At 44.7% G+C, this 143,796-nt stretch overlaps 2 protein-coding genes and 1 long non-coding RNA gene across 25 annotated transcripts in view; 1 reads left to right on the top strand and 2 right to left on the bottom strand.

Moving 5' to 3' along the window:
• Window positions 1-41,931, top strand: part of AQP7 (aquaporin 7) — a 43,294-nt gene extending 1,363 nt beyond the window's left edge. For 2 of the 6 annotated variants that reach the window (XM_082694625.1, XM_082694624.1), the window contains exons 2-9: window positions 368-558; window positions 27,157-27,207; window positions 31,119-31,227; window positions 38,016-38,139; window positions 38,667-38,804; window positions 39,015-39,133; window positions 39,319-39,536; window positions 39,879-41,931. In XM_082694625.1, coding sequence (XP_082550751.1) covers window positions 27,182-27,207; window positions 31,119-31,227; window positions 38,016-38,139; window positions 38,667-38,804; window positions 39,015-39,133; window positions 39,319-39,536; window positions 39,879-40,149 — 1,005 coding nt within the window. In that variant the 5' untranslated portion in view covers window positions 368-558; window positions 27,157-27,181 and the 3' untranslated portion in view covers window positions 40,150-41,931. Of the gene's footprint in view, window positions 1-367; window positions 559-25,769; window positions 26,062-26,793; window positions 26,812-27,156; window positions 27,208-31,118; window positions 31,228-38,015; window positions 38,140-38,666; window positions 38,805-39,014; window positions 39,134-39,318; window positions 39,537-39,878 lie in introns of those variants that run through there. The other 4 variants (XM_082694628.1, XM_082694627.1, XM_082694623.1 and 1 more) reach the window with 4 other exon arrangements.
• LOC309846052 lies at window positions 13,708-24,544 on the bottom strand. Its single transcript, XR_014301710.1, has 3 exons — window positions 24,218-24,544; window positions 17,701-17,804; window positions 13,708-13,980 (listed from the first exon to the last, which is right to left on the bottom strand). It is a non-coding gene; the product is annotated as an uncharacterized lncRNA (long non-coding RNA).
• Window positions 41,932-52,466: 10,535 nt separating the features above from the next.
• Window positions 52,467-134,163, bottom strand: NFX1 (nuclear transcription factor, X-box binding 1). 18 transcript variants are annotated; one of them, XR_014301691.1, is made up of 24 exons: window positions 134,000-134,145; window positions 128,821-129,822; window positions 116,586-116,744; window positions 113,400-113,477; window positions 108,623-108,728; window positions 106,128-106,199; window positions 103,627-103,766; window positions 95,309-95,408; window positions 95,008-95,225; window positions 89,398-89,495; window positions 85,755-85,827; window positions 82,283-82,365; window positions 80,830-80,938; window positions 74,588-74,707; window positions 71,625-71,704; window positions 68,010-68,240; window positions 66,872-66,945; window positions 65,282-65,383; window positions 64,301-64,342; window positions 57,213-57,311; window positions 56,347-56,450; window positions 55,072-55,217; window positions 54,005-54,109; window positions 52,467-52,750 (listed from the first exon to the last, which is right to left on the bottom strand). XR_014301691.1 is itself a non-coding variant. In XM_082694597.1 (24 exons), exons 1-24 carry the CDS (start codon window positions 134,022-134,024, stop codon window positions 52,678-52,680), a joined length of 3,357 nt encoding a protein of 1,118 aa, XP_082550723.1. In that variant the 5' UTR covers window positions 134,025-134,163; the 3' UTR covers window positions 52,467-52,677. The 18 variants fall into 18 exon arrangements, 8 of the variants coding, with proteins under 8 accessions (XP_082550723.1, XP_082550720.1, XP_082550721.1 ...); XR_014301694.1 differs by having other exon boundaries at window positions 85,797-85,827; XR_014301697.1 differs by having other exon boundaries at window positions 82,283-82,362; window positions 85,797-85,827.
• Between the last annotated feature and the right edge of the window lie 9,633 nt (window positions 134,164-143,796).

Below are 143,796 nucleotides of genomic sequence, written 5' to 3'. Positions count from 1 at the left end.
AGTGCGGCAAAGCCTGCATTAGAATCCAGTCTCCTGCCCCTAACATGGCTGCCTGCAGCCCCTTTCCCAGACAGCACTTTGCAATAGCTCAGGGAGCAAGGCTTCGGGTCCAGCTCCCCAGCCCTACCAAGCTATGGGACCTTAGGCATGTGGAGTTCTCTATTTCCCCCACCTGTAATCTCTGGCCTGCTCTATGTCGAAGGAGGCAGGAGTAGAGTGCACCCCCTGGGCCATCTTGCTGCTAGCTTACCTTGGCTTTGGCAAACTGGAGACATAGGCAGGAAACCAGAGGGCAGGGCCTTCACACTTTTTCCTGAGCTTTCACTGCATCCCAGTAACACTGCTCTGTTTGGCTGTCTGCTCTCAGTCCTCAGGCTAGTTCGTTCCTCTGACCCTGATGGTGCCTCTGAACGTCGTCCCATCCACAAGCTCACGTCAGCGAGGTCCTCTGAGGGTACCCTGTTCCTGCTGGATCCCCAACAGAGTCCCCCTCTCTGCTCTTCAGTTTCTTCAGCGGTACAATGCGGATAGTAACAGTCCCTCACCAGGTTGCACGAGGTAAGGATTAAGTGAGTAATGTCTATATACAACAATGCCAGATGCAGAGGTAACTGCTACAGAATGTAAAACAATATTATTATGACTGTTATTCCCATGCTTCCTTGTGAGCTCCCTGTATACTGTGGGGAGGGAATGTGTGAAGCCAAGGTTGGTTTGGAGAGAAACACCTGACTTTCCAAGTCCCTCTCTTCCAGCTCCAGGCTGTTAGCCATCTGTGAGGCCTTAGTCAGCCAGTCCCTCCAACTCTCTTGGACCCAGCTTTCCCTGAGAAGACTGGGGTGAGGGGAGATGGAAGCCAGAGCCCCCTTCCCACCTCGGCTCTTCTCCTGAAAACTTAGGCTCCTGAGAAATGGAGAGGTGACTTTCTCTACCATCTTGTGGGGCTTCAGGAAGCTGATAAGGGTTGAGAGTGGTTGTAACAAAGAATTAGGGGATCAGAGGGTGGTATATTTGGGATCAGGGAAGAGAGTCAATCCTGGGGAGGTTGAATCCCAGGGGGAAGCAAAATCCCAATCTGTGTTTCCTAATCTTGTCTCACAACCTTATCAGGAAGTCCCACCTCAGGTCTCACTGCTGGCTTGCTTCAGCTACTCAAGAATGAGGCAGACCAGGACAATTAGCATGATCGAGGGGGGCCTTTGCTAGCTCTTACTAGCGCACTGGGAGTTCCAGCAGCTTTGGGAGTAGGGAAAGAGTCTTGGATACTGTCAAAGCCCAGCAGGCCCCAGGGGTGGGGGTAGGAGGCACCAATGGGGAGGGCACTGGCCAAGTTTGCCAGTGGGATGAGGTTATGAGTAGGCTTAAAGAGACTCACCTGATTCCTCTTGGGGTCCCTTCCCTTGACCATATGGTCTCTTCATTTGTCAGAATGAGGTTTGGTGTGGTGTAGAAAAGGAGTAAATGTTACCTTTCCCATCCCTAGAGCTCTCTGGGGACAAAGCCTTTAACTAGATTAATCACCTTGATCAGCTCCAATTTCTTGCTGTGGTGCTGTGGTGTATTCGCACCATCCTCTACCCTCTGAGTTTTTCTGGAAGCCTGAGACTAGTGATAGGCCTTTGCCAGGCTTCCTCACTGCTCTCAGGACCAAGGAGGCCTTTCTGGGAGAGGCTGGGTGAGGGGAGAAAGAACTCTGAGAGCCCCGATAATCATCTGGACATGGTCCACCTCTTGTCTCTACGGAGACGCCCCCCCCCCCCCAATAGCCAAGGGGGCCCCTGGAATGTCCACCCACCTCCCTCATCCTCTGCCTCTCTGCTCAGGGTCACTGCCAGGGCCTGGCCGGAAATGGGCTGAGGGAGGGGAGGAGGTGGGCTGGCCCAAGTTGGGAGGCAGGCTGCTGGTCAGACAGAGCTCTTTTCCTGGTAGAGGCAGCCTTTAGCTTATGGATCCATAGATATGGATCCTTAGTTCCATGTCAGGAATGGAAAGGGAGAGTGACCCCTGCCTGTGGATAAAATCTTCCCTTTAGGGGGGCCTGTGGCTTAGTGGGTTAAAGCCTCTGCCTTTAGCTCAGGTCATGATCCCAGGGTCCTGGGATTGATGGAGCCCTGCATCGGGCTCTCTGCTCAGCAGGGAGCCTGCTTCTTCCTCTCTCTCTGCCTGCTTCTCTGCCTACTTGTGATCTCTGTCTGTCAAATAAATAAATGAAATCTTTAAAAAACAAAAATCTTTTCTTTATGGGAGTAAGGGTTTGAACGCAAGCCACTTTGGGCCCTTAGACATGCATGTGTGCCCACATACACATGAAGGTATGTCTGCTGTGCCTGGGGAAGACAGGGTCTGTGTTTACACTCCCACAAACACATCATTTACACCCTCACTCACCAGCACCCCCCCCCACTCAATCCTTACTCAACCCATCTATACCTATGCATGCACACTCATACTCTGATTCACACTCAGCCAGGCACTCAGGTACTCAAACACACTTAGAACCACTTATGTGCACTCACGTATGCACATAATCGTATGGACACCATGTTTATACTCCATGTGTTTATCCTTACACACACTCACAGTCATGAATGCTCACTCTTAAACGCACACTTACCAACACTCACACTCAAATACACTCCTATTCGTGGGTCTCCAGGGGCCACACACCTGTGGATGAGGGCAGCAAAGGCAAAGGATGCATCTAGCAGCTGAAAGTGTTGGGGGGCAGAGGCGGTGCAGAGACTGGGGACAGAGAGATTGGGGTCACAGGATGTGGGGTTGGTCAGGATGTGGAGTTCAGAAGCCTTTAGGTTTTGGGGTCACAACCCAGATTTTCAGAGCCACGGTTCAGGAGGCAGGAGGTTTAAAGAATGTGGCTGAGAGTCCCAGTGTGTAAGCAGGGCACACAGTAGCTGTTGACAAACACTGGCTGAGTAAGAGAACAGCAGGACTGACTAAAACTCTCCATTTCTAGCTAGTAGAGCCTCCTGTCCGTCTCACTGAAGTTTAGAATCCCAGGCAAGGAGACAGCGAGATGGCAAGGGCCATCTCAACCCCAGCAGTCAATGGGCCCACATCTTCTCGGGCAGTCTACACAGTAGGAGGCTGAGTATAGTTGTGAAGGCTCCTCCACACTGCAAGATGACTCAAGTACAGGTGACTTGGACAAAGCTACTGCATAGGCCCGCCCAGGCAGGGGTCCCTGGTCTCAGAGTACAGCTGCTGCTTCTTTTTCTTGTTTTTCTCTCTCTCTTTTCTTTTTTTACAAGCTTTATTAATTTACTTTTTTTTTTTTTAAAGATTTTATTTATTTTTTATGTATTTGACAGAGAGAGAGCTCACAAGTGGGCAGAGAGGCAGGCAGGGGCAGGGGGGCAGGGGAGCAGGCTCCCCGCTGAGGAGAGAGCCTGACGAGGGGCTCAATCCCAGGCCCCTGAGATCATGACCTGAGCTGAAGGCAGAGGCCCAACCCACTGATTCACTCAGGCGCCCCTATTCATTTACCTTTTTTTTTTTTTTAAAAGATTTTACTTATTTATTTGACAGAGAGAGATCACAAGTAGGCAGAGAGAGAGAGAGAGAGAGAGAGAGGAGGAAGCAGGCTCCCTGCTAAGCAGAGAGCCCGATGCGGGACTCAATCCCAGGACCCTGGGATCACAACCTGAGCCGAAGGCAGGGGCTTAACCCACTGAGCCAACCAGGTGCCCTGTTCATTTACTTTTTTAAGTAAGCTCTACTCCTAATGTGGGGCTTGAACTCCCAACCTCAAGAGTCACATGCTCTACTGTCTAAGCCAGGCACCCCTTAGCTTCTAAACCTAGAGAGACCCATCTGCCTGGGGATAAACAGAAAGTGACTAAGCTCTGGGCTGTCCCAGAGATTTGAGCCTATCCAGGAAAGAGGGGGACCTGTAGGAGTCTCTGGAGGTGTGCGGGATCAGGGAGACCCATAGAAATTCCGCCCAGGGGCTCCTGGAACTGTCTCGTGTGTAATGTAGTGTCTCTGGTGTTTCTGCCAGAGGTCTTGGGTTTATTTCATTCATTTGCTTGTTTATTATTTCATCAAATAGTTGTTGAGGATCTTTTTTGTGCCAGGTTGTGGAAGGTAGCAAGAGTGCCAGAATGAACACGATGCATATGATACCAGGTAGGAAGTGTCTGGATGCAAAAAAAAAGGTGGAATTCTGATTCAAAGTGGTGTAGGCAACGACGCTAACGCACTGGCTTACATAACTGAAAAGTCAGAGGAAACTTCAGGTGAGGCTTAATCTAGCACCCAGGTCCTTACTCTCTCCCACAGCATCAGCCTCACTGGAAGCCTTCCAGCAGGGAAGAGGGAACATGGGCCTTGACTTCTCCACGGTGGCACCTCTGTCCCAGCACCTCATCCTATCCAGCAACCTGGCCTCTGGCCACATCCCCGGTTTTCTTAACTTTCTCATCTCCCCTCCTCACTTTCTGCCCCTTGGCATACTCTCAGTTTTGTTTTGTTTTGCCCAAGTATTCAACTGAGCAAATGGCAAAAGGGTCACCAGCTCAGGGTCCGAGGTTTCCTTTAATGGGACCCACTTTCCTCAGGTTTTGAAAAGCAGTTTGCAGCCCCTTCCCCACCCCAGCCCCCATCACAAGGGAATAGCACGCTCTCTCGATGATGATGATGATGATGATGATGATGATGACTGCTATTGATGTATCTATTCCCCAGACCAAGCTTCATGGAGACAGGAACCAAAGGTCTGGTTGGAAAAGCTAGCCCCTTGTATGCTGCAGGGGGCTCAACAAATATTTGTGGGATGAGTGGGTGGGATTATTCAGACACCCCCATCCTGAAGCCCACCTTCCTTTCTCTCTCTTTCCAGGGAATGGTTATGACAAAACTTTCGAAGCCCCAGAAACTTTTAATGGGGTTAGCTGTGGCAGATTCTAGTGGAATACACCTGGCTAGGGCACTTGTGGCAAAAGTTGTGTTCTCCAAGGAGAGGAAGGTTAGTAGTTCTCGATGGACGTCAGATTGGTATGGATGTGAACCCAGGGGGGAGGAGGCAGAGATGACGCTAAGGTTCCATACTTAGGTCCCTTGATGGGCCTGGACATAGCCGGGGAGGGCATTCAGCCAGCCTCTTTGGCACTGGCTATGCCTGCAGATCTTATCTGGGACCAGGCTGTTGCGTGGTACTGAGTCATTGGACCTGCGGCCTAAGAAACAGTTCTGGTGTTGAAATGGGCCCAGAGGAGGGAGTGGAGTGGGTGTCTCTAATTTGCCACCAGCAAAGACATCATCACCACTCATGCTTCCTGTCATCCCTGGGTCACCTTCATGGTCATCACTCATCTCTGACCTTGTCACTCATTTGTCACCCTCACTATCACCCCTGCATCACAACCACTGGTCCTTTCTTAACCATGCTGCCACTTGACCCAGTTCCCATCCCTGTGTTACCTTCTTTAGCAAGCCACCATCCCTGTCCCCTCCTCGTTCTCAAGGCTCTTGCGATCTGAACCAACCCTGTCTTCTTTATCAACTGCCTCTACCCCAAACCTGTTACTGGCCAGTTCCACTCCCATCTCACCTGTCACCTTGATGTCACCACCTGTCCCTGTCATCCTCATCACCTTTGTCACCACACCCTCCACCACCTGTCCCAGTTTTGCCCATCACCTTTAAGTCTTTGGACTATAGTTGGCTCCCCCGTCTCCTCTGTTGGTTCACCAGCACTGTCCATCTCTGCCTCCCCGCTGTCGCTACCATCAACATCCTTCTTCTCTCTAGCTCCTCTTCTAGGTCCCCAGCTGGGCTTTCCCCTCTGGTATAGATATCCTCAACATGTGCACCTAGAAGCCTTTGCCCCGGCCTTTCCAGTCTCCAGCCTCCTCTGGGCTTCCCTAGCTGGGACTGCCATGCTGCTTCCCTGCATGCTCTGCCCTGACACTTGGCTTCATTTCACTCCTAGGGTAGCCAGACCTGGGGGCCTGGCACTTACTCCTAGGGTATCAAAAGCGTACTGTCGGGAGCCTTGCCAGGAAACCCTGACTCTTCTCTACCTGCACCCATGACATTTGGCAATGTTTCCACCCAGCCTGGCCATAAAATCTCCATTTATTAAATTGATTATTATTTCCCTTTTAGAGTTCCCTGATGCCCCTTCAAACTGTCACCTATCCCCTTATAATACATTCTCATGGCCCCCCAGTACCTTATCATATCACACTTAGGATCAACTGCTTATTTGTATAATCGGAAGGCTGTCTTGCCCACCAGAGAAGGACACTCTGGGAAGGCAGGAACCTTGTCTGTCTAGGCTGCTGCCAGTCCCCAGAGCCCGGCACAGTGCCTCCCTTCTGGTCGGGGCTCAGTGAATGTCTGTTGAGTGAATAAATACTATTAATTGAGTACTTAACAGTACCAGATACAGTGGTAACTGCTGTATACATACTAACGTTCATTCTCTGTCATGTTTTGGTCTCCCTTTTCACTTTATTTGCTTTTGGGCATTTCAAGGGTTTTTTAGCTGATTTGGCACAAGCTATTTTGACAAAGTTCAAGCAGAGAAGCACATTTCCAGTTACTCATCAGAAAGTGAGGACACTTAGAGAAAGTTAGTTACTCACAGAACAAGGAAAAACACTTCCTTGTAATTAGGGCAAAGAGAATTGCAACTTGTAAGGTAACCTCTTGATTTCATTCTTCTGCTCTCTGAGGGAGGTAGGAGAAGCTGGGGGCTAAGGTGAGGGGGCTGGGGAGTACCTGAAGAAGATCCCTTCTCATCTCCAGAAAGCATTACACCTTACACCATTAAACTGCTGTGTGTGTGTGTGTTTATTTTTATTTTTTTATTTTTTGTTTTTTTTTTATTTATTTGACAGACAGAGATCACAAGTAGGCAGAGAAATAGGCAGAGAGAGAGGAAGGGAAGCAGACTCCCTGCTGAGCAGAGAGCCCCCCGGGATCATGACCCGAGTAGAAGGCAGAGGTTTTAACCCACTGAGCCACCCAGGCACTCCTGTGTGTGTGTTTTTAAAGATTTATTTATTTGGGGCACCTGGGTGGCTCAGCTGTTGAGCATCTGCCTTCGGTTCAGGTCATGATCCCAGAGTCCTGGGATCAAGCCCCACATTGGGCTCCCTGCTCAAAGGGAAGCCTGCTTCTCCCTCTGCCACTCCCCCTACTTGTATTCCCTCTCTTGCTGTATCTCTCTGCCAAATAAATAAAATCTAAAAAAAAGAAAGAAAGGAAGAAAGAAAGAAAAGATTTATTTATTTGAGAGAGAGAGAAGGGGAGGGGCAGAGGGAGCGTCTTAAGCAGACTCTGTGCTGAGTGGAGCCCAATGTGGGGCTCAGTCACAAGACCCTGAGATCACCACCTGAGCTGACACCAAGAGTCAGTTGCTCAACCAAATGGGCCACCCAGGTGCCCCCAAACTGATGATTTTTTTTTAAAAGATTTTATTTATTTGACAGACAAAGATCGCAAGTAGGCAGAGAGGCAGGCAGAGAGAAAGAGGAGGAAGCAGGCTCCCCACTGAGCAGAGAACCCAAAGCAGGCTCGATCCCAGGACCCTGAGATCATGACCTGAGCCAAAGGCAGAAGCTTTAACCTACTGAGCCACCCAGGTGCTCCCAAACTGATGATTTTTAAGAGATAAATAAAAAAGTGTTAAAATAGGGGCGCCTGGGTGGCTCAGTGGTTTGGGCTGCTGCCTTTGGCTCGGGTCATGATCTCAGGGTCCTGGGATCGAGCCCCGCATCGGGCTCCCTGCTCTGCAGGAAGCCTGCTTCCCTCTCTCTCTCTCTCTCTTTCTGCCTCTCTGCCTACTTGTGATCTCCGTCTTTCAAATAAATAAATAAAATCTTTAAAAAAAAAAAAGTGTTAAAATAAAGCTGGATGTTTCTTATATTCTTTGTCCCAGTTATTTCATCCTTGGGAATTTATCCCTGGGAAAATAACTAGAGATGTACACAAAGCCTTTGTCCAAAAATCTTCATTGCAATGCTATCTATACCACTGAAACATTGAAATACAAATATGTATTTATGAATGAAAAATATATAAATTTTAAAAGTTGAAAAGACAGATGAAATAAAGTGTGGTCTGACTTTTAGTTACTGAAATCATGGTCTTGAAGAGTTCATTATTCTATAACCATAGCATTCAGTGAAAAGGGCATCATATGAACAGGCATCCGCAGAACTGTTTTCAGTTATATCAACAGAGTACTCAGAAAGATCAAAGCATGAAAGGAGTGAAAGGATTAATAGGTATTGTGTGGTTTCTGAATTGTGAGTAGTTTATTTTTATTTCTTGTAGTTATCACCTATCTATGATTATCATTATCACTTTGATAATAAATCTTATGCATTTGTAAAAATAACAAGGGGCACCTGGGTGGCTCAGTTGGTGAGCGGCTGCCTTGGGTTCAGGTCGTGATCTCAGGATCCTGGGATCGAGCCCCTGGCTGGGGGCTCCCTGCTCAGCAGGGAGTTTGCTTCTCCCTCTCCCTCTGCTCCCCTGCCCCCCGACAACTATGTGCATGCTCTCTGTTTCCAAATAAGTAAATAAAATCTTTATAAAACAACAATAGCAAGGAGGCAAGAATAATGTTTTATGTGAAAGTGTCAGTAGTTTATAGCCCTGTATTATTTTTTGATTTACTAGATTGTCAATCCTAGGAGGCCAGGCTACTTGTCTATTTCTCAGTAGCAGACCTGAAGGAGAGAATGACTGGTAAAGTGTGATGGAGTTAATGAAATGTACTTTTCTGGGACCACATCTCTCACTAACTTTTTTCCTTTTTTTCTATTTTTAAAGATTTCATTTTTAACTGATCTCTATACCCACCCTGGGACTTGAACTCACAACCCCGAGATCAAGAGTGGCATGCTTCACCACCTGAGCCAGTTGGGGACTGTTCACTAATTTTCATCTTAATTCTTCAGAATAACCCCTTCCTACCCAGAAAGAGTGTTTTGGGGGCTGCCCTGATCAGCAAAACCAAAAACCCTCACACACGTGACGGCACATTGAAAAAAGCAATGCGAATTTGAGCAATTCTTATCAGAAATATGAAAACAAGACCTGATTATGCACTAAACCTGCCCCTCCTTCTTTGTTCCTGGTTCAGAGCAGGGCATTACCCAGCCAGAAACCCGGAGTCACCCACACCTCCTGCTCCTGCACTCCCGCAGTCCATCACACTACGGCACTTCAGGGCAGCCCAAACCCTTTCCCATAGTTAATGCCACTCCCTGTTGCAGCTTGGGCTTCCTGCCTTCATCAAGCCCAGCTGCCTCCTGACCAAGTTTCTCTGCTCCACTCTTGCTCTTCCCACCCAAATTCATGCCTTACAACCTACGGCCATGCTGAGCTTTCTAATACTCTGATCCACTCTGTCATTCCCCTGTTTACAGCCCTTCAGTGGCTCGCCATCACTCTCAGGAGCAAGTACAAGATGGCTCACGATCTGGTTCAGGCCACCGCTGTCATCACCGTGCTTTCCCCCATCTGGCCACACAGAATTTCTCTGGGTGATGGTTCCTCCGGACCTTTGCATGAGTTGTCCCTTTTCCTGGGGAAAATGATCCTTTCTGTCCCACACTTCCCTGACTGGCTAACTCCTTCTCACCTCTCAGTTGTTAAAGTGGATGTCCCTTCCTCCATGCACTCGGTTCTGTCCCCCTCTTCTCAACTCCCACAGGCTTCTGTGCTTACTGCCTCTGCTATCTGCATTGTACCTTCTTATTTTACTCACCATCTTCCCTGTGTGCCTTGGAATCCCTCCAGCTCTGGGACTGCAACTAGCTCTCCGTTGCAAATAGGCACCTCACCTTGGTGGGGCTTCCATGGCTGTTGATGAATGAACGAATGACAAATAAATCTAATACTCTTATAAGAATTGGTTAATATTTCTTTTTTTTATTTTTTAAGATTTTATTTATTTATTTGGCAGAGATCACAAGTAGGCAGAGAGGCAGGCAGAGAGAAAGAGGAGGAAGCAGGCTCCCCGATGAGCAGAGAGCCCGATGCAGGGCTCCATCCCAGGACCCCGGAATCATGATCTGAGCCAAAGGCAGAAGAGGCTTTAACCCACTGAGCCACCCAGGTGCCCCTGGTTAATATTTCTAATATGCATAGGAGAAGACATTCAGAAAAAGATGTCCTAAAAGGACCCATAAATTCTACCAAGGAGGTGAAACTGTCTTATGATCAAAGAAATACTGTGGATTTGATAGACCAGAATCGAGGGTCAATCTGTATTTAGGAACAGTGGGAGGGAGCACTGGGAGTGGTCCATTCCATCTGACATTGTTTTAGGATTACTGTTGCTGGTGATGAGAAGCAGCAAGATTGCTTTTAATCAGGGACGCCTGGGTGGCTCAGTTGGTTAAGCAGCTGCCTTGGGCTCAGGTCATGATCCCAGCGTCCTGGGATCGAGTCCCACATGGGGCTTCTTGCTTGGCAGGGAGCCTGCTTCTCCCTCTGCCTCTGCCTGTCACTCTGTCTGCCTGTGCTCGCTCTCTCTCTGATAAATAAATAAAATCTTTTTTAAAAAAATTGCTTTTAATCAGTTTTACTGTTTTTAAATTGTCTGCTGCTGATACACCCTTCCTGCTTGTCCCCAGCTCGGACTGCTTCCACCCTGTCCCCATTTAGTATGCCACTGGTAAGAAATCCCGATTACGGAGTGACCCATCCGTTGATTTTCCTTCCTTCATTTATTTATTTATTTTAAAGATTATATTTATTTATTTGAGAGAGAGAGAGTGAGAGAGGGAACACAAGCAGAGGGAGGGAGTGGGAGATGGAGAAAAAGGCATCCTGCCGAGCAGGGAGCCCGATGTAGGGCTCAATCCCAGGATCCTGGGATCATGACCTGAGCCGAAGGCAGACTTAACAACTGAGCCACCCATGCGCCCCTGTTTTCCTCCCTTCAGCTCAGAGCCGGGAGTAATTTCAGAGGTGTCCAACCTCTCAAAACTCCGCTGGGCATTGTTGTCCTTGACCAGAGTTGGGACCCTTCTGTGACTCTTCTGGAACCCAGCTTCCTCAGGGGAACCCTCTAAGTCTGTGACAAGGAGGCAGAGATGGGGGACTATGCATGGGGTCCAGCCCCAGATCCAGCCCTGTCCTTCCACAAACACCCTTGAGGCCTTGGGCTGGTCTCAGGGCCCATGTTCTCTAGTCCTTCATGGCTTTACTTTGCCCACTCATAAAACTGGGGCATTTAGTGACCTAGGCCCTGGGGTCCTTCATGAACTTCCCAAGCTGAGAAAGGGATGCCAGCCATGGGCACGACGGGCATTTGCTCCCTCAGGCTCCCTCTTTCTGTTCCTCTCTCTAACTTGAGTGAGACATTCAACCACCTGGGACTCACTGGTTTGGGTGTGTCACCTAGCAGGACGGCGGGCGAGTCTGGACAGGTGGACAGTGGAGCCTGGGCTCCAGGATGGGGTGTGTGTATGTGTCGTGGAGACTGGGTAGACGAGGTGTATCCCAGGCAAAGGTCAAGGATGGGAGAGGTGGCTCCAGCAGGCCGGCTGCCCTTTCTTGGTGACAGCCTTCAGGAACTGCAGAGACAGAAGCTGGGTTGGGCCAGGCCCTGGCTCTGCCATGCAGCTAGGGGGTGGAGAACAGCCCTTTAGTGAGGTCACTTCTAGGGTGGGAGCCAAGGGCCCTTTCTGGGAAGGAAAGGTGATGTCATGAATGCAGAAGGGATTCAGGTTAGACTGCAGGAGGGGCAGGTGATGGTGGATCAGGGAACGTGAGGTGCCTTTAATTAAGCTGTTTCCCAGAAGGGAGGGAAAGAGCTCTACTATCTAGCCCCTCCATGGGAGAGAGGACTGTCTTGTCAGTAGGCAGGGGTGTTGGACAGAATGAGCTGGGGAACAAGATAGCCTGTAGCCCTTAGCCAGGTTTGTGGAATTCATAGCTGAAGAGGAAGTCCTGGGACATCTAGGGCTTGGGTCAGACACCTGCCAGCCCTGGATCTCAGTCGTTCCTCTCAGTGAAATGGATAGAACCTTCTTGGTCCTTTGCCTACCAAAGACAAAGTGTCCCCTAACCTGGTCACAGAAGACCAGGGATCTCTGTTACACGTTACTTGTGAAGTCCTGGGAGCTGAGAGAAAACTCAGCTGAAATTTGGACTAAGGACGGTGGAGATGGGGGAGCCTGGACCTTCTGGGGGCAGAGTGGTACCTTTGCATGCAAGCACCTGCAAGCTCCCCAACAGCTAGGGAACATTCTTACCCGGTCTTCCCAGACATTCTGAGCCCCCAATGAAATCGCTATCATCAGATCCCCACTTCCCTAACCCTGTCTCTTTCCCCCAGTGTCCCTCTGCAAGGCTCCTCAGCCCCTCCTGGTTGCATTCCATGAACATTGATTGAGTGCCTTCTATCTGCCAGGCATTTTCGAAGACCTAGGGATTCAGAGGTGAACGAGATAGTTGGTCCTGGTGCTCCGCCACCCAGAGGGAAAAAAAGCCAGAAAGTGAAGGAGGTAGCTTAGCCTTCACTGGCCATGAAAGAAAGAAGCGAACATGACTGTGGGAACCAAGAGGAAGCCCCGCGTCCACCCTAGGAAAGGTCGGGGCAGAGGTAATGGACCAAGTCTAGAAGGGCCGGCTGTCCTTTGCTGGGGAGGCTTTGGGGGATGGGCGGGGCAGAGTCTGGAACCATCCGAACAGGCTCACAAGAGTGGTTCCAGGAATTTTTACAAACCGCTTACTAAACACAGCCATTATTAAACATTAAATCATATAAATTATTTATTTTTAATATTGAATTTTATTTACTTATTTTTAAGATTTTATTTATTTGACAGATAGATCACAAGTAGGCAGAGAGACAGGCAGAGAGAGAGGAGGAAGCAGGCTCCCCGCCGAGCAGAGAGCCCGATGTGGGGCTCCATCTCAGCACCCTGGGATCATGACGTGAGCGGAAGGCAGAGGCTTAACCCACTGAGCCACCCAGGCGCCCCTATTTTTAATATTTAATTTTTAAAAAGATTTGAGTGAGAGAGAGTACACGAGCATGAGCAGGGGAAAGGGCAGAGGGAGAGAGAGAGAGAGGGGATCTCCAGCAGAGTCCCTGCTGAGCATGGAGCCTAACATGGGGAGGGACTTGGTACCAGGACCCTGAGGTTATGACCTGAGCCAAAATCAAGAGTCAGATGCTCAATCGACTGAGCCACCCAGGCATTGCTTAAGATTTTATTTTTCAGTAATCTCTACACTCACTGTGGGGCTGGAACTCACAAGACAAAGCTCAAGAGTTGTATCTGAGCCAGCAAGAACCCCTAAATATAAATTACTTAAAACAAAGGTAATAAACTCATTGCTTTCTAATTGTTACTGCATTTTACTATTGTGTATGCTCGTGTATTTACATCAATTGTACTTTTTAAAAACTGTATTTACTTATTTATTTATTTTATTTTATTTTATTTTACTTATTTATTTAAAAGATTTTATTTATTTATTTGAGAGAGAGACAGAGAGAGCACAAGCGGGTTGAGGGGCTGAGGGAGAGGGACAAGTAGACTCCAAGCTGAGCACAGAGCCCTTAGGTAGGACTCGATTCCAGCACCCTGAGATCATGGCCTTAGCCGAATTCAGACATTTAACCAACTGAGGCACCGTGGTGCCCCTTTACTTATTTATTTTTAAGTAATCTCTACACTCAATGTGGGGCTCAAGTTCATGACCCTGAGATCAAGAGTCACATGTTCCATAGCCTGAGGCAGTCAGGCGCCCCTGTTTACATCAATTGCATCTTTAAGATGGAGAAGCTGTATAATGGTGCGCTGCTACTCACGTCTTCCCAACTCCTTGTTCAGTGACGTCATGTAGGCAGAGGAGGCAGCTGAGGCAGCTGAGGCAGCTGAGGCACAGAGAGGTTAAATAAGCGCCAAGCGGCAGATGGGGGATTGGAACCCAGGAGTCTTCAGAGGCTATCCTTCAACCACTAGAGGTCACATTTTCAGACTAGGAAAATAATGAGACATAGAGTAATGTTATTGGTTTTTTTTTTTTTTTTTTAAGATTTTATTTATTTATTTCACAGATGGAGAGATCACAAGTAGGCAGAGAGGCAGGCAGAGAGAGAGGAAAAAGCAGGCTCCCCGCTGAGCAGAGAGCCCGATGCGAGGCTCGATTTCGGGACCCTGAAACCATGACCTGAGCCGAAGGCAGATGCTGAACCCCCTGAGCCACCCAGACGCCCCGAGAGTAATGTTTTTTATCTTAACGCACGTACAAAGTTGACCATATATTCACAGACATGCCTGGAATATAGTAGGACCTTGAGAACAGTCTTCAGAGCAGTGGGACTTGAGTTGGTGGTGATAACAGATTAGGAGGAGCCAGGGAAGGGGGCATTTACTAGGCTCCCCCATTTGTTGGGTGATACACTCACATGTGCTACTCTGCCCTTAAGTTCTCTGTTTGTGGACTGTGCCTCCATCCTCAGGGAGCTTGAATTCTCAGGGACATATCCCCTGAGCAGGAATACAAAGGGCCGGGGGCACCTGGGTGGCTCCGTTGTTAAGCGTCTGCCTTTGGCTCAGGTCATGATCTGGGGGTCCTGGGATGGAGCCCCACATTGGGCTCCCTGCTCATCAAGGAGTCTGCTTCTCCCTCTCTGTCTGATCCCTCCCTCTGCTTGTGCTCTCTCTCTCTCTCTCTCTCAAATAAATAAAGAAAATCTTAAACAACAACAACAAAAAGGAGTACACAGGTGGGAGAGGGCAGTGAGACTGCCCAGGCCCAGAGTGGGGCTCTCGGCTCAAGTATATACAAGCTAACAGGAGCGAGAGGTGTGAATTATGATGGACAGAGAGGGTTCCTGTGCAGGGGCATAGATGGAAGGCTTGGGTTTGGACAGGGGAGAGGAGAGCCAGTAGGTCCTGCTACCATCTTGGTTTTTCCCACCGCCTGTATGGCAGAAGTTCGATGGTAGCCTTTGAGGCACAGTGACAGACAACTCAGCTGCAGATACATATATAAAAATATTATTTATATATATAAAGTTGAAATTTGAAAGGAATAGAGGTGTTTTCTGGGGGAAATGGGGGATTGGGGTTTGCTGGAGGCAGGTGGCAGGGCGGACCCCATGCAGGGTGTTGGTCCCCTGAGGCCACATCTGTCAGCTTGGGGCTTCCCATTCTGCTGGCTCAGCAGGTCCCACAGGTTGGCAGGTGACTCACGGCTCACCCTCATATGACCTTGGTCCAGGAAGGGGCAGGGGGTGTATGGAATGGAGCCCCTGTGTGCTCCTGTGTGTAGGGTATATTCTGTGTTATGCGCTTGTGTGTGAGATGCGTGCCCATGTCTGATTATGTATATGGGCTGCTAAGTCCCTGGGCACACAGCCACACAGAGCCACACAGAGATGTGGGCCATAGGTGTGGAGGGTGGGCACATTATGAGGCAGGAGTGATGTGGGGGAGCACATAGGTCTCCCTAGAACACATGTGCATGGGTGCAGGTCTCTCCCTGAAAGAGAAATGCAGCTTCAGAGCCACCAGAGGCGGCTTGGGTGGTTGGCAGGTGAGAAGGGTTCTCTGGTGACAGCTCATCCACGCCGAGGAGGGCTTGGTAGAGCCAGCTGGCAGGGCCGGGCAGTCTAAGCCCATGGTGACAGCAGTGGTTTTCCCTAAGCTTATCCCTTAAGCCCCTGGCTGCAGGCCAGGGTGGCTCCCCCATCTTAGCCCTGAGAGGACATGCACACCCTACATGCCACACAGGGAGGTCAGGAGCAGTGAGTGTGATGGGTGGGCGCTGAGCCAGAGCTTTCTCTCATCCTCTGAGGGCAGGAAGGACAGAGGGTCTGTGTGACGTCTGCTCTGTTGGGATATGAGGAAAGCATGTCAGCCCTGGGCTGCCCGTGCCCCTGGTTTGGGTGGCACTGTGTGTGCTGACATGCAGTGTATGTGTGTACCCATGTCTGGGTGTGCCGGCCCCTGCCCCAGTGCCCGGGCCCTTGGGCTGCCTTCCCATCATGCTCCACAATCTGAGAGATGCTTCAAGTGGGACAAAGGGCCTGGGCTAGGACCCGGGAGGCCGGGGTTCTCCTCCAGGTTTTCTCATAGTGACTTCGGAGAGGTCCCTTTGTCCTCTCTGGGGCTCAACTTTCTCATCGTAAAGCACAGAGGGGCAATAATCCCTCCAGGGCCACCTCTTGAGGCTGAGGCAGCTGGGTGACAAAAAGATGGGTTGGTTGGGGCGCCTGGGTGGCTCAGTGGGTTAAGCCGCTGCCTTCGGCTCAGGTCATGATCTCAGGGTCCTGGGATCGAGTCCCGCGTCGGGCTCTCTGCTTGGCAGGGAGCCTGCTTCCTCCTCTCTCTCTCTGCCTGCCTCTCTGACTACTTGTAATCTCTCTCTGTCAAATAAATAAATAAAAATCTTTAAAAAAAAAAAAAAAAAAAGATGGGTTGGAAACATTTGGAAAGCCTGGTCCAGGGGCTTCACAAGGGGAAGGGCAGCATTCCCTGTGTTGTTTAGCTGTAGGATTAGGAGGTGAAAGCAGGTAGCGACCTCTAGGGTACCTGCACCCTGCCCTACAAGGGGTGTTCAAACCTCCTGGGGAAGTGAGGTCTTTAGCGTTCCAGGGCTGAGCTTCAAAACCAATTAATGTTACAGGCTAAGACCTGCCCTTGGTGAGGCTGGGAAAGTCTGCCTACCCATCTCTGCACCTCCCAGCCCTGCCTGCCTGCTAAGGGAGGAAAAGCAGTGCCCCCTAGATGGAGGTTGGGAACCAGCTCACAGCTCACCCTCTCTCCTATTCCATCCCTTCTCTTCACTCCCTGCCCACCCCCACCCCCCAGTCTCCACCCCCAGATTGCTGTCTTTCAGGTTCACACTTCCTGCGTTTAGAGTTTTTCATCCTGGGGCTGTAGGCTTAGCCAGAGCAAACAGACAGCACTAATGTCAACAACACAAAAAAGAAGCTGCACAGGAGATATGGAAAAGAAAACTTGGAAGCTACAATGAAGGTGTGCAGGCTGGGCAGGATGGAGCCATGTGTCTCCCCTCACAGCAGCACCCTGGGGCTAAGGCTGGTCCTGCCAATATCTTATGGGGTATCTGAGGAGGGGGTTCATGGGGGTGCCTGCAGGGGATTCTAGTGCTCAGACTAATGAGTGCTGTAAAAAGGATGTGGTGGCTGGGGAGAGGGGATGCTTCTGACTGCCCCCCCGCAACAGTTGCTGCTACGTGGAGGCCAGGGTTGTGAGTGGAAGCAGGTAGGGATTCGGTTAACAGTCTAGAACATGAGCAGGATTGGAGTTGGGGCTCTGTGCCCTGCCCCAGCTGCTCACCTCAGGGCTCAGGATCCTGGAGCCACATTCCCGAGATTCCCAAAACATGCTCCCTTGCCCCACCCACAGGCATAGTCGCCCTCCCTGACAACCTATTCCTCTCCACTCAGGGTAGGTGGAGCTCAGTTCTCTTAACATATGTTTGTTGTGCACCTGCTAGGCACAATATGCTATCAGGCTGGGGCATCCCCAGCAGGCGGCCTGTCCCAGGCCCTGTCACGCCTGGATCCCCCAGATGCCTGGGAAGCTGACTGCTTATTGATGGAGCTAGTGATTGTAGGGTGCCTGGGGCAGCCCCGCCCCTAGACCCGAGAGGGCAACCAGGGAGTCAAGTCCAGGTTGCTGAGTGGCCAGGCTGCCCTGGGAAGGGCGGAGAGACCAGACTCACCTGGCTGGAGCAGCCTGGAGTCTAAGTGGAAGTCCACAGGCTGTGGTCTTGCTGTCTGTGGAATGAGGGTCGTGTACTCTGCGCTCAGCCCTTCTGGCTTGGCCCTGGAGTCAGGCAAGAGTTGGTCAGGGCACACGGGTGAGGTGCAGGGTCGCTTTCTCAAACAGGCATCCTCTCCACCTCTCCACAGAGTGATTATTCTCTACCAGGCACTTGTCACGCCACCTACCAACTCAGTCTATTCTTCCAACGCCCCTTTGAGGTGAGGAGTAGTAGATCTCCATCGCACAGATGAAGACACACAAATGTCTTGCTCAAAGTCACCTAGCTCCAGTTAAGAAGCTGAACTGGAGGGGTGTCTGGGTGGCTCAGTTGTTAGGCATCTGCTTCGGCTCGGGTCATGATTCCAGGGTCCTGGGATCAAGCCCTGCATTGGGCTCTCTGCTCACTGGGGAGCCTGCTTCTCCCTCTTCCGCTCCCTCCATATGTATTCTCTTTCTATCAAATAAATACATAAAATCTTTTTTTTTTAATTTTTTATTTATTTGTCAGAGAGAGAGAGAGAGAGAGAGAGAGCGAGCACAGGCAGACAGAGAGGCAGGCAGAGTCAGAGGGAGAAGCAGGCTCCCTGCTGAGCAAGGAGCCCAATGTGGGACTCGATCCTAGGATGCTGGGATCATGACCTGAGCCCAAGGCAGCTGCTTAACCAACTGAGCCACCCAGGCGTCCCAATACATAAAATCTTAAAAAAAAGAAGAAGAAGAAGAAGAAGAAGCTGAACTGGATTCAAACTCAGGTCTGCCCAGGTATAAACCTGAACCATGAACCATAACTTACCACCCAGATGGGGGAGGCCCCCCTCAATAGCCAAACCCCAAACCAGCCCCAGACTCAGGTTATAGAACAGGAGGTCCCTGGGTTTTCCACTGCTCCTTTCTGCCACCACCTCAGTCTTTCACCCCTCCCAGAAGGCATCGCTGATCCCGACTTCCCTCTTCATTATAATTATGCTGGTACCTGACACCCCACCATTATTAGATCCCTTCTTTTCTACTGTGGAAGGATTTTGAAGTTGATTAGGTAGAAATGAAAGAAGGGGAATGGTTGATGAGGAACTTGACAAGGGAGGGATCAGGCAGCATCTGTCTGGACCTACTGACTGGTCAGCCTCACTAAGCAATTGGACATTATCTCTGAATAGGACAGGAAAGAAAGCACAGAGCACTATCTACAGGATAAAGGATCCTCTGTCCCTCTGCCTGCCCTTGACCCTAAATAAAATCACACCGTTAAAACTATCTTCCTGCATATTTTACAAAATGCAGGAGATGGAGGAGAAGTTAAATGGCAGCACAAAGAACCAACAAACAAAACCAGAACATGGACTTCCACAGAACCACGTTTACTCAACAAGTCAGTGACGTGAACAAATCAAAGGGAGATGGGGAGCAGCTGTTTAAGAGAGACCTTAACCCAGTGTAACATGTGAGCTTTTTGGATCCTGACTCAAACCAACCAACAAATTAATGCATAGAGACATTTTGAAATAATTGTGGGGACTCTCTAATTCCATGGGCTTGTTCATTTTGTTAGGTATGGCATTGTGACTATTTAAGAAAATGTTCATATATTTTGAAAATGAATATTGAAGAATGTAGGAGGAAAATAACATGGCTGGAGTTTGTTTTAAAATATTTCATAAAAAATGGGGCGCTTCGGGCACCTGGGTGGCTCAGGTCATGATTCCAGGGTCCTGGGATCGAGTCCCACGTCAGCCTCCCCGCTCAGTGAGGAGTCTGCTTCTCCCTCTCTCCCTCTGCCTGCCTCTCTGCCTACTTGTGATATCTGTCTGTCAAATAAATAAATAAAATCTTTTAAAAAATAAAATATTTCCTAAAAGAGAAACTGATGAAACTAGAATGGACAGACTTGGGAGAAGTTTCGAGGAGGCTAGACTGAAGCTGGTGAAGGTAGACATGTTTATTAGATGAATGAAAAGAAAAAAACAAGAGAAGGATGTTAGAGCAGTGGGGTGACATGTGGGCAGGCGACAGGCCTGGGGAGATGGCAGCATTTGTGTGGTGGGAGAGGACACTGGGGACGTTTGGGGCTGACTTTTCCATTGGACACAGAAGGTGCTGTGCCTGCCAAGATATTCTATTTAAGGGCCCACAAAAATATGTTTTGTTTTAAAATTTAAAAAATGAACTCAGTTGAAGAAAAGGTTTTAATACACAACACTGATATATTTGTCTTTACAGCAATGTGTTTGTAAAATATGATTTTTATTTTATTTATTTATTTTTTTTGTGGAGGAAGGGGCCCGAAAAGGCAAAGGTGACAAGAGCATGTAGGTCAGAATGTGGCCACAGGGTGGGAAAGAAACTGCCCAGAGATGGAGTCTGAGGGAGGTGAGAAGCCTCTAAGTCTGCACTGTGGGGAGCACTCACCGTCCTGGGAGTCCTCCTCCTCCTTCTGTGCTCCATCCTTGCATCTCCCAAACAGAGATGCCTGAGGACATCCTCAAGCTGGGCTAAACACCAGGACACCTAGGTTTGAATCACTCTGGACCCTGGGCTGTGCTCAGAGCAGAAGACACTGTCTCTGCTTGTCCAGCCCAGTCTGGCCCAGCTTTCTCTCCGGGGACCAGGGTAGGGTTGGCAAGAACCTCCACTGACACTGGGAGATGCCTGGGAACTGGGAGGCCCCACCCCGCCTGGGGTCTCCGTGTTGCGCTGAGCCTTCCTGGTTGAGGCTCAGTGCCTATGGGTGCCTGTGCCCTAGGCCTTGCCCACATAGACTTATGCACAGGCTCTTTGCGCAATCACTGTATGCCCCAAAAGCTGTAAATTAAATCCCCCCTTCCCCCATGCTAGCTCAGTCATTTTTAAAGCTACTTTCCTGCTGAAGGGGGGAAGGCACCCTGTGGGCATTTCCTTAGGGTCTCTACCCTTGTTTGTCCTCAGTGGCACGTCTCTGTGTGGAAAGGCCTCAGGATTTGGGCAAAGGTGAGGGAGGCAGGAGGTAACTTAGGTAGCAGCTGGCTTTAGCCTTCGGGAGGCAGGCAGGGAGGCTGCCCCCTCGGGAGTCCCTACTGTGAGTTGGGAGATAGGGAAGTCATCTCACATTGGAGCTGCCTGGCCTCTGGGCGTGGCTCCTTTCTCAGCAGAGCAGGAGAGTGGAGAGAGAGAGTTGCTTTCTCTGGGGGAACTGAGATGGGCTCCCTGCCACCCCGAGCCCCCTGTTCCAGGCCCCCAGCTCCTGACCAGATCAGATAGGGCACGTTCCTGCTGTGAGCTGCCTGCAGACTGGGACCTGGGCTGACGCAGGCAGGAAAATATTAACCCAGTGGAATGGGCACATGTAAATGTGCGCATGACTCCATGTGTTTGTGTGTGTGTGCGTGTGTACGTGTGTACCCACAGAGGTTTTCACATGCAAGGCCAGACACAGATATGTAGGTATACATACACACCTGTCCATTCACACATATAGATGCTCACATACAGACATACACAAAAACACAAATGCTTCTCACACATGCAAATTCCCTCTGGATTATCCTCCAAATTCTGTCAGTTAGACTGCCTCCACTAATAGGCCCTCCCTGATAGCTCTAGCTCATACTGGGAAGTAGCAGGCCTGAGCTCTGTGCCTGGTTTCTGATGCTAAATTAGGCAACATGACATAGGCCTTAGAGTGGAACAGGATTGTTTTTGAATTCTGGTTCCTTGTTTGTCCTTGGGCAGTGTCTGTGCCTCCTGGTCCTATCTTCACCGGTCTCTGTCCCTTCTGTCCTGGACACCCACGTATGACTCTGAAAAGGATGAGAAGCTGGGCTGAGGGAAGGGGAGTCTGGTCATTGGAGAAGGACAAGGTAACCTACTGTCCTGGGTCCTGCTTGTGCGCCTATCCCTCCCCAACCTAGCCCCTGGTTCTCCTAAGTTGGGGGCCCTGACCTCCTAGAGCAGGGGACAGAGCCCTGATCTCTGGATGTTCTAGGTCTGGGTGATCTTGAGCAAGTTGTTACCTTGCTCTGAATCTGTTTCCCTATCTCAAGTGTTCGAAAGGTGACACTTACTTGGGTGAGACTTAAGGGCCCTTTCTTTTTTTCTTTCTGACTTTAAGTGATTTCAGAGAGACCAGGGTCCCTTGAAGAACGTGTCTTGTGTTCCCACGGCCATCCCCGCTCCTTCAGCCAGAGCATTTTCTTTCTTACTGATTGATAGACAGGCTCCTAAGTTATACACCGTATTCGGTGGCTCAAAAGAGTCTGAAAAACCCCAAGTGTAAAACAATTTGGTTATTTTAAAAATAGAAATATATATAGTAATAATATATATATATATATATATATATATATATATATATATATATAATCTATAAGATTTTATTTATATATTTGACAGAGAGATAAAGAGCACAAATGCAGCAGCAGGCAGAGGGAGAAGAAGAAGCAGGCTGTCTGCTGAGCAGGGAGCCCAATGCAGGGCTCAATCTCAGGACTCTGGGATCATGACCTGAGCCAAAGGCAGATGCAGCATGGACTGAGCTACCCACACACCCCTTAAACAATTTGACCGAAAGTAGTTTGTGTGATAAGTTAATCAAATAGAATATTGGTTGAAACAATTAGCTGAAATGATTAGTTTTTTTCCACAACACTTTGGTGGATATTTTGGGGGAAAGTTCAGAGAAGTTTTAACATCTTTTGGCAGTTTTCTTTCCTTATTCTGATTTTTTAAAAAAGATTTTATTTATTTATTTGACAGAGATCACAAGTAGGCAGAGAAGCAGGCAGAGAGAGAGAGAGAGAGAGAGAGAGGAGGAGGAAGCAGGCTCCCTGCTGAGCAGAGAGCCCGATGCGGGGCTCAATCCCAGGACCCTGGAATCATGACCTGAGCTGAAGGCAGAGGCTTTAACCCACTGAGCCACTCAGGTGCCCCACCTTATTCTGAATTTTTTTTTTTTAAAGATTTTATTTATTTATTTGACAGAGAGAAATCACAAGTAGTCGGAGAGGCAGGCAGAGAGAGAGAGGAGGAAACAGGCTCCCTGCTGAGCAGAGAGCCCCATGCGGGACTCGATCCCAGGACCCTGAGATCATGACCTGAGCCGAAGGCAGCAGCTTAACCCACTGAGCCACCCAGGCGCCCCTTATTCTGATTTTTAAAAACTTTTATTTGCATTTTCATTCCTAATTTTGGGTTTTGGCCTCTTGTGTCTGCCCCATGCTGTTCCTAATAGGGAGGAATTGGAAACATTTAAAATAGGGGACAGTTGTGTCCTGTATAGTCACATACAAGATATGGATATAGACCTATTAGCATGGAAAGATAGTCTCAATAATGTTAGAGAGGAAAAACATCCTTTACAAAATAAGTTTCATTCTACTTATTATTGACCAAGTAGGGAGGGGATATGTGTACATATAAAAGGATTAGAAGGAAATCTACCAAAATGTTAGTAATAGTTGTCACAGAGGGAAAATGGGTCTTTTAAGGTTCCTTTGGCTTGGCTTTTAGTTTAAAAAAGAATACAATAAAAGGATATGAGATTCTTTTTATTTGTTTTCTATTAAAAAAATTTCCACTCCAATAATAGACAATTATATCTGCTCGACTTGCTTGGCTATGTGTTCATAAATATTTAAATTTTCAGTTAGGTTGAACATTAATGTCCCCAGTTACCAATTCACATTGTAAGATTTTTAGTGTAGTGAGTAAGAAACAGGAGGTGGAGAGGCACCTGGCTGGCTCAGTTGGTAGAGTATGCAACTCTTGCTTTTGGGGTTGAGTTTGAGCCCTATGTTAGTTAGGCTTAGAGCTTACTTAAAAAAAAAAAAAAAAAGAAGGTTGATGAGCATTGGGTTATTTCCAAATTTTCACTAGCAAAGGAAAAAAATGTATTGCAGACAAAATGAGAATAAGAAAACTAAATTTCTTCAAGAAGGACTAAATGCTAAGAGGTACATCAACGTTTGACAACTTGCCCTGTAGCACACTAATATTACCACTTCTCTTTTTTTTTTTTTAAGATTTATTTATTTATTTATTTATTTGACAGAGAGAGAGAGGGAGAGATCACAAGTAGGCAGAGAGGCAGGCAGAGAGAGAGAGGAAGGGAAGCAGGTTCCCCGCTGAGCAGAGAGCCCGATGCGGGACTTGATCCCAGGACCCTGAGATCATGACCTGAGCTGAAGGCAGCGGCTTAACCCACTGAGCCACCCAGGTGCCCCACCACTTCATTTTCAACCCATTTATCATTTCCACTAAATTTGTTTTTTTACTTACTGGGCCACTGTGCCTCCCTAAACCTTTTCTTGGGCCCGGGTGGGAGGGACCACATATCCTCCCAGCCCATTTCTCAGGTGAAGAAACAGAGGCCCAAGTGCAGGACGGAGCCACTTCTCTAGCCCTCTGCGAGCCACTCACAGAATGGGTTAGGTTTTCTCACAACCCCTCCGGGGTTCAAGTGACTTCAAATAACCACCAGTACCGCTCCCTCCCTCGCTCACCTTGGAGTCCTCAGCTTCCCTGTCATCTCTTCCAGATGATTCTTGCCTCCCTCCAGGCTGGCTTAGCTGCTGCCTATATTCCGTCCACCTTATCACGGCGTCTCCTATGTTACCTGCTGTTTACCCATCTCTCCCAAGAGACAGACAGGACCAACTGTCTTCTCTACATCTGGGTCTCCCAGTACCTTGCCCAGTAAATGAGCCAAGGTCTCGATCCCTCACTAACCAACATGGATCCTGAGTCCCTCCTTCACCAACTTGATACCCGCCCAATCCAAGTCCACCCAAGCACTGCCCTCATCCAAGACCCCAGCTTCACTTTTGACCCTTACCTTACTCTGACCCTGACAGTACACACGAGAAAGGAATAAAGGCAGGTGTCAGGTGTCTCCTATGTCCAAAGGTTACATCTCTCCCTTCCTAAAAGAAGCAGTTACTATCCTGAGCCCACCTGAGTCTGTAGAGTGGAGTGAGGGGCAGAGCCTCAGTTGCGGGGGGAGTGGGGAGGGGCAGCAGTGGAAGAGTTTGCTCCTTAAGGATAGCTTCTGACCGGGAAGCCCTCAGATTGCAGCCTGCCCCTGCCTCTCTCCCTGCAGAGTGACCTGCAGGGCAATTTGGGGTTGGGACATGGACAATGTGCGTTCAGACCTGGCTTGGTCTATTGGCACCCTCTAGAGGACAGTTCTGCTACCAGAGCTAGCTTTGGGCAACCCAATCCTATATGGCCTCCCCACCAGCCTCAGTGCTCCCGGACTTACTGCCCACTGCCCACCACTCCCCCTGGCAGGTCTCCTCACAGTCTGCAGACCAGCAGCCACTCCCCGTGTCTCAACCCAAGTCACCCATTCAAACACCACATTGCCCCATCCTTGGAGGCCCAGTAATGCCCTGGCTCCAGAAGTCCACTCAGATGGCAGCTAATCCCCTAGCTTACTCCTGACCCCACCTTAGTCACTAAGTTTCTGCAGCTCTGCCCTGGGGCCCCATACTCTGGTCCAGCTTTGGCCCCTTCACAGAGGTGTTGCTTGCTGTTCCCAAGGGAGGCATTTTCCTGAAGATGGGGCATAGGTTTTCCCTTCCCCTGCTCAGATGGGGGTTCCCAAAGGAGGCGGCCCAGGCTTCTCTCTGCCAATAGACGAGGGACCCCAGAAGACCAGGCTTGGCTCTGTCTCCCTTTTCAGAGCAGGGTTTCTCTGCTAACATGGCTTATGTGTCCTCCTTCCCCTGAGATGGGGAGGGGCCAGAGTTTCCCTTTCCTTCTCCAGAATGGGGGTTTCCTGAGGACTGAACTAGGTCTCCTCCCTAACCCCTCCACCTGGCTGTTGATCTCCAGATCTTCCCATCTCCAGTTCCCATTCTGCACAGCTTTTCCCACAGCCAGGGGCTCCAGAGCCTCTGTGCCCTCCCTCAGGTCTGGGGCCCCGGGAGGACTTGCTCTGGCTTTGGGGTGGACACCCGGCTTGGAGGACAGGCCCTTCCTCTGGGACCCATCCTGAGCTCTACCTCTGACCTCACAAGGGCTGCCTCAGAACCTGGTCTCCATGGCGCCGCTGGCAGGAGAGGGGATGCTATTTTAGGCAGTGTGTCTGGACTTGGCCCAAGTGGCACGGGCCAAACCCCTGCCCCACTGACCTCTCCCCTGGAGGAGCAGAGCAGAGCAGCACGTGGGGCCACCCCAAGGGGGGGCCGAGAGGCGGGCTCTAGGCTGGGGACACAGGGACAGTGGAGTCCCAGCCGGGGGTGCAGCCAGAGCCCGGGCCAGTCATGGAGGAACAAGACCAAGACCTCCTATAACTGAGAAGCTGCCAGGGTGGATACTGAGGAACATAAGGCCTTTCAGTAGAGTGAGTTGGGTTCCAGGCAGGGCTGGAACAGGGGGCCTCCCCTTCGGCTCAAGCCTCAGTGCTACGTCCTGGGGGACCTATTGTTGGGGGGAGAGATGACCATGGGACTAGCTGGGGAAGGAACTCCAGGTGGGAGTTAAAAGCCAAAATGTTGGTTCTGGTTTAGTCCTGAGTTGCTGTGTGACATAGGCATGTCCCACGCTCTCTCTGGGCTCTACTTTCCTTACCTGGAATTTGACTACAGGGGGGAACAGCAGTGCCGCAGAGGCCGGGAGGCTGTGTAGGGCTGGGGTGTCAGGAGAGCAGGGAAGGAAGGAGGAGAGCAGGCAGACCAGACCCTGGACCAAAGCCGAAGGCATGCAGATAGATCAGAGAGAAGGTTCGATTGCTGGCTTAGCTGGAGTGGTTTTTCCCCTGGGAGTTCCCTCCTGAAGAGCTGGGGCTGGGGGTTGCAGGGTCCTGCAGTCAGGACTAGGGATGTGACCTTTGTGCTACAGCTACAGGGAATCCGGCTAGAGAACCAGGGGACTTACAGAATGGGGAAACTCAAGGGTTACCTCTGTGTGGTCATTTGTGTGGACAATGGGAATACGCTGGGGAATTTTCAGGAAAGGTAAGAGGGTGGACTTTGTTCTGAGGTGGCACTATGGACTAAATGAATTCTCAAGACTTCACTTGTGAGTGCGTGTGTGTACTTGAGGAAAAGGCCCTGGAAAATCAGAATTTAAGTCAGCAGCAAGAGGGCTTGAGGTTAGACTCAAGGCAGTAATACCCAGATATGTGAGGGTGGCACCACTGACGGGAGGCTGCGGGCATCTCCACTGTCCAAGCTGGCAACCTGGGGAGATCGGGAGGACCTGTGAAGGGCCTGGTCCAGGGGTCCCGAGGCCGCGAGGGTGAGGGGGTGGGACTCCAGGGCCTTTCCCCATTGGCTGAAGCACAGCCACACCCCTCCTTGCCAGCTTGGCTGGTTGAGGGATTGGAACTGGCAGGACCTGTCCCTGTGTCTTCCCCCCTGGGCGGCTGAGGTCTGGTGAGAATGTGGGGCCAAATGCTGTGTCCCCTAGCCCTAATGACCTCTCTTAGGGTCTGCAGCATCTAAAAATCTCAAAGACGGAACATGGCTCACAGAGATAAGAAGAGGCGGTAAGTACCCTACTCACTGGTTTTCCTCTTCCTGCCTCTCACCCCCCACCCACCTGCACACCCCTACTCTCTGCCTCTCCCTCATGGCAGCTGACCCTCCCCAACCCCCCTCCTTCCCATTCCCCCTCTGGGTCAGGAGGCTTAGAGGAAGGGCCTCTCCTTCCTGGGCCCTAGGCTGGGCCCTGGGGTGACAGAAGGCTGAGAAAGAACTGGGTGAGGGCCAAGGAGTTGGTGAGTGGGTTCCAGCTGCCGTTATGTAGGTGGTGCTCAACAGAACTGAACTCATCGCTTCTCACCCTCATGGGCTCAAGTCTCTTTGGGGTACAATAAAAGCCAAGGTCCTTGCAACGGCCCAGGGCCTGCCCTTCTAGTCCTGGTTTCCTCTCTGACCTTCCCCCACGCTGTCCCTGCTGTCTCCCACTCCAGTCACACTGACCTCTTTCCTTTCCCTCAGATATGCTCAGAATCCTTCAGTGATTTCCCCTCTGCCTGCAGTGCTCTTCCCTCACCTCCTCCTCTCTGTCACCTTCTCGATGAGGCTTTCCCCAACTGCTCTACTTAAAATCATACCCCACCCCATTTCCTTGCTCTATTTTTCTCCATAGACCACCCTACCTCCTTCCTTCCTTCCTTTCTTTCTAATATTTTTAAAAAATGTATTTAGGAGAGAGGGACAGAGAGCACAAGTGGACTGGAGGGAGGGGCAGAGGGAGAGGGAGAGGCGGGCTCTCAGCAGAGCACCGACACTGACACTGAATGTGGGATTCACCACCTGAGCCGTAGGCAGCCGCTTAACCGCCTGAGCCACCCAGGCACTACCCCCAGAGTACGCTAATGTACTTATTACATTTCATTGCTGCCTGCCAGCTCTGTGTGAGCAAAGAGTTTTGTCTCTGCACTCCTGGACAGACAGAATGAATGGCTCCCCTTTGTGTTGGACTCTCTCTGGGGCCTTAGACACTGTTTCCAAAGCTCCACTGGCATCCCTTTGAAAACAGCCTCCATACCCCAAGCCCACTCCTCTTCCTGTGACCTCAGCTCAGCCCAGGATCCCTTCCTCCACTGCTCACGCCAGAAGTCAAGACCCTGCCCTTGACACTTCTGTCTCCCCATGCCTTATATCAGGTCGCATCTCCTAAAATGTCTAGACTGTGCTCACTCCCACCATTCTTTCCCCCTCGACCCTCCTCCCGCACAGGCACGTTAGGCCACCACCTGCCCACACTCTTCAGAAGTCTCTGCAGGCCTCACCTCCCACCCCTGGTCTCTCGGCTCTGATGGCGCTGCCGTTAACCATCAGACCCACTAGATGAGTGATCCAAGGGTGGAGACTCGGTTTGTACACGGACCGCTGGGGCCCGGCTGGCTTACAGGTGGTTGGTTGATTAGGTCATTAAATGAACTGGGGAATAGGAGACTCCGTTAGCTGGCCAAGCTGCTAGATAAGTAGTTAGTTGAAGGGTTGGTTGGTGAGTTATTAGCTATTTAGCTCCTTCATAGGCAGGTACTTAGATAATGATCAGGTTGGCCATTAGCTTCTTGGCTTGTAGGCCGGTTCTTCTCATTCTGCACCCTTTCCTTGAGCTATCTCATCTCTGCCCAAGGATCAAATGACCACCTGTGATCTCCGGACGTGTGTCTGTAAATAAGACACTACCAGCTGCCTCCACATTACCGGCCATCTCCACCTAGATGTCCAGGAGGCTCTTCAAACTCCACACAGCCGGAGGGACTCCTCATGCCCTGCCTAAGCCTGCAGCTTATCTCCTCTGCTTGCTTGTCATTCTGCTGATGATCATTCTGCACGTCCTGAGGACATCACTGGCTCTTCCCTCTCCATTTCCCTCTTCAGCCAAACACGAAGTGTGTCATTTTGACTGGCTTCTGGCCCTGAGGCTTTCTGCCGTCTGGCCTTATGCCCTCTCTGCCCACCTCACGCTACTTTCTCTCTCTCTCTCTTGCCAGCCCATCTTCGGGGAGTCCGTCTACATGCTGTCTTAGCAGCAAGCCTCTGCCATGCCATTCCAAGGCCCAATTTCCCCTGACTCCCAGGATGCTCCTTCATCGGGCCAGCCTTCCACTCTCAGCCCTTTCCTCTTCCCTGGGTGACCCTCCCACACCCCTCCTCGAGGTCGTTTGTTTTCTCCCTGCAATCCAGTGACGCCCGCCTTTCGCCTGTGGCAACACTCCTCATGCTTTATAGTAATTACTTCATTGTTTTTCTTCTTGAGAGTTTTTCTTCCTGAGAGCAGGGGTCCTGAAAATGTTTTCTATGATGGTGCTTGATTGTAGTAGGCATTTGATAAGTCTCTGGGTGAGTGGCTGGTTGATTTGTTGCTTACTGTGTCTCACCTGCTGTGTGGTGAGGAGGAAGGGGCAACGGTTGGAAAGTTCTCTTGGTGTCCTTGGCTTCCTGCTCCGTACACCTCTCCACTACTTCCGTGGTACTTTCCCAGGACCATCTTTGGTACCTACCTGCCTCAGGCCCTTCTTCAGAGCTGAGAAGCTGGTAACAGGGGCAAAGCGACCCCCCCTCCCGTGCCCCACCAAGATGCTGCATGGGAGCTGGAGTTGGATGGACATTGGTAAATTGTCCCTTGACTCTATATACCCCTCCATATGCTCAGCCCTTGGTTTGTTTTCCTGGGATAAGGACAGAGCAAGGACCCGGTGGGTGAGATTAAACACAGGGTCTCAGCCAGGAAAATGGAAGGTGTTTTATTCATGCCTGATTTACGATTCTTACTCCCTTTACTAATTCTGTGCTGCTGTAGGGCTGGAGAAATCTCGGGAAGCCTGGGGTGCGGTGGGGGTGATGTTGTTATCCCAGGAGGAGGAGGCAGTAGAGGGGCTGGGGTCAGCTTCAGGCATTCATTAGGAGCCGGGTCACCAGTCTGACAAGCACTAAGGCCACACTTAGAGGGCTCTGTAGCCCCTCCTCCTCCTCTTTAGCCTCTAGACCTCATCTTCCTCCCCAAACCAGAACTCTCTACCCCACCCCCAACAGATGATGGGACCTGTAACTCATTTTTTGGTCTAGCTCTTCATCCAACCATGCATTTATTAAACAAATATTTGTCAAGCATATACCATGTGCCAGGCCCTGTAGGAGATTCTGGGGATCTAGTGGAGAGTACAACAGATAAATTCCCCAGTTTTTATTCAGTGGACAATATCTATTGCACACCTGCTCTGTATTTGGCCCTGTGCTGGGCAGGTGAGCATACAACAGAGGGGAAGACCCAGTCCCTCCTTGCCTCCCTCCCTCTCTCATTTGTTCATTCCTTCATTTGCGCACAGAAGTCTGTTTGTGTCAACCTGGTTGCCGAGCCTGCTGTACTTCGCAGATACTTTCCCCTCTGGCAGAACCTGATGCACGTTTCAGGCCTCAGTGTTTAAGGAGCCCTGAGCGGACTCTGCCACACCCTGTGTTTGCCAAGTGCCTCGCTATTAACAAGTCCTGCCTGATGCCTGGCCTGTGTTCTCAAAGCTTTGGCTCCTGCAGACAGGCAGGCAGACAGACTGACAGGCAGCTGAGCCCTCTCTTCTGCCTGTCCTCTCCGATCTGCTTCTCCTCTGGGACTCACTGGCACCGCAGATGGCACTTTTCGGCTCCCCATTACCTTCTCTGCAGAATGACCTCTTTAGTGCACCCTTCCCACTGGTCCAGTCCCTCCAGAAAGAAGGGACCTAGCCTGGCCATCTAGCACCAGTCCCTCTCCACACTCCTGTGCCTCTCAGTCGTCTCTCATCCCAGCTCTACCAGCTGCCCTGGGCAAGAGGAGGTGTGTGTGGGTAACCTCTGGGTTACCCATTAACTCAGCCATGACCTAAAGGGCCGATGGCAGCAAGTACACTTGAGTCTCTTTCCTGCCCATGGGCTTGGGCTGCTGCTCCATGTCCACCTGCAGCTCCAAGATGGTCTCATCGCCCACGGTAATCACAAGGATGCAAGCAATCATGCAGAAGGAGATGGTGCGAGAGTTCCTGGCCGAGTTCATGAGCACGTATGTCATGATGGTGAGTGGGTAGGTGGCATGGGGTGGGTGGGTTCTGAGGGAGGGAAAGGAACCTCAGGACCTCAGGAGGGTGGGGCTCGGTGAAAGCAATTCATGACCCCCTCCCCACCGCTGACCCCTGGGTCACATTATCCCTTCTCCAGCCTTGGAGCTGGGCTCCTCAAGAAGAAGCATGAGAAAGTAAAGAGAGAGCTCTCTTTTCCTGGCTGTCTTTTTGGGAAAGAAAGAGATCATAGTATGTGGGGAAAGAACAAAACCATGGGCTGGGGTGCAGGTGTCAGGGGGCATGGTTGGAACTGGAGAGAAGGGAAACTAAGAGTATAGAGATTAAAGAGAAGTGTCATTGAGCACCACACTTTGAGAATCCTGAGAGCCATGAAGAGGTGTGGAAGGTTTTCAAGCTGGGGAGTGATGTGTTCACATTTGGATTTTAGAAGGTGTCTGGGATGCAGTGTGAGCCTTAGCAGAGCTGGCAGAACTGATGGGAGGAAAAGCAGTTAGGAGGCTGTTGACCTAGGATAGAGAGAGGGTGATGACTGGTCCAGGGATGGAGGAGAAAGCACACAGTTGAGGGAGCTGTGGAGGAACCAAGACTTTGCAAGCAGCAGATGAGGGTAAGTGCTGAGGAGGCCACTCTGGAGCCCAGGGCCCACTTCAGGGTGAGAAACAAGGTCAGTTTGGATGTGCTCAGGTGAGGTGCCAGGTGTCTGGGAGCTTGGATATAGAGGTCTGGGAGCTCAAGAGAGGGACCTGGACTGCAAGTAAGGCGTTAGAGCTCATCAGAATACGGATGGTGGTTATAAAAGTGTCCGGTGAGAGTTCACAGAAAGAGAAAAATAAGTTGAGGACAGAACCCTAAAGAGGAGTGGCCAGAAAAGTGGGAGGAGAAGGGGGTGTTGCTATAGAAAGGAGGGTCCACAGGGAGGGCGTGGTCAGCAGTGGAGGGCTGCAGACAGGCCAGAGAAAGTGGCTGCTGGCAAGGGACTATAGGGATTAGCAACATGGAGGTCACCGGGGACCTCGACAAGGGCTCTTTTACTGGCTGATGGGGCAGAAACCAGACTGCAGGTGGGATGTGAGGTTTCTTAGAAACCCCCCCTCTCGCCACCTACAGCAGTCCGCCTCTGCCCTGAAGCTGTAGCCATCCCTGTCTGAATCTCATGGAGGCCCCAAGTCCATGAAAAGAAGGGGCAGCTCTGGGAAGGAAAGCCAACATGGAAGTGGGGGTGAGAGAGTACGAGAGCGCCTGAGTGCATGTGGTTATGTGTGTGCACAGGAGGAAGTATTGCCGGTAGTATGTGTGTGAGTGTGCATCGAGCCACAGTGTAGGAGACACTGGACCTAAGAATCCTGATTCTGCCACTGAGTCACCAGCTGGACCTGAGCTGGTCTCTCCGCGGCTGAGTCTTGTCTTCTCGTTTTTTATTTTTTATTTTGTAAAGATCTTATGTATTTCTCTGTCTACTTGAGAGAGAGAGAGAGCGCATGAGCAGGGTGCAGGGGCAGAGGGGGAGGGAGAGAGAATCTCTCAAGCAGACTCCACCCCTGAGCTGGAGCCTGATGCGGGGCTCGACACCATGACCCTGAGATCATGATCTGAGCTGAAAGCAAGAGTCAGATGCTCAACTGTCTAAGCCATCCAGGCGCCCCTGTCCTGTCAGTTTTTAAGCATATTGTTGAATCAGACCTTCATAGGCTGTGGAGCTGTTTGAGTCCTGCTGTCTTCTCAATGTGTGATCTTTTGCAAGTGTCTTGACTCTTTAAAACTTCAGCTTCCTCGTCAGTAAACGTGACACTAACATCAAGCTGGCAGACACCCAGTACACATGCAGGACATATGTGCTGGTCTCTGTCGTGACACGTGCTCTCAACTGCCCTCCCCTCCCTGCCTCCTGTGCTTTTCCCTTTCCCCATTACTTGCCTTCCTGTTTTGACTCCTGAGCAGTGAGGACAGTAACTGGATGGTGTCCAGCCTTAATCCAGGGCAAAGTCATTCATTTATGACAAGACATTCCAGCCTCGTGAGGGCTGTTAAACCTTGGAACCATGGAGGTGAGAGGGCACCTCCTCAGAGAGCTCTTAGGGGAAGCCGGCACCACTTCCATGCACTGATGCCTTCCCATGTCCCTGTTTCTCTTCCTTTTTTTGAGATTATTATTGAGCTGTATGCCAGGCGCGATGATGCCCAGCCCCTTACATATAGTATCTTCTCAAATCCGCACAGCAAAGCGTTGTGCTCTTCCTACGAGGGAGGTTCTTTTATTATCCCCATTTCACAGGTGGGGAAACAGCCTCCGTGAGACTAAGTTACTTGTCCAACGTCACATTTTAAGTTAAGATCAAATCCAGTCCAACCTAATATCACAGCCTTGACCCTTAGTTTCTATACTCTCTATCCCTTAGCTTAACTGTGGCAGGATTTACAACACTCTGGCTTGTTTATTCTCCCCCAGCGGAGGTAAGGCCCTTACTTTCAGGCTTTTGGTAGTCTCTGGGCCTCAATTTCCCCATCTGTAGAACAGGAGCAGAAACATTTGCCAGGCAGATCTGCTGTGAGGATGGAAGGGGAATAACACTTACAAAAGAACTCTGAGGTTTAAGCTCATATAGGACATTGTGTTGTTTGCAGTTGTTGCCGAGAAGTGGGGGCTTTTTTGGTTATAGGAAGCTCAATGAGTCATCAGGGCAAAGGTTTTGCCAGAAAAACTGGTGTGACCTTGGGCCGCATTTACTGCAGCCAGGATGAGGGAAGTGGACTGTTCTTCCGGAGCCTCCCAGAGTGCTGTGCTCAGGACTGGCCTTGTGGCTATGGGGACTGGAATGGGCTGGGCCACATCCACCCACCACGGAGAGGAGGAGCTGGGCCATTAGGGCCCTGGAAAAGCAGTTGTCGACAGGAACCAGAGAGGGAGGAGTTGCCAATGTACACGCCATGGGGACCCGACAGTGAAGTCAGAGTGGTGGGGACTGTGGCAAGCGGTGGAGTGCCGGCCTGCGCAAAGGCATCTCTGCCACTAGCCCAGCAGACTGTCGCCACACAGGGCAGGACGCAGGCTAGTGTTGCCTGGGCTTCTGATTTTTCAAGAGAGCCTGAAACTCTCTCTTTGGTGGTCAAAACCAAGGTACCCAAACAAAACCTTTGTTCTGGATAGACTGGCCCATGGGCTGCCAGTTGGCAACCTTGACACAGGAGATCATGTGGGGTTTAGTGACTCATTCATTATTTTTAGCAAATGGTTTTGCCCTCCTGCTTGGAAGTGTGGACCCTCAGTCTTCAGACCCTCCATGTGTGCTCCAGCCTCCGCACCTCCTGGGAGCCCGTCCTGGCCTCACACCCTACGCCCTGCCCCATCTGTTCCTGTCCTCTCCTGCCTCATCCTACCCTTGGCCTAAGTTTTCCTGCGTCTGGGCTCCCCTGCACCTGTCCTAGAGCCCTTGGGGGACCTACGCGGCCCTGCTCAACTCTCTCTCCCCTACCCTATGCAGGCAATTCCTCTTATTCTCGGGTTTTCCCAGAGCTGCTCTGTACTCTGCTCCCCTGCCTTTTTTAAATCAGCAAATGGCTGGATTGCTAGCTTGACAGAGAAGACCATCAGGCAGGCTTCCTGCGTCTGGCTCCTCACCCACCTGTCCCTGCAGCACCAGGCTCCACTTACCTGCACATCCACATATCCCCTCCTTGGCGAGGGCGGGGTTCCTCCTTCATGGAGGACCCCCCACTCCGGTACGAGTCCCAGCCTCCAGTCCACTCAGGTACTTTGTTCCATCCTGAGGCAGAGCCTCTCCTTCTCCCAGCCTTGCCACACTGAAGTCTCTCTACTTAAACCGGCACAACATCAAACATTCCTCCCTTCCCCTGTGAGCCCCTTCAATGATCATGCTCTCCCTCCCTCCCTCCTCAGGCAGGTTCTCAAAGAGATGACTGCACTGGTACCCTTCAGCTCTTCTCCACCACCTACTTACCTCTCAATTTCTGGGACCCGGTTTCTGTTCCCATGGCCTGATGATGCCGTGCTGAGCACATTACGAAGGACTGCCGGATTGTCACATCCAGAGGGATGCTTTTCAGGCCTTCATGCACTTGACCTGGAGGCTGCATGTGGCCTTGGGGACCACACTCTCCTGGGAAGCTCTGCTGCTCTCTCATGTCCAGGGCACGTTCTCCCTTTGTTCCTCTTCCATTTCAACACCTGCTCCATCTGGGGTTTCTGACGCCAACCTACATGGGGCAGCCCACAGTCAACCATCCTCTTACCTTCATCCTCCCTGAAGGCTCAGCTAGAGCTCCCATGTCCACAATTCTCTAGGCTTTCTTTTTCGAAATGTAATTAAATTCACATTGTAATTAAAATTTTTCTAGTCCCCACATTAAAGAGGTAAAAAGCAACAGGTGAAATTAATTCAAAAAATTATTGCATTTAATCCATATAGCCAAAATATTATTACCAGTTCAACATGTAATCAATATAAAATTATTAATAAGATATTCTACATTCTCTTTCTCCTACTAAGTCTTTGAAATCTGGCATGTACTTTATTTACACTTAGCGTGGGTCTCAATTTGGACTGGCCACATTTCAAGTACTGACAAGCTGCGTGTAGCTAGTGGCCATCATATTGGAGGATGAATCTAGACTTCCATTTCCAGCAGCCTTGATATCTATAGGTCCCTCAGAGACAGCGTATCGAAAGCACAGGGAATTTTCAAAGGAGGTGCTTTCCAGGTGTGGCTTTAGAGTAACGAGTTTTCAGAATCTGGCATCTGGAACTCCAGACAGAGGGAACAGCACATGCAAAAACCACAGAATCATTCAAAAACAAGGCACGCAGGGAGCAGTGTGGTGGTTTGGTGTGAGGCTGTTTGGCGCAGCCGACTGCCTAGATTCGAATCCTGGCTCACCCTGTGCGGGTTGTGTGCTTTGGACAAGCCGCTCAGCTTCTCTAGGACTTGGTTAACAATCTGTCAAATGGGGAGAAGAAGAGCACATAACACACAAGCTGGTGTGGTGTGAGGGTTAAAGGAGGTGATAGATACAACTTGCTTACAAGTGCCTCACACACAGTAAGTGATCAATAAGTGGTGATTATGGTTTAGTAGTAATACTGTTGCTGAACATAGAGAACACTGGAGCAGATCGGAAACTGAGAGGCAGAAGGGATAAAATTATACAGAGTCTTAAATGGTGCCCTACTGAGTTTGGACTTTATCCTAGAAATGAAGGGGAGCCAGTAAATGTTTGAACAAGGGCAGACACGATCAAATTTTTCTGCTAGAAAGGTCACTCTGGCTGCAAGGAGGAGGCTGGGTGAGATCTGGATAGAATGAAGGCAGAGCTGACTGGTGTGGGGGATGAGGGGGAGGAAGCTCTCACCTGTGACTTCTAAGTTTCTGGCTTGGCCGACTGGGATGGGGAACATAGGATGAGGATCACATTTTCTGGGAGATGGTGAGCTTTCAACATAGAACCTTTGAAAAACCCATAGACGCCTTTGAAAAACCCAGGGTCCCAGCAGGTATTTGAAGATAGGGATTTAGCTCCTAGGTGGAGGTTTTGGGCATTTTAGTGCATCAGGCATATCTGAAGCCATAGACGTGGTAAGAAGGCCCAGGAAGAGTGATGGGAGAGAGACATGAAAGGGGTCAAGGAGGGAGCTCTGGAGTCATCCATATTCATGAGGCAGATGAAGGAAGAAGGATGTGGGAAGGAACTGCAGAGAGGGAGGCTGCGGAGGTAAGAGAAAACCGGAGGAGACAGAGATGTCATGGAGGCCAAAGAGGGACTTTCCAGAAGCCCAGAGTGGTTAAGAAGGTCAAAGTTAGCAAAATCAAGTAAGACAATGTCTGAAGAGATCATGAGGAAATCAGGAGACTGGAGCCCTTGGGGAGACTTTTGGTGTCTGTGACATGTGGAAGCCGGAGCCAGATTGAAGAGGGAGAGCTTTAAGGAAGGGATCAAGGAGCCAGCCAGTGTGTCTTTCCTAGACCCTGGATCACACAGGGAGGGGGTGTCCAGGGGTCCATGGCAGGAAGGAAGAGACCCGAGGCTCTGGGAGCTGTCAAGGGGAGGGTGGAAGATACAGGAAAGAGGGAAGTGACTGGAGAGGGATAGAGAAGCTGGGCACAGGACCAGAGCTAAAGGGGAAGGCAGATAGAGACTCCAGCAGGAGCTGCAGGAGGTGAAGTGAGGGCCTAGCTTCAGGCCTCTAATCTCCCTGTGAAGGGGATCAGTGGGGTTTATTTTCTGAGGCGATCCAACAGTTAACGATGGGCAAGGGCAAGAAGTTCAGAAATGACACCCAAGGGCATTGGAAATGTTGCTGAAGGCAAAGGAGGCCCCTGGCTCCCGGGGCCACTATGTGTGTAGGGGCTGGCAGAGTCCAGGCCAGAAGTTTGAAGATCCCTTGAAGAAACTTCCTGCAGGTTAGGTTGAAGTATAAGATACTCTGAGGGGTTCTATCCACACCGACCATGCCCTCCTTGAAGCCCTACCCCTACCGTGAACATCAGGTGGGCTTGGGGTCTAGGGGCCTGGATGTGTCCTTAAGAGCCCCTCACACTGCCACTTTTCCTCCCAGCTCCTTGTACAGCCCCACTCAGCTCTCGCTGGTCGCATCGTCAAGGAAAGTCAGGGAGGAAAATTTCTGGAGGAAGAGGGCATGACAGTGGGTCTCCAGCAGCAACACATGGTGGCCTGGGGCATAGGGTTGAGGAACCCAGTCTGAGCCCGAGTCCTCCTGTGAGGTTGGGGCTTCTGTGCAGGTGATCCCCTCAGAGGCCCTCCCTTGCAGGTGTTTGGCCTTGGCTCCGTGGCCCATATGGTTCTAGGAGGTAAACTTGGGAGCTTCCTCGGTGTCAACTTGGGTTTTGGCTTCGGAGTCACCATGGGAGTGCACATGGCAGGGAACATCTCTGGTGAGTGATGCCGGGGCCCCATCTCATCAGCAAGGCCAGGTGTCCTCTGCAGGCTCTTCCTGCCTACCTCCAGGCAGCCCCTTCTCTTAAGTCCACCCAAACCCAATACTCACTGGCCTGGGGGGAGGGAGAACACCCTGAACCCCTTTCTTCTGACCCTCTCTGCCCAGAATCTAGAATCTTCATAAGCATCCCCAGGCCCCACATTTTTCCTAGCTGGGTCAACTTAGGCAAGTTATTTAACTTCTGTCTCTTACTTTCCTTAATGGTGAAATGGGGATGGTAGTCCTTGCCTCGTGGGGTCTTTGTGAGGATTAAATGAATCCACTCCATAAACACTAGCTGTTATTATTATTATTAGGCTAAGCAGGGAGCCTGATGCAGGGCTCAATCCTAGGACCCCAGGATCATGACCTGAGCAAAAGCAGACGCTTCACCGACTGAGCCACCCAGGCGCCCTGCTCTCATATTGTGCGTTATTTTTGTCTCTGTTCTCACACCTCTGACACTTCTGCCCCTCCCTGCAGGGGCCCACATGAATGCAGCCTTGACCTTCACCAACTGTGCACTAGGCCGCATGTCATGGAAGAAGTTTCCTGTGTACATCCTGGGTCAGTTTCTGGGTTCCTTCCTGGCTGCTGCCACCATCTACTGCCTCTTCTACAGTGAGTGTCCTGCCCTGGGTTGTCCATCTCTGGCCTCAGCCTCGTCCTCTGAAACATGGGCAGATCCAACCCCAGTGTCCTCGTCTGTGAAAACATCTGGGAGAGAAAGCCTTGGAGGAGCTCCCCACCCCTGGATCCTACAGCCTTAATCCTGGGACTCCAGTGGGGTTTAGCTGGTGGTAGGTTGACACTCAGTCTGTGTCTCCACAGCAGCCATTATCGAATTTTCGGGCGGACGTCTGACAGTGACTGGCCCCAAAGCCACCGCTAGCATTTTTGCCACCTACCTTCCTGACCACTCAACGCTGTGGAGGGGCTTCCTGGATGAGGTCAGTGGCCCCGCGTGGATTCCCCTCCTCCAGCGCCCCCCCCCCCCAGCAGGCAGCCCTCACAGGAGAAAGGACAAGAACTCTGGTTGTGCTCTCTGCTTGTGGGTTGGGGCTGGGGGCACTGCTGAAGCTCTGTGGTTTGGCTAAGGCCCGGGGGGGGGGCTCCCACGGTGTCTGCTCCCCAGGTGCTGGTGACAGGGTTGCTCCAGCTATGTCTCTTCGCCATCACGGACAAGGAGAACAACCCAGCGCTGCAAGGGACACAGGCCCTGGTGATCGGCATCCTCGTTGTTGTCATTGGCATATCCCTGGGCATGAATACAGGATATGCCATGAACCCATCCCGGGACCTGCCCCCCCGCTTCTTCACTTACATTGCTGGCTGGGGTATACAGGTCTTCAGGTACTGCCCTGCCCAGTCCACTCCTGCACGGTTTCTTGTGGGCACCCTGCATGCAGGGGGGTGGGGGTGATGTGAGGAGCAGCTCGGGAGAGTCCTGCCCAGCTCCCGGGTGGCCTGGGGAGACAGGTGTGGGACCCCATTTCCCCCAGATGAGCACCAATGCAGATCCTGCTCTTAGACTGAATGTCAGTCCTGCCCCAGGACAGGCTCAGGGGCAACTCTAAGGCTAGAACGGGGGTCACTCCTCGACTCTCAGGCCCTACTCTCTGTCTCAGCCTGAGTGGACATGGGCACTATGCTGGGGATCAGTGCCTTCAGCAGGCCTCTGCCTCTTGCCTGCAGGGCCCGGGACTGGTGGTGGGTGCCGGTGGTGGCACCGTTCCTAGGTGCCTACTTAGGTGGCATCATCTACTTGGTCTTCATTGGCTCCACCATCACACGGAGGCCCCACATATTGGAGGACTCCATGATGTCTGAAGACCGCAGAATACCTGTGTTGCCCAAGACCATGCCAAACCCAGCCACGACCTCTCCCCTCACCCCTGTCTCTGTGTCTCCCACAGTCCGAACTGTTGCCCCCTTAAGTGACCCCATCCTCCTGGAGCAATTCTAAGAAAGATTATTTGTGACCCTATCCCCCCACTCCAATAAAGAAAGCCTTGTCCAACACAGCGGCACCCCCACTTCCTGGGTGCCTCCTGTGGTTGGGCTTCCCTACTGGATTCTTCCAGGAACTCCAGGGTTATGCAGTAGCCCAAGGCTGGAGCACAGAGCTGAGGGGTCTCTAACTCCTTCCAGCTTTGGGAACTGGGGTGGAATGGGGGAAGACCTGACCTATGGCCTCAGTAGGAACAGGAGATTAAAGGATGCCAGACACAGAATGGTGGACTTCGAGGCATAGGGTAGGGGAGGGATGGTTTTGGGGAAAGGACAACAGCTAGCTGGAGGGAAGCTCTGGGGATACTTTGAGCTTCCCTGGGATAGGACTCTAGTCTCCCTCAGTTCTGGCTAGTCCTAGACCAGACAAAGCGAGGCCCAAGCATGTAGATCAGAGTTTCTCAACCCTTTTTTTTTCATTATTGCTCCCCTCAGAAGCCTTTTAGACATTTTCTTTCTTAATCACATGGCATTTTAATACCACAGATATACTATATGTGTTTAAGTATTGTATATATACATATATGTGCTTTATACAAAAGAGAGTAAGATTTTTCCATCTTTCTCTTCCAAGAATCAGTGTTCTTACCTTTGGAGGAAAAACCACCGCCCACCTTGAAAAGGTCTAATGTAGACTGAAAGTAGGCGAAGGGTTTGTTTCTTCTTTTTGCTACCAGTGCCAGAGCTCTCCCACACTAAGTCTTTCCGGAGTCAGAAGGAAGATGCAGAGAAGGAAGTTATTACAAAAGATGCAGGACAGGAAATGGCTTCATGGGGTTCAGGGGACAGGCACAGAGGCTTGGGGGGGAGGTGGCAGCCAGCATCCCCACCCACTCTGGGATCAAACAGGAATTACCCTGCTTTCTGGGACTCAGAAAGCATCACCCATGGTTCCTGTCATTGTCCATTTAGCCTTTCAACAATTCCTAAGAACCTCCCGTGTGCAGGCCCTGCCTGGGCACTGGAGATGTTGAAGTGGATGAGGCTGAGCCTCTGCCTTCGAGGATCACAGTCTGATGAGGATGGGTAATCATGAGGAAGGAGCTAAGTGGCAGAGAGGGGGCTGTGGGGCTCAGAGGGGGCTCACCCTCCAGCTGTGGGGCGGGGGCAAGGGATGGCTTCCCAGAGGAGGAGGCAGAGCCAAGTGGAGGACAAGTGTTGTCCTTTCTGGGGTTGGTTGCTGCACTTTGCAGTTTGAGGAGAGGGAGGCGAGGAGGCTGGGCTTTCTTCGGGAGTTGGGGACATGGTGAGATGAGATTTAGCAAGCCCGCCTGAGCTGCAGTGTGCAAGCTGCTGGGAAAGGGGAGACTGGAGCTTGCGAGGGAGTGCGGTGAGAGGCAATAATCCAGGAGGAGCAGCAGATGGGAGAAAGGGGATTCACCAGATACGGAGGAGGTAAAGCCCACAGGACTTGGGCTCAGATTGGGAGGAGTGGGCAAGGATGCGGTGGGGATCAGGCTGACTTCAGTTTTTGGCTTGGGCCTGGGGCACTGGAGATGTGCCACCTGAGTGTTCATGGGAGACAAACTGATTTGGAGAGGAAGATAAGTTACATCGTGGGCATGTTGAGTTTGAGTTGCCTGTGGGACTTGGGGGTAAGAGGTATGTATCTTGAACAAGTTATTCCACCTCTCTGGGCTTCTGTTTTCTCATTTGTAAAAGGGATCGCGTATTACCTATCATTTGTGAATGGTATATGTGACTATTCAATGAAATAAAATGTGTACTATGCTGAGAACAGTGCTTGGCTCAGAATAAGTGCACAATAAACAATTATGCCTTTTATGTGGTCTGGAGATCAGAAGAGAGTTGAAGATGGCGATTGAGGAAGTCATGGTTGTGTGGATACCACGGGGGCCATGGGAGAGTGAAAGAAGGGTCAGTGAACCATCCTGGGAGCATGGCTGGGAGGTGGCTGGGAGGTGTGGAGTGCGCACCTGACTGAGGAGCGCGCAAGGTGGGTGATCACCGGGCCCTGCAATCAAAGACAAATGTCCATCAGGAGGGGAGCAGATACTTACCTTGCTGTATAGTCACGGACAACAGGACATGATATATCGGTGGAAACGGAGGCACGACAGCTTCCTGTAACAACACGGACAAAGTGTGGAAGGCATAAACAGCAATGCAGTAGACTACATACAGAATGGCACCAAGGGATATCATTGAAATACAAGCCAACAGCAATATATTCTTTGGGCATACATGTGCGATAAAACTACTTTATTTTTTAAGATTTTATTTTTGCGAGGGAGAGCAAGCACAAGATAGGGGAGGGGCAGAGGGAGAAGCAGGATCCCTGATGAGCAGGGAGCCTGACATAGGGCTCAATCCCAGGACCCTGGGGTCATGACTTGAGCCAAAGGCAGATGCTTAACCAACTAAGCCATCCAGGTATCTCCAGATAAAACTACTTAAAAAAAAAAAAAAAAAGAAGGGATGGGGTGCCTGGCTGGCTCACTCTGTGGAGGTATGACTCTTGGTCTTGGAGTTGTGAGTTTGAGCCCCTCACTGGGTTAAATAAAATCTTTAAAAATAAAAACAAAACAGAATATTTAAAAAAAAAAAAGGGCGGGGGATGGTTTGTCCAGGGAGACAGAAATGGGAGATAAGATGGGGAAGAGCTTTGGGTAGTATAAACTATTACTTTTCTAGTTCTGGAGTCGGAGGTCAATTTATAGGTTTGTAAATGATTGTGCTTTGTAACATATAACTGTGACATATATTCATTTGTAGGTATCCTATGTTTTAAAAGATGAAGAAATAACCACAGCATGAGAACAGGCTATTGGAAGTGATAGGTGTGGAAGGTGCTGATGACAAGGGGTCCAGCGATGAAGGGGAGAGGCTTGAGTATGTCTGACATCTCAAAGTGAGAGGAGCTGAGCCAGCGAATCAGGTCTGGGAGTGACCAGGGAGGAGTCCACAGCTGTAAGTCCCAGCCAGGTGCCTCCCTCTCTCTGCCTCAGTGGCCTGGTGAACATGAGAAGGGTGGCCTTTCTCATTCCTGGCATTCCAGAGCAGAGTGACCCTAAGGCCTAAGTCACAGGTGGGAGGTGTATGTGGGTCCAAGGGCTCTGGCTCCTCCTCTTCTATCCCCCTTGCTGACCACTTCAGCCTTCTGCCACCCTCATGTCCCAGGGAGGTGGCCTTGGAGGTAGGACAGTCAGTGGGTCCGTCCAGAACCTGCCTGCTGGCTACCGCTCTGCACAGACATGCACTAGGCCCATCATCCAAAATACCCTGCAGATTTGGATCCTGATGGTCAGGCTCTGATGAGCCCTGACCGTGGTCACAGAGTGTTTCTGTGCACAGATCCCTTTCATTCTCTTGGCAGAAGTTGGTTGAAATTCTATAACATGCCAGACCCCATTTTGGTGCAGAGGATTTAGGCACAAAAAAAGAAACTAAATTTCTTGTTCTCATAGAACCAACATTCTGTGCAAGACACACGGTGTGTTAGTGATACATATTAAGGAGGAAAAGTAGCAAAGAGGGACAGGAAGCATGTGGGGCTGTAAAGCCCAAAGACCTCAAGGAGAAGGTGAGTCTGCATAAAGACCTGAAAGGGGGGAGGGAGTGAGCCATGTGGACACCTGGAGAGGGAGCATGCCAGGCTGAGGGAACAGCCACTGAAAGGCCCTCAGGTGGGAGTGTGGAGGACCACTGCCGGAATGGGGAAAGGGAAGAGTGGAAGAAGATAAGGTCAGGCAAGCAGGTTAAGGTGAACCGAGGCCAGGCTCAGGGTAGAGGTAAGGCCAAGGCCTGGCGCAGAGGTAAGGGAAGTCTCTGGAATAGAGAGGCAGATAGGCAGGCAGGCAGGTAGGCAGAGGTGGGGTGAGATGGGGTGGGTCTCACCATCCCTGTGGATCCCAGGCTCTTAGCTCTGCTGTCTGACAGACACACACACACACACACACACACACACTCTTTTGTAACCATGCCCTGGCTTGGATCCAGGAGACGCAGCTGTTTAGCTCTGAGAGCCAGGTTGGGAAATGAGTCATGAAGGTCCTGTCTCTGCGCTCATTCTCCTAGGTGCTGGCCCAACACAGGCTGGCTGTGTGACCTGGACAGAATCCCTCTCCTCTCTGGGACTCAGTTTCCCTCTCTGTGCATTGAGGCTTGGATTTATTGGGGTCCGGGGGGAGCCCCACAGCTCTGACTTCTTCCAGTACTTTGCAGTCATGTCATGACCTCGCTTCCCTTTCCCCCACCCCAACTGAGGCTGTGGTTGAACGGGGGACAGCGTAGGGCAAGAGCAACTCCCAGCCCCAGACCAGGCTCCTCCAGGACTTTGCAGATGAAGGTTTGGTCCTCAGCCTGGTGGTCCTGGCTTTGGGAGGGACCCTGACTCCCTGTCTTTCCCTGCCCTCCCACTCCCACTCAGGCCTTCCAAAGGACAGGAACTCACAGACAGCATTCCGTGTCTGTCTCCCTCAGATGGGGTCCTGCAGCCCAGAAAGAGATGGGAGCAGCCATATTGGGCAGGTTGGGGTGCTGATGCCCCCAGTGGGGGAGGCTGTGGCCCTTGAGAGCTGCGCAGCCTGACCATGGCTAGGCACTACCTCTTTGCTGACCCTGAAGTGGGAGAGAGGAATAACCCAGCTCCCCTGGGTGCCACAGGGCCTATACTGTGGCCCCTGAGAGCACAAAGAGGGCAGCCAGGCTGGATGCGAATGCTGGCTCTACCGCTCACTAGCTGGATGACTTTAGGTAAGACAGGGTAATAACAGCTCCCACCTCACAAGGCCGCTGGGATGAGAAAACGAATCCTGCCTGGCATGTGGGCAGTGTTCGCTGTTACCACTCCACACCCTCCTGGTCCTCACATCGTCATGCCCATCTTACATCCAAGGAAGCTGAGGTCTGAGGAGATTGACTTGGTCTCTAAATTGTGAAATATATCCTATAAATATGCATATATAACATACAGGTACAGTTAAAATAATGAAAAAACTGGGGCGCCTGGGTGGCTCAGTGGGTTAAGCTGCTGCCTTCGGCTCAGGTGGTGATCTCAGGGTCCTGGGATCGAGTCCCGCATCGGGCTCTCTGCTCAGCAGGGAGCCTGCTTCCTCCTCTCTCTCTGCCTGCCTCTCTGCCTACTTGTGATCTCTCTCTGTCAAATAAATAAATAAAATCTTAAAAAAAAATGAAAAAACTCAAAACACAAAGACCCCTAATGAACAAATAACCCCAGTCAAGTGCCCTCCGCTGAGCTTTGGCAGCTCATTGAACCTCTCTGGGCCTCACTTTCCTCATCTGTAAAATGGGGATAATGAAGCTCAGAGGAGTGAGGTTTCAGATTTGCCACTGTCATTTTGCTGTGATGAAGCAGGGTGAGGAAGAATGTGCCAGAACTCATGGTCTCCCCTTGTGTCTGTGCTCAGGAGTCAAGGGGTGGGTGGTTGCTGGAGGGAGTGTGCAGGGGCTTTTGGAGGGGATGCTCAGGCTCTGGGCTGGGGCAGAGAGAGAAGGCACACAGCGCAGAGCCAGGTATACCCTGGCACACAGATGAGGTCATAAATCTAGGACTGATACTTTGAGCCCTCCAGGGACCCAGTGAAACCCCCATTGGTTGATAAGGAGGATTCCTCAGACGGGGCTCACAAATGGCCCTTGGCACAGTTCAGCCAGGGCTAGCAAGAATGTGTTCCTGTCCTCCCTACTGTCCCAGAACTCTCACCTCTATTCTGGCCTCTGGCCCCAGGTCAGGAACATTAGGAGGAAGTTGAATTCCTGAGGGAGACTCAGTGCTGGGGTAGGGGAGAGTGGAAGGTAGTGGATATACTAGGAGACAGTTTGGAGGTTGGAAATGCTGAACTAGAGGTGCTTGTGGGGCATCCAGGGATAGGCACAGGCTGGGCTAGAGATAGATAGAGCCTTTAAGCCCAAAGTGGCAGGTAAAGGCTTGCAGGTGGATGAGGTGGCCCAGGGAGAGATGAGGAGTTCTGGGAAGCGCCCATGTTTAAGAGATGACTAAAGGGGAGGAGGCAGCCAGGACCCCTGATCACTCCTGGCCCCAGGAACCCAAATACTCTGGTGCCTTAACTGACTTGTACCACGGGGCCAGTCCCTTCTCTCCAATGAAGGTTCCAATGATCAGGGCAAGCAAGAGAAGCCCCAACTCTCCTAGGCAACCAGGAGGAAAACTCCAGAGACCTCCACCACACAGGACTTCCCTTTAGCACGAGTCCTCCAACTTCAACCCCCAGCTCTGGCTCCAGAATTGTCAGACTCCTGCCCTGTTCCTCAGCTCCCTGGCCTCTAAATGATGGAGCAACCAGGGCCTGGTCCTTGGACCTCTTCTCTTTCACCCCCCTTCCCAGTGTGACCTTACCAGGCTGTAAATACTACTATATGCCAACAGCTCCCCAAATTAGATCTCCTGTCCAATCCTGTCTCCAGACTTAAGACTCCCATGTACAACCACCCACTGGACAGATTTTCATCCCTCAAGACTGTTCCTCCCACACTCTTTCCTATCTCAGTAAATGGCAAATTCAATCTTCCCGCTGCTCAGGCCAAAATCTTTGAAGTTGTGCCCGACTCCATTCTCTCTCACACCCCACCCACATCCCAGCTGTTAGCAAACCCTATAGGTGTTACCTGCAAAATTATCTAGAAACCAACCCCTTCTCATCACCCAATCACCAGCAGCCAGGTTTGAGCCACTGTCACGTCTCTTGGATTACAGAAGTGGTCTTCTGATCATCTTCCAGCCTTTTTGTTCTGAGTCACCCCTATAGTCTCAAGACATCAGCTGGAGTATTCCTTTCAAAAAATAAGCCAAATCATAACCTTCACTCCTCTGCCCTAAGCCTTCCAATGGCTTCCAGGCACCTGCTTCTCTCTCCTATTCATTCCCATATAGCTGGATGGCTTTGCTGTTCCTTCAAGGTACACAGCATGTTTCCATGATGGAGCTTTGCAATGGCTGTTTCTTCTGCCTGGGATTGTTCTTCCTTCAGACATCTGCGTGACTTGTTTTTCCCTGTGTTTACATGGTTTATGTCAACAAACAAAACGGTATTAAAAAAAATAGGGAGGTGATAATAATGGATGATAATGATACTGGTTATAAACTCTACTAAAAAGTTTTAAGGGGCACCTGGGTGGCTCAGTGGGTTAAAGCCTCTGCCTTCAGCTCAGGTCATGAGCCCAGGGTCCTGGGATCAAGCTCTCTGCTCAGCAGGGAGCCTGCTTCCTCCTCTCTCTCTGCCTGCCTCTTTGCCTACTTGTGATCTCTGTCTGTCAAAAAAATAAATAAAATCTAAAAAAAAAAAGTTTTAAGTAAGGTTTTTTGAGGGCAAGAGGAAGCACTTACTCCGCCCCTCCCCAGGCTTCTGGTTTGGGGATACATACTGCCCCCTCGTGGCCATTCTAGGAAAAGTACCATCTTCAGGTGGTTGCCGGCATTCGGCATTCTCTACGTGAGGACATAGTGTAAACTTCCATCCCACCTGTCCTGATCTGCCAGACATTGCAGAATCAGCGACTCCAAGGTAAACTGTGTGAGCTGTCCTGTGTATGTAGTGGAGGACACAGGTTTTGGAGTCTGGCCTTACAGGAATTTCAGATTCCCAATTATTCATCGGCTGATCTTGGGCAAGTGACCTAACTTCAAACTTTAGTTTCCCCATTGGTAAAAAGGAGATAGTAATATATAGTTCAGGGGCACCTGGGTTATGCCATTGGTTGAGAATCTTTTGGTTTCCGCTTAGGTCATGATCTCAGGGTCGTGGGATTGAGCTGTGTTGAGCTCAGTGGAGTCTGCTTGAGATTCTCTCTCCCCACCACTTGCATGCATGTTTTCTCTCTAAAATAAACAAATGGCTCTCCAAATATATATATGGATGCCTGCCTGGCTCAGTTGCTTAAGCATCTGCCTTTGGCTCAGGTCATGATCCCAAGGTCCTGGGATTGAGTCCTGCACTGGGCTCCTTGCTCGGTGAGGAGCCTGCTTCTCCTTCTGCCTGCCAATCCTCCTGCTTGTGCTCTGACAAATAAAATCTTTTAAAAAATTAAAAAAAAAATATATGTACTTTAAGGATCTTTGAGGAATAGATGATCACAGTGCTCGGTGCATATTAAGTGCTCAAAAGCTATTACCCACTATCAGAAGAGATTCTTGGGCAATTTTGGGTGCTGAGTACTTTGGACTCTCTCACCCTTACATCAAGCCTGGGGTAACTGAAAGGGCCAGCTCTTGCCAGAGCAGCTTCACAACTGCTCTGTTCCTTCCCCCCAAGCAAGCTATCTTCTGAGACGGTCCTGGGATGGACTGGAGGCTTGATTGTGCTGAGATGACACATGACACTGGGAGACTCTCCCAGCCTCTCAGATCCTCCCATTGCCCTTCAAGTGGTTTGGAACAACACACAGGCAGGAACTATTACTGACGTGACAGATAGGGAAACCAATGCCCAGACACTGGAAGCAAACTGCCCAGGGTTCTTAGAGTGAGATGAGGCAGCCAATCAGGCATCCTAGCAATTTGGCTGGCTTATATTCAGCCAGGTCTCCCAGAAGGGTGTGCCTAAGAAGAGTACCCACATAAAGCCTGAGGCTGAGGGTAGCCTGGGCCACTGGGAAGGACTCCCAAGGGAATTCTGTTTGGGGAACACAGTTTCCCTTTCCTTGAGGACTCAGACACTTCCTGACCTAGAGGCAGTTCTAGACTGTGAGACCTGAGGCCTGGGTTCCAGTCTTGGCCTGGTTCACAGAGGGACACCATGGAGCCTTGTCCCTTCTGTTCTAGGCCTTTGTAGCCTGAGGGGTTGGGCTAGCTTACAGCTCTTTGGGGACTTGTGGGCTCTAAAAAGCCATGAGAGATTGTCTGGGATATCCGTGCTAACATCATGTAGGGAGCTTGAAAAGAAAAAAATTTGGATTAATAAAGAAGAAAGATCTTTGAAGGTGACCAGGCATTCACATCCCAATTTTAGAAAGAAGGCAACACGAGCAGAGAACAAGGTCTCCAGGCTTTCAGGCATGAAGCAGGAAGGCTAATACCATGCTGGAAGGATCCCCTCCCCCAAACCTTAATCACAGAACCCACTGTTTGAAACTTTGAACCTCTCCCACAGGACTGATATTCTTTCTTCCCCTCCGATGGTCTGTTCTCTGGCCTGTCCACGACAGGATCCAGAGCTGTTTCACACAGACCCTGAGATCAGGAGGGCTGCTTTCATCTCCAAGCCTGAAGACAACCTCCCACTGCACCTCAGACTGGCACACCGCTGAGACAGCCCTGCTGGACAAGCCAGAGGGAATTCCAGAGATACGAACTTGGGCCTCTGAAAAGCTCTGGCCCCATACGTAATCTCCTGCTGAAGGAGGGTAGGACTGAAAGGGGAAGGGATGCTATCACCGGATTCTCAGGGAGCAATAATGTGGGGTCGTGGTGCCCACGGGATTCCTCCATGAATGGCTCCTTTTAGTCCACTCAAGTAAAGTCTTGCCAAGGCCACTACTCATGGAGAATCTGCCAAACCCTTGAGAAGCAGCTTCCCCTTGCTGAAGAAATCTGGGGCCCCTTTAGCGACCCTAGGGGTGTTAGCTTCCTGCTGTCCCCAAGCATCCAATCTCCTGAATCTCATCTCTTTGCAGTGCTAACCCCCACCAACCTCATCTTTCACTTGGATCACTCCCTCTAGCTCTCGGCTGGGTCTCTTGCCTCCAAGTTAATCCTCCAAGTCCTTCTTTACACTCTGCTGAGAAACTGCTCTAGAAGGGGGTGGGCAAACGAAGATCCTTGGCCAAATCCAGCTTGCTGCCTGTTTTTGTACAAACCATGAGCTAAGAATTGTTTTTACATTTTTTTAATAGCTGGAAAAAATATTATTTTGTGACACATAAAAATTGTATGAGATTCTAATTTCAGTATCTGTAAAAATAAGGTGTTGCTGGGACAATCATGCTCATTTGCTTATGTATTGTCTGTGGCCACTTTCACAGCATGATGGCAGAGTTGGATAGCTGCAACAGAAACTCTAAGACTCACAAAGCCTAAAATATTTGCCGTCTGGACCTTTACAGGAAACATTTGCTGATTCCCACTCTGGATCAAAAATCCAGTCATGCCATTCTCTGCTTAGGACCCTCCAGTGGCTCCTTGTGGTTTTCCACAGCTGACCCCTTCCTTCCTACCTGTCCAACCCCATCACCTGTCCTTCCATTTGTCTGTCCACTCTGGACAACTATCCCTTCCTCAACTCCACCACAAACCAGATCCCTGGGCTTGTCTTATGCTATTTACCCTTCCTTGGCCTGCTTCTCTTCTAATAGCAGTCTACCACCATTAAGACTCAGCCCAAATGTTTCCTCCCGTTTCCCTTCTCCCAACCATGAGAGCGATCCCATATCCTACCATGACACAGGAAATGCCTCTCATTGCTCTACTCAGCTTTTAATGACAGACTATGGACTTATTTGCACCAGACCAACTAATTCTATTATAATTATTTGTTCAGTTATGTGTCCTCTGCTGGCTCACTATGAAAGAACAGGCCACAGCCCTAGCACAGGGCTGTATGGGGTAGGCATATACACATTCACCAGAAGGGGCCTGTTTAGCATTCTGTACCTTAACTTGGCTAATAGTATGAAGGAAGAAGATGTTTATGTATTTTCCAGATATTAAGTATCTTTTTTCTTTTTAAAGAGAGGAAGCAGGAGAGAGACAGGAAGAGGTGGGTGGAGGAGGGGTAGGAGAGGAAGAGGCAGAATCTTAAAGCAGCCTCCACACCCAGTATAGAGCTCAATCTCACAACCCTGAGATCATGACCTGAACTGAAATCAAGAGTCAGAAGCTTAATGGACTGAGCTAACCAGATGCCCCTCATTTTTTTTTTTTTTTAATAAATTCTACATTCAACATGGGGCTTGAACTCATGACCCCAAGATTGAGAGTCAGATGCTCTGCCAGCTGAGCCAGTTAGGTGCCCCCAAGTATCATTTATATAAACTTTCAGCACTCATGACACATCAGGAACCTACATGTATCGCAACTCATTTAATCCTTACGAGGCAGGTGATACCTCCATTCTACCAAGTGGCAAGCTATGTATGTGGCAGAGTTGGCAACTAGAATCAGTCTCCTGCCTCCTGAATTCTGAGATGTTCTCCATGAGCAGTTCATCCAGGGAACCACTGCTTCAAAGATGTAACAGATGCTCGGGGGCTTCTTGCTGTCTTCACGGCCACTGACCCTGTGCTAAATGGGTCCAGAGAGAAGTGGTTTTCAGTTTTCCATCTCCTCCCTCCAGTTGCTGCTTCTTGCTCCTGTACCTGCTGCCTCTCAAAGTAGACTATCTGGGTCAGGATCAAAGAGTGACCCTGCTCTTCCTATGAAAACCAAGTGCCAGTTTTGGGATGTCACTTCTGAAATCTGTTGCTCTGGGGCTCAGGCTTGCTCTGGACAAAGAAGTTGTTGGAAGTCTGCCCTCCAAGCCGAAGGGGTGCCAAGGCAGAGATGGCCAAACTAATGTTAACTGTCAATGCACTTGCCTTAACAAAGACTCAAGATTATCTCCAGAGGGCTGCTGGGAAAAGTCCTGGACCATCCACATACTTCTGTGATTACTTAAACCGAAGTTCAGAGCTCGGAGACAAGGAGAGCCAGTACAGCTGCTCCTGGCCTGGGAGAAAGCAACACAGGAAAGGTCAATCCACCTGAAACCCTTTCTCAACCAAAAAGGAGTTAGGGCTAACTGGCCAGTACACAGAGGCCACAGTGTGAACCAGGCAGGAGGAGCGTACTCTCTGTCCTCTACCATCGTGGCATATCTAGTTAAACTGTCACAGGATAGGCCCAGAGATTTAGTATGAGCCACGCCTCTGAGCTCCAGAAAATGGAATTCTGTAAAGCACCCTGACTCCTTTCCTAGGTCTAGAACTGATGGCATTAAGAACCCCCAAGATAAATTCGGCCAGACAGACCTATGAGAGTTTTTGGTTAAAGACACATTTTTTTTGGTTAATCACAACACATGTGATTCTGGATGTATCTGGTATTTTGGACTAAGAAGTTCACTTGTGCTCTTCCAAAGATTGTGATCAGTTTGGATTAATCCAAAAAGGGAGGTGCAGCTGATGTTGCATTTTTAAGAAGAGTATGGAGAATTGGGACAACTGAGTCTATGAGTAAATACCACTTTTAGGCTAAAATTCTGGTTTGTTCAAATCAAACCCAATATTCCCCCGGCCCTCTGAGCAATCACAGTGATGGTGGAGGCTCTGCAAATACACCAGTGACCATCAAGTCAGAGATCTGGCCGTACTGAAACACTTTATACACACAGAATAGAGGACAAGGAGATTTCTGACACACTCATGCTTTGGACGTATCAGTACAAGACAGTATATGAGACTGTGTGTGAGTCCACCAGGCAGTTAACTGGGAACAAGCATGATTTATCTGCTGGCAAACGAGTCTCCATCACACCTAATCATTCTTTTATCTAAGTGCATCTTGATCTTCTCAGTCCTGGACATCAAAGTAGTCAATTACTGGTTCCTTGGCTATTTTCTGTAAATTACTGCTTGCAGGATTTCTGAAAAGCAAACAAAGAATAATCAATCTTTTCTTGTTTGGGGGAAATAGACTGAAGCCTAGAGAAAGTTAAGGATCTGCTGATTTACCATTTGCAAAGCTTTGATAAGACACTGGGGCCCACATGAGCAGGGAACTATTTAAAATTTGGTGATGGGCACACAGGGGTTCACTCTATTAACACTACTTCTCTACTCTGAAAGGTTTTCCACAATAAAGTTTTATACTAAAATAAAGCAAATAAAGGGGGAAAAAAGCATGGCATGAACAGGCCAAAGATCCCACATGGTTATGATGAAGTGGTACTGGACACAGCTGTGGAACAACATGTGGAATGCCTTCATGTTTCCCAAACCACTGCCCATGTGGATATGGAACTGAGCTGACTAGAATCCATGCCGTCTGCTCTCCAGGGGTGAAGCAGGGCTGGTTCTGGGGAACTACGTTAATCTAGACAATCCCTGCCAAGGTTATACCCAGTGGGCAACACCTAGCTGTCCTGTCCAGTCCTCGGGAACACGACTGCCAAGGCCACCACAGTGACCCTGTAGAACTGCCCTTTCCGCCCTCCCATAGGTTTTGTATAAGAGGTTCTGGTAGGGCTACTGTGCGGAAGGCCAGAACAGCATTGGGGGACCCTGCATGGTTTCAGAGCAACTTTCGGCAATGCTGCCTCAGTCACAGTAAGGGAAAAAGGGATGGTGCTCCATCCCTGCTCCTGAAACCTGCTGCTTGCCAATGTGGTTTTCTTTTCTCTTTAAATTATGAATACATGTTTTTGTTGTAAAAATTATTCAAACCATATAGATGACAGATCAAAACACAAAAGTATCCACCTACACTGCAACCCTGACCCACTATCTGACTTTCACCTCCAGAATAACTTTGTGAACCATGTCATGTTCCTAAATGCTCTGGTGTGACAGACTGAATCCACTTCCCAGTGTCACCACCTACACCACAGAAGTTATGTCCAGTGATTTTTTCCCCAGAGGGACAGTGGGCACTACAAATATCAAACTTGGGAGCTCTCTGACATGAACAAAGGTCTGACATTCCAGTCAAACCTGACTTATTTGACGAGATCAGGCGCGTTCAGGGTGGTATGGCCGTAGACCAAACCTGACTTATTTGAACCAAGCACCCCAAGGTCAGGCCCAAGAGGCAGCCAATGGCTAGTGGAGTCCCGGACAGTTCAGCCCCTGCTGTCTCCTCTGAATACAGGGCCTTTGGAAAGCAGCTGAAGGATCCTTACTTGTCGGTCTGATGTCTGTGGTGAGGAATTGGTGGTGGAGGCCGTGACTGCATTTCCCTTTCAAGGACACCTGTCAGCGTGGTAGGAGGACAAATGGACTTCCCTCTGATAAAAGTCAGAACACAAAGTATTGAAAAGTGAGACTTGTTTGTGGAGATAGGCAGACCGCTGGAAATCCAGTCAGGACTTTCAAACGGGCTGCTGCTGAGCGGTCTGATGTGACCCATCTCCTCTCAGGCATGGTCACCGTCATTTAACCCTCACTCATCCTTCCACCCACCTCTCCCTGGGCCTGTTATCTGCTCCCTCTGGTCCCGCACTTAAGTTTTCTTCATTGGTAAGGACCTACTCTGTCAAGTTCTGACAGTGATCCTAGATCCTCTCTATCACACCAGCTCACACTACAGCCTTAGTTTCCTCTAATGGCAAACACTGTTTACGGGGGATGCCCTGAATCAGAGTCCAGCATTTTTTGTTTTCATCATGCCAGAAGGACAAGGGAAAAAGGGATAGATAGATGCGATGGCCAGGCACTCAACCCAGGTCCTTAGGGTCTGTTCCCTGTGCCTGGCGAAACGCTACCTCCTGTGTTGCTCATAAATTGGGCAGATAAGAGGCTTGAATGTCTTTAGGCATGTCTGTCCTGTGGACTGAAATATGGGCTTTGCTCTCTGTTTCAGAGCTTTATTTTTTTGTTTTTTATTTTTTAGAGATTTTATTTATTTGACAGACAGCAAGCATAAGCAGGCAGAGTAGTAGGCAGAGGGAGAGGGAGAAGCAGGCTCCCTGCTGAGCAAGGAGCCCAAAGGCGGGTTTCAATCCTAGGACCCTGGGATAATGACCTGAGCCGAAGGCAGTTGCTTAATCGACTGAGCCACCCAGGTGCTCCCTGGCTCAGACCTTTAGATCAGACCTTTTGATCATATCAGAAAGGCTAGCCCAGAAGCAGATTTTCTATCTATTCTTCTAGGAGAGGAAGTAAGGCAAGCAAATGTTGATAGACCTTGCTTCCGAGGTCCAGTTTGCTGCAATGAGCAGTTCCTCCTGTGATAGAAAGATCAACCCACCTGACTGCAGTGACGACGACATTGCGCTTTGGCTCACTGTCATAGCTCACACTCTCCAGGCCATACACTTGGGCCAGGTCATGGATGATCCGGCGATGGTCTCTGTTCATGGGAGGGAAGCAGTGGCTCTTCTTACTATTCTTTCCCTGTATTGAGGGAAAAGATGACGGATTGATAAAATCATCCTGAAATCAGAATATACTTACAAAGGTCCTTCCCACCACACCAAAACAGCTGGGCTGACAAAGAGGTGGCTGAGTTTTAGAGCACAGGGTATTCTGCTGGCTGCTAAGCAAGCCAAGGAGTTTGGGAAGATGAGGTCTGATGCACTTCCTTTATCTATTCTGTGAGTCACAACAGCAGCAGCTGGCTGGGATTAGGGATCAGGGGAAGTGAAAAGAACCCAAGAGGACAGTATAATGGTTCCTCCTAATGGGCTGGTAACTGGGGAGTAAGTGATATACAGAAGAAATGACTAAATAAATAGAAGACATAAAATAAGACAGTCTCATTTCTTACAAAAATACGTTCTACGCTAAAAATTTTTAATGTGCACATACACTGGAAAGCAGGGAAATACATTAGTGTATGTTTGCTAGTTAGGAGAGGAACAAGGATTCCATTTTCTCCTTCATGTCAGGATCCCGGGAAATGAGAACAGAAGGAAGAGAGAGAGGAATGGCAGGGGCTAAGGGAGATGGCGGGAAGGAACTCCACCTTCATTAGATATGGAGCTAATACAGGCATCTCATCCTGTAGATGATAGTCTCCACAGAATAAAGAGAGAGCCATCCTGGGGTTGGCTGCTTCTGACTAAATTTGAGACTTTTCTCCTTAAAACTACCTCCAGGACAAGGGTTTCACTATCTTGAGGGAGTCTATCTCACTACTCTTCAGCTCTAGTCATTCAACTTTTGATCTTTACCCAAGGGCTTTTAGCCTGCCTTGGAGGTAATAAAGAACAAGTGTGCCCTCTCATAAAATAGCCCCTCAGAGATCATGTCTTCCTAAGTCCCCACAGTCATTCAGCTGTCACTACTAAATGCCCCCTGTTGTCCAGAGCTTCTTCACCCAATCTTAGCCACTGAGCTAAAATTTTTTTATTTATGCTAAATTTGATCGAGAATATCTTTGCTGAACCAGGACAAGGCTTCCATGGATGTTATAATGGCTGGTCTTTTGGGGAAGATAGGGATCATCAAGAAGCTGTGACTTTTTCCTATAACTACTCTACACTGATGGTGTTTCTGGGACTTGATTTTTTATCAAGCTGGCCTTAGAGATATGTCCAGTTGGATGTTTTGACTTCAACCTTATTCACGGCCTCCACAAGGGCTTCCATTTCTTTTTCAATGTCACTGACAAACTTTAAATCCTTCCTGAAATGAGAAATCATCACAGTTAATTTCATCTGTTTCTGCTCTTTGAGAATCCCTTCCACCCACGTTCTCTGCCCATTATCTGCAGACAATGAACAATGTGGGCAGAAAAATGGCAAAGGGCAAGAACTATCAGCTAACAGAAGGCTGACTGTGACTAACAAAGGAAGAGAAAAAGAGAAAACAAGTATGGGAGAGGAGAAGACAGAAGGAGAAAGAGCTGTCTGAAGGACCAGGAAACAGGAGGAAAATAAGAGCTGTTATTGCCCAAGTGAGGGCCCACGTTGGCAGCCCATCACTCAGTTCAGGCTAGTCCAACCAGGCCCTAGGCAGGCCCAAACTTCTACTACATGGTCCATACACCCACAGCCCCCACAACCCATGCATAATTCTTCAAGGCAACAATTGTGAGAAATCAAGAAAGGATTTTTATTAAACATCATAATCTCTTATATGTATAAACTTCAAATGGCTCAATCACAGAGGAGTATTTATTAGTTCCTACATCTTAAAAGAGCAAATACTCTTGCAAACCACACTTAAGAAAGCTGGTAACAGGGGAGCTTAGGTGGCTCAGTTGTTAAGCGTTTGCCTTTGCCTCAGGTCATGATCCCAGGGTCTTAGAATTGAGTCCCACATTGGGCTCCCTCATCAGCAGGAAGCCTCTTTCTCCTTCTCCACTCCCCTCACTGTCTCTCTCCGTCAAATACGTAAATAAGATCTTAAAAAAGCAAGCAAGCAAGCTGGTAACAAGTTACATACCTGGCATCCTCTTTTAAACTGTCACTGAATTTTGACCCTGAGGAACGTACATTGAAAGGATCAGAATCCTCAGTAATATGAAACGCCTCTGCTAACCGCCTGAAAATAAGAGAGAAGTAAGTAATAAAAGGAAAAGGGCATGAAAACTTTTTACAGTAACACAGGACAGCCCACCATGTCTTAAGTTCTTAAGGTACTAACGATGCCATTTCAGCAAACACAATTACTAAGGAAGGAATAGCAACAACTTGGGAGAAGATATGATTTTGTCTTCCTAGAAGAAAATAAGACAAATCTAGGTGGGTCTGAGAGAACCAAATGGGCTGATACTGGCAACTTGGGTTATCTGGTGAAGAGAAGGGGGGCAGGAAATGAGAGCACTGGGAGTGCAGTGGGGCATGGCAGTCTCTGAGGTTTTACCTAAATATCACATACATACATACATACATAAGGTAGACATGTACACATTAAAACTAGAATCATCTTACAGAAAATGTGGAAAATAAAGAGAAGAATTCCACTAACAACCTAAGCAAAAAATTTCAGTACACTTCCTTTCAGATTTTTTTCCCTTTAAGTCATCGCAATTAGTGTTTATAAAACTTGGCATCTGGGGCACTTGGCGGGCCCAGTCAGTGGAGCATGTGACTTGGGATATCCGGGTTATAAGTTCAAGTCCTACAGTGGGTGAAGAGATTACTTAAAATAAAATCTGAGGGCGCCTGGATGGCTCAGTCAGATGGGCATCTGCCTTCAGCTCAGGTTTTGGTCCTGGGATCGAGTCCCGTGTCAGGCTCCCTGCTTCTCCCTCTGCCTCTGCCCCTGCTTGTGCTCTCCCTTTATCACTCTCAAATAAATAAATAAATCTTAAAAAAGAAATAAAATCTTAAAGGAACAAAACTAAAAAAATCCCAATTTGGCACCTTTTTTTCACCTATCATTATATGATTGGCATTTCTCATATTACATTTGTTTTTCACATTTACTGTTTTAATAGATGCATAATCTTCTAATTATGTATTTACCAGAATTTACCTAAACATTCCCTAGTTTCTTTAATAGTTCCCCAGTTTCTGAATATTTTAAGTGACATGATATCACTAGGCAAAAACTTTTAGGGTTATTTCTCTGGAAAATATTTCCAGGTGTGGGATTATTAGATAAGATGGTCAGACTATGAGTAACACAGTCTGAGAGCTTTCCACAGCTGCCCACTTGTGTTCTGACTGCCAGTGAACGAATCTCATGGCATCTCAGCAATACCCAGTTATGTCTTTCTTTTGTAAAGAGAGATAAAATTCAGGTTAGCACTTAGTACAATTTTTGTTTACACTGAAATAGGGGTCTCTTGCACATTTAATGCCCATACATATGAATCTGATTTAAGCTTAATTCTAAAAATTTCAAGAGAAATTTTCGAGAGTTTTGATGTTGTGATTAGTCAGCCAAGAATTAAAATTTAAACACCAATAAAACATATCAGTGGGCTGAATTTGGCCTGCCAGTTTTTCATTTCTGCAACAGAATATATGCTTGCAACTTGAGATGGTATTTTTTTAAGATTTAATTTTTTAATTTTAATTTTTTTGAAGATTTTATTTATTGATTTGACAGAGAGAGAGAGCACAAGTAGGGAGCAGCAGGCAGAGGGGAGAGGGAGAAGCAAGCAGCTAATGAGGGGCTCAATCCCAGGACCTTGAGATCATGAACTGAGGTGAAGGCAGACGCTTCACTGACTGAGCCACCCAGGTGTCCCTAAGATTTAAAAATTTTTTTTAAAAGATTTCATTTATTTATTTGACAGAGAGATCACAAGTACGCAGAGCAGCAGGCAGAGAGAGAGGAGAGAGCAGGCTCCCTGTTGAGCAGAGAGCCCGATGTGGGGCTTGATTCCAGGACCGAGACCATGAACTGAGCCAAAGGCAGAGCCTTAACCCACTGAATCACCCAGGCGCCCCAAGATTTTTAAATTTTTTTTTAAGATTTTTTTTTTAAAGATTTTATTTATTTATTTGACCAATCACAAGTAGGCAGAGAGGCAAGCAGAGAAAGAGGAGGAAGCAGGCTCCCTGCCGAGCAGACAGCCCAATGCAGGGCTCGATCCCAGGACCCTGAGACCATGTCCTGAACCGAAGGCAGAGGCTTTAACCCACTGAGCCACCTAGGCACCCCAGATTTTATTTGCTTATTTGACAGAGAGAGACACAGAGAGAGAAGGAACAGAAGCAGAGGGAGCGGAAGAGGGAGAAGCAGGCTTCTTCCTGAGCAGGAAGCCTGGTGTGGGCCTCAATCCCAGGACCCTGGGATCATGACCTGAGCTGAAGGCAGCTGCTTAACAACTGAGCCACCCAGGTGCCCAAGATTTTTAATTTTTAAAAAATAATCTCTACACCCAACATGGGGCTCAAATTCATAACACTGAGATCAAGAGTTGCATGCTCTACTGATGGAGCCAGTCGGGCACCCCATGTATTTTTTTAAATTGGCATTTCTTTTTCTCCTAGGTCAGTGGGTATTAAGAAAGAATCTCTATATAGTGAGGACCATTATAGGTCATCATTCTAAAACGGAGGAGAAATTCAAAAACAGAGAGCCAGTTATTTTTCTTAAAAAAGATTTTATTTATTTATTTGAGAGAGAGAGAGAGAGAGAGAGAGAGGCAGAAAGAAAGCACAAGTTGGGGAGAGCGAGAGGCAGGCTCCCTGGATCCCAGTATGGGGCTTGATCCCAGGACCCTGGGATCATGACCTAAGCCTAAGGCAGACGCTTAACTGACTGAGCCACCCAGGCACCCTGAAAGAGACAGCTCTAATCAATAACTAATTACTGAGGATAACTAATAACTAATTTAATCCTCACAACAACTGTGGAAGGTACATATTGTCACTGTTTCCACAGATTTTTAAGAAAATTAAAGCTTCAAAAGAGAACATGACTTGCCGAAGGTTACATAGCTAAGTGATTTGTGAAGGCAGGATTCAAATTCAGGCAATCCGACTCTAGTCTACTATATAAACTGTCTTGAACTACACAAAGGTGCATTTCTATGCTTTAGAGGCCTTCTGTGTATTCACTACAGCATTTCTGAATACTCATGACTCAGTTCATATTTTGTTACTAAGAACACTTTGACTGATGGTTCCTAAAGGTCAAGAGTTTGAACAGCAGTTATTACAGAGTTCACCATAAGGGTCAAACCTAGGGAAATTTGGGCAGCACTATTATTTATTATATACTTCCTATGCATTTAGCCACTTAAAGAGGTACTGTTAACAATAGTGGAAAGTCAAATTTCAAGATAAAACAGGACTGTACTTTGTCTGCACTTGTCTGTTTTTGTTTAAAATGAGAAATTTTCAAAGTGACAAAGTATTATTTTATAATGATAAAACCATCGTAAATTCAAAATATTTTAAGTCAAAAATGCATTTAATACATCTAACCTACCAAACATCATGGCTTGGTCTAGTCTACCTTAAATGTCCTCAGAACATCTGCCTTAGGTTACAGTTGGGCAAAATCATCTTACACAAAGCTCATTTATTTTTTAAGATTTTATTTATTTATTTGAGAGAGAGTGTGTGTGTGCTCATGGAAATGCGAGAGTGGGGACAGAGGGAGAGGGAGACAGTCTCAAGCCAACACCCCACTCACTGTAGAGCCTGACATAGGGCTCAGCCTCACGACCCTGAGATCATGACTTGAGATGAAACCAAGAGTCAGACGCTCAAATGACTGAGCTACCCAGGCACTCCACAAAGCCTATTTTATAATTAAGTGCTGAACATCTCATGTAATTTACTGAACAGTGTATGGAAAGTGAAAAACACGATGGCTATATGGGTACAGAATGGCTGTAAGTGTATGGATTGTTTACCCTTGTGATTGCATGGATGACTGGGAGCTGTAGTTTGCTGTCACTGCCCAGTATCATAAGAGAGCACTATACTGCATATTGCTAGCCTGAGAAAAGATCAAAATTCAAAATTTGAGGCATGGTTTCTACTAAACGTATATTGTTTTTGCACCACTGTGAATCTGAAAAATCGTGAAGTCACTATAAGTTGGGGACTGTCTGTATACCAGTTCACCTAAATTCTCCAACTGTTAACATTTAGAGGGCTATACCTTTTAATCAATCTGTTAGAACCAGGAAGTCTGCTGGTCACTGAATAAATGCCCCTTAATCTAATAAAGAACATCCTCAAATGACTAACAGAAAACATCATATTTAGTGGTGAAACATTCAAAGCTGTCTGATATCAGTAATGTCGATTATCACTACCTCCTACTCAACACTGTACTGGAGGCTCTACCCAGTGCAAAAAGGCAAGAAAAAGAAAAAAGTTAAGAACTGTAAAGAAATAAAACTACTATTATTGGATGAGGGCATGAAACAGTAAGTGAATTTAGCAAGGTTGTGAATACAGGTCTATAAACACCAATTCAATTTCTATACAGCAGCAACAGGCAATTAGAAAATTAGTTTTTATTTATTTATTTATTTGACAGAGAGATAGAGAGAGAGAGAGATCACAAGTAGGCAGAGAGGCAGGCAGAGAGAGAGGGGAGAAGAAGGCTCCCTGCTGAGCAGAGAGCCCCACGCGGGGCTCGATCCCGGGACACTGAGATCATGACCTGAGCCGAAGGCAGAGGCTTAACCCACTGAGCCACTCAGGCGCCCCAGAAAATTAGTTTTTTTAAAGAAAATTAAATTTTAGAAGTGATACAGGAAGGGAGAGGAAAGGAGGTAGCTGAGCTAAAAAAGAAGTGATACAAGAAAAATTACCATTTAAAAAAGTGTCAATATCAAATAGCAAGGAACAAATCTACTGCAAGTTGTACAAAATCTGTATACAGAAAACTATAGAGTATTACTGAGAGAAATCAAAGAAGGCAGGAATAACTGGAAGGATATACTTTGCTTACGATTAAGAGACTTAACACTACAAAAACGTCAAATCTTCCCCAACTGATATATAAATGAAATACCAATTCAATAAAAATCTTAGTAGTTTTTTTTGGGCAGATACTGATAAGCTAACTCTAAAGTTTAAAAGGAAATACAAATGCTCATGAATAGCTAAGTTAATCTAGAAGAAGAACCATGCTTGAAGAGACATACTATCAGATATTAAGACCTTTATTGTTATAAAGGTACAACAATTAAGAGAGTGTGATACTAGTGTGATGGAGGATAAGGAGTTCAGCAATAGTATGAATACGTAAAAAAAAAAGTATGAATATGTGATTTAAGACAAATGGCACTGGGGCACCTGGATGGCTCAGTGGGTTAAAGCCTCTGCCTTCGGCTCAGGTCATGATCCCAGGGTCCTGAGATTGAGCCCCGCATTGGGCTCTCTGTTCAGTAGGGAGCCTGCTTCCCCCTCTCTTTCTGTTTGCCTCTCTGCTTACTTGTGATCTCCATCTGTCAAATAAATAAACTATTAAAAAAAAAAAAGACAAATGGCATTGGAAAGACTGGGAAAAGGACATCTTGATGACAGTATTGGTCACATGAACATGCATATGGAAGAAAACTAAATTGTGAACTCTCCTTAAACCATGTTCAAAAAAATCAGTCAACTGTAGCTCTAAATGTGACAAGTAAAATGATACAGCTTCTAGACAATAACAGAGTATTATCATGACCTCAGGACATGAAAAGGACATCTTGATGACAGTACTGGTCACATGAACATGCATATGGAAGAAAACTGAATTGTGAACTCTCCTTAAACCATGTTCAAAAAAATCAGTCAACTGTAGCTCTAAACATAAAAAACATCAGTCTCTAAGGAAAAGACTAATAAACTGGACTCATTAAAATTAGAAACTTCTGCTTATCAAAAGATACCATTAAGAGAGTGAAAATTGAAAGCATGAAGTAAAGGAAAATATACTATATAAAACCAGTAAAGGATTCACATCCAAAAAATATAAAGAACTCCTACTAATCAATATAAAAAAGAGAATACAATTACAAAATAAGCAAAAGAGCTGAATAGGTACTTCACAAAAAGGGATATCCAAATTGCAATAAACATAAAAAAGTATTCAACCTCATTAGTCATCAGGGAAATAGAAACTAAAAGCTCAATGATATCTGGGTATACATTCACAAGAATAGATTAAAATTAAAAAGACTAACAATTCTAACAGCTAATAAAAGTGTAGAGCAATGGGAACTATTACCCTGGTGGTGGAAGTATAATGTGACACAATCATTTTGGATACTGTTGCGTAGAGCTGACTAAAGTTGAACGTATGAATACCCTGTTAAATCAGTAATTCTGCTCCTAAGTTTAAAACTAACAGAAATGAGTATGTATATACAGCAAAGGGAACATACTGATATTCTTAAAAGAGCATTATTTGTAACAGCCCAATAGTGATAACCACACACGTACCTATTAATGGCAGAATGATAAATTATATTATCTTAATACAATAAAATATCATGGAGGAATGCAAATGAACAAAGTATTGCTACATGCAACAAGAGGAATATCACAAATGTCATAAAAGCCAGACAAAAATGCAAACTGTAAGATTTCATCATTTATATAAAGTTCAAAATAGACAAAACTAATCCAAAGTGTTAGAAGTCAGGATAGACATTTTAACTTGATGAAGTATAGGAAAGTATTCTGGTAATTTTCTATTTCTTGACCTGGGTGCTGATTACACCACTGTATTTACTTTGTGATGACTCACTGATCTGTACATTTCCAATCTTTCTATATGTATGTTATACTTTAACATAAAAGGTCATTAAAAAATTTTTAAGCTTCTTATCTCCATTGGAATCAGGAAGTCTGCCAGTCAGTGAGTAAGTATGCTGTGGCATGTGATGTTTATACTATGCCCCAAACCAACAAGCCCATGTTTCAGAAATATGCTGAAATCACCTAAGTGGTTTATCCTTAGATACTTATATTTCAGTTCCTGATGATTGAATTTCTCTTGATCTCCAACAGCAGCAAAAGACTCAGAGCAGGTGCTGAGTGAATGCTTGAATGGTTGCTCCTTCCTATTAATTTCACAGAGCTCAAGAACAAGTAGATAAAAAGCAGGAAATGACTTACTTTTTCCTTTCCAAGGCTAAACACTCCTCATCACACTCCAGCCTTGAGAAACAAATGAAACAGATAAAGTCAGGGCACAGATTTTTCACAACTCCTACCCAGCAGTAAGTTCTTTGTCAACCTGGGAACAGAGTAGACTCTGGCCAAAAACATGGTTACATGAGGTCCCTCTCAAGAACAGGTTGGGGGGCCTCTGGGTTATGGGACTCGAATCTAATAGGAGTCCTCAGAAGGGCCTCAAAGGGTCTCCAAAACACTCCTAATGACCCCCTGACAGCCCCAGCTCTTCCCCCCTCCCGCCTTTTTATAGATTTTATGTATGTATTTGACAGAGAGAGAGTACAAGTAGGCAGAGAGGCAGGCAGAGAGAGAGGGGGAAGCAGGCTCCCTGCTCAGGAGAAAGCCCGATGTGGGACTCAATTCCAGGACCCTGAGATCATGACCTGAGCCGAAGGCAGAGGTTCAACCCGCTGAGCCACCCAGGCATCCCAATCTCCCTCTCTTGACACAGCTGGTTCTCTTGGGTTTGGCTGGACACATCCAGGTCTCTGCTCCCCCTGGCTATTGTTTGAAGAGAGGCCTAGAAAAGTCTCTTCTAGTCATAACTATATCCTGAGTAAGATTTGTGGCAATGGACTGAGTGTGGTCTTTTAACATCAAATGTCTGTTGAAACACCTGTCTGTGCAAGGCTTTGCTGTGGGAGATAGACAAATGAATGGTTCCTACCCTCTGGAAATTAATTCTTTTTTTTTTTTTTAAAGATTTTATTTATTTATTTGACAGACATCACAAGTAGGCAGAGAGGCAGGCAGAAAGAGAGGGGGAAGCAGGCTCCCCACTGAGCAGAGAACACAATGTGGGGCTCGATCCCAGGACCCTGAGATCCATGACCCAAGCCGAAGGCAGATGCTTAACCTACTGAGCCACCCAGGTGCCCCTGGAAATTAATTCTAACACAACACATACATTTTAAAAATTACCTGGCTTGGTGAATTTCCTTCTTAGTAATTAACTTGCTGATTTCCACTGAATCGCCAAGCTGCATGTCTGTTATTTTAGAGGCCATGGAAATAGCAGCTATTCTGAAGTATAAAAAAGAAAGGAAGAAAAGGCATTGCAGTTTCACAGGAGTGTCCTAATACTAGGTATATAGAAGACTTCAAATCGAATCTATGCTGGACAATTTGTGGGCCTCAGAAACCTACATACTATGAACTACCCACACGCTTCTGTCCTATCTCCTTAAATTCTAAGTAGCTCCATTAGAAGCAATGAGACAGTCTATTCAATCCCCTTTGCATATCCAGGCCAATGCCTGGCATTCAGTCAGTATTCAAACGCACTAATGTCAGAGCCACTCTGATGTATTCTTCTTAGTCCAAAAATCCTATCTCCATGACACATCTCTGCATGTAATCAGAGACACATACAACCACCCTCCCTAACACCTTCATCTCCTTACTGAGATCCCTTTCTGGCCACCCAGTCCCAGGATTTAAGGAGGCTACAAAGACAATTCAGAGAATAGTCAGAAACCCCCACTACAGAAGAGGAGCACAGGACTTTTCCTGGCTGTGCCACCACAAGTGGTGGGATGTTAAAGCAATTCATGAAACTTCAGGACATCTTCCCTTCTGACCCCATGGCGTAATAAGACCAGAAGGGAGAGAGACAAAGAAAGAGGAGGAAAAAGAAAAAAGATATTTTACAAATGAAAGTTAGGGAAGGAAAGGGACACAAAGCAGTACTTTTTTCTTTGAACCAGAAAAACTAGATTCAGGAAATTTTACTTCATTAATTAATTATTTTTAGAAAACTTTATTTTAAACAACTTTTCAGGGGGCACCTGAGTGGCTCAGTCAGTTAAGCATCTGATTCTTGATTTCGGCTCAGGCTGTGATCTCAGGGTCATGGGATTGAGTCCTGTGTCAGGCTCTGCACTCAGTGGTGAGTCTGCTTAAGATTCTCTCTCCCTGGGGTGCCTGGGTGGCTCAGAGGGTTAAGCCTCTGCCTTCAGCTCAGGTCATGATCTCCGAGTCCTGGGATTAAGCCCGACATCAGGCTCTCTACTCGGCAGGAAGCCTGCTTCGCCCTCTCTGCCTGCCTGCTTGTGATCTCTCACTCTCTCTCTGTCAAATAAATAAATAAAATCTTAAAAAAAAAAAAAAAAAAAAAGATTATCTCCCACTACCCCCAGCTTGTGCACAAATTTTCTTTTCCATTAAAAAATATTTATTTATTTATTTATTTGAGAGAGAGCGTGCTAAGGAACACGTAAGTGAGAGGGAGAAGGAGAGAGAATCTGAAGCAGACTCCACGCTGAGTGCAGAGCCTTACTCAGGGCTCTATCCCATGACCACTAAATCACGATCTCAGCTGAAACCGGGAGTTGGACACTTAATCGACTGAGCTAACCAGGCGCCCCTGCACAAGCTCTTTCTAAAAAAAAGAAAAAACTTTCCAAACTTGACAAAAGTTCCAAGGACTCGACAATAAACATATGTATACACATGTGTACCTTCTGTAAACTGAGATCCACCACTGTTAGTTAACATTTAAGGAGCACTAACCTTTGATAAGTACTGGAAGCTTCAGAGCAAATCATCATCTCTTTTCTTCGTCCACATTCACAATGCAGCTCTATCTGCAATAAGATTAACATGGAGGGACTTTTAGCACATGGAAACCATAGGAATAGGCAGGTTTCACTTTTACTTTTTAGAAGATTTTATTTATTTATTTGAGAGAGAGAGACAGAGAGAGACAGCGTGAGAGGGGAGAAGGTCAGAGGGAGAAGCAGGCTCTCCATGGAGCTGGGAGCCTGATGTGGGACTTGATCCCAGGACTCTGGGATCATGACCTGAGCTGAAGGCAGTTGTTTAACCAACTGAGCCACCCAAGCACCTGGCAGGTCTCACTTTTAAAGCCTCTCTCAAATCAAACCATGGCAAAGGATACAATGAGTGTCTACCCTTCAGGATGGAGGAAGCTAACCATGCATGCAAACTGATGTGGTAGTTGACATGCTAGGAGGGAACGGTTCATTCTACGATGACTCCTTCTGGGAATTACTACTGGCCTTACTTAACCCTACCTGAAGGGGCAGGCCTAGAATGAGGTTTTTACCACCGAACCTGGCCAGGACCATCCAAAGCCTAATCAAGTTCACCTCATCCATCTGCTTTCATCTCCTCAGGGAGGCCTTGCTTAGATCCCTCAGAACAGGCTAAATTGCCCACTTCCATGTTCTTACAGCGCCCTCTACAAAGGTGCAATTTCTTGTTCACCACAGTCATAATTCGTTATCTGAGTAAGTAGGCAGTATCTGTCCCAACTCACAGAAGCGAGCGTGTGTTTCCGGTTTACTGGTATAGCTCCAGCACCTAGCAAAACATCTTGCACAAAATACTTATATATTTGTTGAATAAACAGAGCAGGCAATCTGAGTCTCTCTTCAGAATCTGCTCTAAGACAGAGAGACCAGGTCAAGTGGCACTGGGTACCTCCTGAACTAAAAGGCCATTTCAAGCTGGGCACAGAAATCTGTGTAATTTATTCCACCTTCCTCTTGCTAACTTAACTTGAGGTACCTTGCAACCAGTGACTTCTGATTAGAATGTGGGCCCAGGTGCCTTTGCAAGCAGTTCTGGACTCACTAGCAGACCTAGAAGCACAGTCAACGCCCTATCTGGAGCCAGAAATACGCACCTTGGCTTTACAAGCAGTCATGGGGCAGGGTGAGCTGGGGTGGCAGGGCGCCATACACGGGTGGCCACAGTCAGCTCTGGGGGTGGTGCACGGCTGCTTGCAGGCTTCGTCCACAAGACATTCTCCTTTGTGACAGAGTCTCTGACACTTGTGCATCCCACATGGTAGCGTGGCACTGCAGGGTAATCCGCAAGAGATATCAGCCAGGTGACAGGGGATGTTGCTTCGTAACTAGGAGAAACAGAAGTAGCCAGATTCTTATCTCCACGTGGGATTTGAGATGAGTTTTAACTTCGTATTTAAACATTTCTGAATTTTCAGAAAGTTACTTTTATTTGAAAAAAATTAGGCTGATATTCAAAATTTGAAAGGTTAGCTTGAAAATAAACAAATCTGAACCTTATTTAATAATACTTGTTATGATCCAAAAGAATTTGTGCTAGAAACTAAGTGTGACTTAAGATATACACTTTCCAGGGTGGGTAACAAGTACATGACATGTACTTGGGATGTGTCATGTACTATAGGGAATATCTGAAAATGCTATGACAGACTGAGAGGATCAGATGATCCCCGCCCACTCCTACCCCCCGAACCTCCCCGCAACTCTGTGCAAACAGCTAGAGCAGTGAGCTGACACATGAACCCTGAGGGCTGGGGACACCCTTGACCCAAGGTTTCAAGACTGTTGGCAGGACTATTTTATATAAATACATCATCAACTCTCCTCACATCTCTTGACTCATGGTCTCCATAGCTTTAAGCAGCTTTGTCACTTAAAAAATTAAGGGGCAACATGCCATGAAACCCCAAACTCATTTTTTAAATCTTCCAGGATTCCTTCCTCCAGGAAAAAGATGCTGGAATTTTATTTCTGTGGGACCAAAGCTTACTCTTATACATTCACTCAAATTCTTCTGAGAACCCTCAAAATGAGGAATATATTTTGACTCTAGGGACACATACCTTTTACTCTTGAAGAGGCGTCCAAAGTCTAGGACATACATGCTTCTAATTGCTTTAGAACCATTTTAGAAGTACTTTGGTAGACTGTGGTTCCCAATTACTAAAAACCTACTTACACTACTGCCAGGGCCTAGCGATAACTTTTTTTTTTAAGATTTTATTTATTTTTGACAGACAGAGATCACAAGTAGGCAGAGAGGCAGGCAGAGAGAGAATGGGAAGCAGGCTCCTTGCTGAGCAGAGAGCCCGATGCGGGGCTTGATCCCAGGACCTCGGGATCATGACCTGAGCCGAAGGCAGAGGCTTTAACCCACTGAGCCACCCAGGCGCCCCTAGAGATAATTTTTGCACACGCTCTATCCTCTGTTGTCCCCTCCCCTCATCACTTGCCTACCTTCTCATTATCTTTTAGGAGGTCACTTTCTCTACAAACACCTTCCCTGGGTGTGGGATCCTTCCATCCTGCTCAGTACTTTGTACTTCCCCTGCCACTGCACTTATAATTGACTGTTTAAACACCTGCCTCCTGACCCACAGAGAAGGCTCTACAAGGACAGGAGTCACACCTATCTTGTTCTCTTCTGAATCACTTGAACCAGGCCTGTTACACCTAGCACTTAGTAGGTATGCAATAAATATTTATCACATGAAGTCCAAATGAGCCATCAACACAAAGATAATACATGGATGTCTTAAAACGGGTACTCTCAAAAAAAGTGAGATTTATAGAGATTTATAAGGACTATAAGATTTATAAGGACTATGACTTGAGAACCACTCACAGGAGATAAGGGGAAAAAATATGTCCATCAAGATAAAGATACTGAAAGCATGTTGTCATAGATATTAAGAGTTTCCAAAAATGTTGACTAACATGTTATGAAGTAAAAAGGTTACAAATAGGGGCTCCTGGGTGGCTCAGTGGGTTAAGCGTCTGCCTTTGGCTCAGGTCATGATCTCAGGGTCCTGGAATCGAGCCCCGCATTGGGGCTCTCTGCTCAGCAGGGAGCCTGCTTCCTCCTCTCTCTCTGCCTGTCTCTCTGCCTACTTGTGATCTCTCCCTCTCTCTCTGTCAAATAAATAAATAAAATCTTAAAAAAAAAAAGGTTACAAATAGTATAATCTTTTTTTTTTTAAACATGGGCTCCTTTGTGGGCATGGGTCTTGGAACTCACAACCCTGAAATCAAAACCTGAGCTTAGATCAAGAGTTGGACACTTGAGTGAATAAGCCACCTAGACACCCCATAAAAACCATATGAACTTAATAGAGGATGAGAAAGTATGTGTCACATATGCCTGATAATCTAGGCACAAGAATTTTTAAGAGTATTTCTTTCTGGACTGCAGAATTGTATATTCTTTTTTTTTTTTTTTAAGATTTTATTTATTTATTTAACAGAGAGAGAGAGAGAGATCATAAGTAGGCAGAGAGAGAGGGGGAAGCAGGCTTCCCGCTGAGCAGAGAGCCCCATGCGGGGCTCGATCCCAGGAGCCTGAGATCATGATCTGAGCCCAAGGCAGAGGCCCAACACACTGAGCCATCCAGGCGCCCCCAGAATTGTATATTCTTAACTGCCTACAGTGAATATGTATTTTTTAAAATAAAGAATTTTTAAAAGTGCTTCCAAGGGTCTATAGTCAATGGTGCCAAATAAGCTTACAAGTTGAGAATGAGGATGAAAGTCCTTCATAGTAGTGGCATTGCAGAGGCACAGATGAACCTGGAGGAAGGTGTTTTGATCCAGTGGCCGGGACAGGAAGCTGCACAGGGCATAGAGGAAGAACAGTGGCAGGTGGTGGAGAGACCACCTCCATGGGTGCTCTCACTGTAACACCTTTACCCAGGCTAGCAACCTCTTCCATGCTAGTTAACCTAAAAGTTGTCTCTGAACACAGCCCACATTTTCAAGGCCACTGACTTTCACTTGATTGCAACCAGAGTCAAAATGATAGCAAAGAGGCTCAAAATACTGCCCACTGTATGATTTCATTCATGTGACATTCCAGAAAAGGCAAAACTACTGGGACAGACAGATAACTGGTTGCCAGGGCCTGGAGACAGAGAGCAAAAGAACTACAGAGACATGAAGGAATATTTGGGGGTGCATGAACTATTCTACATCTTGACTGTGGTGGCAAATCCATGACTATACTAAAGTTTTTGTCAAAATTCAAGGACCTGAACACTTAAAAGAGTAAGTCTTCATTTTTTTTAGATTTGTTTATTTTAGGGAAAGAGACAGAGAGAGCAAGAGCATGCAAGCGAGGGTAGGGCAGTTGGCGGCAGGGGTGGGGGGGTGGCAGAGAGAGAGAGAAGTAGACTCTATGCTGAGCGTGGAGCCTGATGCAAGGCTCGATCTCATGACCTGAACTGAAACCAAGAACTGGACGCTCAACTGAGCCACCTAGGGGTCCTGGATTCTTCTATTTCTTCAACCAGCATTTAGCCACAGCGTGGTGGTAGATAAATTTTATTTTATGCAAATTATATCTTAATTTTAAAAAATAAAGGAAAAAGTGGCAAAAGCAAAACTCTACTTCTTGGAGTGTATTTTTACTTTGAGAAACAATAAGACTAACAATTCCAAAAGTAATTCAATTATAAATCTCTAGCTGGAACAATAAACACTTGAGAGAGAAAACTTACCTCGTGTTTTCCCATGCACCATTTCTGAGTTAGGAAAGTACAAGGGGGACACTTCTCTTCACTATGACAAGAATGATACACTGTTAAAAGAGAAAGGAAATTAGGAATTATATTTAGGAATAATGTTCAAATAAAGCCACATAAACTGGGGAACCTCAGTGGCTCAATTGGTTAAGCATCTGACTTCGGCTCAGGTCATGATCTCAGGGTCCTGGGATTGGGGCCCACATCAGACTCCCTGCTCAGTGGAGAGTCTGTCCCTCCCCTCCAACCCCGGTTGTGCACGCACTTTCTCCTTCTCTCAAATAAATAAATCTTTAAAAAAATAATAAAGCCATGTAAACTATTATATATGTTATAATGATATATAACATGGAGCTTTAAAGTTTAGAAGCTGTTTTATTTTATTAAAGATTTTATTTATTTATTTATTTATGTATCTGAGAGAAGGACAGACAGCATTAGAGCGGAGGGGGAGGGGCAGAGGAAAAAAAGCCTAATGTGGGGCTCAATTCCAGGATCCTGGGATCCTGTCCTGAGCTGAAGGCAGATGCTTAACCAACTGAGCCATTCAGGTGCCCCTGGGAGTACTTTTCAAAATGGAAAACAGGAAAGTAAAAAGTAGGTGCTTTAAAGTGTTGAAGGATGAGCATGAGTGAGAAAAAGAAACCTCCACTGAGGCAGGACAGACACATGAACAGGGAAGCAGAAAGGGAGGCAGTTTCTCAACTCATCTTCTTCGGCACAGCCTCTGGTTTGTCCATTCTACTCAATCATTCTTTTGGCCCTACCTTACATGGCAATTGCTCACTTTTGCTTAGCTATCTTTACTACTCATTCCATCTGACATGCTCCCGATTTCTCTCAATTTCCCTGCTGCCTGTAAGAGACAGTTCATCTGGGGGCGCCTGGGTGGCTCATGGTCATGATCCCAGATCCTGCGATTGAGCCCCATGTTGGGCTCCCTGCTCAGCGGAGAGCCTGCTTCTCTCGCTCCCTCTGCCTGCCTCTCTGCTTACTTCTGTTCTAGCTCTCTGTCAAATAAATAAATAAAATCTTAAAAAAAAAGAGTTCATCTGAACTCATCTCCTACAACAAAGCCTTCCTTGGCTGACCATACCTGACCCTGAGCTCTCTTATACTCCCTGATGTCTGAGATCTTCTACAGATGATTTGCTACCATATTATCTGGCCCATTTTCATGTAATGGTTGGTTGTGTCAGGGGCATGTAACTACCACCCTCTTCCTCTTGGGAAGAATGTAAGAATTCCTAGGTCATCGGCTACTTTTTTCTTCCTCTGAACCTCTCTGTGTCTGATGCCATGTTGGATATACAACACTCAAAGACCAGTTAAACGAATGTTGAACAAATGGAGGCTAAAACAACACACCTCATAAATGGTTAAGTTCTCACTATGGACATTAACCACCAGGATGTGGACTTCATCTGTATCATCTGTATGTGAGTATAAAGGAGGAAGGGGGTAATGGTACTGGCTTGGGCACTTAATTCATGCTGGTGTGAACACTGAAGTATGGGCTTGCAGACTAAGCTGGGAGGGCCATCTTAAGGTCCCCAGGAAAGGAGGGACTTTTTCATGAAGAATTCACTTAAAATTCTATTTTACTCTATTAACTTAAAAAACTAAGAACTGGTAGCCTATTTGTCAGTCTGATTTATATGGAATCTGGTGACTGGAGTTATTTCAGGTTTGCCTCTGGGACTTGGTAAAATGAAATGATGAGCCCAAAATGGTCCCAGAGGAAAGCCAGTAACTAGACTGGACAGAAAATGGATGATGTTTAGTAGCTACAGGCCTGGTATCTCCAGCAGTTTATGAGAGAAGATTTGGAAACAACTTAATTGTCCAGCAACATAAGACTAAGTTATGGCCCATCCATGTAACAGCGCACCCGCTTAACTATTAAAAATCTATACTATAGAGGGGCACCTGGATAGCCCACTTGGTTGAGAGTCAACTCTTGGTTCTGGGTTGAGATTGATCCCTGCATCACATCGGGCTCGTGTAAGCAGGGAGTCTGCTTAAGATTCTCCCTCCCCGGGGTGCCTGAGTGGCTCAGTGGCATCGGCTCAGGTCATGGTCCCAGGGTCCTGGGATTGAGCCCCACATCAGGCTCTCTGCTTGGCGGGGAGCCTGCTTCCTCCTCTCGCTCTGCCTGCCTCTCTGCCTACTTGTGATCTCTGTCAGGTAGATAAATAAAATCTTAAAAAAAAAAAAAAAAAAGATTCTTCCTCTCCCTCTGCTCCACCTACTCATGCGCGCCCTCTCAAATAAATAAATCTTGAAAAAAAACCTATGTTGTAGAAAAATATTCACTGGTGAGAGAAGAGATTCAAAATATAGTAAGAGGAGAAAATCTAGTTAAAATAAATTCAGTGGGATCTCACTTTTATTTTATGCAAAGGAAAAAAAATGCAAATATATATTTTGCCCATGGAAAAAAAGCACCAAAAAATACTAGTATATAGTAAGGTGTAATTCCTGCAAGGTGGGATAATAGATTGTTTAATTCCAATCTTTTGACTTTATTGACTTTATCTCACTCTCTTTCTTTTTCTACAATAAACACACATTACTTCCATAATAGCAACAACAAAAAACAAGTAGCTTTCAATTTTGCAAAAAGATGCTCAACCATGAAATATACAACCAGATTGGAGGCAATGAGAAAAGAAGAAAAGTTCCCGAAAGGTAAGACCAGATGGAGATTCTCCCAGCTTTTCGGGTGTGTGTGACATCCACAGAGTACAGATATGGAGGGCACTGTGATTCCTAGCTGTGGCCCAGATCACACACTCCCCTTCACAGCAGCAGCCCCTGAGAACAGGGAACAAGGGGTGGCAATCACAACATGACCTCAGAGCAGTAAACACAGTCATGCTACCTTGGAAATGACACAGTGCGAGCAGGCTGTGAGGTGCAAAGGAGCTGGGACCCACCTGGATGGTCACATTCATGGACTCTGGCGCAGGTCTGGGTACACTCAGGGGGTCTGGTACCACAGGGAACTGGCGGGTAGATCACTGATGCACCACAGTGGCAGGTTAGTTCATCAAAACCTGATGGAGAGGTGGGTGAAACAAAACAACCTGAGTTTGGGATGTGCCTACACATATTCACACAAACACAAACCACACACACTTTTATTTTTGGCTTTTTTTTTTTTTTTTTTAGGAGACAGCTTTTTTCACAAAAGGTTTTTTTAAAATTAAAGTTGAGCTGGTGCCAAAGGAGCAGAAAGGTATGTTACTTGCAACAAACTTTAAGTCCATGAGTAACCCAGGACACTTTCGCATGTATTTTATAGACAATAGATCTATAAACCATCTCTTTTTTTTTTTTTTTAAAGATTTTATTTATTTGACAGAGATGACAAGTAGGCAGAGAGAGCGGGGGAAGCAGGCTCCCCACGGAGCAGAGAGCATGATGCGGGGCTCGATCCCAGGACCCCGGGATCAGGACCTGAGCCGAAGGCCAAGGCTTTAACCCACTGAGCCACTCAGGCGCCCCTAAACCATCTCTTTTAAGAGAATAGGAGACTTCTACTAAAGTATAGTGTTGTTTTTGTTTTTTTATTTTCAAACTCTTGGTTAGAAAAATGGATAGGGATTATGAAAGCCACAGATAATTAGCAAACATACAAAAATATGCATTTGAATAGAAACCTCAGAGAGACACTGAAGCCATTAAAAAAATTTTTTTTAATTTAAAGATTTTATTTATTTATTAGAGAGAGAATGAGAGTGGAGAGGAGCAGAAGAAGCAGGTTCCCTGTTGAGCAGGGAGCCTGATGTGGGGTTTGATCCCATGACTGCAAGATCATGACCTGAGCTGAAGGCAGATGCTTAACTGAATAAACCATCCTGGCGCCACCCTGCCACAAAATTCTTATAGGTATAATCAACATGTATCATGTTAGAAATATGAAGTTGAGGGCGCCTGGGTGGCTTAGTGGGTTGAGCCTCTGCCTTCGGTTCAGGTCATGGTCTCAGGGTCTCAGGGTCCTGGGATCGAGGCCGACATCGGGCTCTCTGCTCAGCAGGAAGCCTGCTTCCCCATCTCTGTCTGTCTGCCTCTCTGCCTACTTGTGAGCTCTCTCTCTGTCAAATAAATAAATAAATAAATAATTCTTAAAAAAAAAAAAAAAGTATGAAGTTGAAATGAAGCACAGAGCTGCATTCGGGTTCATGATGCACAGTTCCCAAGGTAAATCAAAATGACGACTCACACTGGACAGTTCCAACAAGCAGCCCACCTCAAGAGCTCTCCTAATTCCGAACCCACTGTTCTTGTCCAGTCAGTACTCTTTCCACCAAACCCTTCAGAGGCTACACAATGTGGCAGAAAGAGCCCTATAAATACAATCAAGAGACTTTGGCTTCAAGTCCTAGACCTACTACTTACCTGCTAAGTAATTGTAAGCTGATAATTTTTTTTTTAAGATTTCATTTATTTGACAGAGAGAGAGACAACGAGAGAGGGAACACAAGTAGGGGGAGTAAGAGAGAGAAGCAGGTTGCCCACTGAGCAGGGATCCCGATTTGGGGCTTGGAACCTGGGATCATAATCTGAGCTGAAGGCAGATGCTTAAGGACTCAGCCACCCAGGTGCCCCAGTGTGGGCTGGTAATTTAACCATTCTCAACTTTTTATTGGTGAGGTGGCTTATCCACTCAACAAGCTTATTATGAGAAGTAGCTATGTAAAGGGAATGGGGCTATGTAAGTTGTTTTCATGGAATCCATGTGTGTGATTTATTTATTTATTTTTAAAAGATTATTTGACACAGAGAGAGAGAGAGAGAATGATCGGGGGAGCAGCAGAGGGAGAGGGAGAGGCAGATTCTCCACTGAGCAAGGAGTCTGATGTGGGCCTCAACCCCAGGACCCTGAGATCATGACCTGAGCTGAAGGTAGATGCCTAACCGACTAAGCCACCCAGGTGCCCCCACGTGTGTGATTTTTATTAAAACACTGACACAACTCTTCTTGAAAATGAAGTAGGCCTAGCATTCTAGCAAAGACATTTTGGTTAGTCTTGATCTAAGCCAATCTTTTAATGTAGCAGCTCTCTAAATGTGCTGTTGATTCCTAAGGGTCCCTGAGCTCCTTTCAGGGAATCCATAAGGCCAAAATTATTATTATTATTATTTTTTTTTTTAAGATTTTTTTTTTTTTTTTTTAGGATTTTATTTATTTGTCAGAGAGAGAGAGCGAGAGAGCGAGAGGGAGCACAGGCAGACAGGGTGGCAGGCAGTCAGAGGGAGAAGCAGGCTCCCTCCGGAGCAAGGAGCCCGATGCGGGACTGGATCCCAGGGCACTGGGATCATGACCTGAGCCAAAGGCAGCTGCTTAACCAACTGAGCCACCCAGGCGTCCCTATTATTATTTTTTTTAAGATTTTATTTATTGGACAGAGAGATGGTGAGAGCAGGAACACAAGCAGGAGTAGTGGGAGAGGGAGAAGCAGGCGTCCCGTGGAGCCAGGAGCCCACGTCAGCATAGTGGGAAAAAAAAAAATCTTAGTCTTATTAGGTACCCCTTGGGGCACAGTCACTTAATGACTAAGCCACCCAGGTGCCCCAAGGGGTACCTAATAAGACTAAGATTTTTTTTCCCCCACTATGCTGACATTTGCATTGATGGTGCAAAAGCAATGGTTAGTAAAACTACCACGGCTTGGGACGCCTGGGTGGCTCAGTTGGTTAAGCAGCTGCCTTCGGCTCAGGTCATGATCCCAGTATCCTGGGATCGAGTCCCCCATTGGGCTCCTAGCTTGGCAGGAAGCCTGCTTCTCCCTCTGCCTCTGCCTCTGCCTCTGCTCACTTGCGCTGTCTCTCTCTCTCTGACAAGTAAATAAATAAAATCCTAAACAAAATAAAACAAAAAACTGCCATGGCTTTAGCACAGATCAAGGCAGTAGTGCCAAACTATAATCATGGTATTTTTCACTGCCAAGCACTTAGAATAAATAAAAAATGCTAGTTTCACTTAAGCAAGTCCTTGATGGGGCACCTAGGTGGCTCAGTGGGTTAAGCCTCTGCCTTCAGGTCAGGTCATGATCTCAGGGTCCTGGCATCAAGTCCCGAATCAGGCTCTCTACTCAGCAGGGAGCCTGCTTCCCCCTCTCTCTCTGCCTGCCTCTCTGCCTACTTGTGATCTCTCTCTGTGTGTCAAATAAATAAATAAAAATCTTGAAAAAAAGAAAGTCCTTGTTGAAGCAGTAAAAAAAAAAAAAAAAAAAAAAAAACACCTAGCTCTTAAATATATATCTTTTCCATTATCTGTGAAACAGAGTGGGAAATCTGCATAAAGCACTTTTGTTGCATATTAAAATATAACTAGTTGTTTCAAAGAACTGCACTTGTTGGAGTTGTAAGCTAGAATGCCCTTTTTACTCAAAATAATTACTTACAAGCTATGGTTATTTAGACTTAGGCATTTGGAATACTTTTATCAAAAAGTACCCAAGTGAGCCTATCATTTCAGGAAAGCCAACTTTGCTGCTAGTGATAAAAGCTTTCAAGCTTTCAAGTGAAAACAGAATTTTGGAAAGTATGTATTTACCACTGTGAGCTTGACAACTTCCTAATACTTTTCCTAAGACCAAGACCTTTCTGGTTAGATTGGTAGATACATTAATAAATGTACATTTTTAATACTGTAATATAATATTTTTCACTAATTCAAAAATTTGCATAACACAGTGAATAATTCATTTCCAAATGATCAATATATGATGCTATCAAATCGTGCATGGGTAAAAGATCCATTTGAAATACAAGAAAAACCAATGAATTTTAATGTGACAGAGAACAAAAACTAAAACCCTGACTCAAGTCCTTTCTGAAATGAGGCTCAGGTTTGGTCTAATTTCAAAAAAAGAATATTCACCATTATTACACCTTCTTTTTCCACTATATGTGAGGCCAGATTATTTCATTTCTTTCAACTCCATACTGCAACAGATTAATGTATAAACAGATATGAGACTCCAACTATCTTTTATTAAATCAAGTATCTATTCTTCTAGTTAAAAAAAAAAGTTTTAAAAATATGTCACTTAAGGGTGTCTGGGTGTCTCAGTTGATTAAGCACCTGCCTTCAGCTCAGGTCATGATCCTAGGGTCCTGGGACTGAGGCCCACCCACACTGGGCTCCCTCCTCAGTGGGGAGTTTGCTTCCCCCTCGGCCCCTCCCCGATGACTCAAGCTCTCTCTCAAATAAATAAAATCTTAAAAAAAAAAAAAAAAGTCATTTATGTTAATATGCAATGAGTATATTACCTTTTTTTTTTTTAATGATTTTTATTTATTTATTTGTCAGAGAGAGAGAGAAAACAAGCAGGGAGAGCTGCAGGCAGCAGGAAAAGCAGGCTCCCCACTGAGCAAGGAGCCCGATGCAGGACTCGATCCCAGGACCCTGAGATCATGACCTGAGCCGAAGGCAGAGGCTTAACCCACTGAGGCACCCAGGCGCCCCCCATATTACCTTTTTTGTTTTTTCCCCTTAAATATTTGTTTAGGACTGCCTCCTGGCCCACCATCTTTCCTTTTTTTAAAAGATTTTATTTATTTATTTGACAGAGAGAGATCACAAGTAGGCAGAGAGGCAGGCAGAGAGAGAGGAAGGGAAGCAGGCTCCCTGCTGAAGAGCCCGAGGCGAGGCTAGATCCCAGGACCCTGGGATCATGACCCAAGCCAAAGGTAGAGGCTTTAACCCACTGAGCCACCCAGGTGTCCCTATATTACTATTTTAAAAAATATTTTAGGGCACCTGGGTGGCTCAGTGGGTTAAGTCGCTGCCTTTGGCTCAGGTCATGATCTCAGGGTCCTGGGATCGAGTCCCGCATCGGGCTCTCTGCTCAGCAGGGAGCCTTTTTCCTCCTCTCTCTCTCTCTGCCTGCCTCTCTGCCTACTTGTGATCTCTCTCTGTCAAATAAATAAATAAAATCTTTAAAAAAAAAAAAAAGAAAGAAAAGAAAACTATTAAAAAAATATTTTATTTATTTGAGAAAGAGAGGATGAGTGGGGGGAGGGACAGAGGGAGAAGCAGGATAAATAAAACCCTTAAAAAATTTTCTCAGTTTTAATTTCTAATATGGTAAATCACATAAAAAGAGCTCTTTGAGGGTCCTTGATATTTTTTTTTTAAAGATTTTATTTATTGGGGTGCCTGGGTGACTCAGTGGGTTAAAGCCTCTGCTTTTGGCTCAGGTCATGATCCCAGGGTCCTGGGATCGAGCCCCACATCGGGCTCTCTGCTCAGCGGGGAGCCTGCTTCCTCGTCTCTCTGCCTGCCTCTCTGCCTACTTGTGATCTCTGTCAAATAAATAAAATCTTTTTAAAAATTTTATTTATTTATTTATTTGACACAGAGAGAGACAGAGAGAGAGGGGACACAAGCAGGGGGAATGGGAGAGGTAGAAGCAGGCTCCCCTCTGAGCAAGAAACCTGACCAGGGATTAGGGGTGTGTGGGCAGCATGGGCACGCTTGTTCCTGAGCCAAAGGTAGATGCTCAACGACTGAGCCACCTAGGTGCCCTGTGAGGGTCCTTGATAATTTTTAAGAATGCAAATGAGTCCTAAAACCAAGTTTCCATGCAGCTGCTAACAATATAGAGAAAGAAGACTACTGAGGACAGAAACTGTCAATGATATTTAAGAGTAACCCAGTAATGAACCAGATCCCATCTTAGCATTGTTGCTGTATCCCAAGTTTTGTACATTCAGGGAAGACAATACAGCACTAAAATAACTTTTTTTTAACATCTCAACATATCTGAGATACTTAGGCTTAGTTCAGCATCCCATACCAAGTTAAGTAAATCATTCCTTCAAAATATACTATGCCTGGGGGCGCCTGGGTGGCTCAGTGGGTTAAAGCCTCTGCCTTTGGCTCAGGTCATGATCCCAGGGTCCTGGGATCGAGCCCCACATCGGGCTCTCTGCTCAGCTGGGAGACTGCCTCCTCCTCTCTCTGTCTGCCCCTCTGCCTACTTGTGATCTCTGTCTGTCAAATAAATAAATAAATAAAATCGTTAAAAAAAAAAAAAAATATATATATATATATATATATATATATACACACACACACACACACACACACACACACACACACATACCCACTATGCCTGAACTTCTGGAAAACTCTTACAATAAAGCATACAGTGAAGACACTCACTGGCTTGCCAGCATGACTGGCAGTTCCCACGATGACAAGGTTCTTCACATCTATGAAGGCCACAACGGAGTTTCCTCCCACAAATCAAAGGACACTTGTGCTCCTTATCCTACAAAGAGATTCATATTTGTTTGTAAAATTATCTCCATTTATACTTTCCACAAACAACAAGAAGAGTAATAAAAAAGGCTCTCCACATTTATGGTGAAATGATGTTTGGGATTAGCCTCAAAATAATCAGAGGGAGTAGGTTTGGATGTGGATGAAATAAGATTAGTTAAGAGCTGGTCATTACTAAAGTAGGATGTTGGATATGTGAGACTCTCTGCTTTTGTATATGTTTGAAATTTTTATTTTTATTATTTTTATTTTATTTTATTTTTTTTTAAAGATTTTATTTATTTATCAGAGAGAGAGAGGGAGAGAGAGTGAGCATAGGCAGACAGAGAGGCAGGCAGAGGCAGAGGGAGAAGCAGGCTCCCTGCTGAGCAAGGAGCCCGATGTGGGACTCAATCCCAGGACACCGGGATCATGACCTGAGCCAAAGGCAGCTGCTTAACCAACTGAGCCACCCAGGCGTCCCAAAGATTTTTTTTTTTTTTTTTTAATTTATTTGACAGAGAGAGATGACAAGCAGGCAGAGAGAGAGGAGGAAGCAGGCTCCCTGCTGAGCAGAGAGCCCGATGCGGGGCTCGATCCCAGGACCCTGGGATCATGACCTGAGCCGAAGGCAGCGGCTTAACCCACTGAGCCACCCAGGTGCCCCTATATGTTTGAAATTTTTAATAAGAGGAAGTCTTTAAGCCTTCAAATACTGATTTATAAGTAAGTCTTGTTACGTTGTGCAATTTTATCACTATATATCTTGTTAATATGTCAACTTTAAAAATAACAATTATATACAAGATACATATATAGATGAGTGTACACATGTGCTACTTTGGTACTGGCACTGTTGCCTTGTTTATACATAAAACACATATGTACAACATGGTAACACATTACTGCTGGGCAGTACTTTATTTAGTTCCATATAAGTCAATTATTCAGATAACTGAAACGTGCTCCTTTCAAACTGCCCTACTCATTTTGCCTACTGACCTGATCCATATTGTATGTGAAACCCAAAGCCTGACTTGCTAAGACCAGCCCAGTCTGTATGTTGGGACAGCACATAATCTCCTGTGGAGGACTGTATGCTCATCTGGTGATCTTGAGTTCTGGAGCCTGAGGCCTTCTGTCTTTCTTCTTTCTGTCTTTCTCCCATCTTGCCACAGGCTGACCTGGCTAGGACCTAAAATGGCCTGTCTCTTTAGGCAACTCTCTTACTGCTGCCGAGGGGCTCCTCCCAGTGATTTCTAAATCTGGGCTACATTCCAGATGGCTGAGGCTTCTAGATGCCCAGTCCTTGGATGAATGCAATCTGACTATACCTAATGATAGGTCCACTTACCACACAGCAGATCTCATTACATTTATGCCGTCCACACAACCGTTTCTTGTTACACCGCTTATCACACATAAATGTAGCATCTGCTGTGGCCAATTAAAAAGAAAAAAAAAAAGGGTAAGGATATGAACATTCATTCAGCAAACATGTGAGTGACTACAAGCTGAAGAAATAAAAATGTAATAATGTAAATAAGTTAGTTATGGTGAAAATACATATAAAAAATACTTTACATTTTCCAAAGATTATAAATGGCAAAGTACCTAAAAAAAGGTTCAACGTCACTAAGGAACAAATGAAAACCATAATGACATATCACTTTATATATATTTAGGGAAGCTATAATAAAAAAACAAACAAACATAAAAACCAAAACCAAAACAAAACAAAAAATAAGCGTTGGAGAGAATGTGGAAAAACTGAAACCCTCAGACATTGTTGAGGGGAATGTAAAATGATGTAGCTGCTACGGAAAACTGCTGTGGCAGTTCTCCAAAAAATTACACAGAGAATTACCATATGATCCAGCAATTCCACATGTAGGTACAGATCCAAAAAAATTTTAAATAGATATTTTATTTTATTTATTTATTTTTAAAGATTTTATTTATTTATTTGACAGAGATCACAAGTAGGCAAAGAGGCAGGCAGAGAGAAGAGGAGGCAGGTTCCCTGCTGAGCAGAGAGCCCGATGCAGGGCTCAATCCCAGGACCCTGAGATCATGACCTGAGAGGAAGGCGCCCCAAACAGATATTTTAACCAAAACTTGTGTACAAATGTTCACAGTAGCACTAATCGTAAAAGCTGAAAGATCAAAACCACCCAAATGTTTGTCAACAGATGAACGGATAAATAATTGTGATATATTCACACAATGAAATATTATTCAGCCATAAAGAGGAACGGAATTCTGATATGTGCTATAGCATGGATGAATCTTGAAAACATGCTTAAGTGAAAGAAGCTAGGTATAGAAGGTTACATATTATATGAGTACATTTATATGAAGTACTCAGAATAGGTAAACCCAGAGACAGAAAGCAGATTAGTGGCTCCCAGGGGTTTGAGGGATGAGAGAGTGAGGAGTGAAAACTTAATGAAAACAGGGTTTCCTCCTGGGGTGATGAAAATGTTTTGGAACTAGACAGAGATGATGGCTGCACACAACACTGTGAATTTACTACATGCCACTGAATTGTATACTTTAAAACGTTCTGTTCTATGTTAGGTGAATTTTATCTCAATTTTTAAAAATGGGCTAGGTACTTAAGTGTTTTTGGGTGAAATAATGTTCGAGATTTGTTTTCAAAGTACTCTAGTGAAAATAAAAAGTAGAGAAGGGAGGGATGGATGAAACAAAAAAGGAAAAATGCTGATAACGGATGATGGGTGACAGGTTTATTATACTAGTAATAGTATAGTAGGGGTTTATGATACTAATCTTCCTACTCTCACTTATGATTGAAATTTCAAAACATCAGACAAGCTGGCTACTGCATTATCTGTAATGGGGAAAAACTGCAGACAACCTGAATGACCATCCAAAGGGCAATGGTGAACTATAGAACGACATCCCCACATACAGAATACTGAGAGGGAGAGCTATATACACTGACATGGAAAAATGTCTTTGATATATTACTGAGGGAAAAAACCCAAGGTGAAAACAGCATGTTTAGTATAAACCTAAGTTTAGAGGAAAAAACAAAACTAATGGGTCTGTGTATACATCTAAATGAATAGAGAAGGGGCACCTGGATGGGCACTTAGGGTTAAGGTTAAGTGGGTTAACTTAACCCACTTAAGGTTAAGTTAACCTGGGATCAAGCCCTGCATCGGGCTCTCTGTTTGGCAGGGGGCCTGCTTCCCTTCCTCTCTCTCTGCCTGCCTCTCTGCCAACCTGTGATCTCTGTCAAATAAATAAATAAAATCTTAAAAAAAAAATGAATAGAGAAAAAGATCTAGATCCATACCCAAGAAACTAGTAACTTTTTCATCAGGGAAGTGAAACTAGGAGGGGAAAATTGGGTTAGGGTATATTTTCACTTTTTACTTTATATTGTTTTTTCTTTTTTACTTTAAAAGTGTATTAGTGTTATTTTTTCAAATTATGTCTTCAATAACCAGAATTTTGATTGTGGGCTTAAGGGGTATTTCTAGTCCCCTCCCAAATAGCCACTCCCCGCCTCCTTAAGGCTAATAGAGCCTTAATTTTGTTCAGAAATTGGGTGCCCATGTGCTCCTCAGTTTAAGGTTGACTGTAGAATAGTCTATCTACCCTGTTAATTCCATTCCCCTTGTTAATATCTGGTTTAGGCAGGAACATGTGATACAGAATATACTAAGAGCCTTTCAGGACTGTTTTCCTTGCTGGTAAGAAGGAAGGGAAGCTTGGGGCATCTGGGTGGCTCAATTACACATCAGACTCTTGATTTTGGCTCCAGTCATGATCTCAGGGTTGTGAGATCAAGCCTCAAGTTGAGCTCTGTAGTCAGTGGGGAGCCAGCTTAAGATTCTCTTTTCCCACCTCACTTGCTCTCTTTTGGGGGGAAAAAACGAAGAAAGGGAAGCTTAAGAATCTCTTTCCTTTAGATATTTTTGGGTAAGATATGTGGATTTGCTGTAGCTAACTTACACCCATGAGGAGAAAACCAAAAAAATCAGAGGCTGACTTTCTGTCCTGGAATCATGAGGCTGGAACTACCCAAGCCTGGACTTGTTCTGCCTCCATACTTCCTATTATGTGAAACAGTAAACTCCCTTACTGCTGATGTTACTTTTCCCTGGGTTTTCAGTACCTGCAAACAAAAGCATCTTAACGCAATACAGCCTTCTTCCTGGCCAGAATAACAGCTTTTATTTTGTACACATTTAACTTCCATCACTTTTCCAAGAAGGTTTTCAGGTGGCTTAAACAAAAGACTATGAGATGGTTAGCAAAGGACAGAATCATAATAGTATGGAATGTCAGATCAAGGACAGAGGAAGAAAGAAAATGGTAGTCCTCAAGGCTAAGAAGGCTGCTGGCTGAGTATCTGTTCCAGGTATGCAACAGTCATATCAAGCCTTATGGGAATCAAGCATCAGAGTTAGTGTGTAAGAAGTTTACTGTATTAGGTATTATTCACCTTCACCCCTACTACCATTTTATTATGAAAATTTTCAAACATAAAAAGAAGTTGAAACAACTTTACAGTGACTATCCACATGCCCATTACTGAGATTCTATCACTACTTTTTCATGTATCCACCATTCTATTTATCTTAATATTTGATGCATTTCAAAAGTCAGCTGCAGATATGAGTACACTTACCCTACCCTAATTTTAGCATTTCATTAACTAGAATTCAATTTATGATTTTTACTTTTCTTTTGAGGTAAAAGTTATATACAATGAAATGCACAAATCTTAAGTATACCTAAGCTATGACAAATACATAACCCAAACCCCTTTCAAGATAGAGAATAATTACTTTTATCCCAGAATGTTTCCTCTTGTCCCTTCCCAATCATACCTTCACTTTTGAGACTGGTACATGGAAGCTCCTATGGAAAAAGGAAAAAAAGGTAATAGTAACTCCTTTAGGAATAAATGAAACGACACAACTATAGTATAGTGCTAAATGTAGCATGTATATCCTAAATATCCTGTACTTCCCTGGAAGTCACTTATTGACTATCTGTCTGGAACTAGGTTAGCTCAGTCTCTGTATTAATATGCTTTACTCACAACAGGGCTCCAGGTTTACTGACACTTTCATAATATAATTGTACAATCTTTGTGGTCTGGCCTCCTAATTTAAAGTAGACAAGGAATTATAAAATCTGAATGGAAAGAGTGGCTGCTAAAGGTATACAAAGCAAAGAAAAATAATTGCATGGCAAGGGTAGACAGAAAAAGCCATAAAAAGCAGAAAATGTGACAATATGTAATAATGTAGTACTAGAAGCAAAAAGCTCAACACACTTGAGAACAGCCCTGACATTGCTGAAATGTAGCAAAGAAGAATACAGTAGTCGTCCAGTATTCAAAATATTAATAAAGTAATTATACATGAACGACCCCAAAGATCACACGTAACTTGCTGAGGCACGATCCCAAGCAACAGGTGTGGAGAGGCAGCTGTGTGGGAGCAAGCCAGTCATCTGGGGGACAGGGAGCCTGGTTGCCTACCATCTACAGCTGAATTTGTCTTTGATGTTACTCACAGGTTGCTATGTACTCAGAAACTAGCAAAATGATAAAAATATGCTTTCTTAGTGAAAATGACCCTGAAAAAAGAGGCAGCTGCTAGAGTTGAAAAGAGAGATAAAAAAGGTCTAAGAAATGGAAGATTCTGGCTAGAAAGATGTTTTAGATAAATTCGTTGGCTAGGTTGGATGATAAAAAAAAGTTCCCCATATGTTTTCCAGAATCCTGAGTAGCCTCATGTAAATTGCTTGAGTGAATGTTCCAGTTAATGCAAACACTGGATTATAGAGTAGAAATGACATGCTAGAGTGGTATCTATAATTGCAGGGAAAGGCAGAGCTCCTATAGATTCCTAAAATCAGAATGAATTACCAACAAAAACTTAAATACAGTACTTTTTGTTAAGAGGTAGTAAGATGTAGTATACATTTTTCAAAGACCCCCACCAAAGTGATTAAAAGAAAACCACCACTGAAGCTTTAAGAAGTAAGTTTTATTTATCTAGAGAACTCACTTCCAGGGGCTGAAGGTGGCCTAGTCAGTTAAGCGTCTGCCCTTGTTTGGCTCGGATCATATCTCAGGGTCCTGGGCAAGAGCCCTGGAGTTGGGTTCCCTGCTCAGCGGGGATCCTGCTTCACCCTCTCCCTCCGCCTCTCCCCTACCCATGCCTTCTCTCGCTCTTTCTCTCTCAAATAAATAAAATCTTAGTTTAAAAAAAAAGGAAAAAAGAAAACTTACTTCTAATAGAAAAGCCCATTCCATTACAAAAGACATTTCATGAAAAATTTGGCTAAACAACATGGCGATGATCAACAGTTTCAAAGAGATTTTTCACTTTGTCAAAATGTTTCAACACAATTCATACTGATAGTGAGTGGCTCCAGCAATTTTAGAATAAAACTTATTTGCAAAAGTTCTATTTACATGGGGCGCCTGGGTGGCTCAGTAGGTTAAAGCCTCTGCCTTCGGCTCAGGTCATCATCCCAGGGTCATAGGATCAAGCCCCGAATCGGGCTCTCTGCTCAGCAGGGAGCCTGCTTCCCTGCCTACTTTTGATCTGTCAAATAAATAAAACTTTAAAAAGAAATTCCATTTACACACAGCTTTTCATGAGTACACTCACTGCCATGGGATCCACTATTAGAGGGAGTGAGGTACCCATTGCTAGCTCACACACTCCAACCCTGCCTGTACCTCTTGGTCACAAAGAGCACCTCTGCACATTACTAAAATTGTGATTACTACATCACTGTACTTCACAGTCTTCAAGGTGCTGTAGCTGACATTCAAAATATCTCTACTGCCCCATGTACTCTGCAGTTTCTTTCAGAAAAGAAACACACGGGGTGCCTGGGTGGCTTAGTCAGTTAAGCTTCTGCCTCTGGCTCAGTCATGATCCCAGGGAATCCCAGCCTGCTTCTCCCTCTCCAGCTCCCCTGTGCTTGTGTTCCCTCTCTCACTATCTGTCATAAATAAATCTTTATTAAAAAAAAAAAAAGAAATGCACACAACTTTTGCCACATGTAAACGTTATTTTTACATTTTTATTCTAAAGCTTACCTAATAAACTAGCTCCCAGTTTATGGATTATATTCTCAGAATCATTTGCAAGTCAGCAGCTACCCAGACCTTGGGCTTGGTAGCAGTGACTATGCACTGAAAGTGGGTCAGAAATGACAGACTTATACTTGGTATGTTCTCCAAGTTAGATTACCCAAAGACTTCCACAGCAAGGCTCCTGCCTTTGGTTACAAGCAAAGGAATCGTAAAAATGGTAAGATGTCCCTTTTCTAACCAAGGGGCCAATAAAAACTGCCCTGGGCAGAAAGTAGAAATTGACAAAACAGTTGTATAGTTAAGAATTAACCTTCCACAAAGGATGGTCGGCCTTTGCCATTGGCTTCAGGGAGGTAATCTCTAAGCCCTTGGAATATCATGCCTGACAGAGGAGTGGCACTGTTTGCCTGAAGCCTTGGGTCATCACACAGTGTAACATAATTTAGGGTACAGGCTGGCTATACTGAAAAATCTGAAGGTGGGGAATGGCTACACCACAAAGACCAATGATGTACTTCAGGGTAGGACTTTGGGTCACACAGTGACTGTAGACCTCTGGTGACACTGAAGATTGATACCAGCCACATGGGCAGTCAACCATGTGTACACAATGCAGCCTAAGTAAAAACTGCACACCCAGGCTTGGGTGACCTTTCCTGGTTGGCAAAACTCCATGCATATTATTACCAACTGATGTTGAGAAAGTAACATTGTTCCAACTCCACAGGGAGAGGACAATTAAAAGCTTCATACTTGCTATTTCTTGGACTCTGCCCTGCATGTTTCTTCCTTTGGGTGATTATTAATCTGTAACCTTCTCCCATAATAAACTGTAAGCATGATTATAACAGCTTTCAATGAATTTTGCTGAGTCCTTTTAGTGAATTATCAAACCCTGAGAGTGGTCTTGTGGACACTGGACTTGCAGTTAGTATCAGAATTTAGGGTGGTCTTGTGGACTATTCTAATTGAGCAGTTGTCTAAACTCTTGCAGTGGGTATTATAAATGAGGGTGATCTTGTGGACTGTGTTCTCTCCAACTTCTTAGTTATTTAGCTAACTTCTTGTAGTAGTGCTTTTGCTCTATACCAGCATCTAGCATTATCACCACTTGTATTTGGTAGAGCTATCTGTATGCTTGCTTAGCCCCATTACTGGTCTCTGAGCCTGGAATGCTACTTCCCTCTACCCCCAATACCTACCCTACAACTGGCCCTTGGTTGCTGTCAGCATATACTGGCTGGATTGAATGAATCATACATAGTATGATAGGAATAAAACATTATGATGTTATATTGATTCCTCCCATCCCATCATCACTAATTTAAAAGGTATGGGTGGTAACTCTAACATTGTTTATGATTTACCTTTGTTCTGAAAGAGCATCTGCAGGAAATAACTGATGTACGAGAGCATGGTCCACAGTCTCCTTCATGGCAGAGTTTTTCGCAGGTATGAATGAAATCTTTAAAAAAATGAAAAGACCTAGGAATGAACACTCCAAGTACTCATTTTCAGACTCTCAAGTTCACTAGCCACATTAGTCTTCTAATTCTATGCCCTGCAACTCCAGAATCAGAGTTGAGGGAAGAAGAATGTGTTCGATGCTTCTTCCCTTATCTTTCCTTCATCTGGCAGGCTGGGCCTTTTACAGCAAAGGCAGTGCTCAGAATTAGTCACTGGAATAAAAAGCATAATGCTTTGCCTAAGTCCAAAATCAGTTCTGACTTTCTTTAGGCCTCAAGCCTCAAGACTAGACTTGAGAATATCCTTAAAATTAGAGCCATGGATGACTTTACTGAAGTACTCTTGACTCTGAAAATCTGGGGATCATAAACAATGAGAAACCATGATCCACAACCTCACTGACTCCAGCTCTGCGACTATCTGATGGTAAGAGGCCCACCATTCATTCTGCTAAATTAGGTTTAGGACAAATCCTGTTTCAAGGACCCCTCGGGGATCAGACACAGTCTCTATGGCTGCTATTTAAATGTGTTTCTTTCCATCCTTTTATTTTTCAGCCTAGTTTTATTTTTAACTCTAAAGTCAGTTTTCAAGTCAGATACCACATAGTAGGATCTTGTGCTTTTAAAAAAATTTTTGGTTGGATAGCCTCTGCTTTTTAGTAGTTTAATCCATTGACACTAATGTTATTATTGACACAGTTGGATTATATCTGCCATTTAACTTTTACTTTTCTGTACGCCACATGTCGTTTTTGTTACTCTAATCCTCCTTTACTGCTTTCTTTGGCATTAAGTTAATATTTTCTAATATAACATTTTTTCTCCTTTAATGGTATTTTTCACTATTTTAAAGGTTTTTTTTTTTTAATTTTTTAAAATTATTTTTATTAACATATAATGTATTATTTGCCCCAGGGGTACAGGTCTGTGAATCATCAGGCTTAAACAATTCACAGCACTCACCATAGCACATACCTTTCCCAATATCCATAACCCAACCGTCTCTCCCTAACTCCCCCACCCTCCAGGAACCCTCAGTTTGTTTTGTGAGATTAAGAGTCAAACTGTAAAGTTTGTCTCCCTCCCGATCCCATCTTGTTTCGTTTTTTCCTTCCCTACCCCTCAAACCCCCGCCCTGCCTCTCAATTTCCTCATATCAGAGAGATCATATGATAACTGTCTTTCTCTGATTGATGGGGGTGCCTGGGTGGCTCAGTGGGTTATGCCTCTGCCTTCAGCTCAAGTCATGGTCTCAGGGTCCTGGGATGGAGCCCCGAGTTGGGCTCTCTGCTTAGCAGGGAGCCTGCTTCCCCCTCTCTCTCTGCCTGCCTCTCTGCCTACTTGTGATCTCTGTCAAATAAATAAATAAATAAACCTTAAAAAAAAAATCGTCTTTCTCTGATTGACTTATTTCACTCAGCCTAATACCCTCTAGTTCCATCCACGTCATTGCAAATGGCAAGATATTTCTTTTGATGGCTGCAGAGTATTCCAATGTGTGTGTGTGTGTGTGTGTGTGTGTATGTATGTATATCTTCTTTATCCATTAATCTGTTGATAGACATCGAGGTTCTCTCCATAGTTTGGCTATTGTGGATGCTGCTGCTATAAACATTTGGATGCACGTGCCCCTTCGGATCACTACATTTGTATCTTTAGAGTAAATACCCAAGAGTGGGATTGCTGGGTTGTAGGGTAGCTCTATTTTCAACTTTTTGAGGAACCTCCATGCTGTTTTCCAGACTGACTGCACCAGCTTGGATTCCCACCAACAGTGCAGGAGGTTTTATGAATAGTTGTTCTAGGGCTTACCATACACATCTTATCAGAATCTATTTCAGATTTATACAAATTAACTCCAGTGAGATATAGGAGACTTCTGCCTAGGTAGCTCTATTCTCGCTTCTTTTATGCTTTATTATTGTATATGTCTATATGTTATAAACCCACAAATACATTTAGATTACTTTCTATAATTTCTATTAAAGCTAAGAAAAGGAAAACAAGCATATATTCATTGTTTGTTGTATTGATTATCTTATCTACCATTTCTGGCTTTCTTCATTTGTTCCTACTGATCTGAGGTAACACCTGGTTCTACTTCCTTCCTCCAGTGCAGTAAGTGTGGTCCCATCCACACCCTTTGTGCTCTTACTGTCAAATATATTTCCACATCTTATAAGCCTAACAATATAATTATACATTATCTTATACAACTGCTTCTTAAGTCAGTTGCAAAGAGAATATGCATTTACACTGTCCTTTAAAATTACAAAATTACTGTTACTTTTTGATTTTTCATATGAATTTAAATCTGGGTTTATTTGCTTTTATCCTGAAGAACTTCCTTTAGTATTTATTATGAAGTGATCTACTAGCAATAAATTCTCTGCTTTTATTTTCATTTTTGCAAGACAGTTCTGCTGGACAGAAGCTTCCCGGCTGGCAATTCCCCGCGCACCCCTTCCTCCAGCATTTGAATAGTTCATTCCAGTGTCTTCTTATTGTGATGTAGTATTCTCCACTGATTCTGATGAGAAGTCTGCTGTAATCTTACAGCAGAATGTGAGGAATCCTATTTCTCTTGCTTTCAAGATTTTCTCCTTGTCCTTGGCTTTCAGCTTTTTACTTATGTTTAGGTGTGAATCTCTTGGAATTTATCTTATTAGGTAAGTTGAGCTTCTTGGATACAGAGATTAATGGTTTTCAATAAACTTGAAAAGTTTTCAGTTATTCCAATACTTCTTTTGCTTTCTACCGTTGTGATTTTCCCCTATACATATGCTTACGGGCTTAAAAGTGCACTGCATTTGTATGAGGTGCCATTCACTTTTCTTCATTCTATTTTCTCTCTGTTGGGCATAAATTGCTCAGTGCTCTGATCCAATGAAGTGTGGGTAGGGGTAGTCTTTGAGTCAAGTCTGCGAAGTTTGTTCTGACCTCAGAAGGGCTCCTCTTAGCTATCTTATCTATCCCTGGTTCTTTCTGCTGAACTAGCTGGCTTACATTTTAGCTTACTGCCCTTAAATAAAAAGAGGTATTATTTTTTAAAAGTCCTTAAGGTCTCAACTTCTCCACAGTGTTTCAAATCAAGGTCCATTCCTTTGGGGGACTACTTTGTAGACTTTTAGAAAAAGTCTCAGTCACTTACTCTTGGTGCCGAGTGGGACACTAGCCTCTGGTTTTCTTGACTTGTTTTTCCAGCGTGGAACATCTGCTCTAAAAAGTGAGCTGTGCTGAAGATGACTGGGGCCCCAACAGTCTAGCCTGTTGTGACTGGGGTAAGAACTGACTTATGGGTAGGGCTGTATGGAAAGGAGCCCCCGACCTCTCAGCTGTGCTTACCAGAAATTTAGCCTCTTCAACTTAGAGTTAGAGGGGATGAAAAATGCTGGCAGTCTGCTCTTCCCAGTGAGATATGGTAACCCTGGGCTGGGAGCTTAGGGGTAGAGGCAGCCTCATCTTCCTGGCACACCTATCCTGAGTAGAGCTTTTGTTAAGTTGAGCTCGGGGAGGAAGGAAGGAAGTGGACTATGACTTAAACGACACTGACTCTTGCTGTTCTTACTGAATTTTAGATTTTCTTTAATAAATACTTCTTCATTTGATGTATGCTCATAGGACAATTTCCAGAAACTTTAAGTGACTGCTTTGTAATAACTTTCCCTAGCTTTGCCTGTTTTGCTGGGGAGTGCGTCCATGTAGCTCATGTTCCCATCCTGAAAGCAAAACTCTCCCTAGTGTCTTGTACTAAAGTGATCTGTCTAGGATAGAAATTCCTATTGAGTGAGCTACTAAAAGATCTCTGCAAGCTTTCTACAGATAAACCAGATCTGAATAAACTTGACATTCATTGTTTTCACTAGCCATAGGCTTATCTTTGAGCTTCTTAATCCAACTCAGCCTAATTCCTTACAAATTTTCCATGATTAAAAACTTGCTGAGGTACAGTGGTTAACCTCAAACCCCTTCATCTGGTCTTGTCCCACCTCTGGGCCTGTTTATACAGACAATTACTATCTTTCTCTTGGTCAAGTCCCCATGCACTACCAATTTACATTTCCTCTTTCTCTCATTGCCAACATATCTTAGCCCCACAGTGGGATTTCTGGTCATCATATATGAAATCATTACAAAACTGACCCATGAGCCTTCTGAAAAGGGAAGACCCTTACCATCCTTGATTTTGAAGCCATTTGATCTCCATTTTACAGAGATTATCTGAAGATACATTTTTATAGTAAGCAGAGAGAACCAACACACAACTGATTTTCCCAATGCAGTAAAAATATGTATTAAAATATAAGAAAAGAGCATTTCTCCTCTATACTTAATTTTAAAATCACACTGAAAAAAATAATTAGGGTGTACCTACCAGTTTTTGCTGTTTCTGGAAAAAGTACGAAATCCCTCTTTTCAATAAACATGGAAACCAAACCTAAAGATTTTAGCTTCGCTAATTAGTTATAGGAACACCTCTCTTATATAAACTCCATTGCCCACGTCCATTTTACACAGCCTTTGAACACTCACCCAAGAGAGAAGGTGCCAAGTCATTGTAAAAATATACAGGTATATTCCCCAAGGACTGCTTCAGAATGTCTCAGAATTCAGACTATTACTTTAAGGCTAATTCCAACAAACTTTTTTTGGTTTCTATATCCAAGTAATCAGAAGCCACAAGTCAGAAAAAAGGGAGAGTCACTAATGGTAGGCACACAGACATACTAAAAGCAATGACAGGAAAATAAACAACCAAAAACTTTACCTAGTAGATAAAGCAATTCAAAAGGCACATTGGTGTAGGGAAATTGCCTGAGAAACCTCAGCAGGCCCTAAGGGCATCACTGTACCCAGTAACTGAGGTTCAGGAAAATGATTACTCTGGGTCAATAAGGAAGAAAGAAATTATCTTCAGTAATCTCTGTTTAAAGAAAGAAAATGTAATTTTTAGAAAACCACTCTTCCAAAATGATGTTCAGGAGGTCTTTTCCCCCAACTAGATGAGAAACTTACCTATAGAGGAAGTATTTCTTGAGTACTCCAAATGGCTAAAGTTTTATTGTACTTATTAGCATTTTAATTCTTAAATATCTCACCCACAGTAATTTAACATGTTCTTATTATATGAAAATGCCTTTAAACACTCACCGACCCCTGGATTGGTAAAAGGATATGTGGTGTTCATACTATGGCAGGCTACTAAGAGAAATTATAACCCACCCACCCCTACCCCACCCTGCCATCCCACATGGGATAGTATCTCACAACTGTCCTGAGTTAGTAATAAAATACCCAAAGCAGAAGGAGAGCTCACTTGGGCATATTTGAGCTCTTACAAGTATACTTTGAGGAAGAAAGGAAAAATGCCCACACAAATTTGATCATTAATATTTTCAAAAGCCTCTGATATTATAACTGAAATTTAACACTATTCTGCTTATATAGTCACTGCTGCCAAACATTTCCATTCACATTGTTAAAAACAGCTTTATGCCTATTGGTTACCTAGGGAACCACATGGCAGAGGCTTGCCACACACTTTTCCACACGAAGGGACAGGATCCATGCAAGTTTTCCGACCACTACTTCCAAGTTCTAGCAATTGGCTGAGAGGAGTTTGGCCACAAGGGCAACATCGCACCAGCTGGGGGAGCCGTGGGCATGGCTGGCAGGGCTGAGGGTGGCACACTTGAGAACATGTATGGTTCCCACATTTCAAGTCCCTGTTAAGAAAAACAACAGACTATTATATAACTGTTGCATAAAACATGGCTCTATTCTATCTGAGAAAAACATAAAACCTTACTTGCCACATATCTTTAAACAGCCAAAGTCGCCAAATCCATCAGACTTTCCTACATCTGTTCCACATAACACATCTCGGGAAGTGCTGCCACAGTAGCATACTTGAGGACACAATTTCAAAAACAAAGGTTAGTAAACTGTATGGGTTCTTGAAATATTCCAAACAATCTATAAGAACCTAGCACAAAATGCTATTCATTCGTGTTGATCAGACCTGATGCAGAAACAAGTGTGACTTCTACAGCAGCTCTAAGAACCAGCTAAGAGGCTTTATCATAGGAAGAAGTAAAAAAAACCTTGTAAGTCTGTTGGTATCCCCTAGTGCCTCTGCAGCACATCCCCAAAACATCATTAAAGTGAAGCAACCTTCTAAATTAAGAGACTATCTGGCTCATAAGGCCACGGCTGAGAACCATCCACCCTCAGGCTCCCTGGGGTCCTCTGGTTACAGGAAATGGAAGCTAAGCTGGGGACAGTCGTGGAGTGAGTGGAGTGAGGACTGGATCCCCACAATCTTCACTCCAACCCAAGCAGCACAGATTTAGTACTTTATATATTGGGGTACATTTAAAATGCTCAGAAAAGCTTTCTGTTGCTAAAAAGGAGTAAGAAAAATCAGCGTAATATAAAATCCTTAATAATCTGTATTCTACTACCATTGAATTTGAAGTAATCATGTTTGAGTATTCACACTGAGTAGAAAGCTTTTATTTGCTAGATAAAGAAAAGACTTTTATTTGCTAGATAAAGAACCCCATCCAACATCTATAGATCGTCCTGTGGGTTCAAGAAATGATGAGTTCCTTTCTTTCTTTTTTTTTTTTTAGTTCCTTTATTTCTTAATGTTAGCAAGAAATATGTGTTATATTTAAGGAGTTAGGTTTCTGATGTATTAATATGTAACAAGGTGTGATAATTAATTTTCATCAATTTATATAGTTTTTTCTAAGTGTCATTCACATTTTCAATTGATAATAAAAAATTTATCTTGTTAAAAATCAATCTGTGCAAATATAGTTGGCCCACATAATAGATGCAAACCAAAAGAGTAGAAACTAATTGAAATCTTGCAGACTTAATGATGCTCTTCCTCTTTCTCAGTGTAACTTAGATATCTACTTGGACAGAAAATCAGTATCAAAATAAATGACATCTTAAAATCACATATTAGTAAAAAATAAAATAGAATACTTCTAACTTCAAACATTAGAAATGTTTATAAGTAAAACACTGTCGTGAACAGACCAAAAACTTTCAATAAGACACGAGAAGCAGGAAAGTCTCAAATCAATAAAGACCTAGATGCTTTAAAATCCACATTCCATCTTCCAGTAAGTACATTTGCAATTTTATCTCCTGTCCTGAAACTGATTCATTCATTCAATAAAGATTTAATGAGTGAATATAGATGTAGGAAATACAACGGATATTTATGGTATCAATAAACCGGTAAATAAATCCTAGTAACTGGGAATTTCTGCAAGGAGGCTTTTCTTTGTTAAGTTTCTGCTCAGACAGAAGAAAAGCACTTTTTTTTTTTTTTTTTTTTGGCGGGGGGTATGAGCAGACAGCTGTGAACAAAAGAATTGAGGGTCAGAAATAAACCCACACCCAGGGGTGCCTGGGTGGCTCAGTGGGTTAAGCCTCTGCCTTCAGCTCAAGTCATGATCCCAGGGTCCTGGGATCAAGCCCTGCACTGGGCTCTCTGCTCAGCAGGGACCCTGCTTCCTCGAGCCCCCCGCCTGCCTCTCTGCCTACCTGTGATCTCTGTCTGTCAAATAAATAAATAAAATCTTAAAAAAAAAAAAAAAAAGAAAGAAACCCGCACCCATATGGTCATTAATCTATGACAAAGGAGGCAAGAATATACAATGGGGAAAAGAGTCTTTTCAGTAAATGGTGCTAGAAAAATTTAACAGCTACAGGTAAAAGAATGAAACTAGACCATTTTCTTACACCAAACACAAAAATGTCCTCAGAATGAATTAAAGGCATATATGAGAGACCTGAAACCATTAAACTCCTAAAAGTAAACATAGGCAATAATCTCTTGGCCATTCCCCTTAGCAACATATTTATGGATATATCTCCCCAGGCAAGGGAAATAAAAGCAAACATAAACCATTGGGACTACACCAAAATAAGAAGCTCTTACACAGCAAAGGAAACCATCACCAAAACAAAAAGGCTACCTAATAAATAAGAAAAGATATCTGAAAATGAGATGTCTATGAGGGGTTAATATCCAAAATATATAAAGAACTTATGTACTTCAACACCAAAAACACAATCCAATTAAAAATGGGTCAGAAGCCATACACATTGCTGACAGATACACAACATCATTCATCATCAGGGAAATGTAAATCAAAACCACAATATCACCTCATGCCAGTCAGAATGCCTAGTATCAGAAAGGTTAGGATGGGGTACCTGGGTGGCTCATCCTGTTGGGCGTCTGTCTTCTGGTCAGGTCATGATCCTGGGATTGAGCCCCACATTGGCTCCCTGCTCATGGGGAGCTTTGCTTCTCCTTCTCCTCCCCGCTCATGCTTTCTCTCTGGCTATTTCTCCCTCCCTCTCTCTCTCTCTCTCTCAAATAAATAAAGAAATAAAATCTTGAAAAAAAAAAAAAAAAAAGAAGATAAGGACTAACAAGTGTTGGTGAGAATATGGAGAAAAAGGAACCCTTGTACACCACTGGTGGGAATATAAATTGGTACAACTACTATGGAAAACTGTATGGAGGTTCCTCAAAAAATTAAAGGCAGAAATACCATGATCGAGCAATTCTACAACTAGGTCTTTACCCAAAGAAAAGAAAAACACTAATTCCAAAGATACATGCACCCTAAGCTTGTTGCAGCATTATTTACAACAGCCAAGATATGGAAACAACTCAAGAGTCCAAACAGATGAATGGGCTCCCTGGTCAGTGGGGAGTCGTCTACTCTCTCTGACCCTCCCCCCATCATGTCCTCTCTCTCTCAAATAAATAAATAAAATTCTTAAAAAAAAAAAAAAAGAAAGAAAGAAAGAAAGAAAGAAAAAATAATGACACCTTGCCATTTGTAACTATATGGATAGACCTAGAGGGTATTGTGCTAAGTGAAGTAAGTCTGACAGAGAAAGGCAAATACTGTATGATTTCACTTTTATGTGGAATTGAAGGAACAAAACAAATTAATCAACAAGCAAGCAAAAAACAAACAGACTCTTATTAAATACAGAGGACAAACTGGTGGATGCCACAGGGGAAGGGGGTAGGGGGATGGATGAACCAGGTGAAGGGGATTAAAAGGTACAAATTTCCAGTTACAAAATAAGTCATGGAGATAAAAAGGACAGCACAGAGAATATAGTCAATAATACTACTACAATAACAATATATGGTGACAGTCTATACTTACTGTGGTGAGCACTCAGTAATGTATAGAGTTGTCAAATCAATATGCTATACACCTCAAACTAATGTAATGCTTTTAATTCAGCTCAGTAAAATAGAAAAAATAATCAAGGATCAGAAAATTGTGACAATAGGGGCGCCTGGGTGGCTCAGTGGATTAAGCCGCTGCCTTCGGCTCAGGTCATGATCTCAGGGTCCTGGGATCGAGCCCCGCATCGGGCTCTTTGCTCAGCGGGAGCCTGCTTCTCTCTCTCTCTCTCTCTCTGCCTGACTCTCCGCCTACTTGTGATCTTTCTCTCTGTCAAATAAATTAATAAAATCTTAAAAAAAAAAAAAAAAAGAAAATTGTGACAATAAAACCAAAATTGAGCCCCTGATCAATCAGGAAATAACCTGGGTACAACATTAAACCCTGTTATGTATGCCAAGGCACAAGAGACAGCAATATGAGCTGGTGACAGAAGAGTTGGTTGGTCACTGCTGGTTGAAGATTATTAGAGAATCAAAGGCAGTCTGGAAGAAGGTCTCTGCTGCCAGCTTTAGCCTATTCAGCATTTCTGTCAACACATGAATGAACCCCTGGGAGGAATGCTTATTAAATCTCTAGACAAGGCTGAAAGGGATCCAAGAAGAATTACAAATGAAGATAAATAAGTATACTTGTGGCCCTAATAACAGTCTCCCAGATATTTACTGCAGACAAAAAAAAAGTTTTCAACTGGGTTTGAAAAATCACCTACACAAAAACAGAAAAGGCAGAGACTGGGATCCATATAAATTCGTACAAAAAAGACCTGGGTGAGTTAGCTGAGAAAAAGCACAATATACATCAAGAGCTAAATATGGGGGCACCTGGGTGGCTCAGTGGGTTAAGCCTCTGCCTTCAGCTCAGGTCATGATCTCAGGGTCCTGAGATGAAGCCCAACATTGGGCTCTTTGCTCAGCGGGAAGCCTGCTTCCCTCTCTCTCTGCCTGCCTCTCTGCCTACTTGTGATCTCCTCTCTGTCAAATAAATAAAATCTTTAAAAAAAAAAAAGTGCTAAATATGGTCCACAAAGGGACTCTCCCACACCATAGTCTATACTGGTAAGACCAAATAGACAGTATATACTTCACTCCTGCTTTATCTCAAATGGATCTGGGGTAGCATATAAGGATATATGAAATATAACAAAGGAATATAAATTTAAAGATGTGAAAAGTAGAACAATGGCAGAGATATAGAGTAAATTATGGCTAAAAAAAGTATACTACAAAGACAAACATTAGGTCTGTTACCCAGGGTTCCCAAGATAAAAAAATAAATCATCTTTGAGGAAGAACAACTAGTTTTGGGGGGCGCCTGGGTGGCTCAGTGGGTTAAAGCCTCTGCCTTCGGCTCAGGTCATGATCCCAGGGTCCTGGGATCGAGCGCCGCGTCGGACTCTCTGCTCAGCGGAGAGTCTGCTTCTCCCTCTCTTTCTCTCTGCCTGCCTCTCTGCCTACTTGTGATCTCTGTCTGTCAAATAAATAAAATAAAATCTTTAAAAAAAAAAAAAAAAAAAAAAGAACAACTAGTTTTGGAACTAAGGCCAGACAGGAATTTCTCCCAAGAGGACCCATAAAGAGGACAGTTAAGTAATATACAGCACAGTTCCTCACAGGAAATCCTCATAGTACACAACATAAAACATTTCATAGAGCTGTTAATTATTTTAACTGCCAACATAGATCAACAGCATCACACCAAAGTAAAATTTAGTAAAATAAAACTCTACAGGGTACCAATACATGGTAGTCCACGATCCCTGCAGATCAGGGGCTATTGTAAAAACAGAAGAATCACAGAGTATGTGTTTCTTTGTGGCTCACTTCTCTCACACAGCATTACCTTTTAGAGATTCACCCACTTCATAGCATGTATCAATATTACATTCCTTTTCATGGCTGAATAATAATCTGCTTTATGGTTACATTTGTTTATCCATTCATCAGGTGAAAGACATTTTTTTGGTCCTGCTTTAAGATTTTATTTATTTGAAAGAGTGACAGAGATAATGAGAGAAGAGCATGAGCACAGAGGGAGAGGGAGAAGCAGACTCCCTGCTGAATAGGGACCTGACATCGGGCTCAATACCAGAACCCCAGGGGTCATGACCTGACCCAAAGGCAGAAACTTCACCCATGGAGCCACCCAGGCGCCCCAGGTGATAGACATCTGAATTGTTTCCACATTTTGATTATGATGAATAGTACTGCTATACACATGCATTTATTTACAAGTTTTGTACGGATGCATTCTCTCCCCTTTTGGTTATATGACTAGGAGTAGAAATGCTGGGTCATATGGTAAAATTCTACACTGAACCTTTTAAGAAACTACCAGACTGTTTTCTAAAGTGGTTATACTATATTATCCTATTGTGGTTTTAATTTACATTTCCTTAGTATTTAAAGGTTTTAAGCAACTTTCACATGTCTATTAGTTATATGTATATATACATATATAACATATATATATATATATATATTTAAAAATTTTACTTATTTCACAGAGAGACAGAGAGCACGAGCTGGGGGAAGGGTACAGAGAGAGGGAGACACAGACTCCCCGCTGAGCAGGGAGCCCAGTGTGGGTCTCAATCCTACGACCCCAAGATCATGACCTGAGCTGAAGGCAGACGCTTAACTGACTGAGCCCCCAAGGCGCCCCTATATGTTTTCTTTTGAGACGTTTCTGTTCAAGTCTTTGTTCATTGTTAAGTTGTTCCTATTTTTTTTGTTGTTTCATAGGAATAATTCAAATATTCTGGATAAAATCTGCAAGTGATCTGTTCATTTTGTTAATGGTATCTTTTTTTTTTTTTTAAAGATTTTATTTATTTGTTTGACAGAGAGAAATCACAAGTAGGCAGAGAGGCAGGCAGAGAGAGAGAGAAGGAAGCAGGCTCCCTGCTGAGCAGAGAGCCCGATGCGGACTCAATCCCAGGACCCTGAGATCATGACCTGAGCCGAAGGCAGCGGCTTAACCCACTGAGCCACCCAGGCACCCCAATGGTATCTTTTGATGAATAGAAATTTTAAATTTTGATTAAAGCTCAATGTATCGGGATCCCTGGTTGACTCAGTCAACCTGCTTATTTTCCCTCTTTTGCTCTCTCCGTCAAATAAAATTAAAAAAAAAAAAGTTCAATGTACCAGTATTTTTCTTTTATGGTTAGTATTTTTGTTGCTCTGTCCAAGAAATCTTTACCTAACACATGTGAAAATATTCTCTTATAGTTTATTCTGGAAGCTTTGTGCTTCTGGGTTTTTACATTTCAATCTGTGATCCACATAGAATTCATTTTTGTGTAAAGAATAAGACAGAGGTTGAGGGCTTTTTTCTGTTTGTTTTTAGTTATTTAATTGACAGAGAGAGAGAGACAGTGAGAGAGGGAACATAAGCAGGGGGAGTGGGAAAGGGAGAAACAGGCTTCCTGCCAAGCAGGGAGCCCGATGTGGGGCTTGATCCTAGTACCCTGGGATCGTGACATGACCTGAGCTGAAGGCAGATGCTTAAAGACTTAACCACCTAGGTGCCCCAAAACATTTGTTTTTTCTTATGTATACATCCAGTTGTTCTAGCAACATCTGTAAAAAGACTCTCCTTTTCCCACTGAATAACATTGTGGTTGAAAATCAACTGACTATACATATGTGGGTCTATTTCTGGACTTTATTTTCTTACATTTATCTAGTGAGATAACAATAACACCAATAACTGCACTGTCATGATTACTGTAACTTTTTAAGTCTTGAAATCAGACAGTTTAAGTCTTTCAACTGCGTTCTTTCTCAAGATTTTTTTGGCCTTTCTAGATCCTTTTTTCTTCTTCTTTTTTTTAAAGTAGGCTTCGTGCCCACTATGGAGACTAACACAGGCTCTCTCTCAACCCTGAGATCAAGACCTGAGCCGAGATCAACATTAGGGGTGCCTGGGTGGCTCAGTCATTAAGCATCTACCTTTGGCTTAAGTCATGAACTCAGGTTCCTGGGACTGAGCTCCACACTGGGCTCCCTGCTAGGTGGATAGCCTGCTTCTCCCTCACCCACTCCCCGTGCTTGTGTTCCCTCTCTTGCTGTCAAATAAATAAAATCTTAAAAACAAAGAAGAGTCAAACACTAAACCAACTGAGCTACCCAGGCACCCCTCTAGATCCTTTTCAAGAAGTTTCTTTTTAAAATAATTTTCCAAACACTTACTTTTATTTTTATTTTTTTAGATTTTTTTTTTTAAAGATTTTATTTATTTATTTGACAGAGATCACAAATAGGCAAAGAGGCAAGGCAGAGAGAGAGGAGGAAGCAGGCTACCCGAGGAGCAGAGAGCCCAATGTGGGCACTCCTGGGATCATGACCTAAGCTGAAGGCAGAGGCTTTAACTTATTGAGCCAGCCAGGCACCCCTATTTTTATTTTTTAAAGATTTTATTTATTTATTTGACAGAGAGAGAGATCACAAGGAGGCAGAGCAGCAGGCAGAGAGAGAGAGAGGGAAACAGGCTCCCTGTTGAGCAGAGAGCTTGATGTGGGGCTCGATCCCAGGACCCTGGGACCATGACCTGAGCTGAAGGCAGAGGCTTAACCCTCTGAGCCACCCAGGCACCTCCCCCAAACACTTAACTTTTAAACAGCATTTCAAAATCTACTGTCCAAATTCCATAGGACAAAGGCCTATATTGGTATTATGAAACTAAACACTGAACTTAAACAATACAACTCAACACTGAAACCATCTAAGCATTAATGTATCTTACTTTTCTCTACCCAGGGTATAGTGCTACTAGAGGCCTTGTAACTATAGGCTTGAGGTCAATCTATGTCATCAAGAAAACTATAAATAAGGTTCTAGAAAATACACAAATATTGCTGGCTAGTGTGCCCACCACTTACCCTGGTTCAATATGATCCGACAAGGCTGGCATTGACCCCCATGGCACAGCTCAGCACAGTGATGCTGACCACAATTCAAAAGATTCTCACATGGATTGGAACAGTGGACTGAGGCAGCCTGACCACAGCGAACTGTGTGCCTAGAAAGAAAACAGATGTATAGACAGTGTTGGTCTGATGCTGGACAAGTTTTCACTGGATAGCTAAACTAACAATGAAGCCCAAAGTTTACCTCCCAAAACTATGAAACCTTTCTCTTGACCCCATTTCCCTCACTTTTCTCTTTACCTCCTTTAATCTTTATTTCCTTTATTTCCTTAATAACTCTTCTCCCCTCCACTCTTTTTTCTCCTGCTTTGCTTTCCTTATTTCCCATCCTGACTTTCTCTCTCCCTATATTCTGACCAGTGAAGAAGTGAAGTTCCTCTCTGTAGATTTCTTCACTGAGTTCCCATCAAGTAGCATACAGGAGGGGAAAGAGCCGGGAGCTCCCACAGTATCTTATAGATGGAAGTAGGAAAGCTGGGGGCGGGGTGGAGTGGTGAAGGGTTAGTTTTAATGTATACACTAAGACTGGAAGTACAACGGCAATCTCCTGGGATTTGGTACTCCAGCATTTTGTGTAGTTATAATACTTAAGAACTATACTGTATATGACTTTGATTCAGGATGGGAAAATCATTCTGGCTTTGTTCGAATAAGCATCCCAATTTAATTTTGCTGACTTATTGGCTAGAGAAGGTTTTTGGACAACTATCATCAGGTTTCTCTCCAAGGTAGTGGTTTAGAGCTTGGAGTCTATTCTCCTATAAGAAGAGTTTTATTCTATCCCCTACTTTCATCTCAACTACGTATTTTGTTTTAAAAAGTCATTGTTGGGACGCCTGGGTGGCTCAGTTGGTTAAGCAGCTGCCTTCGGCTCAGGTCATGATCCCAGCGTCCTGGGATCGTGTCCCACATCGGGCTCCTTGCTCCTCAGGGAGCCTGCTTCTCCCTCTGCCTCTGCCTGCCATTCTGTCTGCCTGTGCTCGCTCTCTCCCCAGCCCCTCTCTGATAAATAAATAAAATCTTAAAAAAAAATAAAATAAAAAGTCATTGTTACATACACAGATGATGTTTCCAGTGCTTAGCATCATGGCTAACATCAACCCCTGGAGGTGTACACTATTACTTCTATTCTGTGATTTAAAAAATGAGGCTTGGGTGCCTGGGTGGCTCCATGGGTTGAGCATCTGCCTTCGGCTCAGGTCATGATCTTGGAGTCTTGGGGTCGAGCCCCACACTGGGCTCTCTGCTCAGCGGAGAGCCTGCTTCTCCCTCTCTATCTGTCTGTCTCTCTGCCTACTTGTGATTTCTCTCTCTCTCTGTCAAATAAATAGATATAATCTTTTAAAAAAAAAGAAAGAAAAATGAGGCTCAATGAGACCAAGCAACTTGCCGAGGTCAACAGCTAATTAGTGGCACAGCCCAGATACAACCTGGTCTTTCTGACTCAGAGCCCTTACATGTGATTCTCAGGCCACACTACTATCCTTTTAAGTTCAGACAAATGTGATTCACTGATAATTGGCTGAATCCCATTTTGTCTTGTGGTTCAGAAATCATATGGGTCTTACTGGGCCTCAGAAAATTCCATAACTATCAGTGATCCTTGCCCTGATGACGGAGAACTTGTATTATAACAAAAAGAGGATGGGCTCTGGGGTTACTTATTTGTTCATTTAACAATATTCATAGAAAACCTTGTTGGTGCCAGATATAATGCTAGGTATAAGTAAATGGTCCCTGTCTCCTGAACCTTAATAGGTCTGGGTTTATTGTTTTATTATTATTTTTAAAGATTTTACTTATTTATTTGAGAGAGAGAGGTCACAAGTAAACAGAGAGGCAGGCAGAGCGAGAGCGGGAAGCAGGCTCCCTGCTGAGCAGAGAGCCTGATGCGGGCCTTGATCCCAGGACCCCAAGATCATGACCTGAGCCGAAGGCAGAGGATTAACCCACAGAGCCACCCAGGCGCCCAACAGGTCTGGGTTTAATCCTGATTCTTTCATCCACAGACAAGTTGAGAAAAAAGTCCCTGACATGTTGGCATTCAACTAAAATGGGTAATCTCACTATGCAAATAACTTCTTAATTACTTATAGGACTGCAAAGGACTAGGGCAGCAGAGCAAACTAATATTTACAAAAAAGTACTATTTAAGAGTGCGTAGATGGCTCAGATGGTTGGGCATCTGTCTTCCGCTTGGGTTGTGATCTCCAGGTCTTGGGACTGAGTCCCATGTCAGGTTCCCAGTTCAGAGGGGAGTCTGCTTCTTCCTATCCCTCTGCCTCTCCACATTTGTGCTCTCTCTCTCAAATGAATAAATAAAATCTTAAAAAAAAAAGTACTATTTATGCCTACCACTTATTTATATCTTCCTACTAATTCTTACTTTAGAAATTCACATATAAATCATCAATTTAAAAACTGAAGTCTTTAGAGAGCAGTTCTAACTTTACCTGGTTCGTCCACATTCGCATGTTTTAGTCATAAAGGCAGGGCAGGGTGGGCAAGGTCCAGGATGGCAGAGACTAAAAGAGAAAGGCTTAGATTAGTAAATCATACTCATGTATCCAAACCTGAACAAAGTTGCTCCTACTGGGTCTTATTGGGAATGTGCCAACAAATAAACCTACCATGAATGTTTTAGTATTTGCCTAAAGTTGATTAAGCTATTTAAATGGAAATATCAGGGGCGCCTGGGTGGCTCAGTGGGTTAAAACTTCTGCCTTCGGCTCAGGTCATGATCTCAGGGTCCTGGGATCAAGCCCCACATTGGGCTCTCCCCTCCCTGGGGAGCCTACTTCTTCCCTCTCTCTTTGCCTGCCTCTCTGCCTACTGGTGATCTCTGTCTGTCAAATAAATAAATAAATAAATCTTTAAAAAATAATAAATAAAATAAATGGAAATATCAACAATGCTTTCATATAGGAAGAATTGGTGGGGGTGCCTGGGTGGCTCAGCGGGTTAAGCCGCTGCCTTCGGCTCAGGTCATGATCTCAGGGTCCTGGGATCGAGTCCCGCATCGGGCTCTCTGCTCAGCAGGGAGCCTGCTTCCCCCACCTTCTCTCTACCTGCCTCTCCATCTACTTGTGATCTCTCTCTGTCAAATAAATAAATAAAATCTTTAAAAAAAAAAAAAAAAAAAAAAGAATTGGTGGAATTGTCATCTTAGAATATTTAACCAGGGGGTGCCTGGGTGGCTCAATGGGTTAAGCCTCTGCCTTCAGCTCAGGTCATGATCTCAGGGTCCTGGGATCGAGGCCCTGCATTGGGCTCTCTGCTCAGTGGTGAGCCTGCTTCCCCCTCTGGCCTTGGCCTGCCTCTCTGCCTACTTGTGATCTCTCTGTGTCAAATAATAAAATCTTAAAAAAAAAAAAAAAAAAAAAGAATATTTAACCAGAAAAATACAGCCCAAGTCAAAATACTGGTTTTATTTGGTTCTGACATTCAAAGATGACATTTCCAAATATGGTCTTAGCTCATTTAGTGAGACGTTTTAGGGCCTCCTTTCCCTTCAGACATGGTGTTGACCACCTAATCTGCATAACTTTAGACGTTCTCTGGTAGTCATGACAAGAGGCCATTTCTGCAAAAGAGTTCAGAAAGAGGGCTCATGCACAGGGATAATTTATTATTGAATCTACCTAAAATGCCAACTGAAGGAAGGAAAAGTTTAAACAGATGAGTCCCTGGGTTTTAAGGAAGGACCCATGGAAGGAGTAAAAGAGCAGGCAGCAGGCCAGGCTGTGTAACCCTGTCTGGGCAGCTTCTATCACAGGCAATTCCCTAGCACCTCCCCCCACATCCTGACCCACAAGGCCTCTGGCCAAACATTTACCCCTGCTCTGAGCAGGAGAAGCACCAAGGTAACACTCTGACGTCTGTTTTACTTTTAGATTTGGGTATTAAAAACAAGTTACAATTACTTGACCATTTACCATATGCCAGATTCTATACCAAGCCTCTTAGATGCATTAAATTAATATTCATAGAACTCTGTAAGTACTGATGCTCATATCATTATTATTTTAGGGATGCAGAAAGTGAGGCTTAGAGAAGTTAAGTAACTAGCCCAAGGTCACACAACTGTTAAGTGACTTGACCCCAGGAGTTAAACATTGGTTTAACCCTACCACAATTGCCTTTTCACAGACAGAAGTCTGTCTTATTCCCTCTTTTGAACCTGGATATCACTGGAGGATATTTATTCTTAAAAGCCAGCAGTATAGTGTCATGGAAATCCCATTTCTTTTTTTTTTTTTTAAAGATTTTATTTATTTATTTGACAGAGAGAGATCACAAGTAGGCAGAGAGAGAGAGAGAGAGAGAGAGAGGAGGAAGCAGGCTCTCCATGAGCAGAGAGCCTGATATGGGACTCGATCCCAGAACCCTGAGATCATGACCTGAGCCGAAGGCAGAGGCTTAACCCACTGAGCCACCCAGGCGCCCCGGAAATCCCATTTCTACCATGTCCTAGCACTATGACTTTGGGCAAGATACTTGGCCTTTCTGAGCTTCATTGGTAAAATGGATATGATAAATATTTATACATAACCAGGGTGTTGTAAGGATTCAATGAGTTAACTTTTTTTTTTTGAAAGATTTTATTTATTTATTTGACAGACAGAGATCACTAGTAGGCAGAGAAGCACGCAGAGAAAGAGGAGGAAGCAGCCTCTGTTGAGCAGAGAGCCCGATGCGGGGCTCGATCCCAGGACCCCGGGATCACAACCTGAGCCGAAGGCAGAGGCTTGACCCACTGAGCTACCCAGGCGCCCCTCAATGAGTTAACTCTTGCAGAGTACCTGGCCCAGTGTTAAGTGTTCAGTAAATGGTACCATACCGCCCTTCACCCCATCCTGCTACACACTAACCAAAAGATAAAGGTACTCAGAGCCATGAGCAAAGTGTGTCTACCAGGAATCCCCAGCGGTCTAGTGTTCCAACTTACAGGTTACAGGAATGCGGGCAGTCCTGGCCAGGCTGTTTCTTTCTACAAACCTCACCACAACTATGTGGAATTTCATTTCTGCTCCATTCAGGATTCTTCACCTTGCCTAAAACATATCAGATCAGAGAGTCAATGGTATAAACTTCAACTGCATCTTAGACTTTAATAAACAACACAATACAGCTAGACAACGTGAACTTTAGTGTGGTTTTCATTAGTGTGACAAACATATCACCCCACATCCTAAAATAAAAAGATGACTGTAATGCTACTCATCAAAAGCTTCACTGAAAACAAAAAAACAAAAATCAAAAGCTTCACTGAGTATGATAAATCCTAAATTCTGGATTACCTGGAAAAGAGAAATAAGTCATTTTTACTTTGACTAACTTTGACTAACAGACATATTTAATCTAAAACAAAAAACCCCACAACTTTTGTAAATGGACCCGTGAACAGATATGGGAACATCTGCCATAAGGATTTGAGAGAAGTAGTAAGGTTGGGGGAGAAGAACGAAGAAAGAAGGGAAGAGAACAATGGGGTGGGAGACGGGGCAGCACTAAGAGATGGAAAGGACAAAAATCCCCCACACAGTAGGAATTTGCCAAATTTAAAGCTATGAAGTAGGCATAAGAGGGCTATAATTTTATAATTAGTGTGTATCTGGAAATCTTTAGTGACTTCTATGAACTTAGCACAGAGGCAGGAAGTGTAAAACTGAGGCACGGGACTCCTCCATGCCCTTGAGGAACTCATCTTTACTTGGGCAATTTACATCCAAATGATGGCCTGTCCCCAATGTTTGGCCTCTGCTGCTCTATCTTGTTTCTTTCAGAAGCTTTATTCATGTTGAGAGGTTTGTTATTCCTAAAGGCCTATGAGTCCCAAATCTAAATTTTTTTTCTTTTTCCTCCCCCCACCCTCACCAAATTTACACTTTCTGCACTGCCCTGAATCCTCAGTTCCGGCCCTCTCTGTCCAAACATCTGCTGAACATCTCTGTGTGAGGTGTCACAGTCACCCCAAACTGTCTACATTTATAGTCAAAGTTAGTATCCTCTCTCTGAAGCCCCTCCTTCTTCAGTGTTCCCTATTTCTGTCAGCAATACCATCACTGTTAGAGTCACAGACTTAAAAACTAGAGTCATTCCCAACTCCTCTTTTTCTTTCCATAATCTACTTAATCACCAAATTTTCTTAGTTTCCCTACACAGTGTATCCCACACCTTGCTACTTTTACTCTTGTCTATTTGCCAGACTCATCTCCAGTCTATTAGAAAAACTTCCCTGCAGGGTGCCTGGGTTGCTCAGTGGGTTAATAAGCCTCTGCCTTCGGCTCAGGTCATGATCTCAGGGTGCTGGGACTGAGTCCCACATCGGGCTGTCTGCTCAGCAGGGATCCCGCTTCCCTCTCTCTCTCTGCCTACTTGTGATCTCTGTCTGTCAAGTAAATTAGTAAAATCTTAAAAAAAAAAAAAAAAAGAAAAAGAAAAAGAAAAAGAAAAACTTCCCTGCTTCTGTGCTTTCTTGCTTTAATACAGTGCCCTGGTTTCTCCCGACCATCTTTCAATGGCTCCATCTTTTTTCCCTGACTCTAAATGATGTTTTGTTTTTCTTATTTCTGCCAGGGTTCTGCATTAGACTCTTTTCACTCCTTACCCTTCTATCCACTACTCTCAACAACTATCATCCCTAAGTCCTCATCTCTCTTTAAATATTCCTAACTCCCAGGGAACCTGGGTGGCACAGTCAGTTAAGTGTCTGCCTTCAGCTGGGGTCATGATCTCAGGGTCTTGGGATCAAGCCCCGTATCAGGCTCCCTGCTTAGTGGGGAGTCTGCTTCTCTTTCTACATCTGCTTCTCCCCCAGCTCATGCTTCCTCTTTCAAGAAGTAATTAAAAAAAAAAAAAAAAAAAAAACTTTAAATTTTCCTAACACCACCTCTTACTGGAGGCCTTGTTCACTCATCCCATTCAACGTTTATAAATTGAACTCACTGTCCCCATCAGTCCTGCTGCTCTTGACCTGCCTTTTTCTGTCCTTGGTATCATCATTTTCAAAAGCATGAAACTTTGGAGCCACATTTGGGTTCTTCCCTTTCCCACTGTTATTAATTCCTATTTATCTTTGAAATCTGGTACCCCCTTCCTTTCTCTCCCACTCTAATACCCATTATAGACTTTTATTATTTTTCACCTGGATTCTTACAAAACCCCCAAATGTTTAGGCCCCCAAACACTCTATTCCCTCCCACCAGACTAATCTTTATAAAAAATCACACTGACACCTTCAGTGGATTCCCACAGGCTGCCAAATGAAGTCCCTGCATCTAAGCCTGGCAACAAGAAGTCAGCCCTGGGGCGCCAGGGTGGCTTGGTTGGTTAACCATCTGACTCTCGATTTCGGCTCAGGTTATAACCTCAGGGTTTTAAGATCCAGCCCCACAATGGACTCTGTGCTGGCTGTAGAGTCTGCTTAAGATTCTCTCTTTCCCTCTGTTTCTGCCACCCTGCTGCCCTTGTATGCGCACACGGGATCTCTCTCTCTCCCAAAAAACAAAACAAAACAAAGAAACAAAAAACCAGTCGGCCCTGCCTTTTTAGTCATTTCCCATGCCTTCACCTTTACAGATCCTGGGCTCCATAACCAACGACTCTCGTTCTCCTAAAAGATCCCAAGCCTTCTTATTTTTAAACTTCTGCTTATGCTACTCTCCTCAACAAATCTTTCCCCTACCAAGATTTTACCTAGTTTTCAAGCTCAGTTGAATTGTACCTCCTTTTTTAAGGATTCCCTAAATCATCTAGCCCGAAATGAGAATTCACCCCAAAGATCTCCCACAGTTCTTTGGACTTACAGAACATCAAGTTAATTGCGTCTTAGCTCTTAGACTGTAAGCTCTGGGAAGTCAAAAGCAGTCTTATTCCCCTGTTTCTTCATGATGTCTGCTACTAAGTTCTCAATAAAGTATATTATATTAATGGTCTCCCAAAAGAGCAAAGAGACGCAAAGTCATTAGGTCATTATAAGACCATTATTTGCACTCCTACACCATTTTACCTTACTCAGATCATCTTGACCTTCAGCCCTCATTCTTCTACCTTCTTAAGGCCTCATATCTAATTTGTCAGTGAAGGCTTTAACAAGATTTTTAATTCCATTGTGGAGCTTTTATGTTTAAAAATCCTTTAAAATAAGGTAATTAAGCCTTGGTATTGGTCCAATTTGTATAGATTTACATGGATGTCTTGCTCCCAGCTTCATGTTGCCTTTCCAACAGTACATTCCAGGGGCGCCTGGGTGGCTCAGTGGGTTAAGCCACTGCCTTCGGCTCGGGTCATGATCCCAGGGTCCTGGGATCGAGTCCCGCATCGGGCTCTCTGCTCAGTGGGGAGCCTGCTTCCCTCTCTCTCTCTGCCTGCCTCTCCATCTACTTGTGACCTTTCTCTCAATCTCTCTCTGTGTTAAATAAATAAATAAATCTTAAAAAAAAAAATTACCAACAGTACCTTCCAAAATACTCATCCCTTCAACAAATATTACTTTAGTATCTTTTAAGGCTCAGATTTTGGCAATAAAAGATCAGATTTATTTGGCAATAAAAGATCAGGCATAAAAGATCAGCAAATTCCAAATAAAAGAGTGGCTAAAGTGGGAGAGGGGATAAGAATGGGAGGCTTCCTTTGGAAAACAATGTTTGGGGTCTGATGTTGAACAGATGAGTCAGTGACAGAGATTTAAAGATGGGAAAGAACATTCTAGACAGTTGAGTTCACCAAGACACAGAGTCTAGAAATTGAAGACTTCATGACCAACTTTTGTGAAAACTGCTAGTTAAGTAATGGGAAAGAAGAAATAGGAGCAAATTAAAGTTTACAGAAATAAACAGGAAGAGCTAGTCATTTCAAGAAAGGAATGGCTGAAAGCTCCAAGAGCTACTGTGCTGCCAAAAAGGTTAAGAACTTATAAATCAGCCCTGGATTTGTCAGGAAGGGACCACTGATGACTTCTGAAAACAGGTGCAGCAAGGTGAGGAGGACAGAAGCAAAAATGCAATGGTCAAGAAGGATGGCAGATGGTTGAGGAGCAAAATTTGAAAAAAATCAAGAACTATATGAAGGTTAGCCTTTAAAAGGCAGGAAAGAAAAAAAAAATACGTGTAAAAGAAAAGACATGCAGATAACAGACTAGCAGCAAGAATGGGCATCTAGACTGCAGAAAGTTCTCCCTAACACATAGGGGAATTGAGTTTTTCAAAACAGGAAGAAGTATTCCATAAAGAGGGAAGATAAGAGTTTGTAATGTAAAAATGTAAAAAGAAAATTTTTCTTTATTTTAAAGACCCCAATGACTGATTTTCCAGGTAAAAATAAAGTATTTTTCAACACCACTCTTTCCTCATACTGCTCAAATCTGAAGTATCAAAACTGTTAACAGTTAAGGGTAAGAAAAAGCCCATGTCTATGCCTGCCTCCACCATCTGGTCAGTTCTGGTCTAAAGGTAAGATCAAGGAGACCAGAACCACAGCTCAGAAGTTGCATTAGCCTGGTGGGGATGATGAGAAGGCCAGGTCCAGAACAGCTTGCCAAGAGCATAAAGGCTTGTGACTCTGGCTGTGTGATGGACCACAGGCAGATGGTGTCGGTAGACTCCTGAACTTTTAAGTCTTATTAGGAACTTCTAAAACATGCCTGGCACATCACGCCTTCTGTGCTGGAAAATGGGTTACGATCCATGAAGTGGAAGAGACTCAAGTGAAAGCAAAAAACTCACCACAGAAACAAGTGTAAGTATTAGGAACATGTGCAGAGACATTCTGACAGGCAGGGCATCTCCAACCACTTTGGCCATCTGTCAAGAAAAACAAGAAGAAACCAAAATAATTTCCTTATAAAAGCACATGTAATTTTTAAAAATTTAAACCTAAAAGAAGCCTTAATATTTAAGCAACAGTAGTCATTTTTTTCTTTTTTTCTTTTTTAAAGATTTTATTTATTTATTTGACAGAGAGATTACAAGTAGGCAGAGAGGCAGGCAGAGAGAGAGGAGGAAGCAGGCTCCCTGCTGAGCAGAGAGCCCGATGCGGGACTTGATCCCAGGACCCTGAGATCATGACCTGAGCCTAAGGCAGCGGCTTAACCCACTGAGCCACCCAGGCGCCCCAACAGTAGTCATTTTATGATAAAAAATCAGATATTAAGGATATCAGGATTTTTTTTTTAAAGATTTTATTTATTTATTTGACCAACAGAGATCATATGTAGGCAGAAAGCAAGCAGAGAGAGAGGGGGAAACAGGCTCCCTGCTGAGTGGAGAGCTCAATGCAGGGCTCAATCCCAGGACCCAGAGATCATGACCTGAGCTGAAGGCAGAGGCCTAAACCATTGAGCTACCCAAGCGCCTCAAGGATATTAGGATATTAAGAAACAAATTCACAATACTGAATGCTCTGCTTAAACATTACATTTGGGCTTATATTTATAAGGGCTTTAAATATAGTAATCAAACAGGTACCCATTTTTTAAATGTCAGCTGAGATATGATTGACATATAACACTAAGGTGTGCAATATGCTGGCTTGATACATTTATTATACTATAATAAGATTATCACTGTCACATTAGCTAACACCTCAATCCCCTCACATGATTATCAATTTATTATGTGGTTCTAGTATTGAGGTAAACACTGAACTAAATCTTGGCTTGAAAAAACAAACGGATAAAATATTTGAGTACAGGGGTGCCTGGGTAGCTCAGTGGGTTAATGCCTCTGCCTTCAGCTCAGACCATGATCCCAGGGTCCTGGGATTGAGCCCTGCATCGGGCTCTCTGCTCCGTGAACAGCCTGCTTCCTCCTCTCTCTCTGCCTGCCTCTCTGCCTACTTTTGATCTCTGTCAAATATATAAATAAAATCTTCCAAAAAAATAATTTGAGTACATTCAGGAAAACCCAGATGTCTTCTTTTTTTAAGACTTTAAGTCGTCTCTACACCCAACACAGGGCTCAAACCCACAACTCAGAGATCAAGAGTCGTATGCTCTACTGACCGAGCCAGCCAGGTGCCCTCAGATGTTTTAAATTAGAAGAGTGACAGATCAGAAAACATATGTTATTTTTTCTTAAAAGGAAATTTTAAAAGGTTTTATTTATTTATTTAAAAAGCTTTTATTATTCACTAGAGAGTGTGTGTGTGTGCAGGAGCAAGCAGAGAGGCAGAGGGAGGAACAAGCAGACTCCTGGCTAAGCAGAGTGCCTAAGGCAGGGCAACATTCCAGGATCCTGAGATCATGACCCCAGCCAAAGTCTGAGGCTTAACAGAATGCGCTACCCAAGTGCCCCTATTTTATTTATTTATTTTAGAGAAAGAGAGAGAGCATGAGCTTGCGGAGCTGGGGGCAGGGGAGGTGGGAGGAAACGCAAAGGGGGCCAGAGTGGCAGCGAGATAATCTTTCATCCAGACTCCACACTGAGCACAGAGGCTCAGCTCTTCAGGGCTCAGATCTCATAACCCATGAGATCATGACCTGAGCCAAAACCACAAGTTGCCTGTTTAACCAAATGAGTCGACCAGGCGCCCCAGCAACTGCTTTCTATAAATTTCTAAAGCAAACTATACAGGAAATGTTTTCTGTAACTGATACCTGGATGAAAGTTACCATTTTCAATAAATGTGACTGATTTTTTGTATTCCAAATATACTTTGGTATTGTTAGGTTAAGCTGTTTTTAAAAATTTCCTTCTTTAGGGTTGCCTGGGTGGCTCAGTTGGTTGGGCAACTGCCTTCAGCTCGGATCATGATCCTGGAATCTCGGGACTGAGTCCCACATTGAACTCCCCGCTCAGCGGGGAGTCTGCTTCTCCCTCTGACCTCTCCTCTCTCATGCTCTCTCATTCCCTCTCTCAAATAAATAAAATCTTTAATAAATAAATACATACATAAATTTCTTTCTTTAAAAAATTTTATTTTGGGGTGCCCGGCTGGCTCAGTTGGTTAAGCAACTGCCTTTGGCTCAGGTCATGATCCTGGAGTCCTAGGATTGAGTCCCACATGAGGCTCCCTGCCTTGGCAAGCAGTCTGCTTCTACCTCTGATCCTCCCTCTTCTCATGCTCTCTCTCTCTCTCAAATAAATAAAATCTTTAAAAAAAATTATTTTATTTTCACTTTTTAAGCTCTATGCTCAACATGGGACTTGAACTCATACCACTGAGATCAAGAGTTACATGCTCTACCAATTGAGCCAATCAGGTGCCCCTTAGTTCTTTATTCAATATCTACAGCTTCATATCAGTCATCTGAAACATGTGTTCAAGGAAACAGAGCAGATAAAATATTCAAGAGGAATTGGTTATTTTTATTATTCTTAAAGATTTTATTTATTTATTTGACAGAGAGAGACACAGCAAGAGAAGGAACCCAAGCAGGGGGAGTGGGAGAAGGAGAAGCAGGCTTCTTGCTGAGCAGGGAACCCGATGTGGGGCTTGATCCCAGGACACTGCAAACATGATCTGAGCTGAAGGCAGACACTTAATGACTGAGCCACGCAGGCACCCCAAGGAATTAGTTATTTTTAAATCTAAGTTTAAGGAGTGCCTGGATGGCTCAGTCAGTGGAACATGTGACTTGATCTCAGGGTTGTAAGTTGGAGCCCCACACTGGGTATAATTAAAAATAAAACCTTAGGGATGTCTGGGTGGCTCAGTTGGTTAAGCATCTGCCTTTGGCTCAGGTCATGATCCCAGAGCCCTCGGACTGAGTCCCACATTGGGCTCTTTGCTCAGCTGGAAGCCTGCTTCTCCCTCTGCCTGCCACTCCCCCTGCTTGTGCATGCGTCCTCCCTGACAAATAAAAAGAAATAAAAGAAATAAAATAAAATCTTTAAAAAAAAAAGCTAAGTTTAAAACCTGAACATATCAAATGAGTGAGAATAACTATTCAGAAGAGAGAAACAACTGACCTGCTTGAGATGCTGGAGACCTTGCCCATTTCTTTATGCAGTTCAAATGAAACACATGATAACAGCTCTGACAGCTCCACACTGGCGCTGTGACACGAACCAATTCACAGCACACCATGCACTCATATTTTTCTGTAGTAAGCTGTTCAATTAGAGAACCTGTTTTAAAAAAACAAACAAACAAATTAATTCAAACACAGAAAAACATTCCCTACTTTAGTCAGCCAAGGATCAGCAAGGCATTTAAGGGAAATCTCCAAACACAAAGGTTTTAAGTATGTCTAATTCTGAGTAAGGTGGCTGTTCAGTGTTTGGGGCGAAGAAGAACAGGAGTATGCTGAGGAAGAAGACTTAGGAAGTGGACATTCAGGTGGGGATTTGCACAATTGAGGAAACAGTCCCTGGAAACTGCCCAGGAATTGCCCAGAATAGCCAAATGCCCCTTATAACACAGCAAGTTGCTTCTGTTCCTCAGAAGCAACAACTGTAGCACCTTGTCCTACCTCCTATGAATCTGATCCAGATCCGTGAAGTCAGGCTTGGAAAAAGCTCATAAAACTGCAGTGGTCAACCGAAAGAAACCTAAGCCTGGATAGGTTCCAACAACCCAGGGTGGGTTACCTCCTTTCTAGTAGTTGCCATGAAAGTCTCATCTCAAAAAAAAAGAAGTCTCATCTCTTCTAGTAGTTTCCATGGAAGTCTTTAGTTGATCTACTCAAAAAAGATGTTCTTATAATGCCATGGTAGGGTTACTGGACTGAAGGAGACACAGACCCTGGTTCCAGAAGCCCAGCATCTGGTGAAGGAGATCAGCATCATTAGGAATCCTCCCAGCTGGATTCCTTATTACCTTCGCTGACTTCCAGATTTTTCCTCAAACACGATCTCAACAAAGCCTTTTTAGATCCGAAGTAGAGTCAGGTACTCTCAGATGTATATGTGTGTGTGTGGGTGTGTTTTAAAAAGAGAGAGAGAGAGAGAGAGAAAGACAGAATTTCTTCTGAGCAGGGAGCCTGACATGGGGCTCAATCCCAGGACCCCAAAATTATGACCTGAGCTAAGAGCTAAAGGCAGATGCTTAATTTATTGAGCCACCCAGGCGCCTCTTTCAGTCTATACTTACAGCATTTACTTCATAATACTATTTTATTTGTTATTGGGTCCAAATAGGTTTTAAGAATAAACTAATTAACCTTATATATATCATGCCAAGTGCTGTGCTTATGCACTTTACATATATTTAATTTTTGTAAAAAGGCTGTAATATAGGTACCATTTTATAGATGAAGAAACTGAGGCTCAAAGTAGTTCAATCACTTACCTAAGGTCACAAAGCTCACATTTTAATCATTTTAGAATATTAGCTTTCATAAGATTACTTTCTGTTTGTCTAATTTAATAGCAAAAGAAATACAAAACACAAGAACTATAAAGTCTGTGAGACAGGGTAAGGGCCTTGTCTGCCTTGCTCACTGTTGTATTTCCAGTGCCTAGCCATTAGCAGGTGCTCAGTAAATATTTATTAAATGAATGGATGAAGAAATAAATGAGTATCAGCTCTCTCCCTTGAAAGTTTCAGGCTTCAGTAGTTTCTATCTATCTACTTATTTATTTGACGCAGAGAAAGAGAAGAAGCATGAGAAGGGGGGAGTGGCAGAGGGAGGGGGAGAAGCAGGCTCCCATGAGCAGGGGGCCCCATGCGGGACTCAATCCCAGGACCCTGAGATCATGACCCGAGCCCAAGGCAGCCGATTAACGACTGAACCACCCAGGTACCAGGCACCAGTAGTTTCTGAAATAGCTCTTTTGTTCAGACAAAAGCCTGGAATAAAGATTTGTGTGGTTGATAAAGAGAAATCTACTTGCTTTAGGTAAATGATAAACACATCAAAAAACTGAATTATACTGGGGCGCCTGGGTGGCTCTGTGGGTTAAAGCCTCTGCCTTTAACCTCTGGCTCAGCTCATGATCTCAGAGTCCTGGGATTGAGCCCTGAATCTGCTCTCTGCTCAGCAGGAAGCCTGCTTCCTCCTCTCTCTCTGCCTGCCTCTGTGCCTACTTGTGATCTCTGTCTGTCAAATAAATAAATAAAACCTTTAAAAAAGAAAAAACTGAATTATATTAAAAAAACTAAAAAACCAGACTTAGATTCTTTCTTAAAAGCAGGGACACCCTACCCTGCATTGGTTAATGTCTCTGAATAACAAAGTTAATTACATTCCTACCATTTAGTATGCTACATATGAAAGATTCTGAAGGGGTAAGTAAGAGAGAGCTCATTAAAGAGTAAGATTATGAGTAAGTCATCTACATACAAGAGCCTGACTGTGCAGAGGAACAGTCTGTGAGAATTACATTTGGAATAAATTTTGTGGAAAGTGCCTATTGACTATTTTAGGACAGAAGTGAGAAGTGAAGGACACAAAAAAGTAAGTGAGGTTGGGAACATACACGAGAACCCTATGATTGACTACTGTTTTGATTTTTGCCCTGAAGGTTGTCTTTTTATTTTATTGTTTCTCTTACTCATTAAGTTTTGGCTTATTAATAATTATATTAATAACATATTAATAATTATTGTTTTATATGTGATGTTTCTAAATCTAGTCACAGTGAAACTGACGACTAGAATGCACATACATATAGCAAAGTGGGAACAACTGCCAACTTTGAATAACCCACAAAGCTCTACTAAGCCTTCTCCAAAGGCTGTCTCTCTCACATCCCATTTTGAATCTGACAGTAAATCCTAGTACTATATTCAGAATTCATCCAGAATGCAACCCCTGCTGCTATTACTGTGGCTCAAGCCACTATCTATTCACCTGGATTATTAAAATGGCCTCCTAACTAGTCTTCCTACTTCTGCCCTTGCCCTACTTCAGTCTATTCTCACCACAGCAGCCAGAGGGAGCCTGTTAAAATGCAAATTAGATAATGCAACTCAAGTCCAGAACTTGCCAATGGTTCTGACTTCACATGTCTATAAAAGCCAAAGTCCTCACCAATGGCCTTCATCACTTCCGGTCTCCACCTATTTCTCTTTCCCTAAGTCACTACTCTAAGAACACACTGGCCTCCTTCCTGGTCCCAGACTGGCAGGCAGATTTCTGCTTGAGGGTCTTTATAACTTGTTGCTCCCTCTGCCCAATGCTACTCCCTAGACATTGGCATAGCTCAGTTCCTTACCATCTTCAGGTGTTTACTCAAAATGTGATCTTCTCAATGAGAAGACTGGCCTTGGCCATATTTTTAAAAATTGCAACCCACTCCCTCATCATTCCCTATCACTTTCCCGTATGTATTTTCCTCCACACCATTTGAATCTTATAGATCATTTATTTTCTCCACACCACTTATATATCCTCTCTTTTATAGCATGTATTTTACTTTTTTCATCTTATTTCCTAACTCTATACATAGAATGTACACTCCTTTTTTTTTTGAATGTACACTCCCTGATGGCTGAGGTTTTTAACTACTGCTGGTTGGGACATAGTGGGTACTCAATGATACTTGTATGAATGAATGAATAAAAAGAAATAAAAATATAGCAAAAATTCCAGAAAGACCCGGGAAGAGAAACAATATAATCCTTTCACCAATAATACTTCAGTTTTATCCAGAATAGCTCTGTCCTGGTAAACTATCACATTTCAGGCCCAAGACACTTGTCTGCTGGCTGCCAGCCCTTTCCTGACTACTGGCTTTTCTTCAATCTTAAATTCTCTTTGATTAGGGTTTCTCCATAATTACTCAGTCACAACAATGTCTACTCTATACTTCTACTTTGAAAGCATGTCAGTAAAGAGGGTGATATGTCCACTGAAATAATCAGAAGAGAATGGAGTGAAGTGTTAACTGATTACAGACTTCTCAGATGTACCAATAAATAACTGTTAAAAAAAAAAAACAAAAGCAATCCTGCTTTGAATAATCAAAGAGAACACTGTGATTAAGTTGAAAAGAAAGAAAGAAAGAGCCATTAAAAAAAACAGATGTACACTAAAACTAATCTGGTATCTGGAATTTAGTTTAAAATCAGCAAAAATAAAAAGTAGATTAAAAAATGGGAGACTGTGGGGCGCCTGGGTGGCTCAGTCGGTTGAGTGGCTACCTTCGGCTTGTGTCAGGATCCCAGGGTCCTGGGATCAAGCCCTGCATTAGGCTCCCTGCTTGGCAGGGAGCCTGCTTCTCCTTCTCCCTCTGCCTGCCATTCTGCCTATTTGTGCTCTGCCTCTCTGTCAACTAAATAAATAAAATCTTAAAAAAAAAAAAGGGAGATTGTTCAAATATTAATGCTTATCTATTTTTAATTGCATATTATATGTTTAGAATAAAGTGCAAGGATTTCTTAATGAGCAGAAAAATATATAACATAAGCAAAAAGATGAACACGTTTATATTACATGATTTCAACAATGTAAAACTGAGCATTGGAAAATTCTTTAAGAAAACAGAACAAAAGGTTAAAGCTGGTTCTATCTGGATGGTGGGACTAAAGGTGAGTTACCTACTAAACTGACTTTATTAAGTTACCTCATTTAATGCGAGGCAGCTGTTTTTAAAAAGCTAATACATGGTCTCCATGCTCAGTGCGAAATTTGCTTGAGATTCTTTCTCCCTCTGCCCCTCTTGCCCATGTGCTCACTCTCTCTCTAAAAGTAAATAAATAAATCTTTTTTTTTTTTTAAGATTTTATCGATTTATTTGAGAGACACAGAGAGAGAGAGGAACACAAGTGTGGGGAGTGGGAGAGGGAAGCAGGCTTCCCATGGAGCAGGGAGCCTGATGTGGGGCTCGATCCCAGGACTCTGGGATCATGACCTGAGCCAAAGGCTTAAGCTGCTTGGCAGCTGCCAAGTAAAAAAAAAAAAATCTTAAGAAAAAAAAAGGGGGCGCCTGGGTGGCTCAGTGGGTTAAAGCCTCTGCTTTCGGCTCAGGTCATGATCTCAGGGTCCTGGGATTGAGCCCCGAATTGGGCTCTCTGCTCAGCGGGGAGCCTGCTTCCCTTCCTCTCTCTCTCTGCCTACTTGTGATCTCTGTCAAATAAATAAAATCTTAAAAAAAAAAAAAAAAAAGCTAATACAATATAAATACGGTAAACATGTTCAAGATGGTTATGCTGAGAGACTCCTGGGTGGCTCAGTTGGTTAAGCATTTGCCCTCTGTTCAGGTCATGATCCTGGAGTCCTGGGATCAAATCCTGCATCTGGCTCCTTGCTCACTAGGGAGCCTGCTTCTCCCTCTGCCTGCCTGTTCTCCCTGCTTGTTCTCTCTCTCTCTGACAAATAAATAAACAAAATCTTAAAAAAAAAAGATTGTTTTGTTGAGTATGAAGCATACGTCAGATACCACATTTATTTATATGAGTCTAAAGCTTGTGGCAGAGCTTAGGGACTGGAGGTAAAAGTTTAGAAGTCAGCACAGCACAGAGGCAGTGGCTGAAAGAAATGGAACCAGCTGTAATCTTCCAATGAGACCTTAATCAAGTAAGAACAACAGAGGGCTAAGATAAAGCCCTAGGAAACACCAACATTTAAGAAAGAGGTGGAGGGGCACCTGGGTGGCTCAGTGAGTTAAAGCCTCTGCCTTTGGCTTGGGTCATGATCCTAGAGTCTTGGGATCAAGACCCACGTCGGGCTCTCTGCTCAGCAGGGAGCCTGCTTCCCCACCTCTCTCTGCCTACTTGTGATCTCTGTGTCAAATAAATAAATAAAATCTTAAAAAAAAAAAAAAGAGGTGGAGGAAGAGAAACTTGGACACAAGCAGGAATAGCCAAGGAGAACAAGGAGGATCAGAAATGTGTAATATCAAGGAAGTAACATTTCAACAGACTCCTTTGCCTAAAACTCAAAGGGAAGCCCAGGATAAAGACTGAAATACATCTGTCTGATGGGTGTGACAAATAGAAAGGCATTAAAGACTTACCAGTAGCTGTGAGTCAAGTGGTGATGATGGCAGAAGTCTGAGAAGTGAACCAAAATAGGTAAAAGGAAATAAAGTGGTGATTCTTGATTAGACTAGAATGGAAGGAAACACGGGGTGGAGGTGGGGGACAGCGAGGGGGGCATATGACAAGGGAAGTTTTTTCTTTCAGAGTGTGTGCAGACTTGGGAAGACAGCTTCAGGCTGAAAACTTGGAATGGTATGTGTGAAAAGGCTGCTGAAAGAAAACAAAGATTTTAGAATGGGTGAAAGAAAAGGAGGCTAGGCACAGATGTCTCGAGTTTGCATTAAAGGGAGCAAAAAGCTGAGAAAATTATGCCTGATGATCTCCCCTTTGTGAAGAGGCAAGGAGGTCCACTGAGTTTGAGGGAGACGAATGGCAAGAAGGTCTGAGTAAGGCTGGAAAAGATTTGGAGTAGTCTTGGATGAAAATGAGAAGGGCAGCTAACCAAGGCCATATAAGGGGAAATGTGCAGTACTGAAAGTCAACTGAAGTTGGAGAATCACAATCAAAAATGTTTACTGTGTGCCAGGCATTGTTTAAACACTAAGAATACATGGTAAACAACCAGACAAAAATCTACTGCCCTTAGGAAGTTACTACCCAGTAAGGGAAGGGAAACAATAAATAATGAAAAGTTATTAAAATTATATGAAAACGCATCACCATAGATAGTATGAATTTCAATTCATCATTGAATAGTGATAAGTGCTACGGAGAAAAATAAACCAGTAAAGGATAGGGAATGCTGGTGGTGGGGGAAATACTTGAGTTCTAAAGACGGTGATCAGGAAGACTTCCCTGAGAGGGTGAGTCTGCAGCAGCACCAAATCTGTACTATCATATGATTTCCTGGAACAGCATTCTGTTAGTCAGATGGAGCAGAAAAGGTAGACTGCAGTATCAACCCAGGGTGGGCGTTCTGCCAAATGGTTTGGCAGAAGGATAATACTTTAAAATTACATTAAGGCTCAGCCTGAGGAGGGAATAAAGAATGAGAAACAGCTGATGATACAGTTAGTGGGTGGAATAGACTCCAGAGTGCCAGAGGACAGGAGGTTATGGTCAGAAAGTAGTAGTGGGTATGGAGGGATAATGAAGATGAAGGTCACTGTGGCTGAGAAGATCAAAGGACGTGAGAATGGTATAATCCATATGATCACTAAAGTCTTGCAGAGTAATAGCAGGATTTATGGTAAATCAGTGGTTCTCAAATCAGAGTCACTTGGAGGCTTGATAAAAAATAAGACTACTGGGCCCTACTCCCAGAATTTCTGTTTGTTAAGACTGAGGTGAGACCCAAGAATATGCTTTTCAGCTGCTGGTCTGTAACTATACTTTGAGAATCACTTTGGAAGAGGAAAGATATAGGCAGGAGGCATTAATAAATGACACTAGGACTAAAACATGACAAAGATAAAGAGACATGGGAGGTGATGTAGCCAAAAAGTGATGTACCGGTAGGCTCAAAGGAGCAGGGATTCTGAAACAAGGTAGAAATATAATGGGGTTCAGAAAGGACACTGAGAAAGAAGCAGGCTCTTCCCGTCTTCCCGAAACTAAGGCAAGTGGGATAAAGGAAAAGAGAATGCTCTAAACAGGCTGCCCGGAAAGGGGTGAGCTTGAGAAGGCCACAGATTAATTAAAAGCAGGAGCAGAGCAGAAATGGACTAAGGATATAGGGGATCCTATTACCAGAGAAAGAGGGATCCAAACAGTTTGGGAGAACAGGAGCAGTGCTAGTTTCTCTCGGTATAGAACAAGAATAAGCAAAGACCACTCTCAAGCAGCCAGGGAGACTTTTATCTGGGGTCACCCTCTCTTTCCATTCTAATCACGCTTTCACCTCCACTACTCTACCAAAACTGCTCTTATCAAGACCAATAACCTTCACACCACCAAATCCAACAATCAATATGAAGTTGTCCTATTGCTGGATTCATCAACAGCATTTGGCACAACTGATCCTTCTCCTTGAGCTCTTTTTTTCAGTTTGGTGTTTAAAACATGGTTAACTTCTGGGCACCCGGGTGGCTCAGAGGGTTAGGCCTCTGCCTTCAGCTCAGGTCATGATCTTAGGGTCCTGGGATCGAGGCCCACATTGGGCTCTCTGCTCAGCGGGGAGCTTGCTTCCCCCTCTTTCTCTCTGCCTGCCTCTCTGCCTACTTGTGATCTCTCTCTGTCTGTCAAATAATTAAATAAAGCCTTTGGGGCACCTGGGTGGCTCAGTGGGTTAAAGCCTCTTCCTTCGGCTCAGGTCATGATCACTGGTCCTGGGATTGAGCCCCACATCAGGCCCGCTCAGCGGGGAGCCTGCTTTTCCCTCTCTTCCTGCCTGCCTCTCTGCCTACTCATGATCTCTGTCAAATAAGTAAATAAATAAACCTTTAAATAAAACAAAACAAAACATGGTTCACTTCTGTGATGCCTGGGTGGCTCGGTTAAGTGTCTGCCTTTGGCTCTGGTCATGAACACAGGATCCTGGGGTCAAGCCCTGTATTGGGCTCCCTGCTCAGAGGACAACCTACCTCTCCCTCTGCCATTCCTCCTGTTTATGTTTTCTCTCTCAAATAAATAAATACTTTAAACAAACAAAAACATGGTTCACTTCCTAGTTCAATTCCTACTCATTCCCCATCTCTTTTGATGGGTCCCTATCTTCTAACCTTGAAACACTGAGGTATAGAAAGGCTCTACCCTCCAATCTTTCTTCTCTAACTACACTCACACCTTAGGAGACCTCTAGTCTGTTAGAGGACTCAGTGCTGAAAGTTCCCAAATTTAAATCTCCAGTCCAGATCTCTGCCTGAATTTTTAACTCCCTAATTCTCTTAATTTTCTAAACAAGGAGTAGACAAAACAAAACATATCCCAAAGCATCTTTTCCAACAAGGGAAGACCAAGAAAACCTTTCCAACAAAAAGACTAAGAAAGACTGAGAGGGGACTAAGGAGACATGATGGATGACTAATATCAACATGGTATCCTGGACTGGATGCTGGGACAAAAAAGGATGGTAGTGGAAAAAAATGGCAAAATCCAAATGAAGTCTACAGTTTAGTTTATTATTTAGTTAATTTCTTAGTTTTGACCAAAGGTTCTGCAGAGTTGGTTATATAAGATATTAACATTAGACAAAGCTGGGTGAAGGATATATGGGAATTCCCAGTACTATCTTTGTAATTTTTCTATAAATCTAAAATTATCTCAAACTGAAGAGTTTTCAAAACAAACAACACCTTTTCTCTCCCAGCAGTTTTACCACTTCAGTATCTTGCAATTCTGTTTTTTTTTTTTAAAGGTTTTATTTTTAAAATAATCTCTATAGCTAATGTGGAGCTCGAACCTATAACCCAGAGATCAGAGTCACATGCTCCACGGACTGAGCCAACCAGGTGCCCCAGCAATTCTAATTTTACATTACTCAGACACAAAAGCCTTGGCTTGGTCCTTGACCCCTCTCATTCTCTCTTGCAGCCAACATCTTGTCTATTTGCAAATCCTAAGAGTTTTATCTTCCAAATACATCCAAAGTGTAACGCTCTTACCTCTTCCAACACTACTACCCTAGTCCAAGTCTCTATCATCAACTATGTGAATTACCGCAACAGCCTCCTAACTTGTCCCCTTGCTTACTTAAGAGCCAATTCTCCAGGGGCGCCTGGGTGGCTCAGTGGGTTAAGCCGCTGCCTTCGGCTCAGGTCATGATCTCAGGGTCCTGGGATCGAGTCCCGCATCGGGCTCTCTGCTCAGCAGGGAGCCTGCTTCCTCCTCTCTCTCTCTGCCTGCCTCTCTGCCTACTTGTGATCTCTGTCAAATAAATAAATAAAATCTTTAAAAAAAAAAAAAAAAAAAAAAAAAAAAAAGAGCCAATTCTCCAAACAGCAGGCTGAGTGATTGTTTTAGAATGCTAGTAATATCATGTCATCCTTTTTCCCTAAAACCTTGAGCTGCTTCTCATATTCTTTTTTTTTTTTTTAAGATTTATTTATTTATTTGACAGAGAGAGAGAGAGATCACAAGTAGGCAGAGAGAGAGGAAGGGAAGCAGGCTCCCTGCTGAGCAGAGAGCCCGATGTGGGACTCGATCCCAGGACCCTGAGATGATGACCTGAGCCGAAGGCAGCGGCTTAACCCACTGAGCCACCAGGCGCCCCTGCTTCTCATATTCTTAATCAGAACCAAGTCCAAGGGCTTCACATGATCCAGTCCTTGTGACTTCTCTGACCTCCTCTACTGCCCGCCTCTTCCGTTGCTCACAATGTCTCCCCTCCACCCGAATCTAAACTTGATTCTCCCTCTGCTTGGATATTCTTCAGAGAGCCACATGGTGCGCTGCTGCATTTCCTTCTGGTCTCTATTCAAGTGTCTCCTCAAATAGACAAACCTAGTTAGACAAATGCTGCTGTTACTGTCCTTTTAACCAGCTTTATATTCTCTTTAGCCCTTACCCATCACCTGGCATATTAAATTTTGGTTTAAGAACTTTCTGCCTGCCTTCCCTACCAGAATGTGAATTTCACCATTACTGTACCCCCAGTATTGAGAATAGTGCTTATACATAAATATTTATTCAATAAATGTGAATAAAATATTCTAAAAAATATGTGGGTATGTGAGGTCAAGAGAGATTTCTTAGGCAGAACTCTTAAGATGGCCTCTAAGATTCCCATATGCATACAGGTGTGTGTGCCCTGTATAATCTTCTCCCCTTGAGTACGGGTGGGGCTGATCTAATCAGGTGAACCCTTTCAAAAGAGTCTAGGGATCAAAGATAGAAGTCAGAGAGATTTGAACAATCTAACACATGTGTTCTTAAAGACCTTGAAATAGAAAATTACCATGTTGTGTAGAGGGCCATGTGGTAGGAAATTGCAGGTAACCTCTAAAAGCTCAGTGACCGCCCCCCAGCCAATAGCCAGCAAGAATATGGGGGCCTCATTCTACACCCATAAGGAACTATATCTTACCAACAACCAGTGAGAGGAGAAGAGAATCCTATGACTCAGATGAGTTGCCTCCCTGGCCAAATTCTAGTCCTGGGAAGCTCTGATTAGAGAACTTGGCTAACCCCTAATCAGACTCCTGACCCAAAGAAACTGATACAATAAATGTGTTCTCTTAAGCCACTACACTTGTGGCAATTTGTTATAAAGCGAAAGGAAACTATTAACCAGCCTTACGAATTCAAAAACAAGTCTAGTATATCATTACTTTGGTTCACATACAGGTTGATGTCCCAGAGGAAGAAGTGCCTAATGAAGCAAATGAGAACTAGAACTATTAAGCCAGTGTGAAAACAGACCAAGGCAGGAGGTAACTTCATGTGTTGGGCTGGGCTATGTACACTGAACTGGAGAGAGACCAGATGGTGAAGGTCCATGAGGAAGAGCTACTGGAATGAAGGTGGTTAGCCTAGATGAAATACACACCTAGGGAAAATGAGAAGTGTCTTCAAATACCGCAAAAAAGTTGATCTGCAATTAGGGGGAGGGGAACTGTGAGGAGAGAGACTGGTTGCTGTGTTGCTTCAGAGGGCAGAACTTGAACCAGGGCATAGGGTATTTACTGGAAAGAAGTTTTCAGTTTAATGTAAGGAAGAACTTTCCAACAGCCAGAGCCGAGTACTTATTATGTTCTAAGAGCTATGTTAAGCAACAGGATATAAAAATGAAGAAAGAGGTGTGTCCGGGTGCTCAGCTGGTTAAATGTGGGACTCCTGATTTTGGATCTGGACATGATCTTGGGGTCGTGAGATCGAGCCCCGCATTTGGCTCTGTGCTCAGCTGGGAGTTTGCTTGGGATTCTCTCCCTCTACCTCTCTCTACCCTCTCCTGATGTAGTGTGACAGATGGACTAAGAGAAAGAAACTGAAGATGGCAAGAGTGGTCAGGACCTCCTGCAGATAAGCAGACAAGAGACAAGTTCCTTGCAGGCTGGAACGAGGAGAGGTAGTAGAGATGTCATCATCCCCTACTTGTGCTTTCATGATTAGAAATAAAAAAATCTTGTAACCAAACATCTGTAGGACCCATATCTGCATTTTAAAAAACCCTTACTAAATTTCTTGTCTGTTAAGAAAAAAAGTTCCCTATTTGTATTTGCTTATGATATATATAAACTAAGTGGTTACCTACTAGGGTGAGGAGCGAGTGGTGGCAGGACCCAGGCAGATAATGAACAAGGATAGAAAGAGCTGTTTCACTGTGATTTCTGGTTCCTCAACTGTGTGAATTTATTATCTATTAAAAATAAAACAAAACAAAACATTTCCAGATAGATTTACCTGTGTGTGTTTCCACATTCTTTAGCACATGGTTCTGTTTGCCTCGGGGGAAAGATGTTACTTGAGGATCCTGCCTCCTTACAGCACATTTTTCTGGGTCAATCCTTCTGGAAGACTTGTTGACGACTGCCAAGTTCCCATTGTCACAGGCAGATTTAGCTGGTCTTTCATTAGGATTATCCTTTGGAATGGGGGCCATGTTGTTCCTGGGTCCAGCATTTGTAAGTCGTTGGCCCTCTTGTTTTGGTGGATTCCTGCCTGGTCGTGGCCTGGCCCCTTCCACTTCCCAGGGAGGCCTTTTCTGTGGGTATCTTCTCTGCTCATTGCGTCTGGCTACATATCCATCCAATACTCCTTTTTTAAAGGATGTATCCAAAGAGTCAGGGTGCATAACCCCCACAGGTTTGGTATTTTCAGGTCCAGCATCCTCAGATTTTGGAGTCATTCTGTTACCCCACTCACATTTGAGTTTTCCCTTGACTTTTGGTCCTCTACCATAACTGTACACAAATTGGGCTGCTTTTTTGGGTTTTGCTCCCCTGGGATCTGCACCAACAATTTCCTTCTCATTCTCAGAAGGGCTGTGTTCTCTGGGGTTTGTCCCACTCTCTGACCTACCCACACTTTCTAAGCCAGCTGCATCTGAGGTCTGCTCAATGAGATTCTGTACTTTCTTGACTTTGATATGCTGTTTTTCACTCCTCAATTTCTGCCAAGGTTGGTTCTGAAGGCCATGGTTCTTGAGTGATTTGTTAGAAGCAGAGGACTGAAAAGAAATCTGCTGACTTTTAGGTTTGCTTCCCAAAGAATAACCATGCTGATGAACAGCAGAGATGTCATCATAAGGGACTTGCCTGGAAAGGGGACAGGGAGGTGGTGAACTATAATTTCTTCTACCAATCCTATTAGAATCTAGTCTCCTTTGACTCCCACAACTTAGACCAGAATTTTTTCTCTCCTGAGGAATAAACTCAGCAGCATCTGTGTTGAATTTAAAAGTACCTAGGACATAAAAAAATAGACATGTCAGTGAAGAAATAAATTATCACCCATGAAGCCCAGAAGACTCTAAGTCATTATCTAAACATTACTTTCCTAAAGACTTGTATAAATACAACAGGCTCTTAGTGAGGCCTAGGTTTCCTGTGAATATGATGGGTTCAAGATGCTTGTGGAACACTGACCATTCCATGTCCAGTAACCTCACCAATAGCCACTGCTAAGAACTACTAACTAAAACTCCTCACCTGGGTGACCAAGCATTATTATTATTATTAGCATTTTAAATGTAAGCTCCATGCTCTATATGGGACTTGAAATCACAACCCCAAGATCCAGAGTCACATGCTGTGCCGACTAAGCCAGTCAGGCATCCTGATGAGGCATGATTTATGTATCTAGTTACTTTATCAAAAAATTCAAGTCAGCAAACAATTTGGGGGTGAGAATCAAATGAGCAGATTCCATGTGGTCTTTCAAAACTCTTAAGGTAGCATTGTGTAATTATCAAGTAAACAGGTTTTGAAGTCAGCCAAAATCAGTTTGAAGTCTGGCTCTCCAATTTATGACAGGAGCTTAGGAATATTTGATTGCTTTTAGCCTTCATTTCCTCATCCTGAACAGAAGATGATACTATTTCAAAAGGCTATTGTGAATCACAGTTTAAGTAAAACTTCATATAGATAGTACTTAACATAATGAGTATATTAGTTCTCATCTCTTCCCCCAACCCAGGAATATATTTTAGGTTTTCCATATATAACCTTTATAATATAGTCCAGAATACGAGTCTCAAAAATTAAGTATATGCCTTTTCAACCCACTCAATTCCTTCTCCCAATGTAATTTTTTCCCCTGAAGCCCAAAGAGTAAATGATTTGCCCAAGGACACAACACTAGTTAGTAGAAAAGTCAGAATTATGTGTAAAATATGGATTATACAGTTGACCTCTGAACAACACAAGTTTTGAACTATACAAGTCCACTTATATGTCAATTTTTTACAGTACTGTAAACGTATTTTCTCTTCCTTATGATTTTCTTGATAACATTTTCTTTACTCTAGCTTACTTCATTGTAAGAGTACAGTATATAATACATATATCATGCAAAATATGTGTTACTTGACTGTTTATGTTACTGGTAAGGTTTCTAGTCAATAGTAGGCTGTTATTTGTTAAGTTTCTGGGGAATCATAAATCATCATGCGATGTTTAAGGGTCAACTACACTACGAATCAGTGGGGCTTGGAAGACATGGGTTTATGACCTTGCCATCACTTGTGTCTTTATGCAAATGACTTAACCCAAATTTTCTTATAAGGAATGGAGAAAGTAACAATTCCTACATGTTGCTATGAAGAATAAAACAAATTAGTAACATACATAAAGTGGTTAAAATGGTGCTTTATTTTTGCAGTTAGGACTACAGGCTATCTAAAACACAGACCTGACCTCAGATGGGTGCAGTGCAGAGTGTGGCTTTCAGGTTCAATAATAAATGTTAACACTTATTAGGTAATTAACATGTGCCAGGCACTATTCTAAATACTTTGTATCTGTTAACCTATTTAATCCTTACATTCCTGAGGAGAAAGGTGACACTGAGAAATTTACTTGCCAAAGGCCACAGAGGTGTTCCAAAGCAGACTCAGGATTCCACCCCAGGCTACATGGCCCTAGGTACCACACTCTTACACTGCACTGTCAGAGGCTGGGAGGTGGGTACCATAGAAACATATACTGAAGAACTGAACGAGATCATAAAGGTCATAGGGTAACCTCTCACTCAATTCAGGATGTGTCCTGAAAGCATTCACAAAGGCAATTCTGGGGATTGGGTGGAAAGCCTTACAAAACAAAGAGGATTATAAAGATTCAGAAGGTGGCAAAGGAGATGTTCCAGAAACATTAAGAGAGAACATAAAGGTGGGAATGGGTAGATTAGATCAAGTGGGTGTCATACAGTCCGCTCCTTCTTGAAGAAACAAAGTTGGAAAGAGGCAGAAGAAAAGTCAGTTAAGTTGTCCGAACAGCCTAGTAAAGGATGGGAAGAACGTGTTCCATGCTAACCAAGAAGGAGTCGATGCAACTAGGGAGTCTAAACAGGGAAGCACTATTCAAACACAGTATGGTTCCACTAGACATGAGGTAGTTGGTAATGCCTTCAGAAAGACCCTTGAGAGATAGGAGGAAGGGGAAAAAAGAGCACAAAAACCAGGAATCTGCACCTGAGACACAAAGATGTGAGATACCTTCTTTTTCTCCTCAGTATTTTAAGTAGCTGGAAGTTACTCAGTAAATAGAATATAAGTGGTACCCTAGATCAAAGATAACACAGCAGCATAGTAAGTGTCCAATAGGTGAGAGGAGAAGAATAAGGGGAAATCCAAGAGATTATGAAGTCAAGAAACAAAGCTGGCATTGGAGAATCTGCCCATGGGCAGAAAGACATACCTGAACCTGTTACTGAGGACAGGAGTGGGCAAGAGAACTAAACCCTGAGTGGAGATGGAGGTGTCGGCTAAAGATGATGCTGAATTAAGAGCATGGAGTAGAAACCAAGGCAAAAGCAAATTAAGGGGGACATAGGGGTGGCTCAGTTGGTTAAGTGTCTGCCTTTGGTTCAGGTCGTGATCCCAGGACCCTGGGATTGAGCCCCGTGTGGGGCTCCCTGCTCAAAGGGGAGCCTGCTTCTCCCTCTGCCTACTGCTCCCCCCACTTGTGCTCACTCAGTCTCTCTCTTGGGCTCTCTCTCTGACAAATAAGTAAATAAAATCTTTAAAAAAGAAAAGAAAAAAAGTAAACTAAGGAACAGGAGAGGGACTGGAGAGGTCTCTGGACTAGGAAAATATGCCATAGTAGATGTGGGGGTGGGTAGCTCAAACCTGGGGCACAACAAGGAAGGCCAAAACTATACCTCACAACTGGCCTCACCCATTCCTGCCTCAAACACTGAAGGGTGTAGAAATGGGCCAGAAGGGAGCCTGAGGATGGGAAGATCAATGGATCCAGTTTAGAAGATCTGGGGTGAAAAATGGGTGGGAGAATAATAAAACACCACACTAACCTAAAAGGTTCCCATCCCGCAAGATTTAGAACCTAAATCAGGACTAGGGTTTGACAAATGCAACTTTTCTGACCAAGACCCAAAGTAACAAGTACATTTTAGTGGCCACCCAGAACACAAACATACATATACTCTTCTTGGTGGCCCAACACCGGTAAGTGGCAGAACTAAGACTAAAATCAATGTTTACAAACCACATGCTGCAAACTGCTGTCCTGATTTTCCAGAAAGAGTGGGTCCTGAAATGAAATCAATGTAGTGGGTTGTAACAAGTATTTCTTCAAAGAAAAGAGAAAATAGAGTGTATTGCAATTAGTAAGAAAAAGGATTACCTCCTACAACTTCCGGTTTTTTATATTATACACATATGTGCACTAAATCAGATGTAAAATGTTTCTTTTTGGTGTCTGCCCAAAAGTTTGGAGAACAAAGACCTAAAGTACACCTTGAAGGAAATGGAAATGGATGCTACATGAACAGCCAAACGAAGCTGTCTACACACAGAACCAACCCCAAGATAAGTGAGCTAACAATTACGGAACAGGTACTGTACAGGGCGGGAGCCTTCACAGGAAGGAATTTACTTATTCACCCCCAGCCGATGGATGAGGAAACTGAGACTCAGCCACACTGCGTGGCACTCTGAGAATAGAAACCATTGGTGTTCGGCTCGCGCTCGCTCTGCTGCCCCAGGACGCGCCAACCCGCCACGCATCGAGAGCCCGCCACCGTCACGGGCGTCACGGGCGGTGACTCCGCCGACGCCCGCCTGTTGGAGATTAATGCGGCCTCTGCCCCAGTAGAGCTGGGCTGAAGGCGGGACGCCCACATCGATTCACTGGGCGCCGGGACAAACCCGCTCTCCCTGGAAACCCAGCTGCGGGGCTTCACAACCCAGTGGAGGACGGTCGAGGTCTCGGTACCCACGACGCGCGTGGCTTGGCCCTTCCGAGCCACTATCCCGAGCCCTGGTTTCCACTATCCCGAGCCCTGGTTCTCACTATCCCGACCGCCACTCTCGCGGTATGAATGGCCGGAGCCCTAGGACTCGCCACTGACCCAACTTCCGCTCCCCGAGAGGGGCCCAGTCCCGCGCGGGCCGGGACAGTACCTGAGACAGGAGGCGCCTCCGCCATCCCGTGCCGCAACACCTAAAGCGAGCCCTGCAACCTAGAGAGGGCTGTCACCCGGTCACGTGTCCTTGACTTCCGGCGCCGCAAGAATATTCGCATCTGCGCGCGGGGTGGATGGCCACGGAGGTTGCGCGGCCTAAGAGAATTGGGAGGTGCGTCCGTGACGTCAGACATAAGCGCCAGGCGCTGGCCTGGAGGAGGAGATTAGAGGCTGGCTGTAGGTGGGGAGGATCACGTTTGTGTGCTGGCAGGAATTTGCGTAGTCATTGTTTTTCGTTTTGAGATTCACGGTGTTTTTTTTGCTACTGTGCTCTTTTGTTCTGGCACCCTACTAACTTCACCTGGCCTTCCGCAGTTAACTCAGACGTCACTTTCTACCTGGAGTAGTGTGGCTTTGGGGTTAGAAAGCAACAAAAAACCCCGCTAAGTAGTCAAAAGGGAACCTGAGTAAAAATACGCGCAAACAAAAACCCGATAAAGGGCTAATATACGGAGAATGCTTAAAAATCAGAAAACGTTAAGTCAAAAGAACCTAAAAAAACCCCCACAAAAAACCCCGATTAACCATGGATTAGAAATGGTAAAGAACTTGAACGGACAGATGACAATAAAATAAAAACGTGAGGGGGAAACTTTGGAGGCACCAATAATTTATAAAGTAAAATTTTAGGGGCCTTCGCCTCACGCTCGCTGCTCAGCGGGCATTTCTCCCTCTTCCTCTGCTCCTCACCGCTGCTCATGTTCTCTCCCTTAAATAAATAATAAGATCTTTAAGAAAAAGCAACAAAATTTTATTTGACAGAGAAATGACGAGAGAGGGAACACGAGTGGGAGAGGGAGAAGTAGGCCACCTACTGACCAGGGAACCCTATGTGGGATTGGATTCCAGGACTCCGGGATCGAGACCTGAGCTAAAGGCAGATAGGCACCTCAAAAGTAACAAAATTTTAAATGAATGTATGTAGTTTGTTATTGCATTACTAAGTAGAGCACAACATGTAAGCGTGAAGCATGTGTATTTGTAACCTAATTCCCTGGTCCAGGCTTCTTCCCCCCAATACAAAATAGATTCATTTATTCATATGCGTTTTAATGCATACTCTCCTAGGCATTGCTTTAAGTGCTGGAAGTAAATGGTGAAAAAGACAAACATGGTTCCCACCCTCGTGAAGTGGATTGTCTAGTAGAGGAGATGAAGAACTAAGTAATTAATATTTATAAATTAATACGTTTTAAATAATTTCAGATTATGTTAGCATTGTGAAAGAAATAACATAAATCATTAATTTTGACAGATCAGTTCACCAAACCAACCAACCAACCAAACAACCATATAGTTACCTTTAGAAATTACCAGATGTTGGGGTGCTTGGGTGGCTCAGTGGATTAAGCCTCTGCCTTCAGCTCAGGTCATGATCCCAGGGTCCTGGGATCAAGCCCCACATCAGGCTCTCTGCTCCTTGGGGAGTCTGCTTCCTCCTCTCTCTCTGCCTGCCTCTCTGCCTACTTGTAATCTCTGTCAAATAAATAAATAAAATCTTAAAAAAAAATTACCAGATGTATCAGTCTGTGTCCAATCAGGTGAGAGGAACCACACAGTCATTTGAACAGAGAAGATTTTATTTATTTAAAGGCTTACTAACTATAACAGAGAATTGGAGTAGTAAGGAATTGATTAGGGGAATTGATTAAGGAATTGATTGTGTGGCTCAGTGGGTTAAAGCCTCTGCCTTCCGCTCAGGTCATGATCCAGAGTCCTGGGATCAAGCCCCACATCGGGCTCTGTGCTTGGAGGAGAGCCTGCTTCCTCCTCTCTCTCTCTGCCTGCCTCTCTGCCTACTTGTAATCTCTGTCAAATAAATAAATAAAATCTTTTAAAAACTAAGGAATTGACTAATAAAAAAGTAAAATGAACTCAAATAAAATAGGATTAGCAATATAAGGAACAGCCACTACCTCTATGGTTAAGATAAACTGTCCAATGAAGATCACCCCAGAGCTGAAGTGCAGACCTTGTCAGAGAGCATGTGGCCCTGGCTCACTAGATGGCAGGGAAGTGGCTGTGGTGCTGCAGTAGCAGAAGCTGCCAGAAATCTACGTTGTAGATTTCTGTAGGGGAAAGTCCTTCTTGGGGAGGTGTCTCAAAAGAGGCATTCTACTGCAAACCACCTAAGAGGGTGCCAAGAGAAGTTTGTGGCTGTTTGCCACCACAGACTGAAAAGGCCAGGTCCTGAAGAAGCCCTGTAAGTTGCAGGAGCCAAATACTAGAGAAACTGCCCACAGCCCAAAAGCTTGCCTAACTGAAACACTAGAAACAGGAAAACAAAACCTTTCCTCCTGCAATATCTCTCTGGTGCCCCCTACTGACAAATCTTAATATCTGCCAGCTGATAAAGGATAACTTAAAAGGGTGCTAAATCATTTCACAGAGCAGGCAAAAAGCATAAATTTGGAACAATGGCAATATTCATAAATGGAATACTAGGGAATCTTCCCATTATTATTATTATTATTTTTAAAGATTTTATTTATTTATTTGACAGACAGAGATCACAAGTAGGCAGAGAGGCAGGCAGAGAGAGAGGAGGAAGCAGGCTCCCTGCTGAGCAGAGAGCCCGATGCGGGGCTCGATCCCAGGACCCTGAGATCATGACCTGAGCCGAAGGCAGGGGCTTAACCCACTGAGCCACCCAGGCGCCCCTTCCCATTATTTTTAAAAACATATAAAAACTGGAAGCAAACATTTATCCTGTCTTTCCTATACAAACAGTACTTCATACAATATACCAAAACTTATGATATACTTGCATTGGAAAACAAGTGCAGGGGCTCCCCTGGCACCAGAATTTCTGGCCAGTGTGGCCATTTTGGCTTCCCGACCTTAGACTATTACTGCTGGTCACTGTCTGCAGCCATTCTGTGTGGCCATGTCTGTGCCTACACCGAAGCTGGTGAGGGACCTCACAGGCTTCACCTAGCTGCCCCCCTACAGCATGCCCAGATCCATTCCAAGCCACTGCGGGAGGAGCTTGGGACCATGGATGTCACCATTAGGATCACTGCCTGCTTCCGTTTTCCTCCTGCCATCAGGTTGGGTTCTGTCACATCTGGAGTGCTACAAGAAGCGGAAGTGAATGGGGGTGTCCTGTCCCTCGCCCTGTCTTTACCCTCACCCTATCACCCCTGCCCTCTCCTGATCCCGTCTACTGAATTCCTGGCCAGCCATCCCTGGATCATGTCTTTCAATTACAGTGATCTCTTCTGCAATCATGAACTCTCAATTTCTCCATGGTCACATCCTCAGACCACATATATTGGTGTATAAGGCCCTACTCGTTAGGGCTCTCCTTGTAACAATAAAGTCTTTTTTTGTTTTTTTTAAGATTTTATTTTTATTTATTTGACAGAGACACAGCAAGAGAGGGAACACAGGGAGCGGGAGAGGAAGAAGCAGGCTTCCCACCAAGCAGGGAGCCCAATGCGGCGCTTGATCCAGGACCCTGGGATCATGACTTGAGCGGAAGGCAGCCACTTAATGATTGAGCCACCCTGGCACCCCAATAAAGTCTATTTAAACCAAGGGAAGCAAGGGCAAAAATGAACCATTGGAACGTCATCAAGATAAAAAGCTTTTGCATAGGAAAGGAAACAGTCAACAAAACTGAAAGACAACTGATAGAATGGGAGAAGATATTTGCAAATGACATATCAGATAAAGGGCTAATATCCAAAATCTATAAAGAACTTATAAAACTCAACACCCAAAGAACAAATAATCCAATCAAGAAACAGGCGGAAGACATGAACAGACATTTCAGCAAAGAAGACATCTGCTCAACATCACTTGGCATCAGAGGAATACAAATCAAAACCACAGCGAGATACCACCTCACACCAGTCAGAATGGCTAAAATTAACAAGTCAGGAAATGAAAGGTGTTGGTGAGGATGTGGAGAAAAGGGAAACCCTCCTATGCTGTTGGTGGGAATGCAAGCTGGTGCAGCCATTCTGGAAAATAGTATGGAATTTCCTCAAAAAGTTGAAAATAGAGCTACCTATGACCCAGCAATTGCTCTACTGGGTACTTACCCTAAAGATACAAAGGCAGTGATCCGAAGGGGTATGTGCACCCCAATGTTTATAGCAGCAATGTCCACAATAGCCAAACTATGGAAAGAGCCCAGATGTCCATCAACAGATGAATGGATCAAGAACATGTGAAAAAAATACACACACACACACACACACACACACGATAGAATATTATGCAGCTATAAAAACCACAAAATCTTGCAATTTGCAATGATGTGGATGGAACTAGAGGGTATTATGCTAAGCAAAATAAGTTAATCAGAGAAAGACAATTATTATATGATCTCACTGATATCAGGAATTTGAGAAACAAGACAGAGGATCATAGAGGAAGGAGGGAAAAATGAAACAACATGAAACCAGAGTGAGAGACAAACCATGTGAGATGCTAAATCTCAGGAAACAAACTGAGGGTTGCTAGAGGGGAGGAGTGTGGGAGGGATGGGATGGCTGGGCTATGGACATTGGGGAGGTTATGTGCTACGATTAGTGCTGTGAATTGTGTAAGACTGATGAATCACAGACCTGCAACCTTGAAACAAATAATACATTATATGTTAATTAAAAAAAAAAAGGAAATATGAAGAAAAAAAATAGTCTATTTAAACCTTAAAAAAAAAAAAAAAAAAAAGTCCAGAGGTGCCTGAATGGCACAGTTGCGTAAGCACCCAGCTCTTGATTTCAGCTCGGGTCATGATCTCAGGGTTGTGAAACTGAGCCCATCATCAGGCTCCACATCCACCATGGAGTCTGCTTAAGATTCTTTCTCCCTCTCCCTCTGTACCTCTCCATAATAAATAAGTCTTTAAACAAATAAAAATAAAGTCCAGACACTGTAATATTATTCGCTACTAAGAAGAAATGAGCTGTCAAGCCATGAATAACACATGTAGGAAATATAAATGCATATTACTAAGTGAAAGAAACCAATCTGAAAAGCCTATATTATATATGACTCCAATGATATAACATTGTGGAAAAGGCAAACCATGGACATAGTAAAAAGCTCAGTGGCTTCCAGGACTCAGGGGAAAGGGAAGGATGAATGGGCAGAGCACAAAGGATTTTGGGGGCAGTGAAACTATTCTTTATGATACAATGGTGGTTACATTGTCAAAATCTATAGAATGTACACCAAAAGTAAACTCTATGTAAATTATAGACTTTGGGTGATACTAAAGTGTCAGTGCAGCTCATGGATTGTAACAAACATACCACTGAGGGGAGGGATGTCTATAGTGGGGGAGGTTGTGCATGTGTGGAGACACGGCATATCTTTCCACCTTAAGAAAGTAGAAAAAGAAGAACAAACTAAACCAAAACAAGTAGAAGGACAGAAACAATAAAGGTTAGAACAGAAATAAAATAAAAATAGAAAACAATCAACAAAACGAAGTGGTTCACTAAATAACGAGAACAAAATTGACTTACTTTAAGCTAGACGGACAAGAAAAAGAAAAACTCAAATTATTAAAATTAGAAATCAAAGAAGGGACATTATTATTGACCTTAAAGAAATAAGAATTAAAAGGGGGTCCTATGAACAACTTTATGCTAACAAATTAGATCACCTAGATGACATGGACAAACTCCTAGAAATATAAAAACTACCAAAATGGACTAAATAAAAACAAACCAACCCAGAAAATTTTGAATACACTTATAGCAAGTAAAGAGATTTAATTAGTAATTAAAAAAAGCTTCCCCCAAAACGCAGGCTCAGATGGCTTCACCAGTGAATTCCACATATATATTTAAAGAATTAATACCAATCCTTCACAAACTCTCCCTAAAAATAGAAGAGAAGGGAGTATGTCCCAACTCAGTCTCTGGATGAAAACTGCCTTAGGGTAATCAGTGCCTAGCTCTCCATTTGTAGAAAATGATGGGAACATGCCCAGACTCCTTGTCCATGAAAACAGAGTCAGACTGATTAGGCATCCTAGGGCAGTGGTTCTTATTTCCGGCTACACATAAAAACAGCCTGGGGAGCTTTTAAAAATCCAAGTGCTCACACCATATTCAGATCTATTATACTAGAATCTATGGGGAGAGAAAATATAAAAGGAAAGCTATGGGATATGAATAGAGGCTGAAGTGCCAAACTTTTACTTTCTTACAGGATCATTCCAATCTCCATCCTTGCTAAAGTTGACAGATTACAACTTAAGGAGACTACTTGCACTCAATTCTGCTTCAGAGATGCTGACTGGTAGCAGCTATAGGACTGATCAGCAAAGACTATGCTGTGTCTGGGACTGACTCTATCACAGGAGTCATCTTCTCCACTTTCCTTAAATTCACTAAGACTGACACAGACCAAGGCCTGGCTTTTGGTCTTTTCCAAGTACAGCAAGAATTAGCAGAATGATAAAGGTGTTAAGGAATCTCCAGGGAAAGATATGGTTAGAGGCAGGGAATCATGACTTTATGATAGAAGTGGGGGAACTGGAAGCAATTAGTACAGCATAACAATGAAAAGTGGGACATAGCACAGAGAGAGGCTGCAGAGAAATTTTGCGGACCTTTATTGGCAGGTGACAGGACTAGTTTAAGCAGAAGAAGGGGTGTGCTAGTAGAATTCTCAGAGGGTTCACAGAATTAAAGGAAGAGTTGCCAAGACTTGGAGCCCTCTGGGAATCTCAAGGATCAGAAGTCAGACCTCAGTGCCATGAGGATTCTTTCATTTGGCCTCTCATCTTGTCTCCTCTCTGGCCTCAATATCTTAAGCTTCTCATACTGACAAAAAATTTGGGGGGTAGGGGAAGAAAGTTATTTCCTTTAAGTTTCCATTTAGAAAATTCAAGGGATGAACTTCCAACAGACAGAGCTGGGTCACAAGCCTGCTCTCACGGCCTGGAAGAATAAGGGTCGGGTTACTCCATTTGGTATTTTTGCAGTAATCATGTGGTTATATTGGGGAGGCAGTTCTGTACAAGAAAAGAGAAGGTTGGGGCACCTGGCTGGCTCAGGCAGAAGAGCATTTAACTCCTGATCTCAGGGCCATGAGTTTGAGCCCCACACTGGGTGTAGAGACTCCTTAAATGAATAAATAAAAAATTAAAAAGAAAATATCTCCATCTTTAAAAAGTGAATGTATTTTTTTAAAGATTTGTTCATATGAGAGAGAGAGAGAGAGAGAGAGCAGAGAGAGAGAGAGAGAGAATGAACAGGGAGTGGCAGAGGGAGAGAACATCCAAGCAGACTCCCACTGAGCATGGAGCCCAATGTGGAGCTCACTCCTGAGACCCTGAGCTCCTGAAATGAGCTGAAACCAGGAGTCGGATGCCCAACTTATTGAGCTACCCAGATGCCTATTATGTTTTGTTTTGTTTTTAAGATTTTTTTTTTAAAGATTTTATTTACTTATTTGACAGAGAGAGATCACAAATAGACAGAGAGGCAGGCAGAGAGAGAGAGAGGGAAGCAGGCTCCCCGCTGAGCAGAAAGCCCGATGCGGGACTTGATCCCAGGACCCTGAGATCATGACCTGAGCCGAAGGCAGCAGCCCAACCCACTGAGCCACCCAGGCGCCCAAGATTTTTTTTTTTAAAGTAATCCCTACATCAAACATGGGCTCAACCTTACAACCCCAAGATCAAGAGTCACATTCTTTACCAACTGAGCCAGCCAGGCACCCCAGAGAATCTTGTTCTACAAAGGCTAAGCAATAAACTATTACAGAGAGGTAGGGGCCAAGTCACAGGAAGCTTTGTGTGTCTTGCTAGAGGTGTCAGGGAACCATTTTTTATGGTTCCCTAGTCACTTTAAGGAGTGACTAGGTCAGATTTGTATTTTAAAAAGATAAATGTAGCTATATGTGATGAATTGACTCAAGGAAGTGAGACTATGCATGAAGAGAAAGCAAGTCATTAATTCCAAAAAAGCAGGGTTTGATGATTAATTGAATGTGTAGTGGAGGTAAAATATAGGCATCAAGGATAACTCAGGAGCTTTCTGTTTTGAATGATGGAGAATAATGGTTCCATTAGCTGAGATAGGGAAAACTGGAGGAGGAGATTCAGGTCTGAGGGAAAAGATAATAGTTGTCTTAGCCATTTGAATGTCATGTGTTTGTTGGCTTCAGAAACCTCCAAATAATTGCTAGGCAAATAGCTGCATGTGAATAGGACCCTGAAACTCAGGAGCAAGATCTGGGATAGAAGTATAGATTTAAAAGTCAGAAGTTAAAAAAAAAGTCAGAAGTTAAAGCCAAGAGAATAGTTGAGCTCAGTAAATATCAGTGATCAGAGAAAGTATGGTGGATAAAAGTTAGAATCCTAAAAATAATAATAATAATAATAAAATAAAAAGTTAGAATCCTGTGGAACACTAACATTACAGATTTGGGAGAGATGAGGATTTCAGAAAGGAGTCTTAGAGAAAATAGAAGTAAAGGAAAACCAGAGAGTGTTGTAACAAAAACCAAGGCAGTGGAAATCTTGTCAGAATGATTGCTCACAAGTATCCAATGCACTAAAGAGGTCTAGTTGGAGGACTAAATATCATCCATTAAAACTGGCAATATATGGCACACTAATAACATTAGCAAGGTAAGAAATAGAGTGGGAATATTTGCTAAGAGTGAATCCCACGATCATAAGCTTAATTTGGATGTCAGATTTTATTTTTTATTTTTTTAAAGATTTTATTTATTTATTTGACAGAGATCACAAGTAGGCAGATAGGCAGGGAGAGAGAGAGGAAGGGAAGCAGGCCCTCTGCTGAGCAGAAAGGGCTTAACCCACTGAGCCACCCAGGCGCCCCCAGATTTTATTTTTTTTTAATTAAAAAAATTTTTTTAAAGATTTTATTTATTTGGGACGCCTGGGTGGCTCAGTTGGTTAAGTAGCTGCCTTCGGCTCAGGTCATGATCCCAGTGTCCTGGGATGGAGTCCCACATCCAGCTCCTTGCTTGGCAGGGAGCCTGCTTCTCCCTCTGCCTCTACCTGCCACTCTGTCTGCCTGTGCTCACTCTAGCTCCTCTCTCTCTGACAAATAAATAAAATCTTAAAAAAATATATTTTATTTATTTATCTGACAGAGGGAGAGATTATAAGTAGGCAGAGTCAGGCAGAGATTTGGGGAAAGCAGGCTCCCTGCTGAGCAGAGAGCCTGATGTGGGGCTTAATCCCAGGACCCTGAGATCATGACCTCAGCTGAAGGTAGAGGCTTAACCCACTGAGCCACCAAGGCGCCTCTGGATATCAGATTTTAGATAATGGTGGGACATTTAATCAGTAATGCCCAGGACTGAAAATAAGAATGAAGGAAGAGGTCTAGGCTAGTGACAGTTATTTTGAGTCCTTAGGTACAGGTAATATTTAAAATCTTGGGTGTGATACATTTCAGGGATATATCTTTTGATATATCTCAAATCCAAGATTGAAACTATAGTGGAAGAAATATTTAAAGAGCTGAGTGAGAAACTGTAGAGAAGCCAAGAAAGGTTTCAAGAAGTTAATGATGAACAGCACAATGTTCGATCCAACTGGAAGGTTTCTTGCGAGGGTGAGATTAGTCCCTGCTAATGGATCATTAAAGACCCTGAAATTGGGCAGGAGTTTGCACTGGCTGTAGCACTTCTGGAAACTTCCAAGAAAAGAATGAAGCTTCTATTTTTTTGTTGTTGTTAATAGCCTACATATGAGAATAGCAAGTTGCAAAATACAGTTAACACATG

Source organism: Mustela nivalis, assembly GCF_964662115.1.
Source record: "Mustela nivalis genome assembly, chromosome: 13".
NCBI lineage: Eukaryota > Metazoa > Chordata > Mammalia > Carnivora > Mustelidae > Mustela > Mustela nivalis.
This window is presented reverse-complemented; position numbering and strand designations above follow the sequence as displayed.

Excerpts from the sequence above, each read along its gene's own strand:
- NFX1 (XM_082694594.1), bottom strand. The coding sequence starts at position 134,024 with ATGGCGGAGGCGCCTCCTGTCTCAG. Across the intron at positions 116,745-128,820 it reads GAATGTGGAAACACACACAG|GTTCTCTAATTGAACAGCTT; the intron begins GTAAATCTATCT and ends TTTTTAAAACAG. Across the intron at positions 80,939-82,282 it reads GTAATGAGATCTGCTGTGTG|GATAAGGAGCACAAGTGTCC; the intron begins GTAAGTGGACCT and ends ATCTCTTTGTAG.